Source organism: Orcinus orca, chromosome 21 (genome assembly GCF_937001465.1).
Source record: "Orcinus orca chromosome 21, mOrcOrc1.1, whole genome shotgun sequence".
Taxonomy (NCBI): domain Eukaryota; kingdom Metazoa; phylum Chordata; class Mammalia; order Artiodactyla; family Delphinidae; genus Orcinus; species Orcinus orca.
Genome location: NC_064579.1, coordinates 30575402 through 30719580, shown reverse-complemented (window position 1 = coordinate 30719580; position 144179 = coordinate 30575402). Strand labels below are relative to the sequence as shown.

The window sequence follows — 144179 nt, the reverse complement described above, 5'->3', positions numbered from 1 at the left end:
CTCAAGAAGAGAGGAATTCACCTAAATGTATATGTATTGCAGGTAAAGTCTGACAGTAAGTTCTTGGCTTGTCTTCTTAGTCTGAGGAGGCTTTTAAAAAATCTAATCTAAGATTCCTTACGAAAAGTTCCAGCAAATCATATTCAAAAGCAGCCTATATGGTTGGTCATAGTCTTGCTGCTGTACTTATATAAATAATCAGGCCAGGTTTAACGACACTAGGCTTATCTTTGCAAAAAAAAAAAAAAGTCTTATTGCGATTATCTTTGATAGAAAGAAGGGTGATTATAGAGGAAAAGTTATATTTCAGTAGAAAATTATAGCATAAACTTATGGATATCAGATTTTAGTCCTGTTCATTGTCTTTGAGATTATCTGTCTGTAAACTGGACTGGATCCTGAATTCTACTAGTATCCTCCAATATCTGGCTACAACTCTCCAAACTCATGTTTCCAATGTTCTCACACCCTTCTGATTTGGAATCAATAAGATCAAAGCCTGCCCTTGAACCTCCTTGGAAGGGCCCATACCAGGTCCTCCTCACTACCGAGATGGCACCAAACTTCAGGTACTTGAACCTCGGGTCCATATTCCCATTTGAAAAGGGCTCCTCCAGACTTAGGACTGCATACCAGCTGGAGTTCTAAAATTAAAATTGAGTAGGGAGGTTCCTCCACAGAAGCAGACAGCTTCTTGAGGTGGACAGCTCTCTCAAGACCCAGGTCAACATCTTCACCTCCAATATGAAATCTCTGTTCCTTTTGCCTTTCCGCTACTTGCTCCTTTTCTCCATTAATGCACAGGAAAACAATGCTCCTTAACTCTGGCAGTCTACTCAGACTTAACTCTGAGTCTACTGCTAAGGCCATAGTTGTACAGTAGTCCCTAGGCTTTCTTGCTAAAGTGGCTTTAGATAATAGAATTACTTTAGATAACTTACTGGATGAACAAGGGGTCTGTGCCATAGCAAATACCTCCTGCTGCACGTTCATCAACACTTCTGCTACTGCAGCAAGTACAAGAAATGAACAAACAAGTCACTTGGCTAAGACATGTTGATGACCCTCAGACACGTTCTTCCATGTATCTGATACCAACTGGTTTAGTTCATGGGGGACCTGGCTAAGGAGGATACTCCAGTTTCTCAATATTATCATCCTACGACTTATCATTGTAATCTCCCTAGTTTGCTATGTTCTCTCAAAGGTCTCAAGTGCATGTTCACAGCCATCAGCAGTACATCAGATGGACTCACTGAGCTTGGAGAAAGAGAAACAAGATGAACAATGAGATGAACAGCAAAAACCATCCTTCTATAGATCTGACATCAGAACCTATGAGTTTCACAATGAGACGAGAGCAACTTAACTCTGATGGTGACCGAGAATGGCGCTAATACCAGTACACTGTCAGTCTCTCATGTATGAGAGGATGACCAAAAGGGGGGAATTATTAAATTAAAAAACAAGGAGGCCATTAGACTGAGGTAGCTCTAATGCCGTGAGCACCAAACCAAAATCTAAGCCAGCAAATGCCTCAAGGTTAGGAAATCAAATCAATAAGGACAACCAATAACAGACAGCCTACAAGACTTCACACTCCAGCCAACCCATCATTTTCTTACTTTGCTTCTGCCTTTTTTCTATTCAAGTGTCTCCCAGAGCTCTTGTTGGTGAAGCGCTCCTAAGCACTTCCGGTTTGGCATTGCCTGATTTGAATTAATTCTTTTGCTTAAATAAACTTTTAAAATTTTTAATATGCCTCAGTTTACTAACAGAACACAGCACATGCAGTAATTCTCCAACTTTATGGCGCACATAATGCAGTTTCCAGCCTAACTTTTTCTCTCTTGTCTGGTTTGCAAGTTCATTAATTTGTTCAGAAAATATTTGAACAGCTAAGCATCCTCCAGGAATCTCAGAGATCATTTTTAAGCAATTTTATTAGAATCCTAGTGGAAAATGAATGACTTAAAACAAATAAAAATGAAGGATCATAAGAACTGAAACAACCTTGGGGCAGTTTTTACTTCACTTAAGATTCCTGAGATGCAGCATTACTTTAAGGGAAAAATATTGAATTTTAATTCTTTGTGAACCTGATCTGTCCCTATATTCTTCAAAAATGAAAAGTTATTTCCATCCTAACCGTATCTCACTTCTGCTCAAAGTCTGTTTTACTTCACTGAAGTTTGCATTACCTCAAAACATTATTTTCTGGACTTTTTTTTAACTTGCTCCTGCCTTTCATCCGGTGTTTTTAGGTTACCTTATAATCCTTCATTCCCCAGACTTTATCTGACTAATCCAAAGAAAGTTGCTCCAATGCATGAAATAGACAACTGAGGGGGAGCATACTGTATAGCACAGGGAACTCAACGCACTGTGGCGCCCTAAATGGGAGGGAAGTCCAAAAGGGAGGGGATATACATATATGTATGGCTGATTCGTTTTGCTATGCAGTAGAAGCTCACACAACACTGTAAGGCAACTATACTCCAATAAAAATTAATTTAAAAAAATTTTTAAAAAGCAAAGAAACTTGCTCCAAGTCCTGTTAGCCTGTTTTTATTCCAGAGTCTTTCTTTACTTCTTCCATAGTAGTAAAAAAATTTAGCTGGGCACAGAGACACAAAGAATAAAGACTGTATTTACCAGATCCCCTGGCATTTATATGTAGTTATGTGACTGTGTTCTGGACAAGAACATGTAAATAAAATTGTTACTTAACAGTTTTCTAGATACTCCTGAAGAAAAAAAAAAAAAGAAGCGAGGTGCGTGTCCTTCTTCTTTTCTCCCTCTATACTACTTCCTGGAGCCATCGTAAACCACGTGTCACACAGAGCTGAGAAACAAGGGAGAAAGAACTTCAGTCCTTGGCAGTGTGGACTACAGTAGGGACCGCGGACCAGCTACTTGGACTTGTATATGTGAGGGAGAAATACACTGCTGCCTCGTTTTGAGCCACTTTGTTTTTCTTTTAAGTTTTTTCTGACACATGCAACTCAATGTCATCAAAAGTATTCGGCCAACGTTTGCAGGACTGGACTAATTGTTTCTCACTCCTCACTCACTCCCTGTAATCTGTTTCTGCCTCTTTGGCCATGTTCATGTAACTTGCCCCGTGCCCTTCTGTGGGAGTATATGGGCCTATTGGACTCACTGACTTTGGACTTTGATAGCCCATGTGACACTTTCCACATCTGAACAGAAGCCTTCGAAATGATTGCAGTGGGTTCAGCCTGGCTCTATTCTCTCTCAGTCATGAGACCAGCATTAGACACATGGAGGCTACTCCACCATCCTGGGTCTCAGAACCAGAAGACACGTGGACCCAAGCCAAGCAGAAATAAGTGTTTACTGAAGTAAGCCACTGAGATTTTGACTTTTTTTTGTTGTTTGGTTACCTCAGTAAAAACTAATACAGAAATTATATATCAACACAAACAACCATAAAGAATCTTATAAGAAACAAGGCTCCATAGACTAGTTTAAGTATGATTTTGAGAAAATGAGGCATAACTGTTTATCTTCGGTGGCAGTAACACCATTTAACAGTCTTTGAAATTGCACATGGTACAACATAAGTAAGCGAATGAATCTTTGTTTGGTGAAAAGACTCAAGATAATCACAATGGTCTTTATAATTTGTTTATCTTAAATACTTTACTAGTCCTTGAATTTCACCTCACACCTTAAGCGAATTTCCCTTCTTTTGTGCTTCTATGAAAACTGGTACAAACATCATTACCCTTTGTTTGTTGAATGACCATTATCTCTAATAGGTCTGTCTGGTTGAAAAATAAAAAGACATGATTTAAAACAAAAATAGTGACTTCACCCATGAAACAAGTCTGGTACAGAGAAAGGATTATAAGTAGCATACCCTTATCAACCTATTAAAAGATGTGAACATAAGATAGTAGCAGGGTAGCCTCTCTGTGACTAATATATAGGCTAAAATCACAGGAAAACAGGCATCAGAAAAGTACATGATATATGCTCTGTCAGCTGAGAGCCCTAGAAGCAGTGGTTTTCCAGAGTAGCAAGAATATTGAGCACCTAGAACTTGGCTTTTAATATGATTCTGAAAGAAAAGGAATGAGGGATCTTTGGGGAAATGGCTGCTTCTGGATTTAGGGCAGGAAATATATAAGCGAGGAAGAGGGAGCTGGAGCATCTAGTAGTTCCAGAAAGGAAGGAAGAACTCATGAACATTAAAACAAACACACCACAATGATGGCAAAGGGATGTGGGAGCCAACTGAAAGAGCTCCCAATGGCAGCAAAATATAAAGTATAGTTGGATTATAAACCAAAATAAATATAACTATGCATGAGTCTATACAATTATAAATGATTAAATAATGAAGGAGGGAGGGTGGGAAGGAAGGAAGGAAGGAAGGGGAGGGAGAGAGAAGAGAAAGGTTAAGTATCCTATGCACCGAATTCCAAATAATTTACATAGATACTCCACCTTCAAGGAGGTGGAACACAACTCCCTACGCCTTAAATGCGGCTGCACATGATGACTTATTTCTAAAGTGTACCGTGTGGAAAGGGGAGGGAAAAAGTAACTTTATAGCAGAGAAGCCTGTCACACACTATTCTCAGTAATTGGGTAATTCTCAGTCGACACCAACTGTGGTTAGTCACCTTGCTATGACGCACCTTGATGTCACAAAAATGGCACACGACTTCTGTGGTTTTCCGCCCCAAAACACATAATCCCGTTCTAATCACGACGAAAACATCAGACAGTCCCAGATGAGAGACAGTCTATAAAAGATCTGACCAGTAACTTCAAAACCATCACGATCATGAAAAGCAAGGAAAGTCTGAGAAACTGTCGTTCACAGCCAAGAGAAGCCTAAGGAGATATGACGGCTAAATGTAATTCAACATCTTGGATGGCATCTTGGAACAGAGAAAGGACATTAGGTAAAAACTAAGGAAATATGAATAAAGAACAGACTTTTAAAATAATAACGTATCAATAGTGGTTCATTAATTGTAGCAAATCTACCATATTCGTGTAAGACATTAATAATAGACAAAACTGGGTGTTGGGTATCTGGGAACTCTGTATTATCTTCACAGTTTTGCCATAAATATTAAAATGTTCTAAAACAAAAAGTCTATTTCGAAAAGTAAATGTAGCTTTAAAATTTATTTTAAAAGCCATATAATCCTCTTCTTAAAACCTCACATTTTCTTGATTAAAATGGGAATTAAAAAAAAAGCTTTTCAAGATACATTTATTTTATTGCCCATCCTATAGTATCAAAGTAACTAAAATATTATCTATATTAAACTTAGAATGCAATTTCATAATTTGAAGGTTTTACCATTTAAAAATATCTAGAGGTAATTTAAAAGTCATTATAAATTATATAGATTAAAAGCTATTTCAAACGAATTAGATTCTTATTCATATGTTAAACCTTGTTCTATAAATATATAAAGTCTTCTAGGAAATCTAACATTATGTCTTTTAAACATGTGGATAAAATAGTGGTAAGATTTATACTGTGACTAAATGAAGAAGAAAAATTCAAATGTAACACTTGGTCAGAATGGTCTGAACACTAGAAAGATGGATGAGAATGCAATTTCTAGGTTTTGTCATCTTCTAACCAGTTTTGCATCAAAATCCAATTCAAGTAATACAGAATGAGAAGAAGCAGTAACTATAAATAGACCTAAATTACAATCATGTATCTAATAACTATTTGTACCATGATGCATTCATGTTAATTCCAGCCCTTCTTTGCTTCCTAAGCAAACCAAGAAAAGCTTCATAGCACAAACTCTCAGAGGGATTAGCATTTCTTTAATAGTTTACATTAAGTGATTCTGTACATTATATATACATATACACACACATATATATATACACTTTCTCCTTCTAACATATATTCATTTTCTTTACAAATATTACCATAGAATTTACTTTGCTGGGTGATTGTTGATTTTCTATTTCCTCTTTGAAGCACCTGGCTTACTTTACTTGTTGATGTTTTCATTGATTTTCTATTTCCTTTTAGAAAGAGATGAGAGTATTTAAAGAGGTCATGCTACTTGGCAAGAATAAGATGTTACCTTGTGTGGTGTTTCTAGGGAATTTCACCATTAAACTTACTGCTTTTATTTTCATAGAAAGTGGTGATTTTTTTTTTACTCTGGATTGCACACCGTTGTGTTGTCTCTTTATTTTACGTTTAAATGTGTTATTCTACAGCTTAACTTTGCAAGACAAAATTGTGATTGTTTTGACTGGTTTAAATGTATCACCATACCAGTTTCTATTACAGTGAATTCTCAAAGGGAATAACCTAAATTTTGAAAGGCTATTTCGAGTCTCATAATATATGTGTGTGTGTGTGTGTGTGTGTGTGTGTGTGTGTGTGTGTGTGTGTATATATAACCTTGAATGTTGTGACAATTTAAATCATAACAGAAATATTAACTGCTCAAATAGCACTTCTGAACGTAAACAATTATTGGGATGATTCAAGTAACGATCACCTTCTTCGCCTTAATTGGGGTGATGGTGTGGGAATCTCATAATTTACCAGAATGTGGATTTCTGCCTTAATGGAATGACTATCTATCTGAGTGAGAAAACAAACTTGGCTTTTAAATTTTCTAAGAGAATACAATTTTGCTACCTACCCAGAATCAACCATCCAAATGCCATGCAGAACTAGTCAAACATACTGGAGAGATCTGATTTTTTAAAGGATCTACGTAAGGGACATAATAGCCAATCGTTCCTCTAGAACTGCCCGGTTCAGTTCACTAGCCACTAGTTACCTGTAGCTATTGTACACTTAAGATGTTATTAGTATTAATGGAGACGTTCTGAGAGTGAAATATCACCAGAATATCAGAGAAAAGAATGTAATATATCCGACATTAATAATCATATACTTACTGTACATTGAAATAATATCTTGACTACATAGGGTTAAACAAAATGTTTTTAAAATTTATTTTACCTGTTTCTTTTTTCTTTTTTTAGTGTGACCACTAGAAAATCCAGAAGTACCTAAGTGGTTTGCATTCTATTTCTACTGAACACTGCTGTTCTAGATTCTCTCAGCTCTGTTTCTATGATAGATCTTATGAATGTACCATGTCTGGACTGTTTTATCTTAGACCCCTATAGCAATGACATGATCAAATTAAAACGTAGTTCTATGTCTTTGATTTGTGAGATATGATATGAAAAAAAGGTTCAATCTTACAATAGAAAATTATGGGCTTGTGCTATCAACCATCACTAGTGAAAGCTGTTGCCCAGAAACTTATGACCCACAGGGATTTGAGCCAAAGAAGAGAGGGCTTTTATGGATGAGCCGTGCTAACCTTGACTCTGATTAGGCTCTCTCAGGACATCTGTCCAGCAATGTTCCTTAAATATTCACAAAGTTTTCCCAGGCTCTATTGCTTCTCTAGCTGCCTTTTTTCTTTCCAATGTCCTTAATGTAATAGAAACACCGAGTCCAAATTTTGTATCAGTAATGGAAATCATAAAATTTTAAAATGAAATTATAATAACGTTCATATCCACCGGCAGAAGAAAATTAATATTTATGGTATATGACTTCATGGGGTATATATTGCAAGTTTACTTTGTTAGTTTTCAAGCACTTCCCTAAAGGTCTGTGCACTATCACAGAAAAAAAAGTATTACTTTAGAAAAGAACTTTGTGTGTGCCATGCATGCCTAGAAAATAAGAAATGAGAGTTGTGTCTTGAAAGACTATTCAAAACTAACGATTCCAAACAGAGACCTGTTTTGTCAACTTTTCAGCAGGTGGTAAAAGCAACAGATAGCAACAGTCAGTCATTTAGAAATAGGAGAGAAAGAAAGGAGAGTAATTTAGAAGAGGCAGCTGTGACCTAGAGGCACATGGGAAACCTGCCTACAGTCTCCTTAGGGACAAAACAGCAGGAACCAAGCCACGGGAAGCCAGCAGAAGGACAGACCCAACATGGTCTGCCATGTCATGGGGTTTTATTTGTGTTTGTTTTTGTTTTATAGGAGGGGAGAGAGATTATTTGTTTCTTTAATTGTGATGGAGGATTTCAAGCTATGCCCCACAAGCCCAATCCCCGTGATGGCAGAAGAAACTCTGCAACAAGGAAACTAAATAAAGCCTGCAGAATCATACCAATAAAAGAAGGTTGGTTCAAAAAACAAAAGAATGTTGGTTTATTTCACAGTGTTACATACCTGTTACCAGTTGTAAGCTCTGAAATCTAAATTCAATCTTGAAATTCTTGCCATTAAAAGGGAAATAGGGGCTTCCCTGGTGGTGCAGTGGTTGAGAGTCCGCCTGCCGATGCAGGGGATGCGGGTTCGTGCCCCGGTCCGGGAAGATCCCACATGCCGCGGAGCGGCTGGGCCGTGAGCCATGGCCGCTGGGCCTGCGCGTCCGGAGCCTGTGCTCTGCGGCAGGAGAGGCCACGGCGGTGAGGGGCCCGCGTACCGCAAAAAAAAAAAAAAAAAAAAAGGGAAATAGGATGAAGATATACTCTGAATTTTGCATGCCAGTAACCACATTTGCCACAAATCTCAAGATTAAGAACCAAGACGTGGGCTTCCACATGCTGCATACTAAGATCAACATAACGTGCTCTAGAATATTTCCTACCAACAACACACTCTGTAGTACAGCTGTGAAGGAACAATCCCTCTAAGAGGAACCTTACTGGACTGAGGCACTGAACAAGTTTAAAAGGGCTAAAAATAGTGTTTGTCTGAAGTCTCACACCAAAGGAAAAAGAAGAAACGCGCCCTCTCTCCTTCTGATTCCCTCTTAATTGTCAACCCAACCATGCGCCACCATGGTTTGTACTATACATATGGTTATGTGGTTCGTACTATATATCTGATTACTTTGGGATTTTTCTGCGCCCCAGTGACCTCTTATCTTTTTTTACAACTTTACTTAATTCTGCAAGAAGAGCTGTATGCCCCTACAATATGCTTCTCCGCAGGCAGCGATCTGGGTAACTGGGCAACCGTGGAGCTCTGGTTTGGAGAGACTGACCAGGAAACTAGAGCCAATGGTGTAAAGGGGGTTCTTGCTGCCAGTTGAAAAAATAAGTATTTTAGAGTCTTCATAATCATGAAGAAAAAAATTCTACTATATAATCACTTCTATTTTTACACATTGGAAAACTGACATGAAAAAGTTAGAATTATATTTTGGCAAAAGTTACAGTCTTGCAAAGTCCAAATGAAAGTGTTGTGTTTGGGCTAAAGTTGAAGGTTCTGCCTTTCCTCAATGGAAGACATCTTACCTTAACAGAATCCAAGCATTCCCTAATGGAAATAGAAAGAAGTATTTGTGTTTTGGTCCTCCAAACTTTTATATATTCTTTACCTTGAAAATAGGCCTTTAGCCTGAAAAGTAGTATGCAGACTTGAGTACAATCAGTAAATATCATGTCTTTACAAATTTATGCAAATCTTTAAACTTCCTACACCTCAGTTTTCCTTACTGAAAATTATCATCATCATTATTATTGTTACTATTAGTAAACCTCCATACAAATAAACACTAGGTAGAGGATTGGTTTGAAACACACATACCTTCATTTCATGTGAGCACTGCTAACAAAGAAACCATCTGCTGACTTAAATAAATCAGCCTTAAAACACTGACAATAAAGGAAAAATTCAACAGCAGTTTGCTTAACCCCAAACCGGCACACATTCAGTTTAAAAGTCTTCCTATTTAATTCCCAAGTCTCTTTTGTATATAAAAAAGAAATCTTCACTTAGACTTTTATAAACGGTATTTAGCCAATTTGCTCTACAAATGATTCCTTTAAGATCTTTAGAGATCACACAAGTAGAAAAATCCCTCCTTTCCTTTTATTCCATAGCACTCAGCCATCTGTTTTGATGTACCCTCACACCTAACCAAAGCCGCAAAAATATGTATCTGAAACCAGCTGTCAAATCACAGCAGCTACAAGTCTCCAAGAGGCAGCCCGCCCGGTTTCTAAATAGCAGAAGTAATCTTCCACCAAAGTGCCTCAAAGTCTTCTGATAGCAAGTGCATTCTGGAGATGTTAAAACCTACTGTGAAGAGCGAAGACCGAGCTTGTGCTCCGACTGGATCGTCCCAGGTTTAAGAACCTTGTGCCATATTTGTGAAGGGATGTGTTTTGACTCAACCAAGACCCTCCTGATCCTGGAGTCATCTGTACAGAAACATGAAGATTTCCTGTCTGTCTTAGTGCTGGAGGAAATTTCTCATGTTCTCCTGGCCCTTCTCTCTTAGAAGCTTAATATATCAACTTGCTAAAGATATCATTGGAAGAAAATCTCCCTTAACACATCTCTCCATTTTCCATAGTAGAAAATGAAGGCCAAGAGGGTTAGATCGAGGCCAAGAGGCCAAGATCTCACAGTTCATGGAAAAACCAGGATTCCTCGTGCGAAATTCATAATATTTCCTCTAAACCATAATGCCACCTGAAAAGAGATTTATTGCAAGAATTAGCTGTATGGCCTAGGTGAAATGGAGATACATAGAGGAATATACACGTCTTTCACCTGGTTATCATGGGTGGTCACAAGGCAAGTCATCCAGATCTGGACTCCTGGTTTCTGCTCCTTGAAGCTGTGTTCTTGCACCATTTAAATCATCGTAGTTTTAACCAATATCGCTAAAGACCAGTGAGGTGATGTAATTTGGGGTTATATCAACCTACTCAATATTACACTCTTCCCTTTGGCAGGTTTATTAAAAATCAAACGATGAAGAATGAAGGCAGATTGGATTGCTTGGTTGGGCTGCCTCCTGGTGGTAACCTATACAAAGTACACACGCTTGTTGAGTTTTGTGACAAATGCCTATCGATCCACTAAGCATTTTGTTTTAAGCTGCGTCTGGATTAAGGTTAGTGATCAGCTCTCTCATGGAAGTCGATTCATGAAGACGCCCAAGCGGAAGGGATAGGAGCTTGCCTAAGGTTAAAAAAAAAAAAAAAAAAAAAGTAGCACCAGCTATACTCAAGGGCCGCTGAAACTAGATCCACTTTATATTTTCCTCAAAAATATTAGGCTTAGTAAAATGTAATGAGGTCTAACAACTAGACTCCTTTCCTCAAATCATTATTATAGATGGTGTAAATTAAAAATCAAAACGAGGACTGGACTTGAAGTTAAACAAATTGGGCTCTAGATTTGACTCAGTCATGGTCTGTGGTCATTCAACCTTTCTGACCTCGGCTTTCCTGCTGCAAGATTAGATGAGCTCAAAGATCACTTCTGCTGCTACAGTATATAATTGGAACACAGTGATGAATATATTGGCTTGGTCAAAAAGTTCGTTCAGATTTTTTGCAACATCTTGTGAAAAACCCAAACGAACTTTTTTGGCCAACCCAATAATACATGTGTTCATTTATTTGATAATTATGAGTTAAAAAAATCTATTATGTCCTTGGCACTGTCATGGTAGATTCATAAATGAGGCTTTTCGGGGAGATTCTCCCATGCTGTGGGGAGAGCAAACATCACATTGTGAAATTAAAATGCACACTATTTATTGTCTCTCTGGGTTTTGATCTCCAAATCAAATAGCAAAGAATCCTGGCCCATTAAGAAATAACTACCTACAGAACTTGCTCCTATGGCCCTTATTAATGTATCACTACAGGGGATATATTAAGATCTGAATTCTTTTGACATTTACAATAAGGTTTGTGCTTATAAATACAAGACCACACCATATTCAAACTTATTAGCATATTATAACAGATTAGATGCTTGAAATCTGCAAAGGCAGTTGGTCTGCAACCCCCTTGGGAAAAAAATCTAAGGACAGTAACAGCAATAATCTCAAATCACAGAAATGCCTTTGAAAGTTGGTTTTATAGCGCTAATTCAGAAGGAAAACATAGACAATAAAAAGAAAATTATTCAATGGAAGTCATTTTTTAGGACATTCTTCACACTGGACTACATAGCCAGTTTGCCTCATTAATTCAACAGGATAGTTCAGGACCCCCTGACCGAGGTACCCAAACAAAAGGGACACGGGAGCCCCAGGAAACTGGACAACGTGTATGAATGTGTGCTTTCCCTCTGACAACAGAAGCGCTAATAGGTTACTTCTTCTGGGGTTAATAAAATTGTGTGTGCGTGTGTGTACGTGTACATAAACACAATAAAGAGATGAATAATTTTGCTTTTTAGTATATTAAGAATATGTGTTAAAAGCTATGGGACCCTAAATTCCAGTTTTTAAAATTTGTTCAGGTAAGTTGCTAGAATTCTATTTAGTAAAAGTAAGTAACTTCAAATAATATACTAAACGTAAATATCTTCAAATAATCGCTAGAGTTTATTCGTTACTGTGTGCTAAGCACTGTTCTAAGTGCTGGTGTGTTTAATGTCATTATTTTTCACAGCATCCTTATGAAAAGATCCAATGATTATCTCCACTTCTCAGGTGAAGAAACTGAGACAAAAAAATCAATCAAGGAACTTGCCCAAGGATATACAACTAACGGGTGAGAAAACTGATGGCCACAGCCAAAAAAGTCTGGCTGCAGAGCAATGCACCTGCTCATAGGCACTTTGCTCCCTCTCTGCACTCTCTCGAATAGACTACTAAGCAAATGAACTCACTGGCCCCTCCCAGGACCCAAACGAAAGGGCAGCTCCAAAGGGAAGCAGGTGGCGTCATGAGAGGCTGCGGCCAAACCTGCCCTTCCATCTAAGGTGGCTCTTGGTGCGTGAGGGCTGCCATGAAAGAACCACAGGCAGGGCCTAAACCACAAAAATGTATTTTCTCACTGCTCTAGAGGTTCTGAGAGCAAGGTGTTGGCGGATTTCGTTGCTCTAAGGCCGCTCTCCTAGGCTTATAGATGGCTGTCTTCACAGGGTTTATCCTCTGTATGTCGGTCTGCTAATCTCTTTTTAGAAGGCTGCTAGGCCTATTAGACTAGTGCCCCACCCTAATGGCCTCACTTAACTGTAATGACCTCTCTAAAGACCCCATCTCCAAATACAGTCACATTCTGAGATACTGGGATTAGGGCTTCAGCACATTCATTTGGGGAGAATGCAGTTCAGCCCACGATGACTGTTTCTGTTCATTTTCACGAGCATTCACACAGGTCAGGAGCCTGAGCGAAGCTGCTGCAAAGGCTGGGTTCTTTGAACATGCTGCAGTTAGAATAGAAGTAATGTAAGTAATTACCAGAGTACTTACTAAACATTCGCACCGTGCACAGCGCTACACTAAACACTCATGAAAGGACTGTGAATTTTAGCATATATCAATGTGGTTGTCCTTTGAGAAGGTCCAGGGGTGTAACACTCTGCTTGGTGCCATGAGAAATGTGAAGAAATGTAACAGCCCCATCCTCTAGGTATTGGAAACCTTGTTGGAAAAAAGGAAAAGATAGGCGTAAAACACTAACACAAAAGCATAAAGCAGCTTTACAACAGAGGCCAAAAAGAGTTTATAATTACAATTAGGTGAGGGCGGGGAAAATTCAGTCTGAACTTGGAAGAGAGAATGTCAGTTCTAAGAAGATATCACGGATTAGGAAGGCTTTGGTGGAGAATCAAACTTGACTTAGGGCTTCAAGACGGACAAGATTGAAAAGTGAAAAGAAGGCATTTCAGAGAAGCAAAGCCCAGAAGACCGATCAAAGAAGAGCGGGAAGATAAGTTTTTACTAAAGTGAAGGGTTCTATACGAAGTGATAGGAGTTGGTTAGAAAGGTAGATTGGAAAGATTACAGGCAGACTGCCAAGATATTTCAGGTTCAGTTCCAGACCACAATAAAGTAAAAGTCACAATGAAGAGAGACACACAAATTTTTTGGTTCCCCAGTGCATGTAAAAGTTATGTTTACACTATAGTCTACGTGAGCAATAGCATTAGGCCAAAAAAAAAAAAAAAAAAAAAGGCAGGGGGGCTTCCCTGGTGGCGCAGTGGTTGAGAGTCCGCCTGCCGATGCAGGGGACGCGGGTTCGTGCCCCGGTCTGGGAAGATCCCACATGCCGCGGAGCGGCTGGGCCCATGAGCCATGGCCGCTGAGCCTGCGCATCCGGAGCCTGTGCTCCACAACGGGAGAGGCCACAGCGGTGAGAGGCCCGCGTACCGCAAAAAAAAGGTACATACCTTAACTTAAAAATTCTTTATTGTTAAAACATGCTAACCATCATCTGAGCCTTCCTCAAGTTGTAGTAGTGACATCAAAGATCACTGATCACAAATTCCCATAGCAAATATAATAATAAAATCATCATCATCAAAATGTTTGAAATATTGCGAGAATTACCAAAATGTGACACAGAGACACGAAGCGAGCAAATGCCGTTGGAAAAATGGCGCTGATAGACGCTCAACGCGGGTTGCCACAGACCTTCAGTTTGTAAAAAACACAGTATCTGTGGATCGCAATAAAGTGAAGCACGATAAAATGAGATATGTACATACATTATCTATAATCACCCAGTCTTGGAAGGCGAATATTATTATAATCATTAAGTTACAGAAGAGGAAAGCAGATGCAAAAAGTTTCATGAATTATCAAGTTACAGGGTGGTAAGTACGTAATAAACAGCAGAGTTGGGATCTGGGAGACTTGCACCTTCAAGTTTCAACAAATCTACAGCAAGACTTGATTATTAGGATGCAGATACCCTTGACACATCTTCATGTTTATTTCCACCCTAATCGAAACCAAAATTTAATAATAATTTTGTTAAAGACACCAATTTTTTGGCTCTAGTGTACTAAGACTTCATTATTAAGGTCACTACTCATATGGTAGGAAGGGGGTCTCTGAGAGCCAGAGCTAAGCAGTGCTTTCAGGCTCAGCTTTAAATGGAATAGGAATGTGATAGGATTTCTGGGGTGTCAAGAAGCCTACATTCGCCTCCCCCAAAAAGCTTCTTTTAAATGCTTCTGAACAGGAAGCAATGCCTTCCACATACTACATCTTCCTGCTGGGGTGTCTGTCTCTTTCATACTACCTATGGCATTAGCTGTGCCTCTCGTTGTCAGGTTGGGACCCCGTTTCTTCTCCTTTAGTACTTACAGAATCCATAAATCAACAAAGCAATTATGTTCAGCACTTACTAAAGCATCTCAAAATTAGTAACTCAAAATAGACCTAAATGGGTAACTTACTGATTCCGTTCAGCCAGATTCAGTGGGAGACAATGGAAAGACTATGGGCTCTGAAATCATGTGTACCTTGCATAGAGATTCAACCCCAATTCTTACTATCCGGTTGACATTGTTGGGGAAGCAACTTAACTTTTCTGAGCCAGTTTTCTAATCTGAAAATGGTAAATACTTAAATCACTGAGTTGTCATAAATAGCAAATAATATGTAGAATAAGCACAGTGTTTCATATACAGCAGTTGCTCAAGAGATATTAACTCCCTTTCTTTCCATTTTACTGAGTCTTCTTTGATAAGAAAAATGAAAATAACATGTGCACTGACCATCCGAAAGAGTGAGGATCGAACGTAAGATCTCATCGAGCAGAAGTAGGGCAGTGGTGTACCGATAAACCAGATACAAAAAAAAAAAAAAAAGCCCTGTTTGTAATGTTTGCCCATTTTAGTGATATAGATACACCCCTCTAGGGCTAATTTCTGGCTACCAATAATATAACTACCAGCTCTCAAACTTTAATATTTAACAATCTGTTTTCATAAGCCACACTGGCTGGCTCCACACCAGAGGAAACTGACAATTGTTAGTTTCCTCATGCAGTATTGGGCTCTTTTGTCCCTGTTTCCTGTCTTGTCTTCAAAGCATGGGTATAAGGAGTGGTTAGGCTGAATTTAGAACAAGCCAAAGTAAACGTTGATAGCTGGGAGGAAATACTAGGCACTGAGCAGCTATAAGACGCATACAGGTAAAGGCAGAGACATATAATAAAATATTTAGTTAATTACCTAGTCCCAGAGTTACATCTACAGCACCTCTGATAGTCCCAGTACATAGTATTGCCATCTATCATTACTGGTTTAATATATCGATTAGATATTTTCCTTTCATCGCAATTGAAACCTGAGTCAATATTGTATTGCATTTTCAGGTAAGTAGAAGTTTCAGCTGTAACTGACTTAGTTATAGCTGTGGGCACTCAACATACCAGTCTGAAAATGGGGATAATGATGCCTATTTCCCAGGATTGTATAAATGCCTAGAGCCTCCTGGTGATATTGGTGGCAAAGTATTTAAGTGTATGGGCTCAGAAGATGTAGAAGCATCTTGGTTCTTCCACATAGAACCTGTGTAAAATAGTCTAGTGACTTATTCTCTATATGTCTGTTTTCTCATCTTTAAAATAAAAATGATGATACCTAACTCACAAGGTTGGTCTGAGGATTACATAATATAAATTATACAAGCTTCTTAGAACAGTGTTTGGCACAGGACAAGCTAATGATAAGTGAGACCCATTATTATTTGTAATGTATGACCATTAAGTAAATGTTTATTCTCCTGCCCATCCCTGTTTCTTCTTACTTATGTTGGTCTTCATGGCCTTCAATGTTTTTGATAATTTGACCCTAGTTGCCAATTTAACCTTCCCTCCTTCTGCACTTCAACGTGTACCAACAGGCTCCTCTAACACTCACATTCAATACCAAGATTCTAGACCTGCCAGAAATATCTTTCCTACTTTCTCCCACTGGCCTACATCTGCCTTAACTCAGCTGGACCGTATCTTCACTCCAGCCTTCATGGCTCTTCCTTCTCTGAACCCCTCTAGCAAGTACACTTATGTCACGTAATTAATCATTTAATTATACAGTCCCTTGTATTTTTCTTTCTGCTCAAGAAAGAGAATTATGTTAGATATTTATCCTAGCTCTAGAATTGCATAAGAAACATAGTACTTCCCCCAATAACTATGCATTAATTTACAATTTAGAATTAACTATGCTATGGTATCGATAGAGCTTTAACAAAAGAAGTTTTGTTTGCAACTGATACCCTCTGCATTAAAATGTCAACCATGTAAAAAAGAATGAAATAATGCCATTTGCAGCAACATGGATGGACCTAGAGATCATCATATTAAGTGAAGTAAGTCAGACAGAGAAAGACAAATATCATATATCACTTATATGTGGAATCTAAAAAAATGATACAAATGAGCTTATTTACAAAACAGAAATAGACCCACAGACATAGGAAACAAACTTATGGTTACCAAAGGGGATGGGGGTGGGTGAGGAGGGATAAATTAGGAGTTTGGGATTAACATACACTACTATATATAAAATAGATAACCAACAAGGACCTACTGTATAACAGAGGGAACTCTATTCAATATCTTGTAATAACCTATGGAAAAGAATTTGAAAAAGAATCTATCTATCTATCTATATATAACTGAGTCACTTTGCTATACACCTGAAACTGTCACAACACTGTAAATTAACTATACTTCAATTTTTAAAATGTTTTGAAAAAATGTCAACCATGTAAGAGTATATTTAAGAGATAATATTTAACTGCTTAAAATTATTAATCATTCGCTGTAATAGTGCGCCATTTGAATGCTAGATATTTCTGAAGTTTTAAGTCTACTGTCAGGGAACTCATTAGATTATGATAAAAAATTCTATTTTAGTCGAGGTGGAAGCTTTACATACCAAAATGCAATGAAAACATTTACTCTGGTTTAGACTGTAACGTGAAAAAGAAACAAAGATACACCCTTAACGGGATGTAATGTGTAGATTCCTTTTCACTCAGATGATGATGAATGGCATGTGGTTGCCCAGGCCTCTACAGTAGTCAGAACATCACATGGGATATCCTGAGACAGCAGAAAAAATAATTAAGAAGAAGTAATATGCTCCCAAAAAGCTCACCTCTGCTCTTGAAAGTAAGCTCGCGCTGATGGATGTCGGAGTACCTGGGGAGTCCACTAGCGCGAGGTGGGCGTATGCGCAGTTGCTTTGTGAGACCCGTAGTACTTTTGTCAGTTCATTTGCATCTAAAAGTTACTTGTGACTATTTCCTAACTCTGTTTGATCCCATGAGTCCAGGCTTCTGTCTGCATTTGCCACACCAAAGAAATTTTGTGACTGCAAAATTAAGGCTATCTAGACCTGCAAACGTCACACACAGTATAAGTAAAGTCAATCATTTCAACATTTAAAAAGTTCAACTAAGATCCACCAGGGCTCCTTGACCAATGATTTCCTGAATTAGTTATCTAGGATACGGGATTTTGTTTCTTTTAATGCCTCTCTGGAATGTACTGCATGTCTTGTTTATACAATCCTACTTTTCGGGGAACGCACTGACAGAAGGCAGGCACTTAAAAAATGTTTGTTTTTCTACACTCTGACCTTTAAAACATAGAAAAACAGAGACTGAAAACAATCACAATAAACCAGATGTAATGTATCTATTGGTATATGTGCAAGCTAAACCCTAAATATATACATTTACAAAATTAAACACCAAACACATAGAGAATTTTGAAAGATCAGGTTTGATTTAGAACCTCATAAATTTTCATAAGTAAGATTGATCCAATCGGATCGTCCTGAGAGGAGAACGTGAAGGAATAGGATCCTGGTTTCGGCATCCTGGGTCAAGGTAATCATAGTCACAGGCACCCAGGCTGGGACCTTGGCTACCTTAGTTCCCAGGTAGCCTCAGAGCCAGGTGGCGCTCCTGGCTCTCAATAAATGCTTACGAAAAGAATTAAAGTAGTTTTGTAAAAAAGAAAAGAAAAACAGGATGTCCTGAGTGAGTGAGTGACAGAGAGAAGATATCCCTTAGGAACAGGCTAAGTTTCAAACTAAGACCAGGAAAGGGAGGCTCTGGCAGGACGAGGGTGGGTAGCGATGGGATCCAGAGGGAAGGGAGATCACTTTAACATTTTGTCTCTTTTTGTCCCACGGTCTTTATGTCCCTTCATTTCTCATTTCCTCCTCAGTTCTTTTTCTTTTCTACTTTCTTCTTTATTTTAATGTCCTTTGTCTGCTCACTTTATTTTATCTCCTTGATTCTCTTTACTGATTTTTTTTCTTCCTCTAGTCACCAGCACTACTGACTCCATTCTCTGTAAGTTACTATTAATTATGGTTTGGTCCAACGTCTTCAAGCAAAGTGGCAATAAACTGTCGGTAATGGGCACATCCTGTCACTTTTAACAGATTTCAGTAGAGATACATAAAAGCAGTAGGCAAGGCCCACAGCCAAGGAATAAAGAAGTACAACAGGCTTTAGCCAGTTATGCAAAGAAGTGTTACTCTTCCCGGCACGAAGGAGTAGTGGGTCGGGGTGAAGAGGTCCGACTCCTCAATCAGAAATGATTTCCAAAGCCCTGTTTCCATCTGGCACCATCACACTAGCAAAGCTCTGTGGGAGGGACATTTGTTACAGATGCAACACTTTCCCAGTGGCAAAACTGTAGTAATTCCACAGTGCTTCTCTAAAATATAACCAAAATAAGGACAGCATTGCAGATGAAATCACCTCTCTCCCAGGTGACACTGTGAAAATAGTTTTACCTTTAAAACAGTTTGCTGAGTGGATTTAATAGTTTAGAGAAATATGATTATAATGCCCAATAGGAAAACATTCAACATGTTTAACGTGAACATTCTATTGGAGTACAAGATACAGACAGAAAAGAGTACCCATCCTATGTATACAGGTGGATGACTTTTCACCAGTCATATACCTAGTTCCTAAATCAAAACAAAGTATTATCAGAATCCTAGAAGCAACCCCCTTCCCCCATCCAGTTATACTTATCACAACCCAAGGGGAATCATTATCCTAATATCAAATATGTTTACTTTGCCTGATTTTGTTCTTCATATGATGTTTAACATAATATTTCATTTATAACTCATTTTACTATTTATGATGCTTAATATTTTTAAATAATTTCATTTGAGCCAGGTCATTTTTCTTGAAAATAACATGCATGGAATTGAAAACCTCTATGAATGAAAAATTCACACAAAAATTTACCAATGATATAATTAACTTTGATAGATTTAAAACAAGTATGTCAGGGATTAGGTTGCATAGTTAGGACACTAGAGCAATGTGTAATCTCAAGAAACATAATAAACTAAGGGGAAAGAGAACTATTTCTCTAATCAATTTATAAATGCAAACACGAACTTAAATGTTTAATAAGTTGTCATACCATGGAATTAATTTAGGTAACATTTATTTTAAAATAACAATCTGAAAGTTATTACAAATAAATATAAAGTTCTAGGCTGTTTTCCAAAATTCCATTACATAATAAAAGGATAGATGACACCTCAGTTTTATAACAGATTATGAGGAAAAAGTCCTGGGAGATTTAGCTGAGCCAATTGCTTGGTTCAACTTCTTTAAAAAGCTAATTCAATCCCAGGCAGTAGTAACAGAAGTATTGCATTGGCCAAAAAGATGTTTCTGGGTTTTCCGTACGATGTTACCCATAATACTCAGGAAGAATAATGCTTGTATTCTCTCAAACTGTCATACCCTTTCTGGCATGTCACATGTTCTTTGTTGTACCTTAAAAGACACAAGGTACTTTTGTACCTAGTTGTGAACTAGGTTGTCTGGAGGAGAGAACTCAATTTCTTCAAAAGATGTGGTAAAGGTTTCCTGTAATGAATAGCTGGAGAAACAGAAATATTTAGGGCTACAGAATAGAGTTTTGGGGGACATGACAGCTGTCTCCAGATATTTCAAGAATTGCCATGTGAACGGCAGAATGGATTTAATCAAAACTTTTCTTGAGGGTAGAACTGGCAAAAATTAAGTAACAAGGAAAAGGTTTTGCTAAATATATATAAGAATTTCTACCTAATAATTATAGTTGTCCAGTAGCAGAACTGGCTGAATCAGAAGACTATTTCCCATTAGAGTAGAACTTAACCTTCAGGAAAATAATTGTCTCCAAATTTAAGAAAATTCTACCTAACAATTGTAGTTCTACAATTTGCTGACTCAAAAAGGCAATGATTTCCGTAGTTACCAAGTGTCTGCAGAGGGAAGACCATGTTTACGAATGTTTCTACCTACATACGGAAGTCATTACAGAACCCTGAGGTCTCTTTGAATGTTAAATTTCAATGATTTTATGTTTTATAATCATTGAATAAGTTTTTATACTACCTCTTTTTCTTAAAAAGGTAATTAACTTTTTCAATATGTTTTTTCTTTTTTATTGAAGTAGAGTTGATTTACAAAGTTCTGTTAGTTTCAGGTGTACAGAAAAGTGATTCGGATATATATATATATATATATATATATACACATACACACACATATATATGTATATATTTTATATATTTATATTCTTTTTCAGATTCTTTTCCATTATAGGTTGTTACAAGATATTGAATATAGTTCTCTGTGCTCTACAGTAGGTCCTTGTTGTTTATCTACCTTATATACAGTATTGTGTGTATGTTGATCCCATACTCCCAATTTATCCCTCTCCAACCCCTAAATTTTGCAATGTTTCAAAACTTGGGCACAATGTATTTTGTTAAATAACTAAGCCTATTGAAACTTTCTGCACTAGCAACTAGTGAGTTGCCAAACCATCACATATCTCTTGTGTCAATCAGGATGATCAAACTAGTGATGCAGTAACCAAAGCCCCGCAGCCTCAGCGGCTTGGAGAACAAAGTTCATTGCTTGCCCTTACTCCGTGTCCATCACAAGCTGCCTGGGTCTAAGCTCAAGGTCTTCCTGGACCCAATTTGCAGAGTAGCCAGCTCCCTGTAACACTGCTGGTTATTAAGGCAGAGGAAGAAACTGTGGCAAGTCACACACACTGTTAAAGCTTCCACCCCATGGGCATACACATCACATCTGCTCAGATTTCATCGGTTAAAGGAGGTTTATTAATTAGGAATTTTAACAGTGGGTGGGAGGACCTGTCAATTACACTTCCTCTATTTCGCTCTTTTGTCACGTCAGGACTGCTGGCCAGTAAGAGAAAGCCCTTTACAGATGCCTACAGGAAACGCAGCCTCCTTGCAATGATTTCTCTGCGTCCTTAAAAACAAACAAACAAAGAAGGCTGTGCAGCACACTTATGATGCTAGTGCAAACTATAGCTGGAGTTGGAGTGAAAGATACTCAGACTTGAAACTGGTCTATCTTAGCTCATTGTCTCTCAGTGTACCAGTGAGAATTCTCAGTTATTGACTTGGTGTTATTGGGTGATTAGAAATGAACTTTATTCTGAGAAATTGGGAGGCTCATGTACTAATTCCATGCTAATACATACAAATCTTGTAAAGATTATGGTTGATCTCACAAGTGGAACAGATTACACACGTACACACACACACACACACACGACAAAAGCCTCACTAGTCACTGCTTCTGGAACTAAGAAATTAAATCAACTTTCACATATTACAATGTTTCCTCCTCCTTCTATTACTTTGCTTTTTTTCCTCTGGAAATATAAAATAAAAATCTAAATCTTCCTCAAAATTATTTGTCTTTATTTCACCAAAATTCCATTTTTGTGGGCAAAAGACAAGACGACGTAGCTGTGAGTAGCAGTCTCCTGTGAAAACAGTGAAATATTCATCGCACTGAGATATTTTTGATCAGTGACTTTAAAAGGAAGTTGGCTATTACAGGTCAAATTTTAATTCTTCCAAAATCATTTCCCATATGCCTCCAGAATCTGCATATTCCCCTCCTCATTTCTTCTCTCACGTGTCCTTTTCACTCCCTCCTGCTTGCCTAGAGAAGGGTTCTCTCTTGTTTTAATGATCTAGCATTTTAAATGGAACTAACTGCCTTCAGAGCTGTCTTGACAGATTCTCACAAAACCATGTCTTGATGAGAAGCATTTCAGACAGTTTCTATATTTAACAAATCTGTGTGGAGTGTCCCCTTGTGTCAGGATGGAGACCAGCTACAGGGATTTAGGGATGAGCAAGCCCCAGCGCCCGACCTCAGAGACGTAACAGTCCTGCAGGAAAGACTGAAAACCGATTATGTGATCATAATGGAGCATCTCATAAACGTCAGCACGTTCCCATCTTCATTATTTCCTTTCCTTTCAAGTATTTAAACATACTTAGTCCAAAATAGAAAACAATTTAGAAATCATCCCCAAATGCCTGTCCCATGACTAAGGCTGCCTAACCCACCTAAGATTCTTCTAACAAATGTAGGGATCTTTCTTATAGATCCTTGGGACCTTTCCCAGGAAATTCGGATCTGTTAGACTGGAATGGGTCTCTGGGAATCTAGTTTTCCAAAGCTCCTGGGTGATTTTTCTACACAACCAATTTTTGAACTTCTGTATCAGAGCAAATAATGAGACTGCCTTTCCATACACACACACACACACACACAAATACACACAAAGAAAAAAACAGGCAATAAAGAATCTTTTAATGACATAAGAGCCTATCAGTGTATTCCTACAAACCAAAATATCGAAAGCAATATAGGTCTAATTTTTAACATGGAAATTTTGAGTAACTTGTGGGTATGGAGAGAGTATTGCTTCTTACCATGAAATGGTAAAAATGGAGCAGCCCCTAGCTTATATGGTAGTAATATGTCTGACAGGTTAGGAATATAGAGTAAAAGAGCTAAACTACTGACTCCAATCAGTTATTACCAAAGTAACATTAAATGGGTCAATAGTTTACATAAAACAATTTTTGCAAGATTACAAAGGAAGTGGAATGAAATACATGTAATCAATAGTCGATACAAAACCAAAGGAAATGGGGAATGTTAAAAGACAATTTACTTGCCTCAGAGTAAGGAAAATACCCTGAATAAAATGGACCAAAATGGATAAAGAAGAGAAACAAGAAGTAGTCAAGTCTGAGAAGGAAGCATTTGGGAGAGCTAAGATGAAGTTAAGGGAGTAGCAAGTAAATCAATATACATCAGCAAGGGGGACGGAAAGGAAGATGGTGCAAGAGTTTAAAGTACATGCTAACGCATTTTCAAGTAGCAGAGGAACTGATATGAGAATTTACTGAGCAAAAAGAATGTATATCTCATACACAACCACATAGCTAAGTGCCCCGGCTTACTCCCAGAGCTGAGTACTGAGGAATTCAACTAGCCAAGTGGGGTTTGGGAGAGGATCATTTAAATTCTATTGTACTGTATCCCAAGCCCTGGGAATAGAGCATCCGTCCACAAAGAAAGGAATTGCAAATATTCAATACAAACAAGCTGATGGTGCAGAACCAGAAGGCATCAGACAAAGAAGAGACACAATAAACTCCAGCAGCTCATAAATAAACTAGTAAACTAGCGGAGTCTATGCAATTCCAGTAAATCTGGAAATCCATGGAGTTAATGTTTAGGTTGAAATCAGCCGAGCTATGTGATAGCACATGAGGCTATTGCATGGGGAAAAAAAAAAAATGTGACTGTTAATTCATCAACACTCAGAAACAGAGTCAGAGTAAAAAGAAAAAATACACTGCACGATTTTAAAATTCAATGCAGCGAGTCATTGAGCGTTTCGTGAGAAATCGGTTGCAATTTTTGGCCTAGTTCTCGAAGTAGAACATAATCTTCCAGAAGGTATCAAATGCTCTCCAAGTCTAAAGACACAGATTAACATTGTAATCAAGTTTGAGAATTAAGTCTACCTTTGGACAATTATGGACAGCTTGGGTCACCTCATTAGGGGCTTGGTCACAGTCTACTGCATGACATCTGACGCGAACCATTTCCAAGCACAGGTCTGCTTCTTCTATTATTAATTTCTACCCGAGGGCAAATGCCAGGGGAACTTACTTTAGTTTCTGCCACCTGCTGCCATTTCAACTGTCAGGAACAGCGGGAGACAAAAATGAAAGCACCACCTTAAAGAAAGGCTGCGCCACAGTGTCATTTTGAAAACTGACAGCTTCGTGCAGTCCCCAGTCTTAAGGAAGGGGATTTTCTCTTGTGCCTTCTGTTGCCATTTTGACAAAGGAAGACATTCTCCCACCTCTAGATTCAGGAGAATGGTTCTCTTGTTGAAATCCAAAATTTGGGGGGTGAAAAAATACATCCGCAGGGTCCGGCTGAGTCCAGGGGTTGCTTTTTCAGTATCAGAAGCCCAGAAAGATGAGTCGATTCTTGAAGGAAATGACATTGAACTCGTGTCAGATTCAGCTGCTTTGATTCAGCAAAAGCCACAAGAGTTAAAAACAAGGGTGGGAGGGAGACACAAGAGGGAGGAGACACCGGGATATATGTATATGTATAGCTGATTCACCTTGTTGTACAGCAGAAACTAACATACCACTGTAAAGCAATTATACTCTAATAAAGATGTTAACAACAACAACAACAAGAATATCAGAAAAATTTTGGATGGTATCTCTGTTTCTGAAAAAGGACCAGTTCATCACGCTGATGAATAAGATCTGAGTGATCCAGCTACAGAAACTGCAAGAGGCCAGACTCTTATGTGATAAGTTAGAAACAGACGAAAGCTCTTTTGACTTGGGGGAAAAAGAAAAAAAGGCAAGTAGAAACAGGTTTGCAAGTCACAAGTGGGAACTTCTTTACCCCAAAGACTGTAAACTATTGTGGGACACGGCATAGCTTAGAGTCTGTTCGTTCAAAAGAAAAGAAAAGAAAAAAAAAACACTGGAGAAATGGATTTTTTCTGTCTGACCTTTAATATAATAAAGAGTCTAATTTACAGTGTGAGAGAGCCCACAACAAACCAAGAAGATAAAGCGATGCCAAGATTTTAATTTAAAATAAAATAAAGAGAAACTATATTAGCTTTGTATTGTGTAAAAAAGATAATTCAGAAAAGATAGCTCTGAAGGAGACAAGAGGCTGAAAGTAACAGAGTGGACAGCTGCTTCAAGGCTCATTGTTAAAATCCAGGAAAGTTTTTTAAAAAGAAAACTTCTTTTCTTTTCTCCCGAGGCACCATGTTGTGGGATACTTCTACTCATTGAAAGGAAGAGCAGGACAGATATACATCCTTTTTTCCCTTCAGACAAGTGGTGTCATGAAATACAAGTATTTTGAAGAAATACAAATTCTATAACTACTGACTTTATTTCATAATAAAAGATACCTTTAGGGGCTTCCCTGGTGGCGCAGTGGTTGAGAGCCCGCCTGCCGAGGCAGGGGACACGGGTTCGTGCCCCAATCCGGGAAGATCCCACATGCCGCGGAGCGGCTGGGCCCGTGAGCCGTGGCCGCTGAGCCTGCGCGTCCGGAGCCTGTGCTCCGCAACGGGAGAGGCCACAGCAGTGAGAGGCCCGCGTACCGCAAAAAAAAAAAAAAAAAAAAAAAAAAAGGGAGAAGTAAGATCTATCACTTATGTGGCCCTTCAGCACACAATGGATGGTTACTTTACTAATATGCCTTCACTTAAAATAACTGATAGAAAGAAACATAATGAATTAGGCTTCAGGAGAGTGAATCTCTCCATATGGGACATTGCTACAAAAATTCCCTGGGAGTAGAGGTCGACTAATGTTTGTATTTGAATTCATTTTTGCGTCGAGCACCTGGGTGAGTGAATCAGGTATTATGTCTCTGTTGCTCTCATTCACCGGAGATTGAGGTAAATCAAACTGATGAAGATCTGACCCCCTCGTGCCCACCCTGAGTCCCCAAGTTTTAGGCCACCCTCAACCCATTATCAAGTGTTGACTCTAGCAAGAGTTAAGAAACAAATGAGGATTCCTACGTGTATCAAGCCTGCCCCTCTTTCAAAATCTCCTCCTTCCTTCTGTGGACGGCTCCTTCCTGACCTGCAAACTGCACGGGGGCTTGAGATTTTGAGAAATGACACAGCTTTGACCTTCTACTGCTTTGGACCTCTGACTTCCTGATCTACCCTCTTTCCAACCCAGCCCCAAGTTTAATTCTCAACTTGGGTCGTGCTCTCTGAATCCGGGTTTCCAGGTCAGCTATTGCCCATGGATCAGTCTGACAGCTCCAGCGAATGCTCTTCTAGGTTGACAATGTAACACTGGGGGTGGACGTATTTGTGTTGTGATTCCTAAAAGATTTAAATATCCATTACACAGGGTATGTGATGGGGGTTTACAACGAGGGCAACTTGTTCAATGACGACCACCTCATGCATTACTTCCCACCTGTGTGACAAGTTGCAATCAGTTCTCTGTCCCCTTTTCCCGGGCTGCCCCCCCCCCCACCCTCCACTTCGGAGTTTCCGGAAAAAAAAAAAAATGTGTTCATTACATACTTTTTTATTCCTGCTACACATGTAGCAAATCACCCCTTTACTTCTTGCTATTCTTGTGTCGAGAAAAACACAGGATCACTCTCTATTCTTTTTCTAATCTTTCTATTTAGGTGACCCAGAATATGATACAAATCAGGAGTTTTTCAGTGTTTCTAATCCCTCCACTCTCCTAAAATTGCATTATTCACGGTCACCGAGAACATTTTAACTGTCCTCTTTATTCCTTATTCATTGTATTCCATGCCAGGCCGTAAATGTTGAACAAACCCAAGGGGTGAAATAGAGACACAGGACTAGAGCAAATGTAGCAGAATTTTAAGGAGCGCCAGAGGCTGGATGATGTCGGCCTCAAAGCCAGTCCATCCTGAGGGTTAGACAAACCTGCCCATCAACAGCTGTAGGTAAGTCGCACATGCAAGCATCAGGCGGAGCACCGAAGCCAAAAACTACATTAGATTCAGCAAACAATGGCGGTTGAGTCCAAGAAATATTAGAGAGCAGAGCAGATACAGAGTTAAGAATGTGGTTTCAGCATCTGAGGGTCAGCTACCAGCAAAATGCAATGATCTAGAGCTTCCCTGGTGGTGCAGTGGTTGAGGGCCCGCCTGCCGATGCTGGGGACACGGGTTCATGCCCCAATCCGGGAAGATCCCACATGCCGCGGAGCGGCTGGGCCCGTGAGCCATGGCCGCTGAGCCTGCGCGTCCGGGGCCTGTGCTCCGTAACGGGATAGGCCACAACAGTGAGAGGCCCGCGTACCGCAAAAAAAAAAAAAAAAAAAGCAATGATCTAAAGGCTGGGCAAAGGTGCTTCTTAATGACTTTTGGCAAAAGCAGGAACCCTTCTCCGATCCTACTGGTAGAGGTAGGAGTGAGGGGCTAACTGGGGTGGAGAGTTAGAGGCTGGGAAATAATGGTGCGTCCCACCCTGACACCACCACGCAAGCTGCTGAAGGACTTGACCATCAATTCTATCTTGAAACATTTCTTTCCTTTTTTCTAAGACGTCCTAATTTTCCTCCAACTTCCTTCATTCTTTGACCTCTGCTTTCTTTGAAAACTTCCTTTTCTGAACACTAAATTTAGATCACGCTGGGTTCTCTCTATAGATAAGAGATATAAATTTTGATATAGATAAAGATGACAGCACATAGAGTTCAGCATGTTGGTCCACAGTGGGCTTAAAACCAGCATATATATATATATGAACATATATATAGTCCCATAGGTACATGCAGGTGTATATGTATAGACAGATAAATGATACATATAAAATATATATTTGTATACACACATAGTTTATATATACATTCACTGTAATATGTGTACATTGTTTTTGTGTGGGTGTGTGGGTCCGTATTCTCACCCTAGAATATCTCATCTCCTCATGGCTAAAGCCATGACATATTCATGTAGATAAGTTGTTAAACAGACAGGATACAACCTTACCATGAAGGCACAGTCCTACATCATAGCAACTGAACGGACAGGTCCAATTTTGATCACCTACATTCCCTTAAATTCAACAGATCTGACACTAAACTCATCATCTTCAAAATCAACTTAATTAAGTTTAAAAAAATTTTTTTTTAAAGAGAGCAGGAGAGGGCTACATATTGAATCCTACACTGAAGATCTCACCAGGCACAAGCGCACACAGATGCACAACTGATGTCCTCTGAACGTTCCTCTCTCCTCCACTTGGCTGTGTTCTTCTGTGATGATTCTTTTCTCCATCAGGCTCTCACCTCATTGAAATTTTCTTTCCCAGCATATCCAATTAAAGGCCAGAAATTCAATTCATTTTCCTATTTTAGGTTAAATGTCCATCCCCAAAATAATTGTTGTAGCCTGAGGCATGGAATATTGACTATCCAAGCCTGGGATAGAAGCCAGAAAGATGAACACAGACCATATGTGGAAGAGGGTTGTTTCCCCAAAGGAAGGTGAAATGCCATTCCTAGCGGTGGGGAATGAATATTGGGCAAAGACAAGAGATTCTATGATGGTTTGTTCTTTAATTATCTATGGAATCATATGGCCGTTTTTCTTGACTACTTTTTCTAAAATAGGCCCCCTTTTAAATGCTTCTTTTAACTCATTTCCTTCATATAACTTATAATGCTTGCAATTTTCAATATTTCTTTTCATTTGTTTATTAACTGTCCAACACATGAAATCAGGGCAGCTTATTCAGTTCAACACAGCTGCATGAAGGCAAGAATCTTGTCTGTCATTTTTGGTTTTGGTTTTGTTATCTCAAGTGCCTAGCACGATCCCTGGTACATTTTTTTAACTCAAGAAATATGTGTTTTTAAATGACAGAATTGCACACAATGCATATGAAAAATATCTAGAAATACTTCTTTAAATGTTAACAGCTATCAGTGTGATGAACTTTGGGGTAATTTTTTCTTTTCTTTTTTTTTCTTTTTCCTTTGTTTCCAAAATGTCTGAGCACATAAGAACATCTACAGTTTTCTTTTCATTTGTTTCCTTTTCATAAACAATATCACACTTTAAAATTTGTTTTAAAATTGTAAAACAAACAAACAAACATACAGCTTTGTTGAACTGCCTGGAGGCAGATGAATTCCAGGGGCAGGTGTTGTAGTTGCCCAGATATGAATGGCTTGGATTGGGTAGGGCCAGAGGGCCTGCAGACTGAAGAGATCCTTCCACAGCTCCCATACCATCTTATCTAACGCCTTTGCTATTCTAGAAGAACTCAAAGTATCTTCCAAAAACCCTCACTCACTCATACAATTTTGTGCATTCTTTGTACATATCCTGCCTTGAACTTATAGTCCAGGTATCATTTTTACAAACACTTGATGCAGACAGCCTGCAAAGCATATAAAAGAGGTGATACGGCAAAGTAGAAACAGCACGAGTCTTACAAAGAAACAGTGGGAAAAGCCATAGGCTTTGGCGTAAGAGAAACATGGCTTGACTTAGGCATCCCTGAGCATGTGCCATTGGACTTCACACCTATGGGTCGTGAGCACTGAGAATCTATGGCTCGTGCAGAGTGCAAGACTGTGTGGTCATCAGAGTCACCTTCAAACATTCTTCATGTTTCACGAGTTACAAATGTCTGAAAACTTTTCCTTCCTATTGTATCTTTAAGTAACCCTTTCCTTTCACATTTATATTAAATCCTTGCCTTATCCTGTGTTAATTGTCTCAGTAAACCCACTCATTAGGCTACCATCCTTGCCCACATGTAAGGGGCTGTCTTGTATTTAAGCCTTTACGTTTCACTGTGAAATGGCTCTTAATTTCTTAATCTGGGACAACAACAAATTATTTGGGAAGAACACACTAGCCTGAAAGGACCACTATCAACGTTGATGTCAGATGCTTACAGAGACCACCAAATGGAGTTAAATTTATTAAGACAAATAAGCTTAATGCAAATTTCACCATTTTTCTGGAGGTTTGATCTCACAATGACAAGCGTTGGATGTTAAAGAAAAGACTTAAGAATCACTTTTAAGAGCATACAGTATGTGGTTATATTGCTGAGGTAACAAAAATATAACCAGGGGACAGATGAAATAGTAAATGGGTACTTTTGTATAGGGATACATTTTTCAGAGAGAGCATCATACATACATTCTTAAAATGCCTTATCCCAGAAAACACAGATGGAATTAAAGACAATCTCCTCTAAAAACAGTGTCTCTGGTAATGATAAAGATCTCCCTTGTGCTGAAAAACACATGAGAAGTTTGAATAAATTGTTTCATGGAAATGGAACTAAAAAAAAGAAATGTTTCTAAATTAAATTAGTTTCTATAATATGTTTATAAAAACTTATATGGTGATAAACGTCAATAAATTAAATATTTTAAGTAGACATTTGACCATCTCCACTACAAGTCACAGACAGGAAGTAGGGAAGAGGAGTATATGACCTTGGACATGTTTCTTAAGTTTTCTACACCGTAATGTCCTCCCAGGTAAAACAGGGATATAATATCTACCTCATAGGGTTATTCAGAGAATTAAATGAACTAAGTACTCTACGTCACATCTATTATCAGTCTATACACACTTCACAGAGGATTTCACGTCTGGCGCACTCTTTCAGCACTTGCGCACCAACTTGAAATTTAGCTGCCTACCCACTTATTTGTCATCGCCCACGTGGGCTGCAAACAGAAGAGAGCAAACGTCATACATTTTCAGATTGCCCTTACACCACAAAGGTCCCGTGCATGGTTAAGGTACCCAGCAATACTGTTGAGTAATGACATGTGATTCCTTGCTAGGCACCTCAGCATTTTAGCATTTATGTCCCACAGAGTTGATAAATGCATCAAATGAATTATTTCACTAAATAAAACACACTGCTCAAAGATTGCAAGTCCCTCAGTGAGTCTCTCAGGCACTGTAATTTTTTCCCACAGCTGTCCTTTTCTGACTTAAATTGTCCCTTTCCAGTTGAATCAAAGTGTTGAGCATTCATGGTCTATTTCTTTTGACAATATTTGCCTCTTCCCAGAAAAGCCACACAAGGCTAAGGAAATGGAATAGACTTTGGTCCTTTATATGTATTGCCTTTAATCAAGAACTACATCATCTGATGCCCAGCCAATGACCAGGTCACAGGGAAGACGAACTCCTGGTAATGCAAAGGATGAGCAATTCTCAAACTATGCGCTGTCCTTTGGGCTCACTAGGAACTGTCCAATCCCCCAATACCTTCCCCCGTTCTCTCTGTCCATCTCCCTTTGGCTTGGTTCCATTGCCTGAAATACAGCAAGTAGAACTTTATTTGTAGCAGCCATCATCTGGAGATATAAAGAGCCTGTCATATTCAAGTATCCTAGAGAGATTATGCTGATAGGAGAAGAGAGGGAGAAAACTGCTCATGAGCAAGTAATCCTAACTGGAAAACTTTCTCGCAGCTCCCCCATGAGTAACAGAAAGGAGACGTCCTGCATCCCCTGAGGGGAGGTGAGCTAGTAAAGGATGTACCGTCTGTTGCAGAAGCCTCCATGAGAACTGAGCAAGCCAGAGTAATAGGCTTCACCAGATACCTACTATGAGACAAGCGTATAGTAAAAAAAAAAAAAAAAAGAAAGAAAACAACACTCATCATTGCATTAGAGTTTTCCTCCATTTTACTAGATTTTAGTTTTACTAGATTTACTAGATCCACAAGTGATGATTAACTCCTTTGAGCCTCAATTTTCTCAAAAGATGACGATGTGATGAGATAATGAATATAAAATGAGGTGACCTATCTTAAGAGATTAGTACTGGGATCTGTAGACGCTAAATAGAGGTTAATTCCTCTTCCTATTTCTTAAATGGGTTAATGGAACTCTTTTGCCACAGAGATTATTGGGAGGATTGAATGAGCTAATAGACGAAAAAGAGTTTGCAAAATGTAAAGCACCATACTGATATTCATTCGTACGACTACTAGCACGAGAACTATGTCTGGCCAGTTGACAAGGATCTGTGTCTCCAAACTGAGCACCGGTAGTTGTACTGGGTGTCAAGTCTAGTTGGTTGCACGAGTGAAGTAGAAAAATCCCCATTCTGGGAATCCAGAAACCTGGGTTTGACACCTGCTACCTCTGTGAATAGGTCACATCATCCCCCAAGCCTTGGTTTTCCTTTTGTAAAATGATTATAACACCTACTCGGCAGTCATTATGATATTTAAACAAATTCAGGGAGATGAAATTCCTTCTAAAATTGTAAGGAGGCAGCAGGTCGGGACAGGAGCTGGAGCTGAGCTGGCTTATCAGCTCCAAAGCCCAACAAATGGCTGAACTTCTCTGAGTCTCAACCCTGCAGCATCAAGGCCTCGGGGCCCTTGCAGAGATGTAGTGAGGTAGGATATCATGCTTCTCAAACATCTCAGCCAGAGTCCCTTTAAGAGCACAGGAGACTTCCCTGTGCACCCACGGGAACCAAGTGGAAAAGTGGAAAGGGCCGCTCCAAGCATGAAATTTCTTTTCAAACAATAAATTGATTGCTATGTTTTATGCAAACAGCACGTTCTCCTGCACAATATGAGTGTATTTTTATTTTCAAAAATCTTTCGCCCTCAAATGCAGTAATATTAATTTTCCAGGAAGAAACACTATATTTACCCACTCATTCAGAATAACCCAGTGCATCGCTACGCGGTATATGTACCCAGTTTGAGACACAGAATGTTGTAAAAAGGTTTACCAGGGCTTAGGTTATAGAAATCATGCCATCATATTTGTTCCCTCCAAAGGGCAGCTGCGTTGTCCCCAGCAGAGCTTTCCTGACTGACGCAGCCACTCTACCCCCTCCTGAGCGCCTCTTCAGGGAAGATGCAACCATATGAGTTCTTTGCAACACACGCCATTCATGCCACTCCCACCTGAGGGCAGGTTCTTTTATAACTGAACCTCTTCCCAGAAAAGTTTGTTCAAGTGTCATTCTGAAGATTCTAAGATTATTTAGAATGCATCAAAATCGTTTTAAACCCCATCATGCATTGGTGAACTCACAGATGATTTTCAGTAGAAGCAGAGAACTTAGTCTTACATGGCCATATCCCAAGTTATGTCGTCTAAAAATATGAAAACTGATGTGTTGTCTTAAGTAACTGTAAAAATTTACTGTCCTCCACTACTTTCATACATACTTCTCTCTGTATCTAGGCTCCAGATGTAGAGTGTAAGTTTAGGCTATTTTCATCTTGTAAATTAATACTATAAAAATACTTGGGTCAATAGAGTTATTCTGCATTAGTTAGTGACTCAATTTTCTGTGTCTTAGTTGTAGCATTAAAACTGTATCGTCTTTGAATGCACCCTCCATGTCTTATTCAACTTAGCAGCCCGCCCATCACTTGGCAAGCAGCCTTGCCCATAATAGGATCTTGGAAAAGCTTTGTTCAATGCGTGAATTATGGATCTTTCCATAAACACCCTTTGAGATTTAATGACTTTCTCTCACAAAACACGTTATGGATACTGTAATTTAACCTGTGATTGTAAACTTTATCACAAAAACTTTGGAACCCAACCAAATTTGTTTCTCTGAAGTTTTATCATTTGTTGAAATTCTTTATGTCAGGGTCATTCAAGTAAAAAGCCTATACGTTACAATTAGTAAAATCTTGTCTAATAGAAAGCGATTCTCACAGGCAGTATAAGAATTTTCTGATTTTCTATTTTAAAACCAGTAAATGGTTTTAACTAAACACATTTTAAAAGTCAATTATCTTATGTACCTAAACCCAGCATGTTCCCACAGGCTCCACATTGACCTGTGTCCACTATTCTGCTGTTTTATATGGCAACAGTGTGACCCCTTAGTAGCGACATACAGTAATTTCAATACCTTTGTTCATATTGGTATTGACAGATTAAATCTAGGTTTACTATTTAAAATAATCAGATATTTATTTATGATGTCTTCATGATACAACTTACCCTCTTCCCTTCATTCTTTAAAACTCTTCATCTTGGGGCTTCCCTGGTGGCGCAGTGGTTAAGAATCCGCCTGCCAATGCAGGGCAAACGGGTTCGAGCCCTGGTCCAGGAAGATCCCACATGCCGCAGAGCAACTAAGCCCATGCGCCACAACTACTGAGCCTGTGCTCTAGAGCCGGCGAGCCACAACTACTGAGCCTGAGAGCTACAACTATTGAAGCCCGCACGCCTAGAGCCCGTGCTCTGCAACAAGAGAAGCCACCGCAACGAAGAGTAGCCCCTGCTCGCCGCAACTAGAGAAAGCCCGCGTGCAGAAACTAAGACCCAATGCAGCCAAAAATAAATTTTAAAAAAAACTCTTCATCTTTGCTCCCTTCTTTGCTGACTGATCTTAATTTGCCAGTTATTTTGATAGAAATTAGTTTGATTTAAACTGTGGAAAATAACTCTTGGAAGAATGCTATCTAACTGAATAACCTTGCAGCTATCTCTCTGGAATGTTATATCTTCTAAATAGAAAATGTCTTTTATTTTTAAAATATCCTATTAAAATATTCCATGCTATTAAATAAATCCTCTTTTTAAACAATACTAGGCACACTAGATGAGATACAACATATTTCAAGTTGATATTTCCCCCTACATTCCAAACACCAAAAATCAATTTTTTTAGATCTGCTAAAAGCAAAATGGCTGAAAAAGTACTAACTGCCAAAACAAACAAAAAAGTCTAAACAAGTATCAACCCCCAACCTGGACATAAAACTCCTGCCGTCACTGCTCACTGTACACTCTGCACTTAGACGTCTGCCATCTCTCCTTCCTACTAATACTAAAATGCAACTATCACTTTATCAACTTATAAGAGTATTCTCTCATTTCTTTTATCTACATGACCAGTAGGTTTACAAACCATTAGTGCCATAGCTACCATGTCCAGAGCTATAACTATTTTCTGGTTATTACAAAAAATCAGAAGGCATCTCTCCAAGTCTTGTACAAAAGGAGATCATTCAACCACTAACATCAGTGGAGGCCCTCGATATTCAGTTGATGCAACAGAATCTGATTCTCTGCACACTGATACTAGGAATGTAAGTTTGGATTAGAAATATATTCAAAGTACAGATTATGCCACCCTTAAAAAGATGCAAAGAACAAGGAGAAAGAAACTCATCTGGGGGTAATCAACTTAGAAAACAAAATGATTACGATGTAAGGTTGTAATAAGTTCATACACCCCATGTTGGTTTCACTTGTGCATTTCTTATAGAATTAATTACCTTACTAAGTATGCAAAGATGCATCTTGAAGATGTTTACTGTATTTTGAATGAAAAGATATTAAGCAAATTTGGGACTGCAGGATATGAGCTGTAATTTGGTGACTGTAGATGACATGAGTATACAGAGGAGGGGAAGTTCTGGGGCAGGAAGATTGTAAGCCCAGGTCTGAGGAAGGATCCTGAGGGTCATGGGTTTAATTGAACAAACAGACAAGAATGAGCAAAATGCGTGCTCTTCATCTGCCTCCAACAAGTCTGAAGTCCAGTCACAGGCGTATTTCAAGTAAATTAAAGGGTATATGGGGAGGGGGGTGGAGTAGAGACAGGTGAAGGAGTCCAGTCACCTGGCGGGCAGAGCAAAAAAGTTTGAACACAACTGAGGATAAAAAGGGAGCCCAGGGCTTCCCTGGTGGCGCAGTGGTTGGGAGTCCACCTGCCGATGCAGGGGACATGGGTTCGTGCCCCTGTCCGGGAAGATCCCACATGCCACGGAGAGGCTGGGCCCGTGAGCCATGGCTGCTGGGCCTGCGCGTCCGGAGCCTGTGCTCCGCAACGGGAGAGGCCACAACAGTGAGAGGCCCGCGTACTGCAAAAAAAAAAAAAAAAAAAAGGGAGCCCAGAAGAGCATTTATAGACTGGCAGAATAGGAAAGCTTTAGAAGTTACAGGTCCTTGTGAGAAGGGAGTAGAAGGTTAGGAATTTAGGCAGCATTGTAGATTTGGTAGATACTGCGATGAGTGTCAGGGAAGGACAGAGCTTGATTAGAGATCTCAGAGCTTGAGCAACGCCTTAAAATATTTAAGTCCAAAACTCAGTCATTCCGGTCTGGCAAAGTGAAATAAAAACAAAAGTCTACAGAGTCTGGGAAACAAGCAACTGGGAGGAGCCTGAAGAATCATTAAAACTGATGTTGAAATTCCTAATGATACAGAAGAAATGTAGATTGCAAGAGCTGCAATTACGGCATAAGGTGGAAATCGGTGAATTCATTCTACTGAAGACAATTTAGGGCTTGTTGAAAAATCAACATTTTCACACATAAATTTTATATAAGTTGCATTTTAAAGCAATCAGCTCAAAGGATAGAGATGTTTGCAAAGAAGCAAATGACATCAGGCCAGGGTTGTTCAGTAGGCACATCACCCCTTTTCCTCATGGGAGATGCTCTCAGGTTATCGTGATGGTTTCCAGTTCATCCAGGAGGGAGACATGCTGGACATCAAACGCCAAGAACAGGAGCTCTCTGAGCGTCTTAGTTCCCAGACAGCCTTGCCACATTTACCTAACGTGGTTGCAAACTACTTCGATAAGTCAAATTACCCAAATCTAACTTCCAAGTTATAGGTACAATCTCTGGTATACACCCAACGCCATATTGTTGCATTATTCAAAGACCATATAATAATGAGTAGGCAGTCCGCATGTACAGTCACATCATAATTACATTTTGATAATCATTGTGCAGACATGCACCGTCATTAATCTTCTGCCCCACGTGGCCTGGGGAACTGAGTAGAGCAGACCTAGCTGAGGTCTATCAGCACAGATTTAAAGAAACAAGAAGGCCTAGAGGGAGATACTGGGGTCACATGAGCTCTGATGGAATTTGATCCTAGCCACAAAGAATTCTTGATGAGATTCTGGTCAGGGCATTTAAGGGGGCCAATAGGTCTTGAGCTGTGCAAGATTAGAAATTATTTCTGCAGTACTATAACTAACTAGACAGCCATCCTCAGTGTAAAACAGACAAGCTTTGTAAATGAGTATTACATGTCAACATATTTCTTTATTTAGTACAATTATCCTATTTGCAGCACTGCACCCTACCTCCAACTCCATCCTGGTCATCATTTTTATCAGTGTCTTTAAATGGAGACAGAAGACACACAACAAATTCTAAGATCATATGAAATAGGACCAGTTAAAAAAAATGTATCGAACAAGCGTCAAAATGCAAACAGAACAAGAGAAAACAAAAACAAAACCTATAGGCTAAAATAATGAGCTTACTAAAAGGGAATATTTAATTGGGACAGAAATCGCATATTTGTACTAAACACATCATTTATAGTTTCTAACAGACCACACCACCCCTTCTAAGGGGTTTCCCTCCTACGATTCCGGCTGCAGCTGTGTCTTGTACAGCAAAATGCACCAGTCTGGATGCAGAGAACTTAAAGGGGGGCATCTGATCCAAGGATGCCATTCCCAGATTGTTCCATGAGTTTTGGGGGGGAAAGAAAAATATCAGAATTGGACGGTAACTGCTTTGCAATATGCAAAAATCACATGATAATTTTTAAGAAGAGCTAAAAAAGAAATCTTAACCTTAAGAAAGAAGCTATAAAATAGGGAAAAGGCCAAGAGTGTGAAAGAAAAGCAGACAGAGCTGAAGGCAGTCGTGTGCCAACAGCTGGTCGATAAGCGGGGTGTGAAGAGATCTCTAATTTGCAGCACTTGACAACTGGACAGTTTCTGTGACGTGAACACTCCCAGCCTGGCCAGTGTAAGGTGGCCGGTGTAAAGCCACCGAACGTGTGGCTGGAAGAAACGCTGCCGCTGCACTCCCCACACACTCAACAGGCGAGACCGAGAATTCCTGCCCCTTGGCATGCTGGACTTGCTGGAATCTGTTTCTAGTCTCCATGAGGTTTGGTTTTACCATAGTTATTGTTTGCAAGTGGCCATTAAATTGCAGTCTCCCTCATTAAAACTGAAGCTCAGTGAATTCATACTCACTATAATTAAGAGTCCCCTGTAAGACTTGCTTGTTTTTTTTTTTTTTTTTTAACGCAATTCAAAAAAAAAATGCAAGTGCAGTATGTGGAAGATTTCAGTAGCACAGGCTAGAAGTATTTAGGTGCTTTAGACTGGAGAACGCGGGGTGAACTCTCCATCTCTGTTTAACATAGGATGTGAAAGCTGAATTTCCAACTTCCTTCGTTCGTTTACGTTTTCGGCATTAATGAAAAAAAGACAGTAATGACTAAAGGTGGCTTTGGCTCTGCTTTTGCCCCAAAAGAATTGCAGGAACAAAATTCCCCCGGCTTCTTCCCTTCCGTGAAGAATGGGGACAGAGGTGGGCCACTGATTCAATTATAGCTTCTCGTGTTCATCTCTGCTGTAACACAGTGGTTTCCAGAATGTCATCCCGGGACCAGTACCACCAGTCTCACCTGGGAACTTTTTGGAAATACAAATTCCCTTCTGAAGACCTCCCAAGTCAGAAACTCCGGGGTGAAGCACAATAGTCTTGTTTTAACGAGCCCTCCGGAAATTCTGGAAAAAACCATGAGATCCTTTAGTATCACTCTTCCCTTGGTGGTACTTCCCCTCGTGTCAGGTGTCCTGATGGTTAACTCAGAACGTCAGTGGCAGGGCCACTTTCATTTTCTACACAAGAATTACTGTTATTAATAGCAATTCAAATTTCATTGTATTTTGCTCTCCTCACAGCTGCCTAACGCACAACCCTCGTTCGCTCAAAGTCTCTCCCCACTTCCGGGGTCTTGGGGGACATCTCTTGTTAGTTTCTGAGACGCACCCTGACACTTTCTGCTCTGACCCCCTTTGCTGATGTCCTGGGAGTGTCACCAGGGCTGGAGAACTTCCGGATCGCAGGACCAAGGGGCAGCAGGCTTATTGGGATAGGGGATTTGCCTTGAAGTTAAGTTTAGAGGCAGACACGCTGTTTCTATGTTGCTCACATGTTACACATCAAAAGAAATGACAATGTCTACACATCAAAATGATCTGCCGGGAAATCTAAGAGATGAGCTAGAAGTCACAAGAGTTTGTGTGCACCACGTAAGGAGGGCTTGTACAACTTAGTGAAGAAATGCCGAAAGCAATCATTGTGGTTGACAAATCTAGTGACATTGCTGATGGGGAGAAGCTGAGGGGCGCGGTGAACATCTGCCAGGGGATAAAAGGCTATTGAGAATTAAGCTAATTTCCTAAGCCATCATAGTAACTATAAAAGTCCAAGCAGGGCTTCCCTGGTGGCGCAGTGGTTGAGAGTCCGCCTGCCGATGCAGGGGACGCGGGTTCGTGCCCCGGCCCGGGAGGATCCCACATGCCACAGAACGGCTGGGCCCGTGAGCCATGGCTGCTGAGCCTGCGCGTCCCGAGCCTGTGCTCCGCAAGGGGAGAGGCCACAAGAGTGAGAGGCCCGCGTACCGCAAAAAAAAAAAAAAGTCCAAGCAGTATTCAAATTTCCATCGAAGACAGTGAAAAGAATTGACAGGTCCATCCAGCCCCCGATGCATCTTTTGACCTTCCTGTTGAGTAACGTGCCAGCCCTCAACTGTGAGCGTTCCTCAGGAGTAGCAGGGGCTGAGACATCCAGGTGAAAAATCGTGCGCACTTCAATACCACTGCAAATGCATTGCTTGCTCATTCTTCATGACATTTTTAAACTATGGCTTCAGTAGTAATTCGGTGGTAGCAGAGTATACCTGCCTGGGATGTATTTATCCATGCTTTACGGACTATGATAAAATAGCATAGTAATTTATTCTAAACCTAATTCTAATCAAAACCATTTACACAGAAACGGATGTGGTAACAATCCCTAACATTCAGAAACTTTAAAGAAATGAAATATGACAGGTGCTGATGTCATTCAGCAAACGATGACGTTTCTATGAATAAAGAGAAATACCATATGCAGAAAAATTTAAGTAGTCAAAATGCAATTAACCCAGTTGAAGTGTAGCCACATTAGTATAGTCTGTTCCAGTGAACTTTCTGGCAGTGCCTTTTCAGTGCCAATATCAATGAAGTTTTAAAAATTAAATCTCAAAAAGGCAACTCAAAGCAAAGCTTCTACTCGATGAATATCTAAGAAAACTAATTTTAGCTTTTGTTAGCTTGCAATATAACATAAAGCAAGACTTGTATGGGATTCTGTATCTTTTTGGTGAAACAGCTACAATGTAGGTTTTAAGAAAGTGTCTCAACTCAAAACTGTACTTGGCATTTTGAGGACACTGTCATACTCTGCTCCCTTCGTGGCTTTGCTCACAGGAGGGAACACAGAACACACAGGTGGGCGGGGAGGAAGTCGTTCACTTGCACGTGGCAGGCTCCTGGCAGGCTCCAGAGGAAATATCAGTGTGAGGTCACGGATTGGCAACACCCCAGAAATAGGAACATGCAGTTCACTTCATTGCTGCAAACGCTGATTTTTAAGTAAGCTATAGCCATTGCCATAAAATATACACACATTAAAAAAATCAAATTCTAGGCATCTGATGAAAAGGTATTAGTAAACACTTTTTTTAAAATCCCAAGTTAATATTTATTTTAAAAATTGCAATGAACTCCTTTTTTGTGTTTTGAAAGACTTTGCCCTTGAGTAAACCGATGGCATATTCACACCAGAATCCATAAAATACAAACACTCTTAGAATAAAGTTGTATTTTTCTAGCAGAAAACAAAAACGAAGCAGCTTTTGCATAACTGTATGGCGTACCTCAGGGTAAGATTTTTTTTTCCAACACCAAAAGGGGAAGAAAGTAAGTTGATACACAGTTCGGTTGCTGTCTTTCCCCTGTGAAAGCTCAGAGAAACAAAGAGAACAATGTCATTGTTTTATGAATTTAACTCTGCTGGAAAGCTGCTCTAGTAAGTTTCTACTGCAGGGCATGCATTTGATGAAAATCTTAAAAGCAGTTGAATGGTATAAACCGTTGACTTTTATCCTTCCCTATCATGAGTCCCTTATTCTTTGAAGGATCTTTACCTGGGAAGCTTTCAACTTCCATTGTCATGCAAAGCCTTTTGTATCCAGAGATGAAACTAAATTAACTTTTCAAGGACATGGTGGTCTGGAAAGAGGAAAGTTATTTACGAACTAAACATAAATTCAGAAATCGAATCAGTTCCTCCACTGAATTTAAGTTTTGTGAACAACATACTTTCTCCCTTAGTCTATAGAGATTATAGGTGAAACTCTACCTCCCCACCAAAAAAATTCTGCCAATCAGATTGTATCATTTCTTCGTTGGATTACACCTCTATTCAGTTTTACTTCAGTTAACATGCCACTGAATGAATTCTGAAAGCCAGTTATAGGCGCCACAAATTTTCAAGAAATGTCTTAATTTTAAGTGTTTTATGCTGTGCCGATACAGTAGTATAACTACTGTTTTCATCTTGCTGAATATAAATTTCTTCTAGAAAAAGCAGATTTCCTGCTTTCAAAAACTTAAGCCTAGCACTACTCTGCATCCTCATGTAATGTAAAATCAACTGAAAATTAATCTCTGCAATCAGCTGTTTGAGTTAGAAACAGGTAAAAATTGAATACCACCAGCCTCTCCACACACCTGTAATTACACACACACATACACACACACACGTTTAATTCTTCATATGTGAATTATAGAAGAGGCTCAGCAAATGTGGGTTGTTCTACTGCTAAAGGCAGATACAACTTCAACCTGTGAAGAACATTAATAACAATAAAAATTTTAATATTAATTTAGAGCAAAAAGTAAGCCAAGACTTCAGGCTCTTTCATACAATTACACAACTTATATTTATAAAACGTCTACTCTGTGAAATGCTGTCTAATTATATTCACCTAGTAACCCATTTCCATTTCATTTCCTTCTGTCCCTTGAACTTGACTGGTGTATTTTTTTTTTAATCAAGTCTTAACCCTTTAACCTACTAATGAGATGCCTTAATGGACTGTTGAGTGGCAGCCATTCTTTATCCCTATGATCGCTTCAGTGTTAGCAGAGATGGAAATTAAAATTATTCACTCCAGAGCCTTCATTTGTATTATTATATCATTTTATGTTAGTCTTCATTGATTTGAGTACTTCATGGGCAGCCATGTCTGTGTCCAGTTCCCATGTGCTGCTTTTCTTTTCACAAGCACTTTGGAAGAAGACGAATATTTCTGAGCCACAGTGAATCAGATTATAAATATCAAAAGATTTCAACAAGAGGGTAACTGAAAAGAAAAAAAAAATCAAGAAAATCTAGGCCTCGCTATAGAAGCAACAGATGTAGATGTTAGGGGACATAAACCCTGTTTACTTTTGGACTAGTGTCTTGTCCAGCCAAGTTTAGGACAGGATAGAGCTAGGACCCAGGTTCCCGGGGTCTCAGCCCAATCTGTCTTCCGTTACTCCACTCTGCCATCAGCGTCTCCTTACAGAAGAACACCTACCGTACCAAATAATTTACATAAATCCTTTTTAAAAAAAAAGAATGAGGGTAGAGATCAGTTGCTTTTAAATGAAAAGTAATTTTTCATTATCTAATTAGGTATCTGTTCATCTGTGATCATATTTACCAGTTTCAATTTCTTATCAAATTCTACATTCATATAAATTCAACTTCCACATGGATGTTTTATCTTCCCTTTCCTTTCATTCTTTCTTTTTTTTCTTCCTTCTTCCTTTTTTTACCCTTTTTTCTCTCTTTATGTTTAAGATAATGGATTTTTTTCTACCTTAGCAGTTTTTCCCATTGATAGTAAGTCAGATGATGTAAACCACTGGTAGGTGTACAAATAGAGACTATGTGGGACATGATTATACCAAGATGCTGTCTCCTTTGTCTTTCATATTCAAGTTTTCACCTCAGAGAATGATATCTCTGTGAATAAGTAGAAAAGGTCGGGGTACGATCCACCACATGCACACACCAAACATACCAAGCCTGCCCTTTTGTCCTCTGCACTATATTAGTTTCAGATTTAGGTGATATTCTTTAGCATCACCAACCTCCCTGTTATCCCTGCTAAAACCTAAAAGACATATTTACCTCCTTCCTCTTCCGCATCTCCCAGAATTAACTGATCATAAAGTCCTTCTAATTTTCCTCATGAATAATTTTCAAATTATTCCATCTTTTCCATTTGGTCCTACTATTCCTGCCTTTCCTATCTCTCAGCTGGATGATGGCAATGCACTTTTTTTGTGTGTGTGTGTGTGTGCTATGCGGGCCTCTCCCGTTGCGGAGCACAGGCTCCAGACGGGCAGGTTCAGCGGCCACTGCTCACGGGCCTAGCTGCTCCACAGCATATGGGATCTTCCCAGACCGGGGCACGAACCCATGTCCCCTGCATCAGCAGGCGGACTCTCAACCACTGCGCCACCAGGGAAGCCCGGCAATGCACTTTTAATTGGTCTTTTTTGCCCCAAAGCCCCACCTCCATATTACTGCTAAGATGAATTATCTGAATTAAAAATCTGCTGAAAAGTCTTTAATGGCACTTAAAAATATGTCCAAACTCCTTACTCTCTCATGCATGGTCCTCTGGGATCATACCTTTCCAGTGTCTACCGTTTCAGTATTTCCCCACCTCAGCCCCACGTGAACTTCATAACAGTTCTTACAATTGTTTTTACAACCCAGTTCTGGCATCGCTTCCTCCAGGAAGACTTCACTGGCTTCCCAATTTGGAGCTAAGTAACCTGTCTAACCATGACTCTCATAACATCAAACCGCTATATTGGAAATATCTATTTATATGTTTGTTTCTCCCACAAATTTGCAAGTTCCTTTCACAGTGAAAAGTTCTCCTTAAACATCGTAGGTATTCACCTAAGATGTGTCTAACTCTCTAATCAGTGAATTAATTAATGAGGTATCCTGAAAGAAAACATGATCCACAATGAAGATTTTTGAAAGGAAAGATCACCTTCAAACAGAAAAATAGCAAGAAAGATTTCACAGTGGCAGCAGCATTTGATGTGAGCATTGTAAGATGCGTAAAATCCAATAAGCAGTGTTCCATGAAAGGACTTGTCAGGAGAAGATGTCAAATACAAAAGTGAGAGACTTGTCAGGAAGCAGGATGTAGTCCAGCTTCACAATCTTGGAATACGTGGTTGGTGTAAAATAATGGGTGGAAGTAAAGACTAGAACAAAACGATGAAGGATCTTTACCTTCAAACTAGAGATGCTGACCTATGTTCAACTAAAAAAAAAAAGAGCTATCATTTATTCAACATAGACTTTGTGATACAGATATAGTGTATATAGACATATATATATATACTGTATAGATATAACCTCTTTAAATGTATTGACAATTAACCCATGAGTAGATACTATATGTATTTTACAAATAGGGAAAGTAAGGTATATGGAGGTTAAGTGACTTATCCAAGATCACACATCTAGTTAGTATAAAACCAGGATTCAAAACTAGACAATCTGGCTGAGAAACTCACACTCTTAAAAATTCTGAGGATTTTAAATCAGGGAAAGAGAAACAAAATCTTGGGATAGGTTTATTTTTAGCCCATCAAGGACCTGCTGAAGTTCTGATTATCTACTTGATTGGTTGGTTGAAACTAGATTCAGTCATGGCCCAGGATGGATGAAGTTAAAAGGACAGCACTTTTTTTTTTTTTTTGAGTAATGTAAAAAGATACAAAGAATAGGAAGAATAAATATTAATAATTCTTCTAGATTTTTTAATGAGTGACCACTAAGCCACCCCTTAACTCTGTATTCTAAGGCTCCCTTTATCAAGACACCAAGCAATACATTGGTGAGATAAAATGTTACCTCTATTCTTGAAAAGTGCTGTTATCTGTGGATAAGAGTAAGTTGCTTGAGCAGAGAGCTCAGATTCTCACCATCTCTACGCTTATTGTACGGCCTCCTCTCCCTCAAAAAGTCTTGTAAGAAGTACTCTGCCAGTTGATGGGGAAGAAAACATTTAACCTTCGTTTCCTAAAGCAATGTGTTAGACCCATGCAGAGGTGGACTGATACAGCATTTCACGACCATCAGGGGAGCTGTGATGGACAGCAGGAAAGATTTATCTTCCCAGGGGGCACCAATTTTGGTGTGGTTGGGGAACTCAACCATCAAACCATCATCAGATATTTGATGTTAAGTACCACAGACAAAACACACAGGCCTGGGAACCAAGGATTGCAAGTAGCATCTCTCACTGTTACACCTGCAGTCCCTCTCATAATATTTTTGCTTCCCATCCCTGAAACTTTGGTATCTTGATTTTTAGAGGTTTTCGTACCATAGCGTAGATGGATAACTTCCCCAACACCAATGATCTCCCTCTGCATGTTAATAATAGAACACCCTGCATATTTTTTCAGTGAATGGCTGCCCAGTTAGAGACAAGTCCCAGCTTTCCACTGCCTCTATATAGAGTTATGTGCCATGGTTCTAGCTAATGAGGTGCGATCTGAAGGATGCATGCAACTTCAAGGTCAAATCCTTTCAAAAGGAAAATTCTTGAACTTCCCTTCCTTTCTTTCCACATGTGTGTGGGCTAGAATTCACAGGTATAAAGCAGATGAGCCAGTCCTGAGCATGCAGATGAGACCCTGAGGCATTACAGAGCTACAAGATAGGACAAGATTGACAGAACCCCTGGATGATCTTATTAAGCAAAGATACTTCTATGCCTTAAACCACCGGCCAACTCTGGACTCATGTGAGAGGGAAATAATTATCTCGTTCAAGCTATATTTGGGGCTTTCTTCATTACAGCAAGTTAGCCTGCACTGTGACTTAAAAAGGTACCCAAGGGAGAGATGCTCTCAGCTGAGAAAATAAAAATGGTCTCACTGCACTAGCAGACGAGGTCTGGTCACTTGGGGGTCCACATGTCACTGGACCGACAAAGAAGAATCGTCCAGTGACATGCATTTACTGCATTTACTGGGGCGATTAATACAGTTAAAGGGGAAATAGAGTAACTGCTAAATTGTGAAGATTAAAAAAGAATATGTCTGGAAAACTGGGGATCCTCTGGGTTGCCTCCCAACTCTACTATGACCAGAAAGAGTTGAGTTACCCACAGAGAATAAACCCTGATTTGTTTATGTGTCATCTGAGGGAAAACAGGGCTTGGAATGGGTAGTGTAATGGTTAATTTTACGTGTCAACCTGACTGGGCCACACGGTGCCAAGATATTGAGTCAAACATTATTCTGGGTGTTTCCGTGAGGGTGCTTCTGGATGAAGCTAACATTTGAGTCAGTAGACCCGGGAAAGAAAACTGCACTCCTAAAGGTGGGTGGTCCCATCCAATCAGCCCAAATGAAATTTTCAAAAGCTGCCTCCTTTCGGGTTTGCATAAGGGAACCCCTCCTGCCTGACTGTTGAGCTGGGATGTTGGTCTTTCCTGACCTTTAGACTCAGACCGGAACGTCAGCACTTCTTGTGTGTAGAGACGGTAGGGTCTCAGGATGGAACTTACACCACCTGCTCTCTTGGTCCTCAGGCCTTTGGACTTGGACTGGAGCCACACATCTCCTCTCCTGGGTCTCCAGCTTGCTGAATGCAGACCTTCGGACTTCTCAGCCTCCATCCTCGTGTGGGCCAATTCCTTATAACGATCTTGACCAATAGCTAGCTAGCTAGCTACCCAGCTGGATAGTAAGAACCAGATGCTATTTGTCTGTTGGAGAACCCTGACTAATACAGATAGTGAAGGGAAGAAGTTATAAACGCCCCCTATGTTCTCATGAAAGTTATGTAGAAATATAGAAAAATAGGGCTTTAGAAACTACCAATATTTTCTTAATTTCTCTTAAGTATCTAATATCACTTCTTCATCTTTTCTCCCTTTTCTCTACTGCTTCTCTATAGGGTCTTCAGTTTTACAAGTAGTGGTTAACTTTATAATATCGTCCACAGCTTACAGGATGGCAGGGAGGAGTGGATATCACCCAGAGTTGGACGTAGGAACTGGTGAGACCTTGGATCTTCTGCCTGAATAGAGTATACTTTGTTGTCTACATGAGGAAGAGGTGCTGTTGGTTAGGTAAAAGCATGTTTCGTGTGTGTCTATTATTGTTCTGTTGAAATTTGAGGATGAGAAGCAGGTCATGTACGCTTTCTGACGGGACCAGGAGAATGGCAAGAATATGGACTGCTTCACTCAACACCAACCCCAGTGCTCTGCTGGCATCCCCTCCTGTGCTGCCGGAGCTAAGCATCTAGAGCAACCTGCCTCTCCCAGACTGTCTTCCATCCACAGCTCTTTCCGTCCTTTAAAGTACACCAATCAAATAACTCATTCAAGATTCTGATTAGAGGGGCTTGCCTGGTGGCGCAGTGGTCGAGAGTCCGCCTGCCGATGCAGGGGACACGGGTTCGTGCCCCGGTCCGGGAAGATCCCGCGTGCCGCGGAGCGGCTGGGCCCGTGAGCCATGGCCGCTGAGCCTGCGCATCCGGAGCCTGTGCTCCGCAATGGGAGAGGCCGCAGTAGTGAGAAGCTCGCGTACCGCAACAAAAAAAAAAAAAAAAAGATTCTGATTAGAAACTGATGGATGTGGGCAGATGCAGATCGCCCGTGAGCTGTAATCTGTAGAGGGAAACTCTGGATTCAACAGATGGATGCCCTACTGGGCAGCATCCTCATTTGGGCAGATGTGGCTTGGTTTTGAAGCCAGAAGGAAGGGGCAGCTTCCTGGTGGCGGCCGAGGCAGCAGCGTCCTCTGAGAGCCACCTTGAGGGGGGAAGCCCAACTCAAAACTTCAGTTTTCGTAATGCCGTGAAAGCCATGTAGCGCTTACATTTATTTCTGTTTTTAAACTGCCCAGTTGGAGTATTCAAGTGTAGATAATAAGCAAGTAGCATTATAATAGTACTGTGATTTTTTGTTGCCATCTCCTCTTTTTGATAATTTACTTGAGTAAGTAATCAAGATGACTAAGACATCTTTAATGTCAAACTTTCTGTAAATCAAAAGTGTAGGGAAGGTGTAGAAATCAGGAGAGAGGTTAGGACTAGTGAATAAAGAAGAAACAAATGGTTGAAGTTATGAGAGTGACTAGAAAGGCCAAGAGAAGCCTACAGAGATGGAAAAGATGGCCCAGGGTAGCATTTCTGGAATAACAGTGGGAGAAAATTAATAACTAATAATAACAGATAAAGCAGGCAGAGATAGGAGGACTATCAAATTCTGTGTCAGGAAAGCCAGGGTGACGGATTTCTGCAAAAGTGAGGAGGGGCATTAGTGTCTGATGTCAAGGGCTTATCAAGGAGGATGAAAAATGGAAAAGGACCATTGTTTATGTCCTTATACAATCACATGTGACCTTCAAGTTTGTCGATCCATTGTTACGGACTTACGGTGGAAGGCAGATTGTTGAGGGTTAATAAATGAGAGGATGCAGCAGAAATGGAATATTTGAGGGTGTCAAAATATTCTCTTTCCAAAAGTTTTGTTTATTTAAAAGGCACATCAGAAGCCAGTTCCCTGCGGAAATAGCATGATCAGAGGAAATTTTCTATTCTATCTTATAGACAAAGGAGAGAGGCTAGTGGGGCGGAAGAAACTGAAAATGAAATCGAAAGAAATGATGATTAATAAAGAAATGTTCAGAAATAATAGGGGAAAACTAGGACGAAAAGCTGAAGTTATGCAGATGATCTAATAAGAGCCCAGAGAAATCATTATTTCTTCCAACAAGGAATCATTTACTGTATAGGTTAGGAACATTAATCTAACCAAGAAATCTCTCACGACCAAGTTTCTCTACTTTCTCTGTTCATCAGAAAAAATACAGAAACATAATTTTGTTGTTACAAAGATGTTAGGAGATTGTGCCTTACCATTCAAATTCTGGGAGAACAAGAGTTCAGTGCCACTCTAGTCACAACTCAGAACAACTCTGCACCTTTTGGAAACATGGAATTGCAGAACGTTGCAGGTAGAATGGACCTTACAAGAGAATGCTGAGTTCTTTGCTCCTCATTTAAATTAAGGTTTTCAAAGAGGTCAGATGCAACATAAGCACAGGAATTCTAACCGAAACACAACCATAAAGAAAAAATTGTTGTCTCTTCCAGATACACTTCAGACGGAGTTCACATGAAGCCTGTGGTTCAAGGACAATTGTCCAAGTCCACACAACTGAAGTTAATTGGCAACAAAATCTCTATTATGTATGTTTGACGGAAATGATCTGGGTGAAATAGAATATGTCTGTATACTTCAGGACCAAACAAAATCGTAGCACCCCTTGTCTTAGAACATTATTTCCCTCTTTTTACCTTGAATCATATAGGTTGATTATCCATACTGAATTTAATAAGCACTTTTCTCTCCATCATTTTGTCATCCATCTTCATGGTTTAGTTCTAAGTGAATGATTTAAAACATAATGTAGTTTCTCATAAGGGTAAAAATACTCTGAATCATCATTTTGGGGCCTTGAGGACAAAGAAGCCATCATGTTTGAGTTTCTCTGAGAACTGTTCTAAAAGCGGTAATCTTAACTAAATTCTATATGGCAAATCCACAAATCAGGGTCAGCAAACAGACACAAACCACACACTAACAGAAATGTTGGAGAAGGCTGTCTCGGGCACCCAATCTTTCTACCATGGAGTTGCATAAGAATGGACCTTGGGGGAATTCCCCAGTGGCCGAGTGGTTAGGACTCTTCTCTGTCACTGTCAGAGCCCAGGTTCAATCCCTGGTCTGGGAACTAAGATCCTGCAAGCCATGTGGCTGGAAAAATATAAAGAAAGAAAAATAAAAATTCTCCAGTCCTGCAAAAGTCACTTTAAAAAACTGAAAAGGAAAGAAAAAAAGAAATAGAAAAAAATTAAAAAAAAAAAATGGACCTTGGGCATGGACACTTCCTTACCGAGAGATAAGGAGCTCACACAGCTTGTGCTGGGCTTATCCCCTTGTGTGGGAACATCTTACCTTGTTTCAGGCTCAGTGAATACTCTTGCTCTGCTTAAGCCTGTGTGACATATGGTACCTGGCTAACCCCACTGCTTTATCTATCCTCTGTGGGGAAGGGAAGCGTCCTTCCATTGTGCATGAGAGGCATGTACGTAGGTGAATAACCCTGTGTAGCTGTGGGAAGAGACCTGCTGGCCGTGGGGGACCAACGCCCACTATTAAAGCTGAACTTTTGCTGTCTCTTCATGTAAGTAAAGCATTGCTCCATCCAGTGCTTGACTGCACTGTGTTTTCCTTGGCAACTTCCATACAAGATACAATGATGAGAAATGTTTGGACTTCTATTCCTGGTGGTTGGTGTAGTGATGACCTTTGCTATTCTGCATGGAGTTGGAGCCCTCCCTATGGGAATGATAATCAATGCTCAACAAGAAAGAGATTCAGAGAAAACAGAGTGTCACTTTCCAGTACTAGGATACATCTATCTGGCAACCTTCAAGTAACAGAGGTCTTTGTACATTTCAGAGACAATGGACCAATAGCAAATATAATTAACAACCTCGCATGGGAGACAAAATGTTAGTTGGCCAAAGGAAGTACACGCAGATTGCCAAGTCTCTGGAGATTTTAAGAGGCTTCAGGTTCTCTATTAATGGAAGTACATTATAATATTTAGCATTCATAGGCTTAAAAAAATGTTAATCACCTCGGTGAATGACAGCCTCTGAGATAAACCCCAGTGAAATCCACCTCATCTCCTCGTGTTCATGCCCTTGTGTAAATTCCCTCTCCTTGAGCATGGCCTGGACCTAGTGACTTGCTTTAATTGAGTAGAATACAGTAAAAGTAATGGAATGTCATTTCCTCAAAAAAGTAGTGGGTTTTCATTTTGGTGCCCTTTTTCATTCCCTCCATCCTTCACTCTGAACGAAGCCAGGCGCCATGTTATAAAGTGATCCATAAAGAGGCCCACGTGGCACAGAGCCATCTCCATCCAAGAGCCTGTGAGGACCTGAGACTCACAGGGGTGACTTTAGAAGCCAGTTCTGCTCCATCAAGACTTGAGATGTCTGCAGCCTCTGCTAACTGGTCAGAGACACACGGACACCCCAGTGCCCCATGCCTGACCTACCGGAAACTACCCAAGAATCATGTCTGCTTTAAGCTGCTAAGTTTGAGGGTAATTTATCACACAACAATAGATGACTCAGACAGTCTCTAAATTTCTAATGTTAGATCTGTCCTTGGGATAAGTAAGGCATTTTATTTATTTTTAACAGTGATTTGAATCCAGGCACTATTCTAAGTACTGTACAAATATTAACTCACTCAAGCCTTACAACAGTCCTTTGAGTTAGATTCTGTTGTTATTTTTTTGTAGATGAAGGAACAAACCACTTTTCCAATGTTCAGCACTTCAAGAGATAAAATTTAGATCCACACTTTTAACTATGATGCTCTGTCAACGTTTGTTATTTTCATTGCTATTTAGACAGAAACCTCCCCCCAAATAAATTCCCTGCAACTGAAGTATTCTAGTCAAATAAGTAGTTCATGAGTGTCTCAAGCCAACAGCTCTATCTGTATGTCTTGCCTCTACCAAGCACCTACCACAAAGCATACATTCAGAAAATGTTGGTTGAAAAATATTGACTTAGGGGATAGGACAGCAGTAGGGTCATGCAGAGAAGAATCATCCCATGTGAAACGAAACATCCCAGTTAATTTTACTGCTACTTACACTCCCTATAATTATTTCAACCCAGTCTGTAAAAGGAAGTCCAACCATGCATTTACATAGATGCACTTTTCTAGCTGTTTCTCTTTACTTCCATCTTGTACCAGTTGGAAGGAAAGGTTTATCAGCTGGTCAATGACAAAGTAATTTATGAACAGTGGAAGTAATTTGGAGACACTGGAAGCTCACCTGGGCGTTGGGAGACCTTACTTTGTTGTTAGTAGTCATGCAATATCACACCTTCTGTATTTGTTTTTAAAGCTGAGTGAATTGGTCCTGAATGAAGCCTCATGAGATTGTTTTACAGTTAATACACAGAATTACTGTCAAGTAGAGGGAGCTTTACATGGACATCGTAAATTATCGGTTCATCTCTGAAATGTCTCCCCACTTACAAATATTTCTTTTTAAAAATTAATATATATATATAAGTTTGGCTAAGATGGAATACAAAAGAAAGAAGAAAAGATTCAGTAGTGAAAAGTTCAGGGAGAAAACACAATGAAGCAAGAAGCCAAGAAGCCCGTGAGCTTAAAACAGTTCAAGGGAAAAGAGGCCGTATTGTTTGGATCTGAGTCACTATGGTAACTGCAAAAGGACCTGGTCCACAGAATTAAGGGAGCTCATTTGTGAGTCCCTAAGAAAAGCTGCAGATATGACTTCTTTCTTTCTCAGAGAAAGAGGGCAATTTCACAAAACAGAGTAGGGATGAGAGGAAACAAGAGGGGAATGAGATCAGTTCCCTCCACCCCAGTCCACGTGGTACCACCTGAACTCACAGGTATTTGAACATCAAGTTTCCCTTACTAGGAAAAGTTCAGAGGTAAGTTCAAAAATGGTTCTTTAATCAACTGAAAAAGAACAATCCAATGTTTAGTTTTCACGACATTAAAGAAACAGTGGAGAGAAATATAGATATGGAGTGTGTATTAATGCCAACATAATTACCAGTATATTCTGTGACTGGAAATACGGAGACTGCTTTTATTACTGAGAACTTACAGAGTGAAATATTTCAAAAGGGCCTTATTAGAGTATATTTTCACTTTCCATATTTACTGCTATATTTTTGCATGTTCAACACCTTTGTTTATTACCTGATTTTTACTAAAATACAATGTAGAGGTCACTGATATTTAATTCCCATAAAACTGTCATCACATGCAAAATATGACCAATAGGTAAACAGGGAAAATAATTATACCGACTTCAATCCATATGACAAATGTATGTCTAGATAGCAGAAGAAACATGTTTAAAAGAAATGGGGAAATGCCAGTAGATAAAGAAACTCAATTATGCAACTGCATTCGGAAATAAAGGCCCTTATGGCATTTCTGTTTCCAGATATTGAAAAAAAAAAAATAGTGGAAATGCATTTTCATGGTTTACTTTTAAATAAGATTGACACAAATGGGATGACTTGGGGACTTAGGGTAAAAATCATACCTAGGAAAAATGATAAATATGTTTATAAAATATCCTATACGATAGAATTATAAGGAAAATACGGAATGTCTGATGTTTCTTTGTCATCAGCAAGAAAGTGGTAGGTGCCGTGGCTATGGTATCACCACACATAGCAGAGCATACATATAAATGAGCATGCTTTTTTTAAACTTTTTATTTTATATTGGTGTATAGTTGATTAACAATGTTGTGTTAGTTTCAGGTGTACAGCAAAGTGATTCAATTATACATACACATGTATCTATTCTTTTTCAAGTTCTTTTCCCATTTAGGTTGTTACATACTGTTGAGCAGAGTTCCCAGTGCTCTACGGCAGGTCCTTGTTGGTTACCCATGTTAAATCCAGCAGTGTGTACATGTCAATCCCAAACTCCCTAACTATCCCTCGCCCCCGACCCTTCCCCTCTGGTAACCATAAGTTCGTTCTAAAAGAGCATAGTTTTAAAGAAGATTTCAACTGTGTTTACTTTAAACATTCTAAATATTAGAATACTAAGCTCTTCAAGGAGTTTTTAAAAATCCTGGCAAAGCTACATGGAAGGCATGGAAAGAATACCGTACTGCTGAAAAAAAAAAAAAAAAAAAGCAAATTAAACGAGTCACTTTAGCCTTGACCTAAACTCAGTGACAGGTCTGATATTCTGAATCTGTCTGGGAAAACTATATTCCACAACTGCTTGAAAACGCTATGGGGCATCGTGATTTATAATAGCAGTTCTGAACAAATAAAAACCCCACGTTTTTACACTTGAGCAAAATTGGGCTTGGACAATAGGGAACCCGAAACTCATTTGGATTCACGCCGTGTTTCAAAAACACATCCCTAGGACCTCTTAGCATCCATCGTGGTCCTAACTGATGGGCCGGACCAAGTACTCCAAGCAGAGCTACACGTTGACCAGACTCTGCATTTTAAAATCTCAGGGGCTGCATACTTGTACAGGCTAGCTTTTCTTTCTTTCTTTTTTTTTTTTTTCCCGTTACGCGGGCCTCTCACTGTTGTGGCCTCTCCCGTTGTGGAGCACAAGCTCCGGACGCACAGGCTCAGCGGCCATGGCTCACGGGCCCAGCCGCTCCGCGGCATGTGGGATCTTCCCGGACCGAGGCACGAACCCGTGTCCCCTGCATTGTCAGGCGGACCCCCAACCACTGCGCCACCAGGGAAGCCCTATCTTTTCTTCTTCCAGTGGGGCACCTGAAGGAGGCTGGGAGGCAGAGAATGACTGTAATCCAAGTTGGAGATCATAAAAGTATGAATTAAAGTTTCACTGCCCATCTGTGACATTACTTTTGAACTCACTCTGTTACTAAACTGATCACATATGGGTTTTCCCCAGTAGTCCAAATGTAATTCAGGAACAACAGCCATCAATTAACATTCAGGCCTTGTACACAGATAAGAGAATGGAGCTCATTTTTACTTTGCACCAGGAAGAGATGAAAATCTGCAGGCACTGAATTTCAGGAGCTTTCAAGTGTGTATCTTTTTCATATTCTCTGAATTATACTTCAGGACGTCTGAGACCCCCAGAGCTCAGCCTCCAATATCCTCTGAGACTGAAGCAGGTGTTGAATAGGGAAAATGCTCTCTAATAGCTTGGTCAACTGCACCATTCTATTCTTATTCTTTTCTTGGTTCATAATATCTATTTATTCCTGAAATACTCAGGCACAAATTGAGCTACATCGCTGTAAAAAATGAGAGAAAGAAAAGAACAGCCAGCTTCTGTCCCTTTACCAGGAGGGGTTACAACAGAACTTAATAGGAACACGACTGGATCGGGGCAGACAGGCTGATAAAAGGAGGTCTGATCCTCCATAGGCAGAGGCTTTTAAGCCCCACGTGGCACAGAAGGATATCAAAGTTTCCAGGCTGGATTCAGGAAATCCAGTTAACATTACCATTTAGCCTGAACACATGGTTTGAATACAATAGATGGTTTTTATTTTTGTGTTATAAAGTCGTATGGTATTTTGGGATTTGACCCAACTATTCAGAAAATTTTAACTTTTCCCATAAAAGTAAACTGACAGGGACTTTTCATTATCAATACTTTTCTAAAATGGATTAAACATTTCGTTCCCTAAATTATGCTGCATAGGTAATGTTTCTTTCATCTTTTTTCTTTATTATCACAAAACCTGTATAATTTTATCATCATACCAGAGCAGAAGAAGTTACTATTTCATGAAGATAGAAGCTATCATGGTGATTTCAGCCTGAGCCTTGGAGAATTCTATGTACAAACAGATTTTTTATAATAAAAGTGATTTTATAGTAAAAATGATTCTGATAATGATGCATAATGAGTACGATATAATATTGATATCTAAAAGTCTTTGTTCCAAAGATTCTGCTCTTCTGAACTCTTCAGAAATCCTCAAGCTAAAGTTGTGTATATGAATTATTTGTATGTTTTAGTAACCAGATAATCTATGGCTTTTCTACACAGGCAGAGGAAATGGGAATTATCTAATCAGTTACCAAATTGGGCAAGTGGTAACAAGCCTATACAGACCTATCAAAAGTGGTCTACTCCTTCTGCAAAGGAACATCTCCTTCTCATCAGATGAAGGCCTGGACCCCTCACATCCCTGTTCTTTGGCAGACTGACCTAGAGCAGCAGCAGGACTGTGATACACTCTGGCTGACAGAATGTTTCCCCAGCCTGGGAAGTTCCACTGGGCAGATCTACGGAGAATGTGCAGGTCACCACATTTCACGTACTGACGCTTAATGGAGTTTGAGTGGTTTTTTTTCATGTGAGAATTACTATGAAATTTTATTTCAGTGTTTTACATTCACTCCAACTTGAATCTGTACAGATTTTAAACAAGAAAATACACCATGTATACTTTATTTCATCTTATCTGCTATATAGTTTTATTTTAACTTGGGGACTCACTCCCTTTATTCCATACATATTGTTTTCTTTGAAAAAGTATATCATTTTCTAAGAACATCTCATATTTGCCGCCTTCATGGACTTTGTTCTGTCATTATTTCTACTTAAATTGCTCATCCCCAATCTTTACCCATTATAAGTCTTCCAAGAACCCGTTCATCTGCTAATTCCTCCATGATTACCCCAGACAGACAGAATCTCCCTCTACTCTGGGCTCAGAGCATTTGGAGCCACACTTGCAGCGTGTGTTACTTCTTGTGTCTATTTAGAGACTTATTCTCAAGATAATTATAGTACGCAGGGTAAGAGGAAGAAGAGGGGTGATAATATATTCTCTCAACACCAGTAGGCGCTCAACGCACACCTACTAAATAAAAGTGTCCTGGCAATTAAGAGCAAGTCTACGTGTTCGTATATTTTTCTTATTAAATGCCATTTATTAACAATTGTAAATTTTTTCAGGAAAAATTCTAACAATTCTAAAATTCTAAAAATTCTAAAATTCTAACAAAAATTCTAAAAAAAATTCTAACAATTTTACGAATTTATTGTAAGCACCAAAGTGGTATTTTGTCTTTAAAATCACTATTAAACATCCAAAGTACCAGAAACTACTGGCCAACATACGAAAATAAAAGGAAAGAATGCCATGACAAAGAAGAGGAGGAATCAGACAGAGTAGGACACCAAAGGAAATCTACAACATCCCAGGAAATGACACCTTGAATCCACTGCTCTCGAGCAAGGAGTGAATATTACAACCGTATCAAAGTAACTGATGTAGGCAAAATGAAAGGGAAACTAGTAGAAAAAACATTCACCCAAAAATGGATTGACTCTCAATGGCATTCATAAATGTTTTCATAACTTACGAACCATAATGGTGCACCTATACCCTCCACCAAACACAACATGGCAGGTCTAAAGTAAAAAAAGACAGTTCAGTTATACAAAAATGCACGATACAGGAGCCAGCTCAGACAGCACAGAGTGAGCGAGATGGCTAACACTGTCGAGAAAAATCCTGCAGGGGAGAAATGGATTTGAATTCTTCAGGATAACCACCAAGTCAAAAGTCAGTCTAACCACAATTTTCTTTCTGAGACAGACCTATTCTGCTGACACCAAGTTGTGCTGTGCAGACATCATTAATGAGCAATTTATTCAGATAAAATTATTTGCTCTATTAGGATATCCTTATTTAGGACTAATCCAAGATGATTTTTTGTTTATCATAAATTTTGCCGTTCTGTGATTTCAAACTTATTTCAGGCATGTGGCTGCATAGAGTAATTATAAAGGGCTTTATCTTAGAGCAAGTTAAAACCAGATTTTTATAGACCAGTATTTTGACTTCCTCTCCATTTTTAGTGGGTTTTCTTTCTTTTAATTTTCCTCTTCCCAAACCCACACCCAGCAGTACAAAGGCTGGAAATTCCCCTCCATGTCGATGCAAAAATTTTATTCAGGGGCTTCCCTGGTGGCGCAGTGGTTAAGATTCCGCCTGCCAATGCAGGGGACATGGGTTCGAGCCCTGGTCTGGGAAGATCCCACATGCCACGGAGCGGCTAAGCCCGTGTGCCACAACTACTGAGCCTGCACTCTAGAGCCCGCGAGCCACAACTACTGAGCCCACGTGCCACAACTACTGAAGCCCGCACGCCTAGAGCCCATGCTCCGCAACAAGAGAAGCCACTGCAATGAGAAGCCCACGCACCGCCACGAAGAGTAGCCCTCGCTCGCTGCAACTAGAGAAAGTCCGCGTGCAGCAACGAAGACCCAATGCAGCCAAAAGTAAATAAATAAAATAAATAAGTTTATTTAAAAAAAATTTTATCCAGACATTTGTGAATTCTACGTCTTCAAGCTTAGCCTAGTTGGTTGAGAAAGCTAGTTCTTGGCTTCCTTCACCATCCCTCAAACTTGTGATGCCTTCCAGCTATACTCCAGAGGAGCTGTCTCATTCTTCTTGAGTTGGGGTAAACTTCTACATAACAAGAGCAAAAAGATCTAACAAAGGAACGGAATTGTTCAATTACATGTTATCAAAGTCCAGTTAGGGGGAACAGAGTATATCCAGTAACGTTATTCTTAAGAGGTCAATTGGGAGAAAAACATCATGTTTTCTGCTAAATGCAACCACTTGCAAAATCTTGTATGTTAGCTCTGCAGATGTACTTCCTTTTAAAATAGCTCTCTGGGGCTTCCCTGGTGGCGCAGTGGTTGAGAATCTGCCTGCTAATACAGGGGACACGGGTTCGAGCCCTGGTCTGGGAGGATCCCACATGCCATGGAGCAACTGGGCCCATGGGCCACCACTACTGAGCCTGCGCATCTGGAGCCTGTGCTCCGCAACGAGAGAGGCCGTGATAGTGAGAGGCCCGCGCACCGCGATGAAGAGTGGCCCCCGCTCGCCACAACTAGAGAAAGCCCTCGCACAGAAACGAAGACCCAACACAGCAAAAATAAATAAATTAATTAATAAACTCCTACCCCCAACATCTTCTTAAAAAAATAATAAAATAAAATGGCTCTGTGTAGAATTTAGCAGTTAAAAAAAAAACAAAAACAAACTGTAAACCAGATAGATTTCTCACTTTAGGCTCTGTATACCAGCAGTTATTTTGTTCCATTTTATGATTATACACATTTGGGTTAGATATCAATGGCAATAAAATCTTGCATTTTACAGATCCTTCCAGGAGAATGTGGACTATGGTTGTAAATACTTATTTATAGAACACAGCACCTAAAGGAAATTTTCCCCAGGTCCCCAGTACACACTAAATAAACTTTACATTAAAGCTCTAGGGTCAAAAGTGGGGAAAGAAATAGCCTTTCTTGAGTTGTTACAGGTGCTGGGCCTGGAACCTTGAGTGCTTCGTGTTGGTTTCAGCACTTGACCCTCTAAGCCCAGAAGGAATTGGTCACGGCCATCGTACAGAGGCCTGGAGACTGATTTTCCCAAGTCATCCAGCTACTCACTGACACCATTGAGTCTGATGGCTCCAAAGTCTATGTGCTTTCCACCACAAAAACGCGTCTATTTATCAAAGTGGAGGATGAAAAACGATAAGCTTTGGGTACAAAAAGGCAAGAGCAGGTTTCCTTTGCAAAATTTATTTTGGCTTAAAAGCCCACATATCTTCCCAGATCTAAATCAAATACCTCCTGACCATCCTCTTCCCTTTTTTGAGTCACTAACCAGAAGTGATCTCTCCCTCCTAACACTCGGCAAATATGTTTTCATCTAACAAATCATTACTACATCAAACTCACAGGACGGCGCGCAACACCAGGGTGTCCCTTTTTAGACTCACACCTATTTCTTAGTTTAATGGTCAGAATGTCAACTGATCAAACGTCCAGGCGAGTCCCCCTGGCCAGAGCTCAGCGGGAATAAGACCCCGGGGTTACTGGTAATGTCTCTGCGTATCCTAATTACTGTCTTGAATCCTCTTTCTCCCTCCAGAAAGAAATGGAATTTGGAAGAGTTTGCTCAACATAATAAGAATAATGATTCGATAAATCTCATAAGTACTTACGTTTCTGTGCTTCTCAATTTGTTCCAGAGTTTGTCATCTGTACATATGCAAAGTGCCAGAGAGCTTTGTGGAGCCCGAGAACTCAGGGAGCCCAGGGTCCACACCACGGGGAGGGCCCAGGGTGGGTAGCAGGGTCAGAGCAGGAACCAAAGCACAGAGAGTCTGGACAGACGGGGCCTCAAACAGCCCTGCAGTTTCTCTGTGTGACCAGGGACAGGTAGGAAGCGGACGTATTGGATATATATCAGAAATGACCTGGATGGTGAAGACCAGGGTGATGACAGCTCTCCTCAGCAGACAAGTGAGCAAAGATTGAGCGTCAGCTCTGTTGTCCCCAGTGCCCCACCAGAGCCCTGTCACTAAGTTCCCAGAACATACACTCAATCCTTGGATGAAAGGAAAGAGGATTCTCCAATTTGACTGAATGTGTCTGCTGGGGAAAAGGAACTGGCTCAAAGTATACACAGAAAAATAAAACCCCACATTGCATACATTGAGTTATAAATGCTTTATACGAACTAACTCAAGCCTCAGGAAAAGCTACTGATATTATTTTTATTGCTGATTTGTACACGTGTAAACAGAAACATTTTACAGAAAAGGAAACAAGGTTGAATAATTTGCCTAAAGTCACACAGCAAATAAGTGGCAAAGTTAGGATTTGACTCAGGCAGAGTCACTATTTATTATTAGCATCACCAATAACATAAACTACATAACTGTCACCTTTTGCAAGTATTAATTCATAGTGCTGTTTACCAAACACTGACAATAAATTCCTAGTTCATAAAACTAAAAGAAAAACTATAGTAATAAGTAATGTCATAGAAACATTAAAAAAATTGGCTGCTGAGGTCCATTTCCCCCTAAGTAAATTAAACTAATTAGAAGCATATTCATGCATCATGTAGCATTCACTAGAAAAATCGGCAGCCAGTAAAAATGTGTATTATTGATATATTCAGTAGTATTCTGTAATAACTACAATCCATTAGTTTTACTTTTTTAATGAATATAAAAAGAAAGTATTAGTAATATACCCATCTTTATTACAACCTCTCAACCCATCCACATAAGACTATATTTAAAGATACGGTTTTATTTTCTTCCAGGACAAGAAAGTGATGTTCTTTATTTAAAGCTTTATTTTTCAGATCAAGATAATTTAGCTCTTGTCATTGACCATCTCTCTTTTAGAAAGAAAAGGAAGAAGTAAGATCCAGCTTTAGAAAGCCCTAATCATTTGGTTTCAAATTTACACTAGAGAAACTACCTACATCTAAATGGAAATGTGCAATTTTTTTCTGAATCGTTGGTATCTTTAGCAAAATTAGAGCTAACCAGCATGAAAACTCTGCTACTCAAAACCACAGCTAACACAAACCTGAAGTATGTTTCTTTGTCACCAACTTGAGTCAGAATTGCCTTAATTGCATTAGAATCTGAAATTTCAATTAACCTTATATATTTTTTAACTATCACTTCCCATTTTCTCTTCCCTAACCTTTCCACAGTTCATGATGCCCAAGAATCCTATTCCTTACACAAACTAAAATATAAATATGCAAGAATCCCATTAAAAACCAACTGGCTGGGGGCTTCTCTGGTGGCGCAGTGGTTGAGAATCTGCCTGCTAATGCAGGGGACACGGGTTCGAGCCCTGGTCTGGGAGGATCCCACATGCCACGGAGCAGCTAGGCCCGTGAGCCACAACTACTGAGCCTGCTCGTCTGGAGCCTGCGCTCCGCAACAAGAGAGGCCGCCATAGTGAGAGGCCCGCGCACCGCGATGAAGAGTGGCCCCCGCTTGCCACAACTAGATAAAGCCCTCGCACAGAAACGAAGACGCAACACAGCAAAAATTAATTAATTAATAAACTCCTACCCCCAACATCTTCTTTAAAAAAGCAAACAAACAAACAAAAAAACAATTGGTTGAGCTTCCCTGGTGGCGCAGTGGTTGGGAGTCCGCCTGCCGATGCAGGGGACGCGGGTTCGTGCCCTGGTCCGGGAAGATCCCCCATGCCGCGGAGCGGCTGGGCCCGTGAGCCATGGCCGCTGAGCCTGTGCGTCCGGAGCCTGTGCTCCGCAACGGGAGAGGCCACAGCAGTGAGAGGCCCGCGTACCGCAAAAACAAACAAACAAAACCAATTGGTTGAGGTGTGGATGTGGTCATTATTTAAGTCATATGCCTTATATTGAGTGGGATGGATACCCCATCTCAGTAACTATAACCCAGCCCTCTATTACGGGGCCTTGATTTCCTGATGAATAGAAGAAGTAAAGCTCTCCTAGGAGGGAAGAAAAGAGTACAAGAAGGAGAAAGCTAGCTAATAAAAAACCAGCTACAAGCTAATAAAAAGACTGATTAAACTATTATACAAATGGAATATTGAAGGTTTGCAAAATACATTTTAAAAACTATTCAATCATCACAAAATAAAACAAAGAGAAAATATATTAAGCTCTTAAATACATAGGACTTTTCCAAAATGGTGCAATAGTCGTAATTAAATGAAACAAATTAATAAATTGAATATAGACATTTTATGTGTTATTTTCATGACAGTAGTGGAGAAAAATAATAATCATAATGGGTAAAATGAGAAATCTGTTGACCTTATGAAAACGAAGGCTGGCATTTTTAAAGTTACATGTTCTTTTTCCTATTTTAATTTAACACTTGGAAAATGCTCACCACGTGTGAGATTTTTGCAGGGTTTTGCGATAATACTAATCCTTAAGGAGCTCACAGTCTTGCTTAATAAGCAGTCCTTTTTTTTCTTCTCCAGAATAATACCAATAAGAATTTATTTTTAGAATTAACTAACCAAATATCAAAAAGGTTACCTTTTGTTCGTAAGTCCATAAAGGATTTCAGCTTACCGTCTTTGTGTTTCCACCAATAATCCTCTGAAATGAACTTCTTTTGAAGGCATGCTATTCTACTTCTAGTTTCTATTTTGTAACTATCCCCAAGACAAATATTATCTGAATTTAAAAGGTGTTGATTGACATAAACACTGCCATTAACACTGGTCAACAGAATTAGGGAAACTGAGTTGGGTGCGTTTCTCAACTGTATACTTTTCTGTTGTTTGGTTTGATATCATGTGTATATATTACCTGTGTAATTTAAAAAGAAGTATTTTATGGAGGAAAAACAAAAAGAGAATCTGGTAGTGTAGGCATCGCCAACCTTAACACTTTTCAGCTGTGTTCAGAATCACCTTACCATGGATGGAATCCGGGTAAGCTGCTTTGCCACTAGCTTTGACAGTGGAAGAATACACTGGATTTTAAAAACAGTGAGCTCCCCGTAGCTTGCAACAAGAGTTTTGCTGGTTGGCACCTTCAACATGGTGGACAAGCTCTGGTTTCTCTGAACTAGTGCTTATTGACCACTCACTACATGCAGAAACTGATCTAACAACTTTATACTAATGAACTCATTTCATGTTGAGTTTCTATGTATGATATACAGTTAAGGGGGTTTTCTGTTTGGGGGGTTGGTTTGCTTGTCTTCTGTCTCAGTCATTTTCCTGTTCATTGTTGTTCATGTGTCACTGAATTCACATTTTGTGTCTCAGAATGATTCTCACCAAAAAAGGATTTTGCCCATATACGTTCCAGACATCTTTTTTTTTTTTTTTTTTGAGGTACATGGACCTCTCACTGTTGTGGCCTCTCCCGTTGTGAAGCACAGGCTCCGGATGCGCAGGCTCAGCGGCCATGGCTCACGGGCCCAGCCGCTCCGCGGCATGTGGGATCCTCCTGGACCGGGGCACGAACCCGTGTCCCCTGCATCGGCAGGCGGACTCTCAACCCCTGCGCCACCAGGGAAGCCCCAGACATCTTTGATTTTTCTCACCACTTTCAATTTTAAAAAAAAATTATTGTTCCCACTTTTTTGTTGTTGTTGTTGTCATCATATCTATGTTCTTACTAGCATTTAATTCACTATAGTAAATCCCTTTCTGCTTAAAATAGACAGACTGGTGTCTGTTCACCAACCCAAAGCAAAATTTCTCTCACTCTGCTTTTTATTCTTTCTACATCTTGGCTTTAGAGTTTTTCCTAGTTCCTCTCAGCCCTCTCACTCTTCCAGTACATTCTATCTCAGCCTTAGAAAAATAACAGAGTGTAAAATACAGAGTGCCCTGCTCTTGTGGTCAAATAACGAGTTCAAACTTCGGGCTTCTGCTCATAAGCTACACAACCCTGAGGGCTCTCATTCAAGTTCTAACTCAAGAGAGAGATTTACAGCATTTGCCTTGGACCTGGGATGCAGCGACCAGGACCCCAGACCCAGGTCAGGGCAGCAGATGTGCAGTAGTTTACATCCCCTGTCTGTGGATGCATTCCGCTGCGCCGGGCAGGGGACAGGCAACGCTTTCATATCAAAGGTGAAAAGGGGACACATGAATAAAGAGAAAGAGTGGTGACTCCTTCAGCATAAGGGCAGGGATTAGCACCTGTACCATCTCCTAAGACAAGTGCTGGATTCCACACCTTCAACAGTGAGGATGGGGCCAAGACTCCTACCCCTGAAGCAGCCACAACTCACTGCAAAGTCCAATCAGATGGCCTGTATCTCAGGAAGGAAGTAGAACAGAAAAACCCAGCAACATAGTCAAGCAAATACAAGCAACAGTCTCCTTGACTATCTCCAGAAGGGAAGTCTAAGGATGCAAATAGAACAACAAAAGCCTTCCAAATAAAGAATTCCACAAGCCACCATTACCTAGTTGTAGCAATTCTTGATCCCAGAATCCTGATTAATCCTTTTATTCACTCAGAATAGATGAATTAGAGAATTAGTACCAGGCATAATATACGCCAGGCTCAAGACATTGAGTGAATAACACAGAGTGTCCATCTTCCCGAAGTTTCCATTCCCATGAGGAACAGCAACCATAAACAGGGAAGGAAGAAAATAATAATTTCCCATAAATGCTAAAAATGCACCAGGTAAAGAAACACGGGGTGGGTTAAGTAGGTTGGTCAAGGAAAATGCTTTTGTAAAGTTAACATCTGAACAGAGATTGGAATGTGTGGAAGAACAGATCGTCCAAAGTTCTGAGGGAAGAGTGGTCCATGTTTGGGGATGGAAATGAGCTTAGTACGTTCGAAAAAACCACAAGAAGGCAATTGGGGTTGAAGTGCAGAGAGAGAGGGAGAGCGTGGTAGGACGAGGGACCCTAGAGAAGTAGTTTCCAATATAGGTAAATACTGGCACCTCCCAGGAGCCGTCAAATGCCAAGTACCCAGCTCAGGTAGGATTCTTCAACTTTACAGGCAATTCTCCATGTGTGGTCGAGAATCCAGAGCTTTCCTGACCAAAAAGGATTTTCGTCCAAGTGTGATGGGAAGTCGGAGGAAGTTTTTTTTGTTGTGTTTATTCTGTTCTTTTAATGGTGGGGTGTCGTTATCTAATTTATATTTGTAAGAAAACAAACAAAAACAATGTTATTTGCAGGAGGGATGATAGATTGTATGAACAGATCAAAACAGTGCCTGTGTGGGAGCAGAGATGCCCGTGGGTGGGCTGCTGTGGCCGCACTGGGGGACAAAGGAGCACCAAGAATTGGGAGAAGTACTTGTATTTGGAAGGTTTTATTAAGAGCCAATAGGCTTTGCTGATGTAGGTTTGAGGAAGGAAAATCCAGGATGAATCCCAGGTTTCTAGTCTGAGCAACTGGAGGAAGGTGGCGTCACAGAATCAGGTTTCAGGATCTTCTAAACTTTGAGCTAGATGAATTCTGAGCCTGAGACCAAACAAAAAATGTTTCCAACTCGTTGTGCTTCAAATGCAATGCCTAAGCATACGTAGACATAATTCACACTGCTTTTCCTCCCTCTGCCTGCCGGTAAAGGTCCTGAGACCCAGAACAGACGTGGTATTTCTCTCTGTGATCAGTACTCTTGTACGACAAAGAAGATTTGCACGTTTCTTAGGTTTTTTGTAGGGAAGGGCTGGAATTTGCTGCAGGTAATGTCAGAGAGATTCTGAACTGTGTGTATTACATTTTCTGGAGCAGAGAATTTGGGCTGAGAGGGTGGCCTCGTGGTAAACTATTTTTTGATCATCTCTGCCTATGGCATCGTCCCGATAGGTCCTCTTGTGTAAATCTTGTTGGAGGCCAACTCATGGGCTATCTCTACAACTTTGGTTTTGCTTTCTTGGTAAGATGGAGGCTTTATTGAGGAGATAAAGTAACATATCAAATGAACAAGGAAGCAGAATTCCTCAACAAAGAGACTTTACGTGGATGATTTTCTAATGTTAGTTAATCTCCCTTCGGGCAGATATCTGTGATATGGAGAAAGGTATTTATTTGGTATACGTTGCTTAAGAGCAATGAGTCACACTACAGAAATAAGTGCTAAAGTCTCTACCAGAGAACGTACATAGGCATGTAAGTAGTAGCTAGCCCCAAACTAGGGGCTCGCACAATGCAATTAATTAATACTACAGTGGGTAAATAAATTGTAGAACAGTGTGTTACACACCAATGAAAAAGAAAAAACTATGATTCCATGCAACAATGTAAATGACTATCACAGACATGGTGCTGGGGGGAAAAGAAAAAAAAAGTCAGACATAAAAGGATACAAACTATGTTTTCATTTACATCAAGTTCAAGAAGAGGCAAGCTATTCTACAGTGATACAGGTCACATTGGGGCTTATTTTTGAAGGGGATGGAAAATGGCTAAGTACAGCTGTTGGAAATGTTCTATACCTTGATCTAGGTGGTGGTAACATGGAAGCATTTCTATATGTAAAAATCCATCAAGTTATACACCTAATATTTGTGCACTTACACTATAAACACAAGATGTACTTAAATATCCTCTATAGAAATATACAGATAGCACCTGAGTAATCACTTGCTTATGTTCATGCAGGCAGCCCCAGAAAACCTGGGGACATGGACCGCATATCAGATGTGCAGGCCTGGGCACCGCGTTCGCTCCAGCATATGAGGTCAGACCAAAAACAAATGCACCCAGTGTGCTGTACCACCCTTCACACAGGACTGTTATCAGTCTCCAGGTGAAGGTATTTAAAACTGAGTAATTCCAAATATGCTATTCTTGGACTGTTAGGTTCTTAGTATAAAGTGTACAAGATCACGTTCCTGTTGCCAAGGAAGAAAATTTCTCTTTCTGAAGTGTAGATATTCCCAGTGCCAATACCTTTAGCCAATCTGTGCTCCTTTGTCAAGTGCAAGGGAGTCGCTTATTTATTGGAAGTTACTTTTGACTGTGATACCAAGAGCCCAGGAGGAAGTTGCAATGCTACAAAAGTCAGCTGTTACTAAAACAACCTGGAACTGAGCTCAGTCTGTGGCTACGCCTTATACCAACAGCAGAGGACTTTCTCGGCAGTTAAGATGCTGCCAGGGAGACTGACAACGTGTTTTCTCCTAACTCCTGCACATCCATATGGTACCAATAGCCCCAAGTGGTGGTCCACTTGGGTGGTCCAATAGAGGCCCTTCACAGCTGGACCTAGAAACCCTTAGGCCTTGGTGGATTTGTGACTCAGGAAAACTGGGGCTAGAATTTGTTCATAGGGTTTCATTTTAATATGCTTTTCCCTAAAACTGTTCATCGCCAAGTCTCCTCATTTTCCCTGTGTGAAAGGAGATGCCACTGCTCAGGAGACTTAAACACAAAGTGTGGGACCCGTACCTGCTTCCTCTGTAACAGGAGATGGACTCTGCTACACTCAGGTTCTCAGAGGCTACTGGATTGGGAGCCCCAGTGATTATGCCAGGAATCACCTTCTGAAGCCAATTCTCTTTCCAGAGCACGCTGCTTGAGAAACAGCATAATTTGAAAAATATGATCACTTTTAAACCTAGTTGTGTTATCTTAGTCTTAATATAAAGACGACTTGTAAAACATCTGTGCTTCATATGGACAAAGCCAGGGAAAATATTCAGCTAGGAGCTACATTCGTTTCACATCTGCAACTAAAGTGCTCTGCTATTATGCTCTCTCTTGGGAAGAATCCATCCATATGGCCACACGGGAGAGTTAAATAAAATAAGTTGCATAGCTACAGATACAGATAGAGTGTAATTTATATGCATCAAAGAGAGTAAATAAATTGAAAATAATTATAATGGTCACGAGTAACCAAGCTCTCATTAGAAGGAAAACTACTTATAAAGCCAGGGCCAGGAAGTTCTGGCTCCATGTACAGACTTTCCTGACAATATCTCATCAGAGACATACGTGAACAACCAAATCCAAGGATCTACACAATAATATTTAGGCCCAGGAGTTACATTCAAGCTATTTAATTTGGGTGCATTGGCCCTAGTTAATCAGAATGAATACCTGTTCAGAAGAGACAGCAGCTGTTGTGAGAGAACTGTGTGCCCAGCCTGCCCAAACATCTACTTTGCCTTTCATGATGATAAAAGAATCCCCTGAAAAAGATGGAGTTCATGCCCAGAAATGAGAACTATCTGCAATTACCATATGTAGTTCTACATAACAAACCATGAAGCCTGAACAGTGGGTTCAAACGCACGTAGGCTGACTCCAGGGTATGTTGTCTTAGGTACTCTGCTGTGCTTCTGATACACCAGGACACCAGGAATAAGTATACGGGTCCCCTTATTAATAAGCTTAGCCTTTGCTTGCAGTTGCTCAAAGTATATTTTTTAAGCGTGAATCGAAATCAACAAATATGCATGAAAGGTTGCTCTCCTAATTAGGCTCCGCGTATGACTGTAGGGTTCTTCAGATCTGTATTGCCAGCCTGAGTCCTGCATGTCTTTTTCTCAAAGGGACTGCATTTTTCCGGGTAGAATGATGGGAGGCTTGGGCTTTTAAAAATCACTCCGGGGCTTCCCTGGCGGCGCAGTGGTTGAGAGTCCGCCTGCCGATGCAGGGGACACGGGTTCGTGCCCCGGTCCGGGAAGATCCCACATGCCGCGGAGCGGCTGGGCCCGTGAGCCATGGCCGCTGAGCCTGCGCGTCCGGAGCCTGTGCTCCACAACGGGAGAGGCCACAACAGTGAGAGGCCCGCGTACGGGGAAAAAAAAATCACTCCGATAGGAAGCGTCACCTACTACTCTTCCACTGGGCAGACTCAAGTGTGTCATGACCCTTCCTATTTGTCACCATTAGACAATCTCTTCCATTCTGGGAATAGATACCATTTAATTATTTGATGCCCAATATCATATATGTCATGCCTACATTCATGGAATGAGTTTTTAAGGTCATCTGTTCCGTTCCCAAGTCTTCGGAAATTACTACATTTACTTCCTGTCAGATACATGAGAATGTTTATCACCAACAGACCAAAGAGGGTAATTTCTATTCTAATATCTAATACCTAATAACCCTCATTGTCAAGAAATGTCTTGTGTTTAAATAACCTAATCCTTTAGGCTTCATCTTAACTGGATTTTATTTCAATTTATCCTCAATAGTTACTGACCTTGAAATGTCACCAAAACTGTTAAAAGAGATGAAGCACTTTAGAAGACGGAATGAAATTTTATAGTGACCTAGAATAAATTAGTGAAGTAATGAGGACTTAGAAAAAGTTTAAGACTGAACAAGTTATATACATATGAGATTATAACCTGACAGAACATAGATCACAGTGTTACAAATCCATATCTTTGTATTTTAAAAAAATAAGCAAAAACAGGGAAGAAAGGATCCTTTATGCCCCTCAGAGCCCTACTTTACCACTAGTGTAGGTCTTACAACTAAGAGTGGCCTAGAAAACGTGACTAGTTCAGATAATAGTATTATGATGACTGGAAGGTTAGCAATACATAGGCACTTCTAAGACTAATGAATGCTCCCTGAAAATGATCATTTGTATAAAGGTCAAATAACTATTTAAGATAATTTAGTATTTGCCCCCAAAGAAAATTTCTTTTGTTTCTCTTTCCAAACAACTAAGTAATGAAATGATTGTATATATTTTGTGTTAAAATTTTAAATGGAGATTGTCTTTTCTTAGGTTGTAGTCTTGGTGATTACTATCTTTTCTAGGAAGAATCTGTGTTTTTTCTTAACCTAAACTACATACTTAGCTAGAGGCTTCTAACCCATAAATAAGTAACCCATCATTAACTAACCCATGTTTGGTTAGAATTCATTAGTTCACCTCAGATATTATTTAAGTAATTCAAAATGCTTTGTAAAACACCACCATTGAGCTCTTGCGGTTGGTAATAACATTGTTTTTCTTGCATTTGCTCAATAACTATGCAGTTACCTTTAGTCTCTATGTTTATATGTGTCACAGCCCTTATAATTAAGTTTAACAGACTCGTAGAGGTGGAAGGAATTTTAGTGATTCAGTGATAGGTGTGAGAGTTGTGATAGGCAGGACCAAGTCAGTTGCTATGGCTTAAGTTTATTTCACGTAATCTTGGAAAGGTTTATTTATGTCTAAACCAGATCCACCTTTCTGTGAGCAAAATCCGCTTCCTCTTGATCTGTCTTCAGATCGAGGACGTGGAAACTTTGTTCTTTGCTGTTCGGGAATTGTTTTTCATGTACTTGAGTACCATTTAGGTAACCTTCCTCAAATCAAAGCCATTTCTGTTCTCTGAATTCCAATGCCCGTGTTAGGGCTAAGTAATGCTTTCACTTGATCACCTTCCAAATTGCTCTCCTCTGCTAAATTCTCTGCTAAATGTGAAAGGCTTTCACTCAAAGGAAATCAACTAGAGAATTCTTAATCTAATATATTTAACATATTCTAAACATAATCACTTCTTTTGCTGGTGGTTTAAGTGGAAAAGAGTACACACATGTGTGTTATGTTTGTGCATTTTGAGTCCTGGTTGTTTATGTGATCGCAATCAGATATTATTATATAATATGATCCAATACAACATAACATTATACTTTGGAGGCAATATCGTTTACCATAAAAGGATGTGGTTTCTTTTTTTTTTTTTTTTTTTTTTTGCGGTATGCGGGCCTCCCACTGTTGTGGCCTCTCCCGCTGCAGAGCACAGGCTCCGGACGCACAGGCTCAGCGGCCATGGCTCACGGACCCAGCCTCTCCGCGGCATGTGGGATCTTCCCGGACCGGGGCACGAACCCGCGTCCCCTGCATCGGCAGGCGGACTCTCAACCACTGCACCGCCAGGGAAGCCCCAGGATGTGGTTTCTGTAGGCAGACATTATGAATTTCTATTCTGGCTGTACCATTTACAAGCTATAAGAATTTGGATAAGGTATTTAACCTCTCTGGTTAAACTCACAGCTCACCTATACAGTGTTAATGATAATATTAATTGTAATATAATGTTATAATGATAGTGTTAAGAGGATTCAATAAATTAACACATGAAATATTTAGAATAGTGCTGGAATCACAGTAAGTACATAATAAATGGTAGCTGTCCGTCATCATGGTCATTTTTGTGTAAAGCAGGTAACATATTGATATATTTAGGCATCATCGGTATCACAGCTCCTAGCACATTCCCTAACTGGAAACCAAAATTCACACCCCCTTCAGGACAAATTAAAAACACCACCACAGATCCCTTCTCTTGCAGAAGGTCTGAGACTCTACAACCTGTCGGTTCATAGAAACATCAAATTTACTTGAGTAATTTTACCATTCCCCTTTTTTCCCCAGTAGTTTCACAATATAACATAGGGATTATATAAATATCCATTATCATTTCAAGGGTTTTAAAAAATTCACTAACTCAGGGGATCCCCATCCCTCTCCTATTTTCAGAAGAAATAATTCACACAAAGTGAAGAACCCAAGTCATGGAGAATCAGTTTCCCTTACACTTTTCCCACCCGGCCCATCAACTTCTTGTTGTAAAGAAGGGATGCTTGCTATCACTGAAGGGCTTTGGAGCAACCTGGTGACTTTGCTAAATTAATTTTCTAAGTCAAATAATGAAACCTCTATCACCAAGTAGCAGTAATTTTCAGTTTTTCATTTGTCTACACTTTGAGGTACAAAAGCATGTAACAAAATTATTTTTAAGGTATTCAGAATGAAAAGAAAAAAAGAGGGTTAGTCTAAAAGTTAACAGCTGTCCACAGTTTAAATCTGAAAGTAAGAGGTGCAGTGCATGTTTTAAATCTTCGTAAATTTAAACTTTGTGTAAAGGTCTTTGTTTTCTCCTTGCTGTTTCTCACTTTCGTCCTTGTGATTTCTAGGACCCGAAGGCCTGCCCCTTCATGCTCTGCGGAGTCACTTCAACTGCTACTATAGGCTCCCAGCCCTGGGATTGGGGTATAGAAAATGGCGCCTATCAAATTTAAGGGATGGATTTCTTCGCTTTGTATTTGAAGTATTAGTGGGGTTTTAAAATATATATTTTGGAGAAATTACAATGAATATATAATCCTGATATCAATTCTAAAAATCTTTTCAGTTTAAATTCTCTTTTTTTTTTTTTTGAAAAGGGAAAAGAAGGTAAGAAATAAAGGAAGGAAATGTTTAAAGATCGCTCTTGGAAAGGAACAGGGACGAGAAGGGGGAGAAACAAGAATCTGAATGAGAGAACGAAGATTGTGCCAGTGGCGCCAAGCGATGCAGGAAAGGGAGGAAAGAGCGTAGCAGCCGGAGGGCAAGGGGGCCGGGCCGGGAGGGTGCGGGGTGGGAACCTGGGTCTGAGGCAAAGAGTCCGAATAATCGGTGTCCGGTTATGGGGGGAAGCGCTGAACGCCGGGGAGTCCCGGACCAAAGAAAAGCCTGTTTCTCAAGCCTCAGGGTCCCACTCCTGCTGAGACTGCACCGGCCTAGTATCGATCGCGGTTCGCCACGGATTCAAGATACCACTCTGAATTCTCTTTTAAATAATGCAAAAAGATTAGAAATTGTAATGACACATTCATTGGTTTATTTTCGACCTCTCAGAAAGTTGGAAACAAGTGCTGAACTTAAATCCATATTATTAAAATTAAAAGTGTTTCTTAAGAATTTCTGCAATTAGAATCAAAAGGGAAATAAACCACCCAACCCGAATGATATACTCTGTGGTGGTTAATTTTATGTGCCAACTTGACTGGCCTAAGGGATGCCCAGATGCTGGTAGAACATTATTTCTGGATGTGTCTGTGAGAGTGTGTCTGGGAGAGACTGCCATTTGATTCAGGAGGCCCTCGCCTATGTGGGTGGTATCGTCCAATCCCTTGAGGGTCCAAATGGAACACAAAGGCTGGGGAGGAGCAAACTCTCTCTCTTCTTGAGCTGGGACGTCCGTGTTTTCCTGCCTCTGACCTCAGAGCTCCCGGTTTTCAGGCCTCAGATCCAGACTGGCTTCTCTCATTCTCCAGCCTGCAGACCAGAGACTGTGGGAGTCCTCAGCCCTCCACAGCCATATGAGCCAATTCTTACCATAAGTCCCACCTCATATCTACCTATTTATCTGTACCCTATTAGTTCTGTTGCTCCGGAGCACCCTGCCTAGTACATATGCATCGGAAGTTTGCTTTACTATGCTTATCTGTGTTTTGGTTACTCACTTACTCCCCCTGCAAGATTTTCTCTAAACACGCTTTAAAAACACAGTAACAAAAAGAGTCTTTACTGAATAATTTCTCTACACATTACATTCACTTTTTGTGTGTGTTTAAATTAGAGATGGCAGCTCCCCGAAGAAGGTTCCATCTAGAGATAAAAGGTGAGTTTTTCCAATCAGAAGCCACAAGATAGAACAAAATTAATTAATTTAAAAGAAAACTATTTTATTTCAATCCCAGTTAATGTATTTGACAGCTAACGTACATTAATATATAGCATAACTCTATTTTTCCCAGTAATTGATATACCCTAGTGTTGTTTGCTTAAGATAAAATTATCTATAGAGCATTCACTAAGTGAAATATTGCCCTAAGTTATAATAAAAGTCTGTTTTTTTGAAGATATTAAAAAGTAACAGAGGGGCTTCCCTGGTGGTGCAGTGGTTGAGAATCCACCTGCCAATGCAGGGGACACGGGTTCGAGCCCTGTTCTGGGAAGATCCCACATGCCTCGGAGCGGCTGGGCCCGTGAGCCATGGCCGCTGAGCCTGTGCGTCCGGAGCCTGTGCTCCACAGCGGGAGAGGCCGCGAGAGTGAGAGGCCCACGCACCGCAATGAAGAGTGGCCCCGGCTCGCCACAACTAGAGAAAGCCCGCGCACGGAAACAAAGACCCAACACAGCCAAAAATAAATAAATAAATTTATAAAAAAAAAAAAAATTAATAGAGACTTCCCTGGTGGTGCAACGGTTAAGAATCTGCCTGCCAATGCAGGAGACACGGGTTCGAGCCCTGGTCTGGGAAGATCCCATATGCCGCAGAGTAGTTAAGCCCATGCGCCACAACTACTGAAGCCTGTGCGCCTAGAGCCCGTGCTCCACAACAAGAGAAGCCACCGCAATGTGAAGCCCGCGCGCCACAACTAGAGAAAGCCCGGGTGCAGCGATGAAGACCCAATGCAGCCAAAAATAAATAAATTTATTTTTTAAAAAAAGTAATAAAGATTAAGTCCATAGTTCCATATAGTTATACACAGAAATGCCTGAAGATGCTGAAATAGTCTAATTTTTTGAGGTCTTTTTCTTCCTGAAGATGCCATGATTAACCACACATATAAAAAGTCAAGGCAACGCTTTAAGATCCTTCCCCTGGAAACATCTGGTATTGAGGGAGGGACGTGTCTGCTATTTCACATACCTACAGACAGAACGATTCTGGAATCAGGCTAATTACCACCTTTGCTGTTTTAGCCTTCACAGAGCACCTGACTTTTCCTCTCAGAGAGATGAGGGAAGCCAGGCAGCTATACGCAGATTGACCCTGCACACTAATAATCTGAAGAAGATTGACAAGCTTCATTCTCTTTAACTATTTCGTTTCGTTTCATAGAAAGAAAATGAAATGACCACACAATTCTCTGGCTTTATTTTGGCAAACGCTATCATTGAAAGCGTAGGAACAATCAATGACACCTCTGGTTGAAATTTATTTCTAAGGAATATCCCAAAGGAGTGATTTCTGAGGAATAATACGCAGCCTTCACTTGACTTTATCACAGCTGGATACGAAGTGAAATTCCCGGCTGGAATTTAACCACCCAGAACCAAGCGCCAGATGGCTTATCTGTACCTCAGCCCGACAGCTGTGTCCTGATATGCACAGCTGGTCTTCACATTTGAATGACAATATTTAAATGATAACACTATGTGATGTAGAAAAATGTGTTTGGGTGGCTCGGGTCTTGAAAACGAGATTGCACGGTTGCTCTTAAAAGTAAATGCACGGAAAAAAAAAAAAAAAAAAAAAAAAAAGTAAATGCACGGCCTCAACCTCAACGGCTCATTCACATTCCTTCTATTTGTGCTGATGGGTCTTGGCTGGAGATAAGAGTTTAGTGCCACGTGGAAGCGTTCCAGTGCCGTTCATATTGTGCTATCTGCCCGTCACGGCTCCCCTGGGTACTCACCGTGTTAGATTTTCCTTCACAGAAAAATAAGCACAGCATAGTTTTCATTGCAAAGCCGGAGACTTTTAAAATTTTGTGATAATTAATAGATATTGCATTCTGCCGAGACAGGAATTCAAAGGTACTTGGTAGAAAGCAGCTGCTATAGAAATTCTTCAACAGTGTGGGGATGCTATTATTCATTTCCCAGTTGAGTCACAAATATCATCAGATGAACAAACATAACAAAATTCATACCAAAATTCAGCACTTAAAAAAAAAACTATGAAAGGCAACTCTCAAAGAAAATATATTTGAATACATTTCGGACACGCATGAAAAATTTGACCTATTTCAAATGAGAGATGGATGAATGAATGTGCAAGGCTTTAACCAATAAAATATATAGGGACAAGTTTTCTATGTTCACGCTTTGACAGAGGTTCCCTGTGCTGCTGCTTCAACTTTGATGAATGTGCACATGACCCCGAGGACTCAAGGGAAACTTACCCTTAATATATATCCAAAGTCGTTGTGGATGTAAGGGAGAAAACATTATGTTTAGTAGTAAGGAGACCTGGATATATTATCCCCATGCTACTTTTAGTTACAATGAGTTTGGTCATGTCAGTTTCCTGCTATAAACTTCAATCCCTTCACCTGCACAACAGGAGCCATGGATGAGGTGACGTGTGTGTGCCTGTGTCTGTAAACGGTGATGAAACACAAGGCAATGTGACCGTGACTGCTGTGTGGTTCCCCCGGGAACTCTACCCATAGGACTCCTGTCCCTAGCCAGGGCTCTGAGTCAACTGCAAGACAGAATCCAGGAGGGGCAAAGAGCGGCCTGATGGTCACTTTCATAATAAACCAAGAGGATATCTCTTTACCGCGAGTCCAACGGGCTTCATCCCATGAAACCCAGAGGCGGACCAACTTCCCCGGACGCGACCACAAAGCACAGGGCAGCGCAAGGAGCCCATCCCTGGGAGCAGCTCAGGCTCCAGAGGAAAAGGTGAGTCTGCCCAGTTTAGTCTTCTCTGACTTATCACTCAAATAAGTCCCTCAGAGCACAGGCTGGAATGGCCAAGAGTTCAGTGAACACCCTCAATGAACAGGAAAAGGAATGTAAGCCGTTAGGAGAAAGGCTCCCCCCGACTTTCCTAGTGGAACCTCCTCGGGGAAGGGAGCTGCAGTTAGCAGGAGGGTCTTGTGATAAAGGACCTTGATAAGCTCCCCCCTCAACCCCAGCGGACCACTCCTGTGAGTACCCACTGAGGCTGCTGTGAGCAATGTGGGTTCTGCCCTCCTGAGACTCAGCAACCTGTCAGAGCATGACACTAATTAAATCAACTCCAAGGTCACGCTGTTCCCCAAACCAAAAGTGTAGTCCTTCTCCCATTTCTCATCCTGAGTTGTGACTGGTCACATCACCCAGCGTAGTCAGCTACCCCCAGGCATCTTACACCACGTACCCAAACCATCAGCGAGTCTATAGGCTTTTCCTTCAAAACCCATCCAGAATCTCACCGTTTCCCATCACCGTTCCCAGGACCATCCCATCCGGCAACCCCATCACCATCACGCTGCCTCATTTTCCTGCATGGCTTCCACGGCACTTTAACATATGACGTATTTGTTCAGTGGTTTACATAAGTTCCATCAGAGTGGGAATTTCTCTGATTTGTTCACCACTGTATCTATACCATATAAAAATATCCCTGACACATAATAAGCAACCAATAAATATTTTTGAAAAGAAGAAAGGGAAGAAGGAGAGGAGAGGGAAAAAGAGGGAAGAAGGAGGGAAGGAAGGGAGAAAAGAAGCAAGGAAGGTGAATGAGGAAGGGAGAGAGAGGGAGAAAAGAGGGAAGGAAAGAAGAAGAGAAAAAAGGAGACAACAGCTGTTGAGGTTTCTAAGGCGAAGTCCAGCCCAGATTGTAAATTTCCTCGTCCTTCATTTGAGGATGGAATCTGTCTTTGAAGCCTAGAATGTGATAGTCAGCTTATGCGAAAAGGGCTGTTGCTGTTTATTACAACCTCCTTACTCTCCAGCCCTTGGCATCCACCAAAATGGGCCCTCTACCTTCACAAGACCTTCCAGTCACTCGAGACCTTCCACTCACCCAGTTTGGTGACTCTCCCTTAAACACACACACACAGTGTTCAGTCTGAATGTTGCCATTGTCAGCAATACCAATAAATTTCCCATCAACCAAGTAGACTCCCTCCCCAGTAGCGGATGATTCTCCCTTTTTACATTATAATTCAGGTGCTTTAAGGTGATACTAGAGAAAGGCAACGACCATGATTAATTAGGATTCAGCAACATCAGGCTGCTTGATGTCAAGTGGATCTGCTTCCAGGCTCCACAATCTGTTTCGTTCAATTATTGCCCATCTTTATGATACTTCCCATAACGCATCTTCTAACTTCCCTCACCAACTTCTAGTCACCACTTCAAACTTGCTGTAATCTTGGCAGGTGATTTTTACTACTCCCAGAGAATATCAAGATTATCAGACATTAAGTCCCCCATATTCCTTTAACCACATATTCTCAAAAATAATGCTGTTTCTAGGGCTTCCCTGGTGGTGCAGTGGTTGAGAATCTGCCTGCCAGTGCAGGGGACGTGGGTTCGGGCCCTGGTCTGGGAAGATCCCATGTGCCACGGAGCAACTAGCCCCATGAGCCACAATTACTGAGCCTGCGCGTCTGGAGCCTGTGCTCTGCAGCAAGAGAGGCCGCGATAGTGAGAGGTCCGCGCACCGCCATGAGGAGTGGCCCCCACTTGCCGCAACTAGAGAAAGCCCTCGCACAGAAACGAAGACCCAACACAGCCATAAATAAATAAACAAAATTAAAAATAATAATAATGCTGTTTCTATCAAAGAGGGAGAATATGCCCCATTCCTTCCAAGCTCCCTCTGAGCAGCGTAATCATCATTCTGATGGTGAATGAGGCTCCTTTGATCTTGAGATGTGAATAAGATGGGCTCATACTCCAATTTTATACCCTGATGAAGTCCGAAGTCCTTAAAAAAGTTTCTAGAATTTCCAAAGGTCTTAAACTCTCAAGGTCACCTCAGTATCTGGCCTCTTTCTGTATGTGTTGTTCCTCTCATGTACTACACTGACCCAGAAGTGACATCCAGCCACTTCCTTCAAAGAACAAAAAAAAAGAAAAAGAAAGAACAAGAAAATGTTGTGAGTGTTGAATGAAGGCTTTTACTGGAAAGGTCAAGAGACACCATTCTAATCAATGAGAACGAAGTAGTTTTCTTTGGGGCATATCTGGGAATCTCCCACCCCCTGGCTTGAACATGGATATGATGTCTGGAGCAACAGTAGCTGTCTTGTGACCATAAGGCAACAAGTAAGTTCTGACATTTCAGAGCTACTGAACCAATGCCAACCCCTTTTTACTTCTTGTTTTGTGCAACAAAGTAAATCCTTTTTGCTTTAAACCATTACTAAGTTTTCTGTTATTTGATATTCAAAGCACTTAAAGCTGATACAAAATTTCAAGATCACAATTATCATAACCCTAAACCTGTGAAGTTCGAGAGTTTAAAGATGTGTGATCTAAGCTTTTACAGTCAGAGTCATCGGGTTTAGTAGTTTGGTAGTTTAGCACACCTAAACTGCTAAATGCCGTCAGGACCTTGGGATGCAATTAAAAGCTAGTTGGTTCACAGCTCCTTAATTCCGTGACCAGAAGATGATAAAGATGGTAGGAAGGTCAAAAAGCCCCTCTTCCTCAGAATGAGAGGTCATTTTCTCTCACTACCTGACTCCCTAAATTTGCCCCAAATTTGGAGACCTGCCTAATATCTCAATCTGTCCTGGCTCTTCAGAAACCTGTGTTAGTGACAGGCCTTGCCCACCCACCTGAGCCATGTAAGAGTCCTGAATTCCTAATACTGACCTTCACCCATGAGCTAGCATGATACTATTTTAATTGCTACAGTCTACCATATAAACTCAATGTACTACCTGACAGGTTAACTCAGAAACATTATTTATACATGAAGACTTACAATTTAAAAGACAGTAGAAAATGATCATTTTTGTTCAGTCATAAATGAATTTTATACCTCCACTACAAATTATGTTGTATGAGCAGTTAAAGGCTTTCTGGGGTGCTCAAAATATTCTATTTGTTGACATGAATGGTGATTACATGGGTGTTCATTTTATGCAAAATTCTTTAGGTTGTATCTTTATGCTTTATGTCCTTTGCTATATTTATATTTCACAATAGAATGGGTGTAAATGGTGTAAAGAATATTATTGACACACAAAGAGGCTAAAGATATCTTTAAAAAGCAGGTTACACAACAGTTTGTGTACTGTCAAGACTTTTCACCAAGCAGATATGTACCAAAATGTTAATGCCTTATCTTCAGTCAGGGCTAGAGTGCAGAGTACTGAGAGATTGTCAACCACCTATGTGTTTCTAAAAAATGACAAAATGAACACCAAGTCATATGTAAAATAATCCTTCCTTTTAAACATTTATATGAACCATCGGGAAATAACAGACTACTTAGATAGTTATACACAAGCTACATTTGTTCACATTAGAACATTTTTCCATTTAAATCATGATCACTGGATGAGTATTACTTTAAACGGTGAGAGTAATCCTGTGAGTCATGGATTTTTTTCTTTTTGGAATTTTGCTTTTATTGTTAAATTTATCCATTAAAACCATTTGTGACACTAGTTAACGATGTGAAGGTGATGTTTAAAGTGGTAGGAAGACATCCTGAAGTTTGTTTTGTTGTCCCCGCCTTTCTTATTATAATGAATCTCATTCATGAAGACATCATTACATTACAAACAACTGTCATAAACGTAGATTCCACCATGTAAAATGGTCTACTATATCCTTGTTATGATAACTTTATTGTAGCAGTGACCAGTATTAAAATTACAAATTGAAAATATGTTGTATATAACTTATTTTGAAAAGAAATCACTTAATAAGACACTATTCTTCTACACAATCTTGGTCCTGTAAGCCACCAAGATGACTTTTAAAGGTTAAAAAGTCAAAAAAAAAAAAAAGTTTGTGATTTGAATCTCCTATGATTTGACAAACGGGTTCAAGGGCATGACCCAGAGAAAGTATTTCAGAAAGGAAGAATGCTTTATTTTCTGATTTAGAGAATAATAAGATAACACTTATATCTGTATAATGACTCTAATTATACCAAAATGTACAATCAGGAAGAATCATCAAGTGTCCCAGGATTAGTGTAAAAATGGACATAAATGAGAAATGCAGTACCACGAGGTTCTTTTGTTAGCAACTATTATTACTTACAGTCTGCAAAACTGACAAAAGCATATGCCAATCAAATAAATAACCTGTATTTAGATAACCCAGGTAGTAGTTCACTGGGGAGTTCTTGAAAAAAGAAATTATTAGTTCAATGCCAAGTCACGCTTACAGCTTCGAACAAGGAGGAAAACATGGGCATGTTTCTCAAATGAATTTCACAGAATCAGTGCAAAAGCCGGAGGGGACGGCTTAGTTTTTTAAGCCTTAGATTTGAAATACCTAGACTCCCTGCAACTACAGCATTAAATCCTCCGTGGAACCACAGTTTCAAATGCTATCAGGAGAGACTCAACTCTTGACCCTTCTGAGACTGATAAATTTTTTTTTTTTTTTGCGGTACGCGGGCCTCTCACTGCTGTGGCATCTCCCGTTGCGGAGCACAGGCTCCGGACGCGCAGGCTCAGCGGCCATGGCTCACGGGCCCAGCCGCTCCGCGGCACGTGGGATCTTCCCGGACCGGGGCACGAACCCGTGTCCCCTGCATCGGCAGGCGAACTCCCAACCACTGCGCCACCAGGGAAGCCCGAGACTGATAAATTGAAAGCCATGAAGTTTAGAGGAAATAGAGGGGAGGCTGCAGCCGCCTGCACCTCCCCCTCGCCCCACAGACGAAGGCTCTACCTGTAAAACCGTTTAAAGTTCCATCTGAGGCTGTCTCCTGGGTGAGGCTGGAGGATGGTATTTTTAAGACACTCCAGAAATCTCACAACCCTGCCATGGACCATCTTTGTAAACACTGAAACCACATTTTCGTCGAGGGAAAACATTATTTTTAATTCTCATTTAAGACAGTCGAGGAAGTTCTAAGTGCTCACTTAAAAATGCATTATAGGTATCCGGCCAACTCTTCACTAGTCCCGTGGAAAATTCTGAATCTCAAAATGATTTTTTTGTGGCTTTGTGTATTCCTGCACCACCTCCTCCCTGACATCAATTGCCTGGCAGATGCCAATTAAACAATTGAATTTTATTGAATTTTCGTTGTACTTTACCATTCTCTCACATCTCCTAACTCATTCCCCAAACTGCGTAAGATAAAGAATAACACTCTTATTTTCTCCATCTCACAGATGAAAAGTTTGCCTTGGGAAGATTTTATGAATTAACCACACTGATACGTTGTTGCCCTGTGTTTTAAGATCCAGACCTTGAGAATCCTCCCACAATATTGCTAGTTGTAAGTTCCATTTAGGAAAATAAGCTTTTGACCAAAGAAAACTGTGTAATGCATTCTGAATTTAAATAATAATGCATATCTAACTGTTTTGATTTATCAATAATGCTACCTACTTCTGCTGTTATATATAATTAATGATTTAAAAGAATAAATAATTGGAGAGGATGCTGGAAAACTGTGGACCATTTTTTTTTAAGGTCTCCTACCTAACTGATTAACAGATATCTCTTTTCACTTAGATTTACTTCAAAATAACGCATAAGCATCCAGTTATACACAGGCGCAAACGAAAACCTGAGAGTAACATGAGGTGATTTCTAGGACTGAAACTCAAACTGTGCTTCAACTGTGAGTCAAGGAAAAATTAATGCAGAAGAAACCCAAATATCCAGCCTAATTTAACATCTTTAAGCCACAGCTGCAGAGATGATTCTAAACTGAGGCAAACTGAAGAGTGGATCTGCCGGGTATTGTGATAAATGTTAGAAAAGCCACCGAATAAGTTAGATTCCTTTGAGATGGCACACTAATTATTTTAAATACAAAAATCCTTGGGGAAGCTAACATATCACGATCTTTTCTCCAACACTCCCATTATCAAATAATTTAGCTGTTTTCCTCCAACCAATAGATGAACTGAACCTCTCTGATAGGAATTTTGATTTCAAGTAGGAAATTTGGATAAGAGTGGACTTAACAGGAGGTAACAAGTTCAGGCTCTTTTAGCCAGAAGAAATATACGTGCCCAACTAGGGAGAGCTATAGAGAGCAGCGGGCACGGAGGCCAGTTTTTCACATATTATGTTACACAATTATTTTTATTATTTTTTACTTATTTTTGCTTAAGACTTGACCTGGCTCCCGAGGTTGTATCAAGAAAACTAAGGCTCAGTGCAGGTGCTAATGAAAACTAATTGAAATTTCAAATTTCAGCTGGCATTAGTTTACGCTGATGACCCCAGCACAAAGGACTTGCTCCTCCTTCAAAATCCCAGAAGTTTATAACACTTCTCTTTAATTACACCTAACTTTTTTTTAATTTGGCTGCATTGGATCTTCATTGCTGGGCTTTCTCTAGTTGCAGCCAGCGGGGGCTTCTCTTGTTGCGGAGCACGGGCTCTAGGCGCACGGGCTCAGTAGTTGTGGTTTGCAGGCTCTAAAGTGCAGGCTCAGTAGTTGTGGCGCACGGGCTTAGTTGCTCCGCGGCATGTGGGATATTCCCGGACCAGGGCTCGAACCCGTGTTCCCTACACTGGCAGGCGGATTCTTAACTGCTGCAACACCAGGGAAGTCCCTACACCTAACTTTTTAATAGCACTTCCCTATCTTGGGATAATTCTTCCAGGCTATTTTACACTATTTAAATTGTCTATTTAATTTCATAGCAATAAGAGCCTTGACGTTTTTGTAAACCTTGCAACTCCTACCAAGTTAATATTTTAAAAGTCTGGGGGCGGGCTTCCCTGGTGGCGCAGTGGCTGAGAGTCCGCCTGCCGATGCAGGGGACACGGGTTCATGCCCCAGTCCGGGAAGATCCCACATGCCGCGGAGCGGCTGGGCCCGTGAGCCATGGCCGCTGAGCCTGCGCGTCCGGAGCCCGTGCTCCGCAATGGAGGAGGCCACAACAGTGAGAGGCCCGCGTACCGCTAAAAAAAAAAAAAAAAAAAAAAGTCTGGGGGTGGTGGGTGGGATGAATTGAGAGGTTGGGATTGACATATATACACTAATATGTATAAAATAGTTAACTCCACATCACCAAAGTTAAGACTTGAGTTAATCACAGTTTTGGCTCTCCCAGAAATGCAATCTTAAACCAGTTAATCAGGAAACGTCTGGTCAGCACTAGTCAGGTAATGTTTCCTCCCCTATAGGCAAGTAACTTGGAAATAAGCAACCTGCTTTTCCGCCAGTGTAGCTGCCTTTTTCCTGCTCTCCTCTGCCCGTGAAAGTCTTTCACGTTGTACAGCTCCCTGGGGCTGCTTTCTACCTCCTAGATTGGATACTGCCTGATTCGAACTGATTTTCGCTCAAATCAATTTTAAAAAATTTAACATGCCTCAGTTTATCTTTTAACAGTTCTAGTGTCAGAAGATAGAGTGAAGTACGATATACCCCTGACACCCCGCGGCCAAGAGCAAAGAGCAAGCAAACGTGGGTACCTGCTGAGCCCTGAGCCCTGCCGGCTCTGGAGGTCATGCGCGAGTCCCCCCCGGATCCTAGTGTGAGCTTTCAGACTTCATGTGAGCACTTCTTTGTCCGTACTGGGTCCAGAAACTGGTCGGAGTCAGGCTGGGTCCGACTCAGAAACCGGACTGGGTCTGGGGTCGGACTGGGACTGACTTGAGCTGGACTGGGTCCCGTGTGGAGCCTCAGGTGAATCAAAGTTTGTTTTCAGGCTGAACAGGCAGGTTAAACTCATCAAGGATAATCCTGAGCTACAGTGGCCACGGTGGAGAACTTTTCACCTAGGTAAGCGTATCCGGTTAGGAGGAGCCCTAGAAGAAAAAAGGGGGTCTCAGATAGGCACTCACCAGACAGTGTAGAGGGAACATTATTTTTCTCCTCTACAGTTTCTGGGGACCTGGATGAGACCCGCTGGGACACCCCAACTTGCTCCAGAGCCTGCAGATGGGATCCCGGGGAAACTGGTGAAGCCGGCAAAGGTTCTTACCAAAGTCAGCTCTCCTGGACCTCTGCTGCAGGAGCAAGCGACAATTTCATGCTGTGCCTTCCTTTCCAAACCCAGATGGGCAGGAAAAAACAGTTGTGAGAAGGAGATCTTTGAATTGTGACTCTTGACTTAGCTTTCAGGTGCCCGCTGGTGGTGACTCTCTCATTCCCAGGGACAGCTACGCCTGCGTGTTTGTGTCCTGAGAACTTGGCTCGGCAGCTCTCAGGTTGCAAGCCCCTGAATATGGCCTGGAAGAAACGTGGGCTGCATCCCATTTGAGGCTTGGGTCATATTGACTGTTGCCAGCTCTTGGGGGGAACTGTCTGAGTCTTTCCTTTGTTTTGGGGGGTGACTCTGGATCTTGGGAGAGTAGGATCTTTTGTACCCTTTTGGGGGATACCTCTGCATCCAGGGGCTTGTTCAATACTGCCAGGAATCTACTCTCTGTCCCAGCTGATACCTGACAAGATAATTTGAAAGGATTTTTTTTTCTTTTATTAAAGTAGCTCTACAGTCATAAGTTGGCCAGACTGGAAGCTGATACTTAGAGCCTAAGAGCAACTTTTTTTTAGGTCTTCTCTAAACTAAAATGAAACTATGTACCCAGAGGGAAAGAAAAACATTCTGAAGCCTTTGTGAAAGGATTTACTAAAACATCCCAAACACACAGAACTCTAAAATCTGAAACATAGAAATCTTTTGATTTTCATCTTAGTGGAAGATCTTCTCCCTGATATAAAGAAGCAAATTGAGGGTAAGTAGTTGGATGAGTGGGTCAGTCTCTTAATATCATTCACGTTGCAACCCAATTATTTAAGGAATTAAAAACATCTAACTTGTATTACAAATCAAGTCTTTACAGGAACAGAAATGCAGCTCTAGAAACAATTCAAAGCACACTCATCCTTTTTTTTTTTTTCCCCCCCACCAATCCCCAAACCTCCCCAATGAGATGTCAAAAGACTTGCAGACTTTGTAAATGATCTGGACTTAAAGAACACGAGTCCTTGGGGGAACTTGCATTCTTTCTCTGTGCCTTTTGAGACATAACTCTTCTACCTGGTCTTCTCTAGAAACCAAGGTAATTCTTATCAGAAGCGGGGGTGGGGGGAGGATATTTTGAAATCCAGGCCTAAGAAAAATCTTAGAAATCTCTTTCAAAAAGATTAGTTAAAAGCTATCTTAACAGGTAAACATATTCTATCTGCCAGGAACACAATTTGGATCCAATGTTCTTTTATAAACTAGTGAGTTTGCATTATCATACCTGTTTCATGGCTAAAATCTTAAAATGAAAGCTATAAGGATCTGTTTGTACCTGTCTATATGTTTATAATGTCTAGGTATATTATAGATGTGTGATTTTTTTAACCTCCCAATAGTATTGCCACAATTAATTTTATAAACAGCTCTATTTTAATTGGCTTAAAGACAAACATTAAATAAATCAAGTATACTCACAGAAATATAGAAACTAACCCAAATGTTTTTCAATTTCACATGATCTAGGCTAATCTTCGGTAAACAAAACCTACTTTAAGTTTGTCACTTAATTAGAAGAGGCAAGTCTTTGGAGCTCTCAGCATTAAATATAGTACTTTTATTCTACCTCGGTTTACAGAGTCAAATAAGCTCGTTATCTCTGTTGCAGAATTTGTCAGCAAGAAAGATAACTTAAAATGATGATTAGCTGTTTAATGTCTCATGAAATTTCCAAGAGTAAATCTAATTGTTAAGAACAAGCAAATTAAATAGACGTAAAAGGTTATAAACGCACTTTTCAACAATCATTGTTTTATGGTATGTCTACTTAAAAAATAGTTCCCAGAACCTTTAATACGCTTCAGTTCACCTTTCAACAAGGTGAAGTCTCCGTTCCCCCTTTATTCAAACATTTATTAAGCACTTAATGGTGCCGGGCGTAAGGTAAAACACATTCAGAAAGGCACAGAGGAGGCTTCGTGCCCCGGAGGCGCAGTAAGGTACACTTCCCTGAGCTGGGGAGACGGCTGATTTCTGCTTCTCCAGGGTCTCCATTTCTTTCAGCTCAGAGATGCAAAACCAGAGGACGTCCTACAAAAAGCTGTAGAGGAAAGACAACTTTAGGTAGGGTGGGAGAAAGCTAAAAGAAGCTTGGCTGTAAGCTAGGCCGCCTCACCTACACTCAAAAACCATCCCGGATCTCTGCGGCCAGGTACCCCACGGAGCACACTCTGAGCTTCGCAAACTTAGCGACTTCAACTTTTAATAAGAGGCTAACACGTTAAAATCAAACTTGAAAGCTCCCAGGGTCGTGTAAGCCAAGGCCGAGCAACTTCATACTAACTTTCGGTTGAGTAGTAAAAAAAAAAAATCTCCGTAGACGTAAGAAGGACGGTAGCGTGGACACCCGGAGCCCAAGGGGCACGAAGACCTCCCGCGGTCCCCAAGAGGAGGCCAAGTCTCGCGAGAGTTGAGGCGCCCGGACCGCGCCCCAAGGGATCCGGCGGAGCGGACGGGGCGGGAAGGTGGGCGGGGCGCCGGGACCGGGAGTTCCGGGTTCCCCAGCCGCGGAAGTACGGGGCGCGGCGGCTGTCGGCTTCGTCAGGGTTATTCTTGGCGGCGGCGCGTGGCCATGGTGCGGAAGCCGAGCCACCGGCTGCTGCTGCTGTCGCTGCTGCTGCTCTGCCGGGCCCCGGTGTGCAGCTCCGCCCCTCTGCCCCTGATCCTCAACACTTGGCCTTTCAGGAATGCAGCCGTAGCAGGTGCGGGGCCGGGGGCTGCGCTGCCAGAGCTCGCGGGTGGGGCGGGCTGCCGCCGACCGCACCGAGCTGCTGGGAGCCGGGAGGCGGGCTTTCCGCAGCCTCCCCTGCGGCCTTTCCCGCAGCCGCGGCGCCTCGGGCACTGGACCCTCCTCCCCGCCACTGCTGCATTTTAGATCCTCAGCGTTTTTTGTGACTCCCTTTCTGCAGCCCCGAGTCACTGTATTTTCCACCCTGCTGCCGACCCGGAGCAGTTACGGCCTTTCTGCTCAGACTCTTCCTCCAGTGGCTCCTACGCCGGCTTTTGCGTGACCTCCAGCCCTTTCCTGCCTTTCCACCTCACCTTTGGAGCCCGTCACATCTCCCCAGTACCCTCCACTTAGGCTTTGCCGACGACTAAGTTCCCCAACAAAGCGTGCTCGCTTTACGTGTACTTTTTGTTGCTGCATGCTGACGCGCTGTATTTGCCACCTGGAAAAGGAGTTCCAACCTTGGTTATACGTTAGGATCATCCTCAGAGCTTCTCAAAAGGACCCGTGCCTGGGCCCTACCTCCTGAGGTTTTCCTTTCACTGCTGGAACCAAAGTTTGTTTTTTTTTTTTAAAGCTGCCTAAGTGATGTTGATTTGCAGTCAGGATTGAGAACTACCAAACTAAGATATTACCTCTTCAGGAAGACTTCCCTCATTTACTGTCCTCAAACCCAGTCTGAGTCAGGTGCCAGGCTTGCGTGCTTTGATATCATCCTGAACATACCATTACCTTGTCATTTTCTTATCCTACTTGTTTCATTCAGTTTAAGACATACTACCCTAGGAGTAGTTTCAGACCCCTTCTCCCCCATTTGAGGCTGCTAATATGATTTTCTGGGGCTGAATTAGCTTTAGAATTTGATGGAGCTAAGTTTGTATGTTATAGGCAGTGCATACGATTCAGAGAAAAAATGAGGAAACAGGCTGTGAAAGAAATTCCCAGCGATAATGAGACAGAAAAGAAAGTTCAGGGCCCTGGGCTGGGAACAATTCTGTGTATGTTGTCTGAATTCAGAAGGGGGGGGGGAACTTCTCTAAATATACTTTCAAGCCTGTTCTTTCAGTGGTAATGCTTATTATTTACCAATAGTGTCATTAACCCGTCAAGGAATTCTATTTTTATTAGTAAAGAAATTGACTACTGAACACCTTCCCCCCCGCCCCCCCCTCGCCCATTCCATGTTTGGGGCTCTGGAGAACATAGTTTAGTGTTAAAAGCATGGCCCCTGGAACAAAAATGGTTACTTTTGAATCCTGACGCTGCTGTCGACTAAGCTGTGTGACCTTGAACAAATAGCCTCTCTGGGTCTGTTTCTTCCTCTTTAAAATAAGGATAGTAATTGTACAGTACCTGAAAGATTAAATCAATTATCCACGTGAAGCCCACGTTGTAATTATTTGCTGTTATTTTGTTGTTATGGAGACTTGCTGATATATTTTTAATAATCTGATGATGCAGAAGAAATTTACGGGGCTATGATTTCATGAATTTTCAGTTTTCCTTTTAGTGGCTTCAATTGTAACTTATAAAAGTGAAGAAGAGAATACTTCTTTTCTCACACACACAGTAGAAACAGGTATTATTAATAAGTGAAAAAACCCTCACTTTGCATCAGTAGCCAAAGTCTGAATTCTTCACGGTAAAGGGTTGTGTTATGTAACTCTGTCTATATCACTGACTGCTTTGCAGCACTGATAGACGAAAATTTCAGTTTAACTTGGAGTAAATGTGCAAACAGTTTTAAAAATAGGAGTTTTCAAGATGTTTTTGGTTTTTTGCCTTTGGCATTGAAAAAAAATGCGTGTCTACACGAGCACTCTTGGGGTTTGATTGCCAGCATGGAGGACGTTAGCATCTGGAGGGTCTGCGCTGGACGCGGTTGAGAGCGGCTGTGCGGCGTGTGAACAGGAGCAGTGTGACGGCACCGTGGGCTTTGGCGGCAGCCCCGACGAGTCTGGAGAGACCACCCTGGATGCCATGATCATGGACGGGTAGGAGTGCCCTGAAAAGCCTTAGTGCTCTCTGCACCTCCGCTGCAGGTTGAGTTACATGGATGGCTGATTAGTCTTCTACTGAGAGCAAGATGGACAAATATATGTGTGTGTTTTTAAAATTTTTATTGGGGTGGAGTTGATTTACAATGTTGTGTTAGTTTCAGGTGTACAGCAAAGTGAATCTGTTATACACATATATCCACTGGATATCCAGTGGATACATATATCCACCTTTTTAGGTTCTTTTCCATGTTGGTCATTACAGAGTACTGAGTAGAGTTCCCTGTGCTGTACAGTAGGTCCTTGTTGTTTATCTGTTTTAGATATAGTATAGTGTGTTATATGTCAATCCCAATCTCCCAATTTATCCCTCCCCCCGCAATATATAAGTTTTGATGCAGGTCAAAAGCCCTAGCATATTGTACTTGGCCTTTCCAAACACAAGGCGTTTCCCCCTCAATTAAAAGAAAGTCATGCAGCAACATGGAGGGACCTAGAGATTATCATACTAAGTGAAGTAAGTCAGAAAAGGATATCGTATGATATCACTTATTTGTGGAATCTAAAAAAAACGATACAAATGAACATATTTACAAAACAGAACTAGACCCAGAGACAGAGAAAACAAACTTATGGTTACCAAAGGGGAAAGGTACAGGAGGGATAAATGAGGAGGTTGGGATTAACATTTACATACTACTATATATAAAATAGGTAAACGACAAGGACCTACTGTATAACGCAGGAAACTATACTCAATATCTTATAATAACCTATAATGGAAAAGAGTCTGAAAAAGAATATATACATATATAGAACTGGTTCACTTTGCTGGACACCTGAAACTAACACAACATTGTAAATGAACTATACCTCAATAAAAATTTTATTTTGAAAAAAAAAAGAAAGAAAATCATAATCATAGTAGAAAACTATCACATTGAGGTAGGTAGTCTCCTTAGAACAGGGAGAGCCCCAAGGTACAGAAATACGTCTCTGACCTGGTAAACCATCATTTACCCACCAACCACAAACGCTGTGGGTTGCCTGACCTGAAGCCTTAAAACCCCTTTCAAAAGCCATATTTAAAACGAGCCATGGGAAACTGAGAGTTTTAGTGCTCTGGGAACATAGGGGTAATAGATTCTCTGTTTGTTCCTTAATATGCCTGAATGTGGGAATTTGTATGAACTTCATGGATGTGCCGTCACGTCTACGTCAAGACAGTGGAGTTTATCCTACAAAACACTATAGCTTGAAGTAAAGCAATTTTTAAAACATTTGTGAACCTATAAAAATACCTTAAAAGATCTTACTGCACTTTTTTCTTGCAGTACTACCATGAACGTAGGAGCAGTGGGAGATCTTAGACGAATTAAAAACGCCATCGGGGTAGCACGAAAAGTACTGGAACACACGACACACACACTGTTAGCAGGAGAGTCAGGTATATTTTAACTGTACTCAATTTTTATGTAGGCTTGTGTCTATCGTCTTCACTGTGAAAAAAGGACTCAGTATAAAATAGTGGATAAAAGCAGACCTAAGTTCAAATTCAAGCTGTTTTACTTAATATCTATTTAACTTTGGATAAGTTACTTAACCTCTAAATTGTACTTTCTTCATTTTTAAAATAGGATTTTTAGAAATCAGTTTATTATTAATAAATGAGTAATTGCTGGAGGGAAACAGGATTCAGCATTATTTCTCTTCTTGTATTACATTTTTATGGGTGTAAGACCCAAGGCGCATAAGGTAACAGAAGATGGGAACGGATGGAGTTTTGCTGTGGCAACGGCACTTTCTTGAACACCTCCCAAGGTATACACCCAGAACCATACCGTGATCTGTATTCAAAAAGATCATTCTTAACCACATATTAGCTCACAGTTCCAGTAGGCACCCTTCAATTTTGTTGAAACAGAATGGAAAACTACCTGACAAACACAGGAGCTGTCAGTCTTTCATGGAATCCAGTGGTGCCTTTATTTGGCGTCTCAACGTTGTTTTACGCTCTGGGCATCGCACCCCAGTTAGAGTCACGGTTGTTCCGAGGTGTCCCTTTCCTTTTGTGAAGCAGAAGCAGGGATATTCTGGAGGGAAGGTGGGAGAGGAGAGCTGTCATCACACTGCCCACAAGGGTCTCAGCAGATCAGGGTCAGGAAGGACGTAGGGAAGTCGAGATCCAGAAACTGATGCCCGTAACACTCTTCATGTGTGAATACTCCCTTGACCGTCTGTGTTTACCCCCAGGATGGCTGCGCTCCACGTACGAGACAGCTGACCCCCAGCACTTCCTGTGCATACATTTTGTTTAAAAGATAATACTTAACTCATTTGCATTTTTCTTCCTCATCTCCAGCCACCAAGTTTGCCGAAAGCATGGGCTTTATCAACGAGGATTTATCCACCAATGCTTCGTGTGCTCTTCATTCAGATTGGCTGGCCTGGAATTGCCAGCCAAATTACTGGAGGGTACGTATGCACGATATTTTAAAGTTAAGTTATTTGAAAATACTACGTGACATCCCTTCCACTCTCAGTCATCCACCTGTTGCCTACAGTGCTAATCAGCACCCTGGTTGCACTTCAGAACCAACGATTGATGCCAACTCTGGGCACAGGATGGTCTCAAAAGCTCCCCAGCTACATCCGATCCACGTCCTGAGTGGGGAACTCCCGACCCCTGGCAGTGGTTTCAAGCTGTGAAGGTTCTGCTGTGGGAGAAGGGCTGCCTCACTCAGAACTGCTCTGCTGTGTTTCCTTGTAACAAAAGGTTCCATGTATTAAGAAAACAAAGTTTGGAAACCATTAGTCTAAAATATTTCTTATATTTTATCTATGTGAAGTATACCCAGTATCTTGCCCTTTTTTAACTTGGGGATTTATACTATTAGGTGTCTAGTATGTTACCAGGAAGATAATTTATCTTTAAGTCAATGGGACTTTGAGCCTGAATCGGTTTGTCTTTGCTACCCAGAATCCTGCTGTGGAGCGTGTTAGTCTTTTACCTGTTTCTTTGCCAAATCCTAGTTACCTCTGAGTAACCAGGGAGTCACTTGAAAGAGGCCACTGCATGAAACCAAGTCATGGGAGGCACCTGGTGCGCAAATGAACAAGACATGAGTTGTAGGTTTCTTGCTTTAATACTAATCCATATCCACAACCTGAACTTATGAATTTGGATTATTTTCCTGAGCCTTTAAGATTCATAAAAGAATCTGAGAGAACAGCTTAGGATATGTTCACATGTACCTAGCTTTGAAAAATAGAAGATTTTAAAATAGATTTTGCTTTAAATTTCAGAGTAGCTCTTCTTAGGTCAGGGAACAAATTCTAAAATTTAAAAGTCATGTTCTGTACCTGATTTCTTTGAGAAATCTAAAAAAAAATCTAATCTAAAAATCTTCATTTATATTTGCCATTGTGCTGAGAATTTTTGGCATATATAGAGAAAAACTGGGGATCTTTTCCGGATAATATAAATGTCTCTTCCGTATTATACAATTCTGAGACCAGACTAGGTATTTAGTAAAATTATATCCATCTGTCCACATAAGACTTAGCTAATCTTTGGCTTTTAATTCTTATCTTTCAGTTACCCGATGTCCTTTTGGTTTCTTGCTAATGTTTAGCGATTGTACATAACTACATGCTGGTTTCTAAAATCACCCTTTCTAAAAACTAAAACTTAAATCTCGTTTACAGAATGTTATACCAGATGCTTCAAAATACTGTGGACCCTACAAACCACCTAGTATCTTAAAGCGAGATGGTTCTACTTACAAAGAAACAGGAGATAGTTACGGTCATGATACTATTGGTAATTTGCCTTCTATACCGTTCTTATGGTTAAAGTTCAGCTAGTTTTAATTGCCCTCCTGTAGTTCTTAACTTCTTTATCCTTAATCATGTACCAGAAGGTGATTTTGATTAAGTGGCAATTAAGAAACACACACACACACACACACACACACACACACACACACACACACACACACACACACACATTCTTTTCATATCATCTGTATATATTTTGGTAAATTTACTTTATACATAAATCTGATGATTATTCACTTGGGGATTTTAAAATCTTTGTTTGATATTTAGTTCTTTAATAATGTTATGTTTGCCACATTCAAATGATCTTTCCAGTCATTTCCTGTAATGTTGAAAATTTCCATTAGTCTATAGCCGTGATTCTCTTTGGCATTACCTTTGAAAAAGCATTGAAAAGTGAGCAATTTGAAGTGAGGATATGGGGTGTCTACAAAATGATGCTGTGAAACGAGGTCATTAAAAAACACAGATTTTACCACTGGTGTAATTTTCAATATTCCCAAGATTCCTATTGTCTTCTACCTGAAAATAATGGAAGACGATATTTATATTACCAACTGCACAATTATTTGGTTATATTTGAGGTACACTTTAGAGTTGACACCTACAATGATTTTTTTTTAATTTCTAGGCATGGTTGTCATCCATAAGATGGGAAATATTGCTGCTGGTACATCTACAAACGGTATAAAATTCAAAATACCTGGGTTAGTGTTTCTAAAAGACCAGATCTCGAAAATATGTACTGAGTATCAACTAATATGTCCTAGGTGCTATGGGGGATGCAAAACGCAAAGCACAACCCTACTCTCACAGCTAAGGTTATTGTGAAAGAAAATAAATTAGTAGCTGCTAAGTGCAAAGGAGAAGGTGTCTCAGTCAGGGCTGCAGAGTTTAGGGATGGTGGTGTGATCAGATTAAGCTGGGGCCATCAGGGGCCTGGAGAGAGGGGCTGGGAGCTGACCCTGACCCTGAGAGAGGGACCAGGGACATCCAGGCCAAGGCACTAGCAGATCCAAAGTAGCACAGGCTCAGGTTCGGGGCTCCCAATGGCCAGAAACAAAACTGCACATCTGTTGGGTGTGGGGGAGGAGACCAGAGCCAGATTTCGGGGGGTCTTTAAGGATTTCTGGATTTTATTTCAAAGTAGTAGAAAAGCATGGAAGGTTTATTACAAGGAAAACCTTGAGTAAAATGTTGGCACCTGACCTAGACAGCAGGAATAGATTGTAGGTGAGGAAAACCAGTTGGAACCTGCTGAGATAATCCAGGAATGAGATGATAAAGGATGGCGGTGGTGGAACAGTCACCGTGAACCTGTGCCATCCCGCCACGTATGATGGGCTGCTGTGTGATTCTCATGTAATGAATGAATGCGGGTTTATGAAAACCTAAGTGGAAAAACTAAGGAAAGTCTATCCTCTGTATTCTGATGAAGAATTTACTTGAAACAATAGTCAGTGACTAAGTAGAAACGTCTCCTAAAAGAATTTTCTGCACTTGACTTCCCGTCCTGAATGACCGTGCTGTGCCCTCCCAAAGTCGAATAGGAGACTCGCCAATACCTGGATCTGGGGCCTACGCCGACGACACTGCAGGGGCTGCAGCAGCCACCGGGGACGGCGACATCCTGATGCGCTTCCTCCCAAGGTGCGCCCTCCTACATCTGTGACTTCAGAGATCTTAGAAGGAGATATTGTCCCTCAAGAGAGAAAATAATTGTCTGTGCCGCGTGATCCGCATTTGTGTGTACGAGAGCTTTTCAGAAAGCCTGTTACCAACTCTTGGCGCCGTCCCTTTGACGATCCTAATCATTCAGATGAAGCAGCCACAGTCCTGAAACAATAACTCTGCTTACTCGCTTCGCAGATGAGAATGCTTAGGATCTATTTAAATAACTTACGTAAGGCCACTGAGTAAGGCCTGCGATAATTGATGATAAAAGTAGAAAATGCAGTCGCCGTGTACAATTAATTACTGAGAGATAATCCTTGCAACTACATGTTTTGCGCATGCCTAGTCTTTTCCCCCGTTGACTGTAGCCCCATTTCTTACTTAAATATAACCTCTATACTTTATGACTTCAGGCTGTTTTTACTAAGTAACAGTTATTCAGCTGAAGCCCAAAATAAAAGTCCTTATCTGAAATGAGTGGGTGGATTAGTTGAAAAGGTAGACACGGTATCAAGGTTTACTGCCTTTCCTGTTGATACTCTCACAGGAGTTACCTCTTTTCACTTACATGCACTGTATTTTGTCAGTTGTGACAATTTTGATGGTTTTAGATGTCTAACCTCAATAACCAAATCTGGAGTTAGCTTATTCTCTGATACTAAAGTTCTGCCTCTGTTGAAATCAGCTACCAAGCTGTAGAATACATGAGAAGAGGAGAAGATCCCACCACAGCGTGCCGGAAAGTGATTTCAAGAATCCAGAAGTATTTCCCCAACTTCTTTGGGGCTGTGGTATGTGCTAACGTGACTGGAAGTTATGGTAAGTTTTATCTGAAATTCATATTTATGTGAACCTGCAAATGTTGATGAGGACAGAGACTTTAAAACGCTGTTGGGTATTTTAATCCTCTGCGATAGAAACAGGGACTGTACTGAGTAGGCAATGGATAAATGTTAATTGTTGTGTCAAGACCCCCAGAGTGTTAGAAGTGTACCTGAAAGTCTCCTCTGTTGACTGGCGGTGGTTAGGATCCAGTCTTTGGCTGTTCGGTCTTACCCTTGACGTCCGTCCTAAGGAAAGTTTAGCTTCGGCTCGAGTATATGCTGAGATGGGCTAACGTAGTCAGATGTTTTTGTTCATTAGAAGTACGTAGGGATAAACGATCTTCCCCACTTCTCTGTTCATTATTTAAAGGTCTCAGTCATTTAGATCTCAGGGCTCCCAGGTACAAAATGTATTACTAATTAGTAAACTAAAGGCGTTAGCAGAATTATTTTCGCAGTGTATTTGAGGCATGTCCTTTGCTTCATTTACTTTCCATATGAGCCCGTCACAGTTTCAAAGCATTTCAAGATCAACCAGTGCCGCTCCTCATTGGTGAGGTTTCAGACGGGGAAGATACACAGCCTAGTGATCAATACAGCTCATTAGGTTAGACTGCTTATTACTGTGCTTTGATCTTTTACTTCCCACAGTTTGGTATCTGAAAAACTTGTCTGAGGAATTCCATACTCTTTTTTAAGTACTAAAATACAAGAGTCGATGTAAGTTATGGGTGGGGAGGCTTTGTGTCTAAAATAAATCAGTTTCATTGATTCCCTCTTAGGAAATAAACCTTAGAAGGCTCAACGTTAGATTTAACAGGATGTAAAAATGATAATTATATAATTGTAGGTGAATTTAAAATTGACCAGCCCCTTGTATTTAAAGTAGTGGCATTAGAAGGGCTCCCTCCAGGTGTCTGAGCAGGTGAAGAAATCACTGTTGTCTGACAGAGAGCATCTTGACAAAACAAGGCTCACTTTCTACCCGTGCAGAAGCGTAGAAAAGAGCAGGGTGCCTGGGGAGGGGAGGATTATGGGTGGATGAAGGGAATGGCCTAGTCACTAGGGAAATACAGTTGTTAGTGTGTGCCTGAAAATTTTCTTTTTCTACGAAAAGGATATGAAAACATTAAAATAACAGTAGCAATGACCGCCTATGTATAGGAGCAAAAAATCAGCCTATATTCTGAGGTTCAAAGAGATGGCTTTCCCACTGCCTTTCTGTCCCCTCATGGACTGTCAGCTAGTCTGCACTAAGGTGGACACACAGCCCACTTCCGTGTGGCCCGACTGGACAGCAGGTACACAACAGCCAGTGTGGCAGTGGGGAAGCAATGTCTGTATTGGTTGTAAATGACATGTGCATTCTATATTTAACCAAACAACTTTTTCTCTTGGCCCCAGGTGCTGCCTGCAATAAACTTTCAACATTTACTCAGTTTCATTTCATGGTTTATAATCCTCTAAAAAGTGAGCCAACTGAGGAAAAAGTAGACTGCATCTAATCCATCTTTTCTGTCCACATCTCTACTTAAAGAAGAAAGAAACAGAGGCTGAAAAGGCTGCTCACTGTCATCGTATAACGTGCCTCATGTATTCTAAAATTCTTTGTGTAAAATAAGCACAAAAATTTTATGCTAAAAGCATTTTCACTTTCTGTATCTGAAAAATTTTTATTATCTGTTTTTCTTTAAGCTTTGTATATCCCCTGAAAATATTTGTGTGTATGTATTTTGTATATGTTTAAATTTTGAGTGATATTTGGATTTCTGCTCAGTGTTTCAAGAAATTGCTACTTTGGGGATTTATTTCCATAAATAAATGATACAGTAAAGTGATATAGTAAAGCCACAAGAAATAATCTATATTTGGATACTTAAAATAATTAGAGTAGCCAAGGATTTTAGACCCAAAGAAAAAGGTAACAGTGAGTCACAGCATGGTAAGTCCTGACCGAATCTCAGTACCTTAGAGTAATGTGTCTCTTATCGCTGATTATCAGTTGTACGTAATGCTCTCTTCTAGCTTGAAGAGGAAAGAATGCTGTTCATCATAAAGGTGCGTTTTGTTTAGCACGTATTAGAAAATGTGGGCCGTCTTCTGACGAGCAACTGTGTTGATTTTCTTGGGCTTCTTCCTCTGATGGTGCGCTCTCAAAGTGTGAAGGTTTTTAGCCACCAAAAAAATCTCTGACCTTTTAGCTACAAATATTTAGTACTGATAATTTCTTCCGAAAATGATTTAGGGAACTTGATCTGTACTGTGGTTTTACTAATCTCTTGTGCACATGTTGGTGGTCTGAATTAGCAGTGAGTCAGTAACCCTCGTCTGCCTTGTTTTTTCTGAGTGCTCGGTCAGCCGTCTGCGGACTAGACAGGACTGTAAGTGCGCTTTCTCAGGATCATCTTTGCTTCATTACCTTCCTTTTACATCAGGAGTCATTAATAAAACTGTATGTACAATATTGTCCCCCACCTTTAGTATATCTGCTCCGTTTTTTCCTACAGTCATCTTAAGATTTAATGTTCTTTGTAAGTTAGGGCTAGAAATCTGTAGTTTTGAGAATGCCCTTAGGTCACCTGTTCTCACACCTTGTCATGTGTCATCACTGTCTGGGGAGCCTCTTCACAAATGCCCTCTGCTCTGTCCCACCCAATCAGAATCTTCACAAATGGGAACTTGAAAGCTGGACTCCGCAGCTGCTGATGGCAGCCTGAAAGCTAATAAGGAAACAGTCCCGCAGCCTCACACTCACAGAGCAGAAGGGGAAATCTGACTCTTGTGGGTTCCCCCAAGGTACATCGACTTGCTAACATCTGATACGGGGCCTTGGAACAAAGGGAAAGAAGCCAGATTTAAACTTGGAGTATATTTATATCAAGATGAAATGCCTGTTTTGTGTGTTTGCCGTCCGTTGATACGTTAGGCAGCCATGTACCACCAGAAAAATGAGTTTGAAAGTCTTCATGGCCTGTCACTCCCCAGCAAATGAGAAGTTTAGCTGATCCTGATTTATAGAATTCTGACCTGAAGTTGTTAGACATGTATATGTACACGATATACACATAAACAAAAAAAGGGTGTGTTTCCATTACCAGCACTCAGATGACTCCTTTTGGTTTCAAAAGGCAAATAATAAGCATAATGCATTTTTAATTGAGATATCATACATAGACTATAATATACTTTTAAAGCCCATAATTTTTAATTGTTGAACTTCTTTTTAAAGTGTTATTACATCTGATGCTTGGTGTTTGAATTTGGAGCTAAGAACATAATTGAACTCAGTATCTTAATGGTTTAACTTCATTTGAATTAAAAACTGATGACATAAATATGTATCTTAATTGGCTGCTAATTATGAAAATAGATTAAGACCTATTTATGTCACTTTACTGGTCGTTTTTTCAAAAAGATTCCTAGACCTTTAAAAAAGCTTCTAAAAAGGCATATTTAAATTTTTTGCTTGTTTTCTTGAGTACTATGCTATTTATGTGTTACTCAATATATACTCAAGCCCTGTCTTAGGAAGTTAAAAAGATGAGATAACAAGGTCTACAAAAATTGTTCATCTGCGAATTGTTTGTGCCCCATATGTGCTATATGATGAGTCTTTTCATATACAACCCAGGGTCAGCCAGTAGTGAGGTACCATATTTCAGTATTTGGAAAAGCATAGCCGCTTGAAGGGTAACGTCATTGCCACATTCAAAATGGACATAATGGGGAAATTTAAAGCCGCCATCGTCAACCTATTTGCTTCTGAGTTAAAGGGACAGGAAGTCATACAGTTCTAAGGCAGGGACAGTGCACTAAAGAACTGGCCAACTGACTTAAACCTGTGAGCTTTCTATGCTGTGCATTAGATGTGGTTGCTCACGTATTCTCTTTAATTAAAATTTGGTTTCTGGAATGTGGATGGTGACATATAGTAATATGAGAAAATCAGGTATTAGAGTAGATGTGGGAAAACAAGGTCCCTACCAATTGCCAGCAATCTGTCTCTCTTTCTAACTTGTGCAAAATCCTTAAACACCATAAACGTCAAAACACTTCTTTCCACTCCTAAATAAAACCAATGTCATTTGTCTTCCTCTCCTGTTCTGTTTATGGTAATAAAGGCTGATTGAAAATTAAACCAAAGAGTTAAGAATAAAAGCGATCCAAGCTCACTCAATTGAGTTCCTATGATGCTAAAGCAGTGTTGTATTGGAGACCCTTTAACCAGGGAGCCAACGGTTAAATTGTTAATGTCCTGAAATCAGCCATGTTGGGAGTATTTATACTACATATGTCAGCAAATATTACTAATTAGGGCTTGTTTTCCCCCTAGAAAGCCAGTTTACCAGCATACCACTGGCCAAAAGTGTTTTGAGATATGTAGCATATATGTCACACACACCCACACACACATATGCATACACACACTGTCTTAGAGGAACTCTGGAACTTAATTCCCACCCTGGCTCCATCACTTACTAGCTGTATGCCCTTGAGCAATTAACTCGTTGTCTTTGTGCCTGAGTTTTCTATAAAATGGGAATGTGGATCATAACAGTACCTACTTTACCAGATTGCTGTGGAGATCTGCCTAAAGTATTTAGAACAGGGTCCCACACAGAAGGTGCTCAGTAAATGGTGGCTAATATCATTGCTGTTATGTAGCCTGAAGCAAGAAACCACACTTTAAATAATATTTTGAGCAACTGTACCTGATACATCATGCATCTTACTGGACACTATTTGCATCGTATCGAGCCCCTTGACCTCTGACTCACTGCATTTACTCAGTACTGCTACTGGAAAACCACGTGTGAATATGAAGTTACCTGTGCCCATTATTCTCTGCCTGGGACCACAAAGGTGGCATCTGTACACACCTACACACTCGCCTTCCTTTTCCCACTGTATCTTCCCTGCAAGGAAAAAACACAAGGCAGGAACAGCATCAGTGAAATGTGTTCCTGAGCCTACTTAGTTATGTGTGAAATGTTGCTTGTGGGTGATTATTTCTTAATCACTGTCTGTTACTCAAAGAATGGCTTCTCACAATCCTCCTAACGTATAATAATACAAGTCAAGATGATAAACACGTGCTTATTTCCTCTCCCTCTACTGCTCTAAAATTACATTTAAAAAGAAGAATAAAGATAAAAATAAGTCCACAATATCAAAGGGAATGCAAGGGGATCAGTGGAAGACATCCAGAAAATTCAGAAGATGGAAGAAAACTGTCAAAAAAGAGTGAAGGAGGTTATACCGAGAACTGGTGAAGAAAATCTGCTCATACAACTCTGGGAAGATTGAGAGTTCAGATGTCAGTAATAATACAGTTATCTAGTGAAATATAGAGTTAAAAACAAGAAAATATATATAGGAATCCCCTCTACTCTCTGCCACACGCACACACACACAGAGGTTGCACACTTTGGATAAACTTGGAGAAGGAGCTAGGAAAGCTAGCTCAAAGAGTTCCTTTTCCCAAACAAGGCACTCTGCATGCAGCGGTTAACACCATCAGCTCCTAGCTAGCTCATCCTAAAATAAGGACTGCCAATTGCCAAGCCCTGCCCATGTTCACGGAGCACAGATTGGACTTTCTGACAGTTGCCTTTTCCTTAAATATTAGATGGTAATCTAGGATTGCTGGATAGTTGAAAAAAGTCTACAAAATGAAAGCCATTTTCTCAATGTAGGAGGAATCATACATCCCAGAATGAAGCAGGAGGAAAGAGAAATAACTTGGGGACACAAGACAACAGTAAAAGAGAAAGTGCAAGAAGTATTTTCAGTGAGATTTTAAAATATAATATCCTTCAAAGAAGAACAGGATAGTATGAAAAAGGAGCAAGGTAGAGGAAAGAAAATCTTCAACAAAAAAGATAAAAAAAAACATAGGGCAAATGAATTTCTCAATATAAATAGATACATTTCCCACAGTTTAACGTGTTCACTGATTTTGCTTCAGAGAGAAATAAAAAAAGACACATGTTCAGACGTTGTGAAGTTTCTAAACTGTTGGATAAGTTTCTAAATGCTCCCAAATAGAAGGAACATGTTGACATACAGGGAATGAGAATCAGGCTAGTGCCAGACCTTTCATCTACAAACACTGGATGCTGGAAAACGAGGAAGCAACCAGCACCTTCCTTTTTTTTTTTTTTCAGGAAAAATTAACACGATCAACATTAAACAATTATCAAGCAAGAGTAAGGGCTAAAATAAAGATCTCTATAGACATGTAAGATTCAGAACGTTTACTTTCCACCCATCCTGTCTTACGAAGTTACTTCAGGATATTCTCCAACAGAGTGAGCATAACATTTGGGAGGGAGATGTGGGTCCAAGGAAACAACGGCTTCCAGTTTGAGAGCTTAGTGATGGTAGTTGTACATCAGGCCTGGCATGCTGACTGCATTTGAAAAAAATATGAGGCTAGAATAAAGTTGATTAGAAAAAGTGAGATAAAAAGCAAGAGAGGAGGAGGGGAGAGAAGGAGGAGAAAGTGAAGGAAGAGAGAGAAAGAGAAGCAGGTGGAGAAGAAAGAAGGAAGGGTGTGGAAGAGAGGGAGAGGGAGAGAGGGAGGGAGGAAATTAAGAGAAAGAAAAACTTCAGGAGAAAAAATACCTGGGAGAATCATAATACATAGAGAATATTTCCTGGGTCTACAGGTTATAATAATTGGAGCCTTCAGATAGGCTATGGGTAGGTGAAAAAAGAGACCACACACTTTGTGCCCTCCAAGTTCTCGACTGATTTTGTCAAGGATCTAGAGGTTGAGCTCAGGTGGGTGACTGATGCCGCTTCCTTTCATCCCTAACGGGCAGGCAGCTGCCAGTGGCACTCTCCACACAAAATAAGATTATGTCTAATGCGAGAAGCTTAATTTTGTTCTCTGCTGAAGCCCTTTCATATTCAGGATTTATATTACCATTTAGGAAGAAATGCCACATCTCCGAATGTGGTAAAAAGCAGAATCACTGCCCAAATGCCTTAAGCAGCACGTCTGCTTCCTGTTTCACTGAATCCCCACATAACTATATCAATAGAACAAGGTAAGCACCGTTAATGATTTTCAACTATTAGAATAATGGTTTAAGCTTTAGCTCTTCCACAACACACACACAAACGCACCTTGAATGAACTTGTGGGCAGAGCTAGAGAAGCTAGTGTTAAGGTTGCAATCATCACTTCAAGTACTGGAATCCAACACAAAACTTAATCTGGTTAAAGACCAGACTGTGACTGTATACTTGTAGACATGCGTAACAGTAGAATTTAAATATAAATGATAGAAGGCAGGAGGCGGAAACGGGAAGAAAGATCACATAAAAGAGGGGGAGATATTTGTAATATTTTCATCTTACAAAGTGGAAAATCAGGAAATGAAACAAGAAACAAAGGTATAGATGTTTACGGGTAAGCAAGAAACAAAATCTACCACTATAGTGATTTAACTACAGTGAGAGGCATAAGTAGAATCTTTATCATCTAAACTTGATTAATCAGAGAAGAAGCATAATCATCACTCCCCCTTAATGATATGGAGTTTATCAGCAGGAGAGATCACTGAGCGATTTCTTATGAGGAGAGGAGATGGGAGATAAGAGGGTCACTGATGCTTCCATGATAAGCCTTTCTCTTCCAGAATTTTTAAAAATTATATATATATATATATATATATATATAATACATCAAAGCTTGTTAAAACTCACTTTATTTATATAAAACATGGTTCATAGGATCTGAGTTTCATAAGTGAAATCCACATTTGAGATCCCTGAGTCTAACTTTGTATTTTGTAGCTGAGTAAGCTGAGACTGAGAGAGAGGTGACTCATAACTTAGAGAGAAGGCCAAATAACTAGTTAGTGTCAGGAATGTGTCACTTGTCTCTGCTTCTGTCAATCAGGTTTATCCAAACAAGGGTGTAACCACTACAGTTAATTCTGTTCTTCAAGAAGCTGCTGTTTAATTTTTTTTCCTTCCTCAGCAAGAGCAGTCTGTAAGGTTCTCAAATCCTAGATCAGATATCATGCTCAATAACCTCAAATATATTGATGTAATTCTAAAGAAACTAGATCACATGTAAATGATAATCTCAAGTACCTAAATGCTTTAACAAAATACGTTTTGTCCAACACTCCATGTCCTTTTTAAATTACTAGGTGTCTTAGTTTGGGCTGCTAGAATGAAAAACCCTAGGCTGGGTGGCCTAAACGACAAACATCTATTTCTCACAGTTCTGGAGGCCGGAAGACCAAGATGAGGATGCTGGCAGGTCACGTACCTGGTGAGGGCCTCTTCCTGGTTTGCAGATGGCTGTCCCCTTGTTGTGTCCTCACCTGGCAGACAGACAACTCTTATAAGGGCGTCTCACTCTTAGAAAGGCTCCACCTTTATGACCTCGTCTAACCCTAATCACCTTCCAGAGGTTCTACCTCCTAATACCACCAGATTGGGAACTGGATTTCAATAGGTGAATTTGGAAATAGTGGGGAGACAGACATTCAGTCCCTAACACTAGGCTTCTAAAAATTTAACTTGTACACAAAATTTCAGACATGGGGGATAAGTTCACCGAATCCATGATTCTGATATTCTGAGGCACAGAGGACAAATCCCGTATTTTGAGCTGTGGCTGTCAATCCTAAGGGCATTTAGTAAGGGTTATTATACATAGGGTAATATTTTTAAAATATATGTATCTTGTAAGACAATTTGTTTGAATTATCTGATACCCTTGACAGTTAAAATAATACGCAAAAAGCATGATAATACCTACCTCCTCCCCTAGATTCGGTTCATTTCATAAAAACATTTCAGTGGATGTAGCTTATCCAGTTGCCTCATTCAACCAGATGTTGGTATTGGAAAAGAACCACTAGCTGATATCATTCAATAAGATTCTCTAGCAGTCTATTGCCAACAAGATAATCCCCTGTTCAGTGGAGCATTCTGAAGCCAAATTACACAAGTCAACTAGAGTTCCTACGGCAGACTTATAAAATGGAGGGAAAGGAAGTCCCTGATATCACGGGTATAAAAAGCAGGAAGGGCAGAAACACATAGTTATCTGATCATCTACAATTGCATGGAGATGCCCCCCACCCCCACGCCCACGCCTCCCCTGGAGGGTCCTCAGTGTTCTCAGAGAAAACAGTCACTGAAACAAGATGCACACAGGGCTGTGCAGTGACATCCTAACTAGCTGTAGCGGAGTTTAGGCCTAACTAGCCTTTCTGAATTAATTCGAATCTCTAATTGTTTGGCTTGGCAGACCAACCAACTCTGCCAGGGTGCTCCCAGCTTCAGAGGTCTCCGTAAGGTTGGTTGAGGCCTTTGCAGATTCTGCATCCCCCCCCCCCCCTCCAGTCCCGCCTCCTTCCTCGTCCTCCCTGGGAGCTGTGTTTGGGCTGCCATCTTGGGATGCACACACATGTTCACGTTTGTTAGCACCCTGCCAGGCCTGCGGAGACCTTTCCACTACTTGCCCAGCTGCAGACATTTGCGCTTCTGATCCCTGTTAAGGATCAGAAGAATTAGAAGAATCGTAATGGCTTCTTTCCATGACTTGTTTGTACGTTACCCTTTGTCGACTTAAAAAAAAACCTAAAAAATGTACTATGTGAAGGCTGTGTTTATTCACTGTCTTACTGAGGCCGACAGCCCGGGAGACAGCCTCTCAGCTCCGAAGCGGGGAGCCAGTATATATGTGATTTTAGTAAAGGGGGTGCATGCAACCCAGAACTCATCTTGGTGGAAGGTTGCTGCTGGTTACGAGGAATGGGTATCTTAGTTAATGGTTTTAGTGCTTTTCTAAGCATGGGAAGAATCCAGATTTGTAAAATATTTCTCCTAAAAATATCTAACTTTCTGAAGGCCTGATCTACCAGTTTTCCCAGAGCACAGAGGGCCTCACTCCTGACCTCCGCCCTGAACTCCTTTCAAGTTGTGTTAAAGGCCAGCAGCTGCAGTGGTGAATGACTCAATCCTCGTAGAGCCCGATGGTGAGCCACATTCTTTAGTTGGCAACTTGGAGAGGCTACACCTGAGCTACACTGGAAAGAGCAGCAGCTGGAGTCAGGACACAACAGTTCCTAGCAGAGGCGACTCCGGAACCCCACTTAGAAGGAGGGACAGGAATCCAATGGAGAACGGAGGCTCAGGCCCTTCTTGTAACTGGGTTTGCGTAGCGAGCACATGCGTTTTTGTTTTTATGTGGGTCTCCTTTGGGGGCTGCTGGAGAACAGGAGGGGGCTTCCTCCCAAACTCACCCTTGGGTACTGACCCTGGCTCACACTCAGCCCTGGGTTCTTAGGGTCTTCATCTCTGAACCGCGGGTTTCCACAACAGAACCCAAGAGGGTAAACGGGAAACTGGCTACTTTTAGTCCCCAAACCAACACCATCAGCAGGATCTCGGAGCTAACCAAAAACGCAGGTTCTCAGGCCCCGCCCCAGACCTACCGATGCAGAATCTGCATTTTCACAAGACCCTCACTGACACGTATGACTTTGGGATTTAGCAGCACCGAGCCAGAGGGCGCCAAGTCTCCTTCCAGAGGAGCCAGCCTGGTGAATCAGAAAGAACACACACTGGCATCTGGTAGCCCTAAACTGGAGTTTTTTTCTGCCACCACATTATCTATGTGCCATTGGAGAAATTCCTTGACTTGTCTGAACCTTTCTCACATCTGTCATGTTGGGTCTCTTAATATATGTACTGTTTATAAATTGTGAAGCACGTGCCACAGTGCCTGGCATACAATAGGAATGAGTATCTTTTAATTCCCCTCCCTTGCCTGCTCTCTCCTGCAGAACCAATATTCTGGGATTCTACGGATCTCAATTCCTGTCATAGACCTCACTTCTACTGCCATTGCCCCAACTTAAGAAAATAAACAAAAATGATCAAATCTGACAAAAGTCAGATCATATACTAAGAACTAATAGCTATCAGTGGCAGCAAATGGAATTAATCCAGGATTTGATATGCAATATCCCTTAGAAATAAACACACGGGCGTCTTCCTCTCCTAGTGTCAGTTCAGCTAGAAACAATCAAGCTAACATTTCTGTTTTTCAGGTTATCAAGGTGATGCTGTTGCTTGGGGGCAAGATGTGCATACCCCTGGAGTGTTGTCTCAAAACAGGGCGACTGTTTACCTAGTAAGAGTTTTTAGTCTTTCAAAGTAACCCTGAAGAAATTTGTTTATTTTAAAGAGTTGTTAGGGGAGTGAAATGTCTCCCAAGATATCTTTTTAAATGCTGTTCCATTGTATTTTGAGGTGATATGTTTTGTCTTTTACTGAATAGGTTATTATTCAGAAATGCTCACTTATCTTTACACTCTTCCTTTTGAATTCAACTACACTGTGACTTCTCTGTAAATCTTTTATGAACAAGGTCTCCGGTGGGTCCTCTTTAATTGGTTAAGGATTATCAGCCGAGAACACTGTCAAAACTCTAGACAGCATTTCTTTCTAAAAAAATCATGCACAAAACTTTGCCTGGGATAAGGTGTCTGGATGCAGATAAAAACAAACTGCGCTCTTTGCCCACGAATTCTATTTGAACCTGGCTTGTCAAAACAAGGAGGGCTTTCAAGTGCTCCATTAGCAGTCGTATTCTTGAACAGCTTTGCTTTTTAAAACTGAATAGTTTGTGCTATGATTCCGACAAAACGGAAAGAAGGAAGGGGATTGTAGGCCTTTGCTTATAAAATACTCTTGTAGCTATCCTTTCATGGTAGACCAACAGAAGGTACAAAATGCAAACGCCTCTGAAGGGTTTCCTTCTGTCATCTTACAAATCTAGACAGCAATTTCATTATCCAGTGTGAAGGAATAAACATAAACACACACAGACATCCACCTGCCACATGGACACCATTTCCTTTTTTTTTCCCCTGTTAGGTTATTGTCTACCCCAGAGAATTCATGCTTGACTATGTATTGGCCCAGTTCAAAATCTTCCCTCACCTTCTTCCTTCCTTTCTTACCTGAAACTTGTGAAACATCTTCCCAATCTTTTCCCTATTCATAACACAACATGCACAAATGTCTCCTAGGCTTTTCTGTGTACACCTTTGGAGAGCCCCAATAACTAAGATGACTATTACTACATTTGTAATTAAACGTATTTCTAAATACTGTATTTGGAACTTCCCTGGCGGTCCAGTGGTTAAGACTCTGTGCTTCCACTTCAGGGGGCCTGGGGTTCGAGCCCGGGTGAGGGAACTAAGATCTCGCATGCCGCAAGGCATGGCCAGAAAACAAAATCTAACAAGTAAAATAAATAAATAAATAAATAAATACTGTATTAAACTTAGAAGTGGTACTACAGTCAATGTCAGTATGTTTAATTCTAAATTTTCTATGCTATCATACTTCTGCATTGACTGAGTTATTTTACATCACTTTTTAAATCATTTAAAAATAAAACTGGATCACTAATCATTAGAGAAATGCAAGTCAAAACTACAGTGAGGTACCACCTCACGCCGGTCAGAATGGCCATCATTAAAAGGTCTACAAATAACAAACGCTGGAGAGATTGTGGAGCATGTAAGTTGGTGCAGCCACTGTGGAAAACAGTCTGGAGGTTCCTCAGAAAACTAAAAATAGAATTACCATATGATCCAGCAATCCCACTCCTGGGAATATACCTGGGCAAAACTATAGTTTAAAAAGATACATGCACCCCTATGTTCATAGCAGCATGGTCACAATGGCCAAAACATGGAAACAACCTAAATGTCCGTTGACAGATGAATGGATAAAGAAGACGTGGTACATATATACAGTGGAACACTACTCAGCCATAAAAACAAACAAAATAATGCCACTTGCAGCAACACGGATGCACCTAGAGATTATCATACTAAGTGAAGTAAGTCAGAAAGAGAAAAACAAATACCATATGATATCACTTATATGTGGAATCTAAAATATGACACAAATGAACGTATCTACAAAAGAGAAACAGACTCATAGACATAGAGAACAGACTTGTGGTTGCCTGGATGGGGTGTGGTGGGAGGGAGAGGGAGGGACTGGGAGGTTGGGATCAGCAGATGCAAACTATTATATAGAGAATGGATAAACAACACGGTCCTACTGTAGAGCATAGGGAACTATATTCAATATCCTGTGATCAACTTTAATGGAAAAGAATATGAAAAAAATGTAAAAAAAATAAATAATATTAGCATTCAAAGCCAAGATTAAACTGAAAATGAAAACATGTGCAATATTCTGCCTGATACCATAAGTTGAACTCAGGGAAAACAAGCTGATTCTACTGTTACTATAAATTAAACATCATTAAGAAGATACATTTCCTGCCAAGGTCTTCATAGCAGGCATTCCAAACCTAATACTACATCAGCAAATTTTTGATTATTACTTTTGGCTTACATTCTATTGGGTATAACATCCCTCTGCTTTTAGGAGACGTAAAATTTTTGCCAGCTTTGAGAAGTTGCTTTGGATTGGCATAATTGATAATCAAAACTAAATTATATTAGTCTTTATGCCTTAATATACCTTACTTTGGATTTGCAATGCATTTCAAGATGTCCTTATGTCCACTGTTCTTAGATTTTAGAAAAACCATTCACAGCCATTTGTATATTCAGGAAATTCATGAATCCCAGCACATGCAGAGCTCTGTTTTCCCAAAACCTGCTTTCATTTTGGCAACTCCCGGTCAGCAGTCAGTAGGAAGGGCTTTCCCACCACTCATCCTGCACCAGAGAGAAATTTTCTGCAGGGAACGGGACCAGAGCTGTCCACTCCAAACACAGACGCCTTGCTGGGAGTCCCTTCCCTTCTTTTGAGATTCTGATCTGCTTTGGGAGAAGGGCTCAAAGGGTCAGGGGTAGTTGAAAGAACTTGCACAGGGGACAATTTTTATATTATCTCTTTCACCTGGGAGATTTTTCATAAGCCTGCTCAGAACCTCTCTGCTTGGTATGCAATACAGAAATAATGGGGTAAGTCTCCTAAATTGAATTGAACTGACCATGGATTTGAAGTTGCTGCCTTTCCCACTGAGTTAAAGCCAAACAGAGTTGCCTCCCCCGGCTAAGCTTTGATCAGTAGTTCAGTACTTCCCTCTTCCTGACTCAAATGCATCCAGTCCCCAGCCCTGGTTTTATTAAATGTTCTTGTTCACTTCACTGGAAATGCTTTAACTGTGGCACCTGCTGGCTGTGAAAGTGATTAGGATTTCATGGGACCAGAGCGTTTCATTTCTACTAAGCCACACCACGAACCATAAATTAATACAGGATTATGCCTCAGCATCTACTCTGCAGGCTTGTTTCGAACTGAAAAGGAAAGGCAATTGAAAGGATGAAGAAAAAAAGCGAATGATCAGATGCAAAGTGAACAGTTGTATGAGACCTGACCGTGTGTATTAGCATAAGAGCTTCCTTAGGAGGAAACGAAGAAGCCTACGCTGTGTTACTCCGTTTCTACTGATAAGCAACATCCCTCCTCTCAAGGCCTGACTCACTTTACATATGGAAAATGTCTTACCCTCTGCCAGGATGTATATGGGTCATCTTTTTTTTTTTTTTTTTTTGCGGTACGCGGGCCTCTCACTGCCGTGGCCTCTCCCGTTGCCGGAGCACAGGCTCCGGACGCGCAGGCTCAGCGGCCATGGCTCACGGGCCCAGCCGCTCCGCGGCATGTGGGATCTTCCCGGACCGGGGCACGAACCCGCGTCCCCTGCATCGGCAGGCGGACTCTCAACCACTGCGCCACCAGGGAAGCCCTAACTTCTGTTTTAAACCACTAAGTTTTGTGTTGATTTCTTACACGGCAATAGATAAGCAACTGTCATCTTAAGTCAAAAGACAAGATCTTGCAAATGGAATACCTAAGAAACACATCTTAATACAAAGTTGATATCTTTTTTTTTAAAACATCTTTATTGGAGTATAATTGCTTGACAATGGTGTGTTAGTTTCTGCTGTATAACAAAGTGAATCAGCTATACGTATACATATCCCCATATATCCTCTCTCTTGCGTCTCTCTCCCACCCTCCCTATTCCACCCCTCTAAGTGGTCACAGAGCACTGAGCTGATCTCCCTGTGCTACGCGGCTGCTTCCCACTAGCTAGCTATTTTACATTTGGTAGTGTATATATGTCCATGCCACTCTCTCACTTCATCCCAGCTTACCCTTCACCCTCCTCGTGTCCTCAAGTCCATTCTCTATGTGTCTTTATTCCTGTACTGCCCCTAGTTTCTTCAGAACCATTTTTTTTTTGAGTCCATATATATGGGTTAGGATATAATATTTGTTTTTCTCTTTCTGACTTATTTTACTCTGTATGACAGACTCTAGGTCCATCCACCTCACTACAAATAACTCAATTTAGTTTCTTTTTATGGCTGAGTAATATCCCACTGTATATATGTGCCACATCTTCTTTATCCATTCATCTGTCAATGGACACTTAGGTTGCTTCCATGTCCTGGCTATTGTAAATAGTGCTGCAATGAACATTGTGGTACATGTCTCTTTTTGAATTATGGTTTTCTCAGGGTATATGCTCAGTAGTGGGATTGCTGGGTCACATGGTAATTCTATTTATAGTTTTGTAAGGAACCTCCATACTGTTCTCCATAGTGGCTGTATCAATTTACATTCCCACCAACAGTGCAAGAAGGTTCCCTTTTCTCCACACCCTCTCCAGCATTTATTGTTTCTAGATTTTTTGATGATGGCCATTCTGGCTGGTGTGAGGTGATACCTCACTGTAGTTTTGATTTGCATTTCTCTAATGATTAATGATGTTGAGCATCCTTTCATGTGTTTGTTGGCAATCTGTATATCTTCTTTGGAGAAATGTCTATTTAGGTCTTCTGCCCATTTCTGGATTGGGTTGTTTGTCTTTTTGATATGGAGCTGCATGTATTGCTTGTAAATTTTGGAGATTAATTCTTTGTCAGTTGCTTCATTTGCAAATATTTTCTCCCATTCTGAGGGTTGTCTTTTGGTCTTGTTTATGGTTTCCTTTGCTGTGCAAAAGCTTTGAGGTTTCATTAGGTCCCATTTGTTTATTTTTGTTTTTACTTCCATTTCTCTAGGAGGTGAGTCAAAAAGGATCTTGCTGTGATGTATGTCATAGAGTGTCTGCCTATGTTTTCCTCTAAGAGTTTTAAAGTGTCTGGCCTTACATTTAGGTCTTTAATCCATTTTGAGTTTATTTTTGTGTATGGTGTTAGGGAGTGTTCTAATTTCATTCTTTTACATGTAGCTGTCCAGTTTTCCCAGCACCACTTATTGAAAAGGCTTTCTTTTCTCCTTTGTATATTCTTGCCTCCTTTATCAAAAATAAGATGACCAGATGTGCGTGCGTTTATCTCTAGGTTTTCTATCCTGTTCCATTGATCTATATTTCTGTTTTTGTGCCAGTACCATACTGTCTTGATTACTGTAGCTTTGTAGTATAGTCTGAAGTCAGGAAGCCTGATGCCTCCAGCTCCGTTTTTCTTTCTCAAGATTGCTTTGGCTATTCAGGGTCTTTTGTGTTTCCATACAAATTGTGAAATTTTTTGTTCTAGTTATGTGAAAAATGCCATTGGTAGTATGATAGGGATTGCATTGAATCTGTAGATTGCTTTGGGTAGTATAGTCATTTTCACAATGTTGATTCCTCCAATCCAAGAACATGGTATATCTCTCCAACTGTTTGCATCATCTTTAATTTTTTTCAACAGTGTCATAGTTTTCTGCATACAGGTCTTTTGTCTCCTTGGGTAGGTTTATCCCTAGGTATTTTATTCTTTTTGTTGCAATGGTAAATGGGAGTGTTTCCTTAACATCCCTTTCAGATTTTTCATCATTAGTGTATAGGAATGCAAGAGATTTCTGTGCATTAATTTTGTATCCTGCTACTCTACGAAATTCATTGATTAGCTCTAGTAGTTTTCTGGTAGCATCTTTATGATTCTCTATGTATAGTATAATGTCATCTGCAAACAGTAACAGCTTTACTTCTTCTTTTCCAATTTGGATTCCTTTTATTTCTTTTTCTTCTCTGATTGCTGTGGCTAAAACTTCCAAAACTATGTTGAATAATAGTGGTGAGAGTGGACAACCTTGTCTTGTTTCTGATCTCAGAGGAAATGGTTTCAGTTTTTCACCATTGAGAACAATGTTGGCTGTGGGTTTGTCATATATGGCCTTTATTATGTTGAGGTAAGTTCCCTGTATGCCTACTTTCTGGAGGGTTTTATCATAAATGGGTGTACAGCAGTTAATTTCTTAGCCACATACCTTTAAAGTTAAAATTTTAAAGGAAGTTAACTGAAGAAAAATTAACATCGAACTTGCTAAATTTTTTCTCATTTATTGCATACAAATGGCAATATTTTATTCCCACAGGGAACAGGATGAATGTAACCTTTTTGAACTCCTACCTTCCACCAGGCACTGTCCTAGGCCATGGACATGCAATGGTAAGTCAAAACAGATCATGACCCTGCCCTCTTGGAGCTTACTGTCAAATGGAGAAGAAAGACAGCAATCAAATAATTCCACTACACAATTTGGAATAGGTGTATCACAGTAATTACATATAGTGCTCTGATAACTATAGCAGGAAGATCTGACCTAGCACTGACGACAGCTAAGTATCCCCCAAAAACATGATACTTAAGTTAATATCATAATGGTGAGTCAGAGTTAATTAGGTAACATGGGATGGGCATGCTGAGCACATAATTTTCCAGCCTTGGTGTGTACGGTACATTTGAGGAGCTGGAGACAAAGACGATGGTGCAAGATGCAGCCTGAGATCACAGGGCTTGGTAAACTGTCTTACTGCTTATAAATTTTTATCTGAAGAGCCACTGAAGTATTATAAGCAAGTGGCATTGGAACAGAGAAGGGTCTTGGCTTTAATGTTATCTGATTCACATTTTGAAAAATCATTTTTCAGCGTGGAACAAATGATTGCTGGAAAGCAGGATGGCGTTATACAGAATGAAAAAGGAAAAGGGCTGGTGATAATAAACATTGGGGAAATAAAAACAAAATCTTCTTGCATCCCAGAAATCATCTTCACAAAGGTGGCAGAGAAATAAAATCCTTTTCTTGTTGAATAAGCATTAAACCAGAACATGATTCGCATCTCAGGCAACCCGCTAAGAGGTTGCAAAGACGGAAAGAGATCTCCCCCTGTGCACAGCTGTGGAGCAGTTCTGTGCACCAGCCAACAATCCTGGGAGAACAGGAAGCCCTGCACAGCTAACCAATCCCAGGGGGAGATTCCCACTACATGGAAGATGGCAAAGATAGTCACAATGCTGGTCACCAGGAACAGAAGAGCAAACGCTCTGCCTGCTGCCTCTTGGTGGTGCCGAAGCAGGGCAATTCGCCTACATGCACCCCGTCCTGATGCAGTGGAGGACGCCGTCCCCTCCCCGTGGAGGATAGACATAACAGCAGAGTTGGCCAGGTGCCACATGACACACTCGCTTCAGGTGAAGACCATAGAGCACTTACTGAACCTGAAGCAAAGAAAGATATTCCCACACAAGATGACAAGCCCAGTATGATTTGTGTGGGCTCCTTATCTCTTGGTAAGAAAGTGTTCCAAGCCCAAGGCCACTCCTATGCTGCTGAGGGAAGCTTGTTAAGACTGTGCATGACACCAACTTTCCCAACAGTAGCCAGGCAGATACAACACATCACATACATGCTCTTGAGATAAACAACTAGTCCTCAAGTAAGAGGACTTGACAGCACCGTTGGTCACACATGTTCACCCCACCTTTACCTGGTAACTGGGGTGGGGTGACCATTTACGTTAGCAAATTGGCTTTATCCAGAGGAAAACAAACTTCTCATATCTTTTTTGACTGGAGGTGGTTTTGCAACTTGAAGCAAGATGCCCATAAACTTAGGCTCCTACCCTCCCACACAGACTGGGGGTCACAGGTGCTATCTCTCTAGATGTTACGTTTCAAAGAGACAGTTGCCAGGTCCTTGGGAAAAACATTTCTGGGTCATTAAGCTGACAAAAGTTCTACCAAGTCTTCAAGAAAATGTATATACATTTCAAAGAGAGGAGAAAGTACTTAGAATTTTTCTAAAGTAAATGCTCTGAGAAAAAGGAGGAGAAAAATATCTCTTATTTTCAACAAGGAGAATTAAGCCTCTTAATTTGTTTTTCCCCTTACGCCTGTCCAAGGGAAGATAGAATGTATTTCAGAAAGAATGGAGTGTTGAGAAATGAATACCTTCCATTAAATTTAGGGTCACAGAAGTCATTGGTGACTTTCACGAATACGGTTACTAGGATGTCCTTAGAGCAGAAGCCAGATGGAGCGAGTTAAAGATGACTGTCGGTGAGGGGAGAGAAAGAGTAAGAATAATAGGCTTCAATTTAATGAAGCTGCCTGTGAGGAGAGGGAGGGAAGTCATACCTGGAGGGGAGTCAGGCAAGTCAGAGGTTGCTGTTTTTCCTTCAGATGGAAGGTGGCTGAGCAGGTTGAAAGCCAACGAGGAGGCTCTAGTAGAAAGGGAAAAGGGGAAATTCAGGGTAGAGAAGCAATAATTCACGGCATGAGATTCCTGGGGAAGTAAGGAGGATAGGATTCAAATCTAGGGTAGAAGGATTGAAAGCCTGGCAAATGAGGAGAGTTTGGGTACATGGAGACAGCTCTAAATTCTAGAAAGCAGTTAGAATTTTGACGAACAACTTTTTAAAGAGATACTGATTTTGTTATATTTTTGTTTGAAGGCTAGATTAGTTCTGGAGAAAACAGCGTTTAGCCCCATATGAGTGCAAGGGAGAGACGGTCCCAGCGGAACAACTGTACTTACAGAAGTGTGAGGCCAGGGACAGAGGCAGCAAGCTGGTATCCTAGGGGAAGGAGGAGCTTTCCAGAGCCCGACACCAGGCTCAGATCTGACAGTGGAGGAGGGCCCTGCTGGGAGCTTTAAACCTGCCCAGGCAGCCACAGCAGGACACATGGGCACCGAGGCGGGGAGGGAAGCTGAGGAACACCTGAGTCTCTCCTGCTGCCTTCCCAGGTCCCGCCGCGGCTTCCTGTGGGCAGGACACAGCCGAGATCAAGGGAGGGGTCAGCCTCCCAAGCCTCAGAGCTGAGTAGAGAACAGGAAGGGGAGGTGGAAAGTTGAGGATCTGAATTCTCATTCCATCTTTAACCTTGAATTGTCTTGAATTTTGTATCTGTCTCCTCTTGACACACCCACAGATAAGGCACCGTTCGAACGCAGGAGAGAGAAGGTGCCGAGCCCAGAATGCTCCACGGGTGACACTCGCCTGGGTTTGCTGTTGCTCCACTTCTCAGCTTTCTCTTCTTGTTTCTCCACCTTGAATGTCTGCCTTCCTCCGAGCTCGGTTCTGGGTCCTGTCACCCTCTTCCACGCTCCTCCTAGGCTGCTGTCCTGCTGTCTCATCCACTCCCATGGCTCCAAGTCTTGGCTACAGTGTGATGACTCCCAAATCTGTTTCTCCCGGCATCTCACCTCCCCCCCGACCCTCTCCCTCTCCCTCTCTCTCCCCTCGTCCAACGCCCCCCACCCAACTTGGACTCATGGCTTGACGTGCCTCCTGGAAAGCTCTACTGGGACGCCCTACAATCATCTCAAACTCATCAGGTACAAATGGAACTCCTTTTTCTCACCAAACATGTTCCTCCTACCATGTTTCCCATCTCAGGGGTTGACAACACCATCCATCCAGTCCTTCAAGACCTCGACACTCTTGTCTGTCACCACACAATGAGTGAATCACATTTACCTCCTGAATGTTTCAAATCCATATATTTGTCGCCATCCTCACCAGCAGCTCCTCAGCTTGGCCACCACTTTCTCTCATGGCGACTATTCCAACCAGGCACCTAACTGATCTTCTAGCCTCAGTTCATGGCTCTTCTCTGATCCATTCTCTAAACTCCACAGCAATCTTCTGATAACTCAAATGTGATGACACATGTAATTCTCAGGTAATTACACTGGTGCTAGCATAGAGGGCTAATCTTTAACATGGTTTAAAAACATGTTATAAGGGGCTTCCCTGGTGGCTCAGTGGTTAAGAATCCGCCTGCCAATGCAGGGGACACGGGTTCGAGCCCTGGTCAGGGAAGATCCCACATGCCGCGGAGCAACTAAGCCCGTGTGCCACAACTACTGAGCCTGTGCTCTAGAGCCTGCGAGCCACAACTACTGAGCCTGTGTGCCGCAACTACTGAAGCCCATGCACCTAGAGGCCGTGCTCCGCAACAAGAGAAGCCACTGCAATGAGAAGCCTGCGCACCGCAACGAAGAGAAGCCGCCGCTCGCCACAACTAGAGAAAAGCCTGCACACAGCAACAAAGACCCAACGTGGCCATAAATAAATAAATTCATTAAAAAAACAAACAGACAAACGTGTTATGATATGGTCACTTCTGACATCACCAAGCCCACTTTTCACAAGTCCCCACTCCTCACACGCTGTCTCCAACCAGACCCCCTTCTTCATCAGGATAACTCCTCTGCCTCTCCTCCTTCTACTGTAAAGTCATCACTTCTTACAGGGTGCTTTCCCTCACTATTTTAGTGTCCCTCTTAAGGGCTCACCACCCCCATCATAAGATTTATCACATGAAATTGTTATTGCCTATAACTGTCCTTCCTGAATGATAAGACAGAACTATTTCTGCGTTAAGTATTCTCTCCCCAGTTTCAAGCGTAATGCTTTAACCTGAGTAGGAAATCAATAGATATTTTCATATAAAAGAAAGAAGGAAGGAAGTAATAAAACTCTTCCATGGAACAATGTTGGAATTGGTCATAAGGGAATTTTGTAAAAGTATAGGATGCTACAGTAGCTAAGGTGGCCAATGAGGGTGGTTTAAAGTTTGAAGGGTAGGGAAGGCAGGCTTCTTAGCTACTCGTGGTGGTACCTGTAGGCACACAGATCTCGTTCTCTTAAGCTTGAAGTTAGAGGTAGAATTAATTACATGAAAACTTCCACAATAACAACATTTATTAGTGACAAAAAATGGTCTCTGTTGATATTGGTACGTGACAATTAAGTAGTAAGACGTGGCAGGCTGTGACTGAGTCTGCAATAAGCCATGTTTGGGTGTTTTGCACAAGTGTGATAACAGGGTGTCATCTTGACAGTAGGTAGGATCCTGAACCCAGTCTACAAAATATTAAATTGCAAATTTTCCTGTGAAAATCTTTTTCCTAGATTCTTTCCCTTTAACTGCTTTAGTATCAAAGTAGAAAACAAAATAAGGCATTTTGAACATTAAAAAAAATTTAACTTCTGGACTTTGATGAACCAATTTTAGGATCTAACTACATCCCTCCTTACTCGGCCAGGTCAGAAGCAGCAAAGGTGGGATGGAATGAAAGTGCCCACTGCTGCTTTCTGCCTCCTTTCAAGAAGGGCATTTCTTTTTTTTTTTAAGATTTATTTTTATTATTTATTTATTTATTTTATTTTCGGCTGCATCGGGTCTTGGTTGAGGCATGCGGGATCTTCAGTTGCAGCACGCAGGCTTCTCTAGTTGTGGCATGCGGGTTTTCTCTCTAGTTGTGGCACACGGGCTCCAGAGCGCGTGGGCTCTGTAGTTTGCAGTATGCGGGCTCTCTCGTTGGGGCACGCGAGCTCAGTAGTGATGGCGCACGAGCTTAGTTGCCCGGCGGCATGTGGCATCTTAGTTCCCTGACCAGGGATAGAACTCGCGTCCCCTGCATTGTAAGGCGGATTCTTTACCACTGGACCACCAGGGAAGTCCCAAGAAGGGCATTTCTTCATAGGATGGCTGCTAGCCCCGTGGATATTTAGGAATTTTCTCTCCCATGAGAGAACACCCTTCAACTTTTGGAACCGCATATCCAGCATATTGGTAAGGTGGGTAGATGTTCTTAAGTCAGGGACTTACTGTCCAGAGACAGACAGACAAACAGAGGAAGTCAGAATATCTTGTGGGGCTTGTCCTTGGAAAAATAATTATACCTTCAAAGATTCACTTTTTTGATATGACATAAATAGGAACAATATATTCATCAAGTCAGATGTTTTTCTGTCTTCCATGCAGGGCAATTTCTGTAATCAGCATGCTTGTTTCGTTCTAATATGTAGGAATCTTTGCTTCATGGCATAAGGAAGATGGGCGTGTGTGAATATCACGTTGTTAAGATTTTGCCTGGGTCCATTTTGCTCCCTGATTAACTTTGTGGCCAAGTGACATTGCTTTCTACTAGATTTATTTGGAAATCACTGTCCTTTCTTACAGTTGAAATCACTTTCCTGCAACTTTTGCTCTTTTAGACCAAAGTACTAGATTTATGCCTTAACTCAGCTGAATTTACAGGACAGTAGGCGAGCATGCAGTGTCTTACTTGCAGATTGGGGCAAGGGGTCTGTCACATCTTTCTTTCCTACGAGTTCCATTCAAGTTAGCTATGAAAGCACATTATGCCACTGAACACCAGATGTGGCAGGTTCTTACGGCTTTGTGAACAGGTTTGCCATTTTTGTTTGGGCTGCTGAGTCAGAAACTGACACTCCACTGTTGTGGTTTTAAAAGTATTTGCTGTGACTTCATTTTTTTCTCCCCTCTGACAGCTGAAGCAGAAAGGTGGATCAGCTTCCTTGATTCCAATGATCTTCCCTGTAGTATACTGCTGATACGCTACTGTGTCAGATGAGTTATGTGAAGTAGAAGAAAATGTCACCTGGTAAATGTGACAGTGTTTGAGGGAGGCCTTGAAAGATATTTCTTGTCATTGATGGGTCTCCAAGAAATGTTTTTTTTAAGGACAGGTAGAATTCTTTTGAAATATTTGAATTGGATTTTTTTTTCTGCCGAATTGCCTGAAAGATTACCATGCAAATGCCAACTTTTGTTTTTAAAAGAGACATAAATTGAGAAAGTCAGTGTAATATTCTACTTGATTTCGTTCCACACTGAGAGTTATTGGAAGGTGTTCTTCAGGGCACTTGAATCCTCTGTTTTTTCTTATTGTCATACAGTAGATCACATCTCAGAAAGACCAGGTTCTCACTGCCACATGGAGAGAGATTTGAGACAATGACGGGATAATATCTGGTGACAATGTACGTCTTCATGTTTACAGGTTTTGTGTTGTGAATTGGTGAACGAAGGCTTAAGTACCTGTGACACTTTCAAAGCCTTTTGATTACAGAGAACTGCCTGCAGTTTCTGGCCATCTGGTGAAGTTGAGTTTAGTTTTCTTTTAATTCAGTATTCGTTTCATAATAGCTTATTATTATTTTTTAAGTGTACAAGGTTTCCTGATAAATCACCTTTATCTTTTTACCACATTGAGAGAATTTGAATCACAGTTAAAATATAAAATGCTCGGGCTTCCCTGGTGGTGCAGTGGTCGAGAGTCCGCCCGCTGATGCAGGGGACCCAGGTTCGTGCCCCGGTCCGGGAGGGCCCCGCATGCCGCGGAGCGGCTGGGCCCGTGAGCTATGGCCGCTGAGCCTGCGCGTCCAGAGCTTGTGCTCCGCAACGGGAGAGGCCACAACAGTGAGAGGCCCGCGTACCGCAAAAAAAAAAAAAAAAAAATATATATATATATATATATATATATAATGCTCAACTATACTTCAATAAAAAAATAAAAATTTTTAAAAATGTAAAATGCTATCCATATTTTTTTCATGGTCAAACATTATTACTTTTTAAAATCGACATTCAGTTTCTTCCTTATGCTATCCATATTTTTGAGGCAAGGATACATCCCTCAAAACTTTGTAAGGATGAAGGAACTGCTTACAGAGGTAAGATTAAAAAGGAAACTCGGTGATTATGCCTAAGGGTTAGGCAGAAAGTGATGGCCGGGTGTTAAATTTGAGTTCTTTGCCTTATGGATTATATCACTGTGTCTTGGTATGATATCAGGAAATCAGTATGATATAAAACCCTGAAACAAGGTGTTGTGGTTTAAGCTGGACTCTTGTAACTCTTCACAGAACAGACACTAAAGACAATAAATATTTCTGAACTGCTACAGTGGCTCATGACTTTTACTAGTTAGGACTGCTGATCGCTAGATTTGTTCAACTTTTTTCCATCAAAAATTACAACTTCTGGGCTTCCCTGGTGGCGCAGTGGTTGAGAGTCCGCCTGCCGATGCAGGGGACACGGGTTCGTGCCCCGGTCCGGGAAGATCCCACATGCCGCGGAGAGGCTGGGCCCGTGAGCCATGGCCGCTGAGCCTGCGCGTCCGGAGCCTGTGCTCCGCAACAGGAGAGGCCACGGCAGTGAGAGGCCCGTGTACCGCAAAAAAAAAAAAAAAAATTAAAACTTCTGAATCATTTTTAGCACCGTATTGAATATATTTTTCCCTTTATTGACAGAAGAATCCCTGCAAAGATAAATAGACTTAGGTCCTAACTCTCGTTTAGTCAATTACTGGCATTTCAGTACAAATGCAACCTTCTCAGTTGAGAGTTCATGTCTTGCCTTCCTCTTGGTATTTACGTGATCTGTAACAATTACCTCCGGGCTTCAACTTCCTTCAACTCAGCACTTAAGCATTGCCAGGTAAAGAAAAGTCCCCTAATCATTCTCAAGAAGTCTCCCTATTTGCAGACCAGTCTCTGCAAACTAATGAGCAACCAGCAGGGCCTTTACTGGAGCCACGAAGAGACCGGATGTAAGTTTGTTGCCTTAGATTGAATGAACAGAAACTGGGATATGAAACTGGATGAGAAGGAAACCAATGGTATTTCTGTTAGCATCAGAAACATACCTGAAAGAAACATAACATAGATAAATAGGGAGAAGAAGGAAAGCTTGCCCAGCAATGAAGAAAGACTTGCCAATGCTAAGTAACTTTTTCTGTATGTGGTAGCTGACATCTCCCCTTAAATACACCCTTTTCTGTCCTTCACAGCACACCTCAGGCTCTGAGTAACCAGGTTTGATCTGCAAGATGAATTAGGAAAACCCTAGGGACACAGAGGGAAACAGACAGTAATCTACAGGGAGATGAATCACCCGTCCAACTTGAAAATGCCTGGCTCCATCCTAGGTCAACTCCTGTGCTAATAGCATTTGCTTGCTACCTGATTTATCCTCCGGGAAATCTACTTCTGCAGAATATGTGAAAAGAGCAAGAATTTAGGAAGGGTGGAGGCAGGTGGATGAATGGGAATATGATTTGTATTAGAAATAATACCAGAAACAAAAAGATACATGTATTCTTTTGGAGTTGATGAGTTGATATATTTCCTGGGAACATTTACTAGAATCCTGCCCTGGTTCAGAAAGACTGACTAATCCAAAACTTGATGTGGCTCAAATAATCTGAAATTTGATACAACTCACGTTTTACGGGACCCAACCCAAAGATGAAATAGAAAAATTTGATTTATTTTCTGAAATTGCGCTTATAAAATTAATATTTGCTTTGAAAAAGTGAGACTCCATATTCCTGCATTCACTCTATGCCCTTATCGTTCTTTCTGTGGATTTATCAGACCAAAATACACACAACATATGTGTGTACATTTGTGGTACATGGCTGCATGCAAACATCACACAGAGGTTGCTGGAAGCTGAGTGATTAGCAGGAGAGGAGGCTGAAAGGAAGATGGTTTATGAACTGGGTGAACTGCTAAGATATCCAAGAGTGGCCAGGAATGACGCTATACTCAGGAAAAAAATGAAAACCAAGGAACAAATGAAGAGAAGCAATATAATGAGAAAGAGGAAACCAGAGTAACTGAGTAGAAGGATGAGAGGGCCTTATTCCTCTTTAGCCAAGCCATAATTTTACCTGTGATCTACAAGTTTCGAGAAAATGAACTTTGCCAGCACACTGCTGAGAACAGTTGACAACTACCAAGAAACCTATGGATGGAGAGAGAGATGAACAGCACGGCACCCAGTTGGAGCCGAGAGAGTAAAACAATGGATCCACTCATCCTTTGGTTATTTCTTGATTTTTCTATCTCAGACACTATTCTATGTCCAGGAGAAGAGCTATGAAGAAACAGACAAGGATCCTCCCCGGTGACTCTCATGTAGGCAAGGGTGTAGGGGAGGATTGGGGAGGGAGGAGTTACCAATAAACAAACCCAACAATGAGATCCTCTCAGACTGACTGGTAGGGTCTGGGTGCAGATCTAGGTTGGTTGATCACAGGTCTTCCCTGAGGTGGTAACTTTGAAGCAAGGTCTGAATGTTGGGTGGAGCCAGGCATGGAAGATATGGGGTTGGATATTTTGCAGTGAATATTAGTTACCAAAATTGGCCCATAATTATCCTGGTCATCTCTAATACATACAGAGTTGCAAAATGACATCCTACTAAAAGCATTTCTGACAGTTCTGGCAACTTCCATGTAAATGTTGCATTAAATATAATGCAGTATATGCCCTACTCATTCTTTGACTTTTTAAAAATAAAATCCATCCAGTTCCCTCTCATATTCAGGCATATGTCTCCTGTTACGATAATCATCTTCCCTTCTGATCTTCCAGTATTAATTATGGCTCCTTTCAATGTTGGCATTCTCAAGGTTAATTTGAAAAAACAAAAACATGTTTGGGCTATGTAGAAAGTTTTCTTTAGAAAAAGATTATACTAAATGTTTGTCTTGGCAGGAACAAGTATTTTTTTTTGCCTGTGATTCAAAACTATCTGTGTTATTTCGTACCTGCTTTCAAGTAGCCGAGCTACATCTTACGTGATAACCAAAATGCTGTATTTCTGCTCGTGACTATTTACATATTGGCAAATTTCCCTGTAATGACATCTCTTCATGTCTTAAGAGCAGCGGTGCTGCCTGGCTTGGCTTCGGGCTGTCTTTCCAAGGATGTGTGCACAGTGAACAGACTTGGAAGACGGCAGAGAGCTCTCTCTGCAGCAAAGGCAGGTCTGAGTACTGTCCAGCGTCATAAAGGTAACGTCTTCCTCTGGGCAAAGGTCAGGCAGGCTTACTGCTCATTAAAAAGGATTTGGGTTCTTTTCCATTATGCAATTGACTACCTATGCAGGCAACACCTGCCTTCTTCATGGCAGCTGGCGGGATTCAGGATTCAGAGAAACGGTGCAAATACAGATACTCTGGCCACTGCTGTATCTGTGGGTAGTGAAGTCCTTTGTTTCTGACCTGGGAGTTTCATGTCTCCTTCCAGCATTCATAAATCTGTTAGGCACACTCGTTGACTTGTAGTCAGATAAAGTCTTAGACCCTTCACAATTCTTGACAACCAACGTGTTAAGCATCTTTAATTTCAAACATGGTATATAATGAATGATAAAATACAGTTCACAATAGACCACTGATAGAAGTATAAACAGATTCCCCTGAAGGTATGTCTGAGGGACAGATAATTCCGGCTGGAGAACATATGGGAAGTTTTAGAAATTAGAATTCAGTGGAGCGCTTGGGGAAGGGCAGGGCTTTTTCAACCGTTGGAATAACAGGGAAGTGCATTCCTAGCACTGGGAATAGTTTGTGTAAAGTCTAAGAGCATGTTTGCCAATGAGAGACTGGTTACAGTGGGAGTAGGGCCATCGGGAGAGAATAAGGAGAAATAAGCCTGGAAAAACAATAAGCATCCAAATTTGGGGGGACTCTGAATTCTGTGTAATTTTTGCTTTTCTTCTTCATGAATCATGGAGGCTTTTTTTTTTTTACAAGAAAGTTTCACACTTTGTACTTTGCATTGAAGAACTGGCTTTGGTACTGGAAAACAATAACACTTAATAAGATAATTTCTAGTCTTCCAAAACGAGGGTTGGCATTGTCTTAAATATTCTACACAAAGGGTGATTTTTTTTTCTTTACTGCTTTCAGAAAGAGAAGGCATGCACACGAGCACTGCAGATAAACTGCACAGTTCACCACCTTCGCATAGGTAAGAGAGGTAGTATCACTGGGATGATGAGAAATCAGGGCGTCTCCTCTATTTCCTGTGTAATCTATGACTCCAGGAAATGGTAGATACCTATCGAGACAGAGAAGCACAACTTCCCTTGTAACCAGCAGGACTCTGTGGCGCTACGGGGCCTTTCTGGGACAGAACCCTCCCCCATATCTGCTGTCACTCCTCTCTGAAGTACCCAGAAGTACCCAGATAACAGTATCTCATGCATATTTCTTGAGTTTTTCAGATGCTAGAAACCACAACCAAATGGAAGAAATTAACTACCTGATGGTCATGAGCGCATAGCCCCTAGACCTTCTGGCACCTTAGGATTGATAATGTCAACCACCTTATGACCTCAACATCAACCAATCAGAGAATTGCACACGAGGTGACCACACACCCTGGGATGCCCTTCCTTCACCTGGCCTTTAAAAATGCTTTGCTGAAACACTTCGGGGAGTTTGAGCTTTTCTGGGGGTCCACGAGCCACCCATTATCCTTGCTTGGCCCTGCTATAAACTTTTCTTTGCTCCAAACTCCGATATTTAGGGTTTTTTGGCCTCACCGTGAGTTGGGCACCCTTTCGAAGCAGATTTTCAGACCCGTGAGGCTTATTCAAGGGGACAGCTCAGTTTCTTTGCACAGCAACTTTCCTCCTTCTACAGAAAAGGTAGTCTGGCTAAATATATATATATATATTTCCCAGAAATACAGTCTGAAGATTGCAGCCTTCATCTCCTGAAAGACCTTAGTAATTGTCAATGATTTGAAGGTACACTCCAATGTCACATCAAGGACCATGCTTGCTAGAAACAGCTCATTTACACTCAGAGGGAAATAGAAATAAAATGTGGGAATGTAGCTTTTCAGATATCTTAGCAGTTGATTCTTGATAGAATTGATGTTAAAGAGTTCTAGCATTGATGATATTTATCCCAATAGCACAATATGAAAGCATCAAGGTCACTTCCTAAATGTTCTTTCACTATGTTGTTTTCCAGAAGTGTAAATATGACAGAGTGTCTAGGAGCTGCCTAATAGTGGTTCTATCATAAATTCTGAATGATGAATGACTTTCAGACAGTCCTAAGCATCCCACAGTGAGCTCTAATAATACCAAAGGAGATTTTTATGATGAATACAAATGACCCCTAAAACCCATAATACATCATGGAGAGTAATATCACAACAAGAAGGGAGAAGAAAATGAACCTCTAAATAAGCATATGCTTTTATGTACTTTGACTGAATTTTTATTCTTTCACTCCCTCAATCCAACAATAAACATTATTATGGAAAATAAGAAAAATATCTTAAATATCTCTGAAAATTTGATCTGTAAGAAAAACTAATATCGCATTTCTATTATAAGACATTTGCATTATAATTTTTACTTATTAGCTAAGTTTAGTATGAAGATCATGCTTTACATATGCTCCCTTCTGAAAAGATTTTTACATGTATTCTCACTTAAACTTTAAAATAACTCTAAGGAAATATTCCCATTTTATAGACAAAGGGACCAAGGCATTAAAATGACACTTTGGCTAGCTCACAGGGTTAGCGAATGATAAAACCAGGAGTAGGAACTTTGGTTGTTTGAAAATTGTACATTAGCCTTACCAACTACCTAAGAGTCACATAAATTAATTTTAAGGCTACCATTCTAGTAAATCTTATGGTGTAAAAAATGATCCCCGAACTTAGAGGCGTTTCATTTTATTTTGTCATGACTTTGTGTGTCAGGGGTCTGGGCAGGGCTGGGCTAGGCTTATCTCACCTGGGACTCTGATGCAGTCATGGTCTGGAGGTCAGCCAGGGCGGCAGTCCTCTGGGGGCTCAGCTGGCCGAGATGTCCCAGAGGGTAACTCACGTAGCTGCGCTGGAGACTGGCTGTTGGCTGGGAATGGAGCTGGGGCTCTCTCTCTGGATGCTCCCAAAGATGCCCCTCCAATGTGTGTTGTCTCAGTGTAGCAGGACCTCTTCCATGATCTGACTTCCCTCAAAAAGAGCACCTGGAAAAAGAATGAGGCAGAAGGTGCAACCTTTTATGATGTGGCTCGGGAAATCATGGCGCCTCCTCTACTATACTCTATTCGTTAAAGCAGTCGCAAGCTCTTTCCAATGTCAGGAGTGTTAAATAATTTGTGGCCTTTTATTTTTAACCACTACTGTCTCTAAGGTCACTTTTCCCCTCTGATTTCATTAAAGAGAAATTTTTTTTTAATTTTTATTGAAATATAGTTGACGTACAACGCTCTGATTTAATTTGAGCTAAATATCTCTCACATAAGTTTATGATAAATTTTCTAATAAAAACAAAAATATCCACTAATCCAATTCATTCCTTTAGAGGTAAGATAAATTCTAGGTGATTTTTATCAACTAATTTTAAGGTAAGAGACCTGCTTAATTTGCTTTTATGTTCAATGTTTTATGTTCTTAATTTTGATTAAGAGGAGGGCATTCTAAAATCAGTCAGGCCTACAAAGACTAACTACAGAAGAAAGTGATAATTTCAAAAAGAAGAAGAAAACAGATCACAAAGCTTTTGCTCTTAGTAACTCCTATTGCTCCGTGGTCAGCTCAGGGCTTTTTTGTGAGGGAAACATGACCTCTGCATAAATGACAAAAAGGATAATGGAGTAAACATCTGTGAAGTTTATATAATCGTTATCAGTTTTTTCTTAATGACAGTTCAGTACCTTTTTCTAAAACCGAGTAGAAAGAAAGTAGCTCACCTAGTTGGATTTAAAGCATTCCCTCTAACTAATGGTGCTATGCAGTGAATGATAATATTGCCTATCTCAGGATGCTCTGTAAATGGTTCAACATCTTTCAGACAATGGTACCCACACACGACAGGCCACTCCATGTATCAATTATTTCTTCAACTCAGTTGAATGCTTAGAAATGATAGGTGGGAAAAGCCATTGCGATTACATTTAAGATAATAATTTTATCCTATGCAACAGTTTACATCTATGTTCTGTGTCAAAGTTTTGAAGCGTTTTTGATCAGATTTTGGTAATATGATCCTCACAACAACCTTGGAAGGTAGACAGAATCACCATCTGCAGTCACATTTTAATGCTAACTATATAAGGTTGGTTAATTTGCACACAAACTCCTAAAGGTAGATGGAGAGAGGACTAGAACTGGGGCCTGATTCCCCCAGTACTCTTTCCATCAAATTACTAACAGAGGAGGAGCCACCATGACAATGGGGAAGGGGAGTCTGCTGGGTTTGTTATTTGGCCAGAATAGGTCTGAGCTATTTCAAAAGCCCAGGTTATTTGGAAAACCCAAGGTATTTCAGGAAAGAAAACATGTAGTGGTTTAAAAAAAAGGCGGGGAGGGGAGCATCAGTCTAAGAATTGAAGAACATGCAAGTCATATCTTTTCTGTTATTCTCAAGTTTAGAAGATAATTTGCTGCATTAACATTCATGGGCTTTGAGAAAGAAATGGAACAGTCAACAAGATATGACTGCAAATATGTGAAATCATGCAAGTGAAAGATAATATGAAAATATAGTTATCGTTGTGGTAGTTAGTACCCTTGGGAGATATTCTGTTGCTTTTTAATGTTGTTAATATATGGTATTTTCAACTTAAAAATAAATCTGATTGATTCCTCAAAGTCTAGCTTTTGAGGAAAATGATGATGTGGAAAAGCTGGGAAGGTATAAGACATGCACTGCTTCCTAAATAACTATGTGATTTTTGCTCTACTTGATAATTTTGGTGATCTTTTACAAGCAGGTGGTGGAAAAGCGGATTGTATGTGGCTCTAAAGTTGTTTCTACTCAAATGAGGATATGTCTGAATCCACAAACCCCTGTGTGCTAAGTAGTGTTGTTTACTTGAAGACAAAATTAGTCTCTGAGCCCCACTCTGACAGTCTGGTGGCGAAGTCCATTTCAATAACTATGGGTGTCCTTCTGTTCCAAGGTCCTCAAAGTTCCTTGGGTGTGTGGAGACTCACCCAGAACTGACCACACGGGGATGCTCCACCGATTCTGGATGCCTCAAACACGTTCATGTTCCAGCCCCACATGGTCCCCGAGGGTCAGCTTCCATGCTTAGGAGCCACTCAGCACCTTTCACAAGGTTGCGGACTCTGCGATTACAGTCGGGTATCTCTGCAGCTCTTTCCTTCGTGCTCAGAGGCGCTGGTCTCCTGCCCTGGTATAAATTTCTCCAGGGGCTCAGGATTCTTGAAAACAAAGGCCAGGCTTTAAAATCTTGCTTCTGCCACTTTGTTTGGGAAAGTTATTTAACTTCTACAAGCTTCAGTTTCCTCATCTGGAAAATGGGGATAATAAAACTGGGTTACTGTGAGGATTAAAGGAGTTAACATGTTAAAAATATTTAGAATGGTCCCCGGTACATGGTAAGTGCTAACTATTGATATTATCATCATCCAAATAAGATAGTTCCTGGAGTTCGAAGGTCGTGAAGCAGATCCGTAAGTTTTGAAATCTCTCTATGTAGAATGTGTTTATACGTAATATTTTCAATACCTAAATGTACACTTTGTTCAATTAAGCTTAGAAGAATAAATAGAAAGAAACAGCAGTTTTTAAAGCAGCTCTGCACTCATGCATGATTTGGGGAGAATCAGAATAGAAGTAACATTTGTAATGTCCTCCTTACTGCTGGTTAAGATGGTACCAATGGATCTAGGGATATGTTTCCAGCCTATATTTAAATGGACAGGAAATAATAAGACAGCAAGCAGGTGGCTATTAACCCCTCTTGCCCAGTGAGGTAAGTATCTGATACTGAGTAACAGGAAAGTATTTTAGAGAAAACGTTTTTTTTCTGAGGAAATCCAATCTTTTGTGCAGCAAGATAACTCCCCCTCAAGCCAAGGCTCTACCTGAAACACCTCCTCATCCCAGGAGCAGGAGTCACAGAGGTCCTTGTTAGAAAGTCAACCACAGCAAATGTTGTGCAAAAAGGAATCAGATCCTGTGTTTTAACATTAGAGGAAAAAAATTAGAAAACGAGGACTCTGTCCTAAACTAATGCAGCAAAGGCAAAATACAATACTGCTTTTGTTTCTCGTTGAAGTAAAAAAACATTTAATAGAACTAATGAACTAACACTAATGACATTTTGAAATCCCGCTTGTTAAAGTTCATTGTTTTGTCTTTAACATACAAATCACAAAAAATTCTACTCAGTATATAAGTAAATAGGATCATTGATCAAGTTTTACCAGTTAGATCTTGAGTTACAGTATCAAAACAGATCCATGTCTAAAAACTGTTGACCCTTTAATCACATTCAGTTCTCCAGGAGGATCTAGTGTATTGTTTTTTCATTTCATTTTTACCCCAACTATAGAATTTATAATGAGAATGAAGGAAAAAAATGTATTAAACAATATATTGGGAACTCTTATTTCCTTAGCATTCTCTTTTCCCAAACTTCTTGGCTCCCCTGCAGACACCAAGTACAGTCGACTTTTTCTCTTGCACTGTGCTTCACATCTCTTTATTTTTATTACCACAATAGCCACTCTAGCCTAGACCTTTACCATCAACCTCATGACCAAATTATTGCAAATGCTCTCATTCTTTTCCCATCTCACTCTGTACAGTATATTGCTCATAGACTATACTTTATAAAACTCATCTCTACTAAAACTCTTCAGTACCTTTTCTGTAGGGTTAGATCTAGTTCCTTGAATGACTGGGTCTCATCTCACGTCGTTTCATATTCAAGATCTTACGTCAAGCTGCCTTCCACTATATAATTTCTTCCTGTCCTCGAATTACGGCCTCCATCAAATCAAGTGGGCTTCCTTCCAGCCCTCTGAATATGTGCCGTGGAGACCCCATCTCTGTGCCTTTGCTTGAGTGGTTTTCCCATGCCTAGAACAACTACCTTATTAAAGTCACATTTCTTTGTGTCTCACTAGCATCCTAACTGGTGTGTGAAAATTATTTGCAATGTCTTCTTTTTCTGAATTCCTACAGCATTTCTGGTAACGGTCTGTGTTCATATTAAATAATTCTTTACATTGATTTCTAATTGTTTCATTAAAATAAAATATTCTGTATATTGTGAGAGATGAGTAATTACTCCCAGGATGTATCTATACAGTGAAAATGCAAAGATGATTAGTTCAGATATCTGATGAATTTTAATATTCCTCTACATCCAATTCAGACCTTTCAGAACAAATTGTCCAAGTAGATCAGAGGAGTGGCTGGAGAGGAAAGGAGAAACAAACTGAAAAGCACGTCCTCAAGTCCACCTACCTGTACTTAAGCAAATCTCTGCAGGCAGCTCCTGTGGGTGTAGTTTCGGTGCACCTTTGTCTCTCAGAGGTCTTCTGCTGCTGCTTCCGTCTCTGCTTTCCCCATTTTCAACAATCATGAATGCTCATCAAAGGTACTTTTGCTCTGATAGCAGCAAAAATAGTTCAGTTATAAAAATCAAGCTTTAGGGATTTTGGGGGCCTGAGCCACCCGTCTTCTTGCATGGCCCTGCAATAAACCTTTCTCTGCTCCAAACTCTGACATTTCGGTTTGTTTGGCCTCACTGTGCGTCGGGCACACAGACTTGTGCTAACAATATAACAAGCTCTTCTGCCATTGCTGCCTCCTCAATGCATCTGGAAAATGAGGATAATTCCACAACTCCTTGCATCATTGAATAGCTAAGAAAACCTTTAAGGTCATATTTATCTGTAGTAATCATTAGTGCTTTTTCCAAATAGTCATTTCAGTTTTTTTCCCTTCTGGGCACATTTTAGGATTATACTTCTTGATGCCCTTGTGGCCAGTTCCAGCCAATGATTTCCTTTGGCTAATGAATTTTGAGCAGAAGGGACACATGTCATGTGGGGGCCAAAGGTTTAACTTCTGAGTGAGACCTCCTGTGACATTACCGTGACCACCAGCAATGTTCTGGATAGTGGCTGCCCCATTGCCCTGGGTCTTAGAGTGAGAAGGCAAAAGGCGAGGGAACAAAGTACCTAATGCGTCTGTAGTAAACATGTGCTGTGAGTGAGAAATGAACCTTTGTTGTTTGAATGTACGGGGATTTTTTTTTCTTTTTTTGAAGTATAACCCAGTCTATCCTGACTGATAAAATACATAACTGTGCTTTAAAAGCTACAGGACACTTACAAATATAAGGGATGCTTATTACCTCTAATTGTACTCTCACTGCAGCTTTTCCTGACATTGCCAAAGTCCTCACATTGGGACAACGTACATTCTGTCTAAATGGATGACTGCTCAGCAGCGTCCTAAGGATCAAGGGGCTGTTTGCCACAGTCCCCAGAGTCCAGCTAAAAGGGAGACATTTTAGACTCCTTTGGGGAGGGCAGCAGTACTGACCAGTCACTAAACAAACATCCTCTGATTTAAAGAACGCTTGGGTGATTTCATCCTACAAAGACAGCCCAAAAAGGAGTTTGGGGTAGCTGTGCTACTCATTTGACCTGGTTTCTTCCCTGTAAACTCCACCAAGACAGTGTTGATGCTGTCAGCAGCCTGGCAAAAATTAAAACAGGTCATCCTAGGGATAGTATTTGAGATGCTATACTAAAGAACCAAAATAACCAATCATGAGAAATAGAATGAGAAGGTGGGGAGGGGAATTAAAAAAAAAAAAAAAAAAAAAAAAAATCAAGCTTTATGTTGGTTATGGTCTATGGTCTTAAACTTAGGAATACCTGAATAGTTTTTCATTAGAGTTTTACATATTTATCTCAGAATGACATGATAGGCTTTTTTTATTTTTTTAATCTGAGATTGATTGAGAGAATCGGAAGCGCATGCAATCATCTCTCAGGGTTGCAGGGGAAATAGGATAGTGAGGGTGACCTCCAGATGACAAGGAAGAACACAGGTATTTTTGACGTAGCTTACCTTCTAGTTATTGCTTCAGTGTTAGTTAAGGAAGGGAACTTTGAAATAAAGTTATGTAGTAGAACGAATTGGGGAATCACAAATGATTAAAATTACAATAATTGTAAAATCTGAAGGATGTGATTTCCCTACCAGATACAAATGTATCAGACAACCATAGAGGAGACACAGGGAACAGTAGCCATTTGAATGAAGGAATTTCAGTGGCACAAAGAAGGTGCCCTGTCACTGGAGAGGCTGATGGTCCATTCTGGTTAATAGACTGAAGAATCAAATCCAAGACTTCTGAATGGTATTTCTTAAGACAACATTTAATAAATGCAACCCAAATAAATGCAACCAAAAGTTTTAATGCATGAATGGTAAGCGTATTCAGGAAAAATATGTGCTTGCTGTACTAATTAAGGAAAGATGAACTTTGCCTGAAACAAGGTTCAAATTAGCTTCCGATAAAATCAATTAAATACAGGGAAATAATTCTTGAATTAAAAATTCCAGGGCTTCCCTGGTGGCGCAGTGGTTAAGAATCCGCCTGCCAATGCAGGGGACACGGGTTCGAGCCCTGGTCCGGGAAGATCCCACATGCCGCAGAGCAACTAAGCCTGTGTGCCACAACTACTGAGCCTGCGCTCTAGAGCCCACGAGCCACAACTACTGAAGCCCGTGCGCCTAGAGCCCGTGCTCCGCAACAAGGGAAGCCACTGCAATGAAAAGCCCAAGCACCGCAAGGAAGAGTAGCCCGGCTCACAGCAACTAGAGAAAGCCCGCGCACTGCAACAAAGGGACAACACAGCCAAAAATAAATAAATAAATTTTTTAAAAAATTCCAGAAAGCCAACTTTTAAAAAAGATGTGTTCAGCCACTATGGAGAACAGTATGGAGGTTCCTTAAAAAACTACAAATAGAACTACCATATGACCCAGCAATCCCACTACTGGGCATATACCCTGAGAAAACCAAAATTCAAAAAGAGTCATGTACCAAAATGTTCATTGCAGCTCTATTTACAATAGCCCGGAGATGGAAACAACCTAAGTGCCCATCATCGGATGAATGGATAAAGAAGATGTGGCACATATATACAATGGAATATTACTCAGCCATAAAAAGAAACGAAATTGAGCTATTTGTAATGAGGTGGATAGACCTAGAGTCTGTCATACAGAGTGAAGTAAGTCAGAAAGAAAAAGACAAATACCGTATGCTAACACATATATATGGAATTTAAGAAAAAAAAATGTCATGAAGAACCTAGGGGTAAAGCAGGAATAAAGACGCAGACCTCCTAGAGAACGGACTTGAGGTTATGGGGAGGGGGAAGGGTGAGCTGTGACAGGGCGAGAGAGAGTCATGGGCATATACACACTAACAAACGTAGTAAGGTAGATAGCTAGAGGGAAGCAGCCGCATGGCACAGGGATATTGGCTCGGTGCTTTGTGACAGCCTGGAGGGGTGGGATAGGGAGGGTGGGAGGGAGGGAGACGCAAGAGGGAAGACATATGGGAACATATGTTTATGTATGACTGATTCACTTTGTTATAAAGCAGAAACTAACACACCATTGTAAAGCAATTATACCCCAATAAAGATGTTAAAAAAATAATAATAAAATAAATAAATAAATAAAAAAGATGTGAGATGTAAGATTTTTAGCTTCCAAGGCTCAGTTGAGAGTAATGAAGGAATTTTATAGAGTATTTTATAGAGTATTTAAGGAAAATAGGAAGGACTAAATTGTTTATTACATTGGCCAATTGAACTGTGGGAGGAAATAGAAAAGCCCTACTGGGCTGTGTAAATTCTTCAACACCTGTGTTAAAAGCCCTAATGAAAACACATTAGCAAGTGAAAGGAAAGCCTGCCTAAAATTTGAATGTCAGATGCTTGGAAGATGAAAGAGGATAGAGAGCATGCAGATTACAAAATCACTAGGAAGGCTACCAAGAGACGGAAGGAGGAATAGCATTGCGGGGGGTGGGGGGGCGGGAGCAGAAGGCATCACGGCATTGAAATCTTACTGTGGAAAGTATGTACTTGGTGTTAGGCCACCTACTATTTTGTTTAAATGGCAGTGGAACATATGACAGAAAGTTGACAAGGATAAATCATTCTAAGCTAGGAGTATGAGTACTAACAGGGAGAAATGCAAATTTTAAAACACAGTGATTGTTTGTAATGTAAGACTACCCTACTACTCTATTGGTGAAATTTCTCCATTGGGCAAGAATAATTTAGGGAAGGATAAATGGCTACAGCCTTGAATCTGAGCAGTAAACAGAAGTCCTCGCTGGCAGTATTTGTGAATTAAGCCACGATATAATAGGAATCAACGTCTTCTTGGAGAGCAAACACTTGAAAAAAATCTATCACTTGGTTACTCAGCTTTTGGAAACAAACCATGATAAAATACAGGTACTATAAGGCAGAATCAATAATGAGCAGGAAATCTGTACACTGTTTAAAAACACTCCGGAGCAAACCCAGGAAAAGTGTAAGCTATGCATCAGAAAGAACCACCTCCCATCTTTCTTCCTCCTACCCCTTTGCCTAACTCTGACTCTTTTTCTCCCACCAGTTACTGCCCCTCTTTCCCAACTTCTTACACATAGAAACTCACAGATAGCACAGTTACCTGGCAAATAATAAGCCAGTATTATCAAAAATATATCTTTTCAAAGATGGTTATTTTTCCAAATGAGAACCAAAATCCCATATATTGTGGCAGATTAGGAACAAACTAGAAATCTCGAAGGCCAGAAATAATTCAAGGTGTACTAATATTATCCCAGTCTCTCAGGATGAACATCTTGGAGTTCTTTTTCATTCTTTTTCTCCTTCATTCCCTATATCTCCCTTTTTAACCTAATTGTCCCAAATCAAGATTGTAATAAGTACAACTTCTGGAGTACTTCCTATAAATCTGTATGAATATATTTCCTCTAATGCTCAAAACAATGGGTAAGGTAGACATTACAGCTCTCTTCCTGGAAGTAAAAGAATTAAGGCCCAAAGACCTACAGTGTTTGCCCAAGGCCGTTTAGTGGGCAAATGCCAAGAGCTGTGTCTTAACCAAAATTCCTTTCATTAACTTGAGTTCCTTTTCTTATAACCCATCCCCGTCCCCCCCAGCAAGGCCTCATCACCTCTTAATTACTGCAAGAGCTTTGTGACTTTTAGATGCGTCTCCCTTTTTCAACCCATCCTTCACAGTAGTTCCCAAGCAAAGCTTTCATATCAGAAATAATTTGTGACATCTGTTTGATCTGTACTTTCAGAAGAATACAGCCAATGGGAAGAGGATCCAAAGGAGGGCAATTAGAGATATCAAGAAGAAGTAGAGACAACAGTGTAGTAACAGACTGACTGAATTACGACTCTGAAAAGTCAAAGCTTAGACGAGATATGACAGATGCCAATAATATAAGAAGAAAGGAAGGGAGTGAACACAGATAAGGCAGCAATTCAGAAAAATGCCATGAAGCTCAAAGGACTGATGAGTGGAGAACTTTTAAAGGTCTAAAAGGAAAAGCAGCTTAATTGGATGAATAATAAACTTCTGAAAATTCTACTCTGTGAGATGCTAAGTATAAAAAACATGAATGCCTTCAAGATGGCTTTGGATAAATCTACAGATAATAGCCCTGTAGAGAATCATGAAGGGAAGCTTCTGTAATTTGGAATACATTTTAATTCTTTCGAGGTTAACATCATCTATATTAGTTAATAACTTCCTTTTTTAAAGGACACTCTGTGGCTATGGTTAGAGACAGAATCATAGGCAGAGCAGTTAAGAATCTCATTCTATAGGGAAAAGCAATGTAGCTTGATTCCACCTATGACTCTGCCACCTACTATCTTGGTCAATTCACCTGTTCTTTCTAAGCTTGAGGTTGATATCTGCAAACTGGGGGAAATGATAATTCCTACCTCAGAGTATGATTGTGAAAATGAAAAAGATATCTATATCTATGTCTATATCTATATATCTCCATGCCTAGGACATGGTAAATATTGAAAAATAGTTAGAGATCTATGAACCTTCCCAAGAATTTTGAAATAACGATGAGAACCAGGGAGCAGGAAAGGAAGGGGAAGGGAGGGGGAAAAGGGATTGTAAAAATGGAAATAAGCCGGGATATTTCAAATAAATATGTAGTGTAAGGAAAGCCAAACAAACTAAACATCAAAATTTCTCAGTTAACAGGAAAAGTGGAGATGAAAAATTAGTAGAAATGATTGAAACAGAGAGTAACCAAATAATCTGACAAGTTAATGAATCCATTAGGTAACCCTCTGCAAGGAAGAAAAGACAAGATACAAAATTGTATGCAGATGTAACTTTTTTCCCCCAAGATAGTCCCCAAATGGTACTAGCGCTGTCACAGATAAAAGCGAAGGGAGCTCACATGCACACTGCTTTGAAGTCCCATCTCAGTGGTCCAGCAGGAAAAGAGAGGACCTCAATTCAAGGTAAACGTGGCCCATGAAGGGAGCATCATGATTGGATCTGTTTAATGTTACTTCCCCATTTCATAGAAATTTGATGTACTGATAGTTTAAATAATTCATTTGAAACAATGATAATTTAAAAGAGTGACAATAATGATAATAAAAGAAAATTGAATATTGTTAAGCCAGTGAAACCTCAGGCCTGACCTTTTGCTATTTGTCCACAAGCATACAGAGAGTTAATTTAGCAAGTTTTAATGGGAACGTTAACTGCTTCGCGGTCAATCAGGCTGTGAAGCTCTTCCCTGTGGCAGCTCTGAAATGCGATGGTGGAAGACCAGCAAAGCTTGAGGCGTTTATTTCTAGCCATTTCCTGTGCCTGCCTGAAATTCCTCTTCATCAATCTCTTGATAGACTCTTAAAAAAAGCATTATCCTCTTCTTCTGACCTGGAGGAATTCTCTCCTTCTCTTTCAGACTCTGAGTATCAGTCACTCTTTAGTGTTATATCAGACAATTTGATAACCGTTCAGAGCTACAGTCCATATGAAGGGAGAAAAATAATTTTTTCCCTCCGATTCCCATCTAATAAAGTGTTCAAATGACATTTTGTAAACAATTTTATCAACCATGCTAGAGGGCTAGTGTCCTGTGGCCCACAAGCTGGATTCATGGATTTTTGCCATTAGCTCCCTTGGTGTCACTGGTCATCTGAGACTCTCTTGGCCTTTTTTATTTTTTTAAGGAAGGAGAAAATAGTGTGCTCAGATGTGGGAGGGTTAGCATAAAAAACGATGTTATCTTTAAAAGGGTTTTATATTTTTGCATAGGAGAAGATGTCATAAGCAGAAAATTTATTTTTATAATACTGTTAACCTTTGATTTATGACCTAATATTTATCAGGAAATTCTGTCACTTATAGAGAGCTATCATGTAATTTACATCAACAAGCTCAACTCTTCATCCACTGATGCCAGAGTAGTCTATCCAGTGAAATTCAAAATCGAGTAAAGTGTTATGTATATGAAGGAATTTAATAAATGGCAACATGATTTTCTTTATTTGCTTATTAGAAAATACAAAACAAAACAAAACAAAACAAAACTGTGGATTCTTTCCCAAGAACAAGTTCATGTAGTAATCAATAATCATCTGAAAGCCCAAAGGAAAGAATAGAATACATTCTCACTAAACCAAACGGCTTCAAGATAAAGTGCTGTGATGAACGAAGAAGAAAACATTTAAAAATGTATCCATTGTTAGACGTGTTTTACAATCGTCCTTGTGCTTCTCTGGGTATAGTACAGAGAGGGGAATGTACCCTTCTTTGTGATTCAGAAACTTTTATTCTGAGAGAACAGCCTTTTGACCATCATTCCCTGTCATGGGAGTAATTACAAGAGAATGAGTTAAATCGATACTTACTCTAAACTAGTCCCCTGACTTTTTTTTTAAAGAAAAAAGTGGAGGTAAGCTTTTTATTTTGATATTTGTCTTTTAATAAAAAGCAATGAAATACAGTAAAAAAAAAAATCACCAATTAATTGCACAAGCTGGGTGATGAGTTCATTAATGTTTTATTTTTATCACCTTCTTTACTTAAAGTCTGAAAAGGTTTTTTTAAAGAATATAAGATTTGAATGAGTTGGAAGAGTGATTGGTAAGTGTTCTTGGCACATCAAAGAATGCGGGAAAAGTCAGAATAATAAAGGAGAAAAGAAGAAACATAGACTTGAAAACAGGTTCAAATACCACTGAGACCAGACTGAAGTTTCTCAACTCTGCTGACAGTAGAAACACCTGGGAAGCTTTTAAAACATACTGATGCCTGAGCCCCACTCTCAACGGTTCTGACTTAATTGGTCTGACTTTGGACCTGGGCACAGGTATTTTTAAAAGCTTTCCCTTCTTTTAATATGCAGCCAGCGTTGGGCATGCCCTGTATTAGGCCAGCACGTCAGGTGTGGTGCATGGGCCCTGAGGGTTCCTGAGACATTCCCACGTGGTCCATGAAGTCACAACACTTTTCATAATAATATTCAGGCATCATTTGCCTTTTCCACTGTGTTGACACTGGCAATGATGGTGTAAAAGCAATGATGGTGTAAAAGCAACGATGGATAAAACGGCTGCCACACGAGCATGAATCAAGACAGTGGCACCAAACTATGTAGCTGTCAACCTGTTTTTCACAATCACAAGCTTGAGGTTAAAAAAAAAGCCAGTTTCTCTTAAGAATGTCCTTGATGAGGCAGAAAATAGTATTAATTTTTATTAAATGTCAACCCTTGAAAACGTTTTTTTAACGTTCTGTGTGACAAAATGGGGATTACACATAAAGTATGTCAGCTCTGTAGTGAAGTATGATGTTGTCATGAGGAAAACATTGTGATTGTTTGAATTGTAAGCTAAAATTAGCCAACGTTTTTGTAAAAGATGTTTTATTTGAACAAATGATTAATAGGTAAGCTATAGTTATACAGATTTGGGTATTTGGCAGACATTATATTGAAAATGAATAAAGCAAGCCTGGTACATCAAAGGAAAACAACCATCAGTAGGTGTCATCAGTGATAAAATTTGAATTTTTACGTGAAAATTACATTTTGGAATACTTACCTTCACAACAGTGAGACTTAACAGCATCTCACAAGTACCTGACTTTTCTTATGAGATCGGTAGTTATAATAATAAATATTACTTTTTGGTATTGTATAATGAAATCATAAATATTTGTAAGAGCTGCATAAATCAGTTACTCAGTATTTTCCAGATGACCAATGCATGATGTTGCAATAGCACACATGGGTAAAAGATGCTTTCAAGTACAAGATAAGCCAATGGATTTCAATGTAATAGAGTAAAAGAAGTTCATTGATATGGTATCAATTCCTATGTTGCACATAGCATTTAAGAAATTATCACTTGTCAAGATTTGGTGTTGAATCAAAGAAGAAAATCCCAAATTAGCTGATGAGACAATTAAAATACTCTTCCCCTCCCTTTTCCAAGGACACAGCTGTGTGAGGCCACAGTTTCTTCTGGAACTTCAATTAAAAGAACACATTGCAACATGGAATTCAGAAAGAGAAACAAGAATCCAGCACTCTTTCTCTAAGCCAGCCATTAAAGAGCTTTGCAAAAATGTAAAGTGATACATCACTCTTCTCACTAAATGTGTGTTTGTTTTGAAAAATCTAGTTATTTTTCACAAAATATTTTATGTTAACATGTAATGGGTTTATTATTTTTTACTTAATAAATAGATGTTTATAATGTCTCCATTTTAAGTTTTAATACGGTGAATATTGATAGATGTAACACGCACCTACCTACATTGTGGTTCTCAGAAATTTTTAACCGTGTGTAAGTGGTCCTGAGAACAAAATATTTGAGAACTGCTGCCCTAAACCAGAGGCAGGTAACAAAGCCCGGTCAGACGACTGCTCTGACCGATACTAAAATCCCAGAGAAGCCAGGAGAGTGTTGAGGAACCATGTGACATTGTCAAGGGAAAGTGACAGACCAGAGAGATGGCTTTCATGGTAGAGAAAATGACAGCGATTCCGGCACGAGAAGACTGAGACCTGAACCCGAGCTTTGATTCGGATCTGTGGAAAGGAAGATGCAAACATTCTGACTGCTCTAGAAGAAATTATTCTGATTTTTAAGGCAAGGAGTCAGAATTCACTCTAAGAGTTTGTCTTGGGGTGACTGCTACTGATACATACACCCCATGGTTGTTTAAGGGGTTGGGAGGCCTGGAGGAAGAGCATTAGAAATTAAGTCCTGCTTTGCTCTGGTGAGGTTCTTCCTGCCCCCAAATTCTTTGTGATAATTTAAGATAGCCTGTCTCATTTTTAGGATTTTACTCTCTGTATGAGGCTCTCTGAATACATCCATTCAGTTCTATTTATTGTGTCGGTCTTGAATGTGTTATATGATGTATGTTCACGGGTTAGACATCTCTGGGAGCGGGAAAGAGAAACTGGCCATGGAGCTCTTGAGTGGAGTTTGAGGCCCCTCAGCCTGGGGTCTCAGAGCACCAAACCATGCTCCAGGAAGGGCAAAGACTTTGGGAGGTGAGCTCAAGATTACCGAGAATAAGACAAGTTTCGACCTTTGGGATACGATCGGTTTTGCAGAAAGCTGAGAGTGTTCCTTTACTCTGGGATTCTTCACTCGGTTTGATACAATGCATTTTCAAGAGCTGACTGGCTTGCTGCTTGTTTAACCCTGCTTCCTATGAAGTGCTCCTTGAAAATCAAATTGCCATGTTACACTTGCATTGTGTGTTATGCCTGGAGTGTTGTCCTTTGAAATAGATTGGTCAGGGCTGCTATTCACAGCAGAGCAAAAAGCAACCAGCTTGATATTGACACTGAAACTGCGCTCTCCTGAAGAGAATGCCAAAGTAAGTTATCAGAGACTACTCTTGAAAAATAAAAGAGCTGAGTAGGAAACACACACACACACACACACACACACAGCCCTCTCTCCTTGACTAAACACGTCTTCATTCAGCGGGAGTACTCACATTCTCAGGCACAGCTGAAGAGTTCTCCTTCTCAGAACGTTCTCCTCTCAGAACGAAGGCAACATCTCCCTGACTTCTTTGCTTCCGACCCTTCTGTGCTAGTCATATTCATGCATCATCGTCACCTGGCATTGGATGTGTGGAGGCTGCCTTTATGGCCTCTAGGAAAAGGACATTCACTCCAGTTCCTGAGGGACAGATATACAAAGTCAGCTTTCAAGAAATTTGCTAACTGACATGGACTTCTTCATTCTGTAACCCCATTTGGGGGAAAATAATTTCAAATTGGCCTCAGATATTGGAAATACATCGAGTTCCAAGAGGTCAATATTGTCCATCAAATATTTTTCTGAGAAAGGCGACGCTGAAGGCACTATCATGGACCCAAAAAGCTACCAACACTTTAACTTTGTAACATAGCAGGACGTTTAATGAATTTATTACCAGTGGTCTTGAATACCTGAATTAATAGCATTATTGTGACATAATAAAATTTTATGAAACGACCTGATCAAAATAAAGGTTTCTTTTCCAACTTATTCCTTATAAGAGATTTTCTTATCATCAATTAAGACTTTGGAGTTCGTCTCGGGACATGAATCCACCACCTTCTCCTCAGGTTGCCGGCTTCTCTGATTAAAGCACCTTTCCTTTCTACTGACACTTGCTTCTCGAATTATTGGCTTTTGAGTGGCCAGTAGCCAAACCTGAGTTCGGTAACATTTTGACGATATTTGTGTGGAGAAGGGAAGGAGAAGAATCTATCCTTCTCAACGATAAGTGCTTTGGTTTTCTTTAGTCTAAAACATCTTCATTCCTTTCAATATTTTACTTGAGATAGTTCAAGGTTTCAGTTAATAGAAATGTCTCAAGCATTGCGCTGTTGTCATAAATCACTTAAATGGCCAGGTTATATTTTACAGCTCCGGCCGCTTGAATATTTATTGTAAAGCACCAAGTGCAATAATTTCCATTTTTATAATTAACGAAAACATCTGGAAAAATAATTCTAGTTGGTAAGGCCAGAGTGAATGCAGCGTATTCTCAAAATGTTGTCAAAGTTCTTATTAAGTATCATGCCCTGTCGTGAACACATTTTAATTAGAAGAGCAAAGGGAGCGTACTTACTCAAAGCGGAGTCACCGACACTTTAACGTTGTGATGAGCCACCAGTAACAAGATGCTGCTTGGCCATCTTACGAATGCCCTTCTTTTCAATGCACAACTCTCTTTTTTGGTGCATTTTTCTATAATTTTGGAAACACTTCCTCAGTCTTAACTCATTAAATATTTCCTTCATGAGGGCAATTAAGCCTGAATTTGGTCTCCCAGTATAATTCTGATGACAGTATTTAACAATTATACTGGTCTCCCCAAATCTCTCCTAATCTCCAGCTACCCAGTACTCATATCATAACCTTAGATGTAAGAGAGTCATCCAAGTAGTTCTCAGCCATGGTGCTCAAATAACGCACTTTGGAAATGCCCCATTTTCACATTCTTTATATACACATTATTCTTGAACTTGTTTTCTCATCTGTGGAGTGATCATAATAAAATCTATTTGTACATGTATATTATATCAAATACCATATTGTATACCTCAAATATGTAAAATTTTTATTTGTCAATTATACCTCAATAAAGCTCAGGGGAAATCTTAAAAAAAAAAAATCACAATTATACTTGTCTCAGACCTAACCTATCTACATCTTTTATTCTTTAGTTTGACTCTGTTATCTTCCTGAACTTTTATGTCTATTCATTCTTCATTCTTTAAAGAATGCAGTCTACTATCTTGTTATACTAGACAGCAGTTTGGCTGTGCTCTTTTTCCTCCAAAATTTCTCCTTTTATGTTGCTCCCAAGGCCCCAGGTAGTTAAGTTATCCTTGACCTGAACCTACCATCTTCCCCTCTGCATTTTCACCTGTCATGCACCCTTGAACATTTCTAATACATGCCCTTACCAGAGCCTTGCCTATGCTGAGATTCTTATTTATATTTTAATCATTTTCTATATCAAATACTACCTCTACCTCATTTACAGCCCTCTTAAATCTTTAATCTGTGAGTTTCAGAAGATCTAGGATTCTGCTGCTACACCGTTAGCTCTGCATTTTTCAAAGCTCTATATTCTCGACCTTTTCCTATAATCATTAAAGATTATACCTCAAGGCTTTTTCATCCTTTTTTTTTTAAAAAAACTCTCAGTTACCAGCTCACTTGGTTTATTCTTGATATCTTTTAAACTTTCTTATACTCTACTCTTGAAACGGTCCCATAAAAAAAAAAATCGCAATACAATGTACGTAATCTCCATTGTGTTTCTGTGAAGTTTACTCTCACAGTATTATTCAACATATAGCAGTTGAATTCCTA

At 40.4% G+C, this 144179-nt stretch overlaps 1 protein-coding gene and 2 long non-coding RNA genes across 6 annotated transcripts; 1 reads left to right on the top strand and 2 right to left on the bottom strand.

Annotated features, from left to right (window-relative positions):
• Positions 1 to 84264: 84264 nt before the first annotated feature.
• Positions 84265 to 87365, bottom strand: LOC117197022 (uncharacterized). The gene is made up of 2 exons (XR_004477492.2): positions 87230 to 87365; positions 84265 to 86986 (listed from the first exon to the last, which is right to left on the bottom strand). It is a non-coding gene; the product is annotated as an uncharacterized LOC117197022 (long non-coding RNA).
• A 64-nt stretch (positions 87366 to 87429) lies between these two features.
• On the top strand, positions 87430 to 98482 carry AGA (aspartylglucosaminidase). 4 transcript variants are annotated; one of them, XR_004477490.2, is made up of 10 exons: positions 87430 to 87647; positions 89514 to 89667; positions 91005 to 91117; positions 92033 to 92145; positions 93379 to 93493; positions 94142 to 94217; positions 95053 to 95160; positions 95870 to 96003; positions 97126 to 97309; positions 97413 to 98482. XR_004477490.2 is itself a non-coding variant. In XM_033407815.2 (9 exons), exons 1-9 carry the CDS (start codon positions 87518 to 87520, stop codon positions 97170 to 97172), a joined length of 990 nt encoding a protein of 329 aa, XP_033263706.1. In that variant the 5' UTR covers positions 87430 to 87517; the 3' UTR covers positions 97173 to 98482. The 4 variants fall into 4 exon arrangements, 3 of the variants coding, with proteins under 3 accessions (XP_033263706.1, XP_004280972.1, XP_033263707.1); XM_033407815.2 differs by having other exon boundaries at positions 97126 to 98482; XM_004280924.4 differs by lacking the exon at positions 97126 to 97309 and having other exon boundaries at positions 87431 to 87647.
• A 27965-nt stretch (positions 98483 to 126447) lies between these two features.
• On the bottom strand, positions 126448 to 142819 carry LOC117197021 (uncharacterized). Its single transcript, XR_004477489.2, has 4 exons — positions 141799 to 142819; positions 131191 to 131334; positions 128904 to 129223; positions 126448 to 126931 (listed from the first exon to the last, which is right to left on the bottom strand). It is a non-coding gene; the product is annotated as an uncharacterized LOC117197021 (long non-coding RNA).
• Positions 142820 to 144179: the final 1360 nt, after the last annotated feature.

Excerpts from the sequence above, each read along its gene's own strand:
- AGA (XM_004280924.4), top strand. The coding sequence starts at position 87,518 with ATGGTGCGGAAGCCGAGCCACCGGCTGCTGCTGCTGTCGCTGCTGCTG. Across the intron at positions 89,668-91,004 it reads GATGCCATGATCATGGACGG|TACTACCATGAACGTAGGAG; the intron begins GTAGGAGTGCCC and ends TTTTTCTTGCAG. Across the intron at positions 93,494-94,141 it reads TTACGGTCATGATACTATTG|GCATGGTTGTCATCCATAAG; the intron begins GTAATTTGCCTT and ends TTTAATTTCTAG.